The sequence below is a fragment of the Trichosurus vulpecula genome, chromosome 2 (genome assembly GCF_011100635.1).
Source record: "Trichosurus vulpecula isolate mTriVul1 chromosome 2, mTriVul1.pri, whole genome shotgun sequence".
Lineage (NCBI taxonomy): Eukaryota > Metazoa > Chordata > Mammalia > Diprotodontia > Phalangeridae > Trichosurus > Trichosurus vulpecula.
The window spans coordinates 58,044,518-58,188,696 of NC_050574.1; the positions used below are offsets into that span (position 1 = coordinate 58,044,518).

Consider the following 144,179-nt stretch of genomic DNA (forward strand, 5'->3'; position numbering starts at 1 on the left):
GGTCCATGGAGGATGAATCTCAATCCTCCTAGAAATGGGGGGGGGCAGCTGCTAAGGTCATTGGAATGGGAGAGATGGGGCTCAGGGGCTTAGAGGTGGGCTCCATCTTCTTCTCTAAGTACACTTTCTCCTCCAGCTCTTCTCCCCTAAATGGGGTAGAGCTCCCCAAGGGCAGAGGTAATCTTCCTTTTAAGCTCCCTGAAAGTCGGGGCTGTGTCTATCTCCTCGGACTGGAGGTCCATGGGAGGACCTGTCTCCCTCCTTCAGACTGGAGACCTTCCTGAGGGAAAATCTGTCTCCTCCCTCAGACAGATGGCTCCCTGTGGACAAGAGCTTCATCTCTGTCTTCAGAGGGCACCTAAGAAAGGGAGCTCCCTGGGAGGCTCCTTGAACATGGGTGCTGTCTATCTCCTCAGACTGAGGGCTCTCTGGGAGGACCTGTCTCCATCCTTAGACTGAGGGCCCCCTAAAGGCAGGAACTATCTCCCCTTTCTGAAAGGGGATCCCCATATGCAGGGACTGTCTTCCCTCTCAGACTGAAGATCCCAAGAGGGCAAGGACTATGTCCCCCTGTCTCAGACCAAGGGTTCCCCAAAGGTAAGTAGGGAGAGCCTCTGAAGCAGGATGGTCTTCCCTCTCAGGACTGAGATTTCTGGAAGTGTAGGAATTGTATTTCCTTTCTGTGACTGCAGGATCCCTGAGGACAGAAGCTGTGTTTATCCTAATGTAAATGGGGGCTCCTCGAGGGTGAGGGCCATGCTTCCTAGAACTTCTAGTTCTCACAAGGTCACTGGCATGAGGTTCCACCCCAGGCTGTATTCCAGGTTGGGGAATGCGGCAGTGACATCAGAGAGTGAAGAGGGTGCTGGTCACCACACTTTTCTTCAGGGCTCCCATTGTACTGTGAGGTCCAAATCTCTGAAGAGCAAATCAAGCTCTGTAGACTGCCCTAGGCAGCCCCCCTCAGGTTCTGGAGAAGGAACTTCATCCTTGGGACACACTACAGAATCTAGCAGGCCCCAAGCTCCCTCAATCTGCTCCTTGGGCTGAAATAGGAGGGAAGGTGTAGAGGAGGGGAGGGAAAGGGGGTGGTCTTCTACCTGGACAGAGGAAAGCAAAGAGGTTTGGTTGCTTAAGTATCCTGGAGCTATTGACTCCAGTGAACCAGTTGGGTGAACCAGGGGCAGGGCTAGGCTGGGTGGCCGCTCTATCTGGAGTTCTGGGGGCTGATGGAAGAACTCTTTTCCTCTGAAATTCTGGCATTCCTCTGTCTGGGAATTTGGCAACAGGGCTCCAGCTGGGTTCTGCTTGGGCTGAGATTGTCCCATTGTCCCGTTGAAACATCTGAGGTTCACATCCTGCTGCGGGGACATTCTTCCCCCTGAGTCCTCCATGCAGGCTCCATAACTTGGGGGCCATTGATCAGGGAGGGCCTGAGGGGCATAGGATGGGGGCTTTGTCTCAGGAGCCACTTGTGGGGCATAAGAAGGGGGTCCCACCTCTGGGATTGACTGAGGGGCATAGGGTGGTAGGTGAAGAGCTTGATGAGCCAGGAGGACAGGAATGGGTATCTCACTCTGTCCAAGGTAGGTGATCTCAGGCAGGCCAGGGGGCAATGGAGCACCTAGGGTCTCTCTGGCCCCAGGCATCTTCACCTGGGAGTATTGGATTGGGGGAACCAGACCCCCAGAACTGCCAAAATCGATGGCTGGGATCAAGATATGCTCTTGGATGAATCTCAGTGGCTGAAAAGTCAACACTCTCTGGACATCCTGTGGGAAAGCAAGAACATTGGGGCAAGGTTAAGTGGGATGGGTCACTAGTTCCCCAGGGGAATACTATCTAGACTTTGAGTTCTCCAGGGATGCGTGCTCAGATGAAGAACTGGAAGGGATCTGGGAAATCATGGAGCCCAACCCTGCCCCCCCTCCCCATGTTAGAGGGGAGGAACCTGAGAGTCAGAGAAATGAGTGGGAGACCCAGGTCTTCCCCACTCCAAGTCCATTGTTTTAGTCACTTCAGCACACTGACTCTGATCCAGCCCCCCAGGGTTGACCTTCTCTTGGGCTCATCACAGCTCCTGGAGGTGTGCTGGGACAGAGCAAGGGGAGAGGGAGGGGGCTGACCTAAGGTTGGGAGATTTTCAAGACATGTCACAGCTCTTCAGGGTCTCTCTCCCTCCTTTCTCCCTCCCTTCCCCCTCCTCCCCAAGATAATGACAATGATGGGAAGAGTTAACATTCCTCTAGGATTTTAACTCTCACAACTCTCCTTATAAACATGCTTTAATTCAACACTCCTTTGAGCTAGGTTGGAATCACAGAACTTCAGAGCTGGAAGGGGCGGACCTTCACCCACACTGGAACAATGAAATAGCATTTATTAAGCACTTACTATGTTCTAAACACTGCCACTAAGCATTGGGGAAACCAATCAACAAGCAAGACAGTCCCTGCCCTCCAAAAGCTTACATTCTAATAGGATGAGGCAAGAATAACCTTCTCCACCTCACCACTGACAGGGAGCCATGCTGCTTTTGAGACAATGTAGGCAAGGGCTTGTAGACCTCAAAGCTCTATGTGAAGAACAGCTCCTACTTCTCCTCTGCTGCTTAATAATGGTCAGCATCAATTATACTTTTATTTCCATTTCTAGAGGTCAAGAGAAGGGAGATAGTTCTCCAACGGTGATATTCTCTACCCTCTTAGCTTCAGCCCTCATCACCTCTCATCTGCATGACTTCATTAGTCTCCTAATGGGGCTCCCTACCTTTGATGCGCCATCTCGTACAATCTGCCTTGTTGATCCTTCCCAAACTGTCTGAGCATTTCAGGCCCCCTACCCAAAAATCTCCATTGGTTTCTTGTTACATCTAGAGTAAAATACAAACTCTGCAACCTAGGACTTCAGGCCTTACAATCTGGCTCCCCTTTACCTTCCTAATCATTTTATATAAATTTCTTTCCCATATTCTTTATCCAGCTGGTCAAGCTAGCCTGCTAGCTGTCAGTCATAGTAGCTACAATAATAATAACTAGATAGATGGTATTTTTATAGCATTTTAAGGTTTGAGAAGCATGTCACAAGTATTATTTCATTTGATTCTCACAACAATACTGGGAGGTAGAGGCTATTCTTATTCTCATTTTACAGATGAGGAAACTGAGGCTGAGAGAAGTTAAGTGACTTGCCTGGGCTACTCAGCTAGAAAGTGTCCAAAGTGGGATTTGAACTCAGGCCTTGGACTCCAGATCCAACACTGGGCTACCCAATTGCTTGTCTATGCTATTCCATGTTCCACATTCTGAGCTTCATGCATAAACAGTCCCTGATCAATGTAAAGCATGCTTTCTTACTTCCACCTCTTAAGATCCCTAGCTTTGTTCAGGGCTCAGCTCAGGTGCCACCTCGATCCCTTAACTGCTAACTGGGAAAACTGATAACTCCCTTCCCCTCCAAATTCTGGATGTCTTACGTGTGTGCGTATTGTTTCTTCTCACTAGAGTATAACCTTTCACTTTTCTCTTTGTTCTCCAGGGCCTAGGACATAGTAGGCACTTAATAAATGCTTTTTTGATTTATTACTTGCGTATATATTTTATCCTCCCAGTAAAATGCAAGCTTATTGAGAGCAGGGATAGTTTCATTTTTGTTTTTGCGTTTCCAGCATTTAGCAGAGTATCTGGTATACAGCAGAAACCTTAATAAATGTTTATCAAATTGAATTGACACATGGTCAATGAATGGCAAAGCCGGGACCAGGACCCAGGTAGATCATTAGCCTTCAAGCCAAGTGAACTCTTCTACAACACATTGTGTGACATTGTGTGAGAATTGCCTGAAAGGATCAAAGACTGATCAGCTCTGAGCTGCTTCTGTACTCTCCAATCCCCGGATATAATTCTTGACCACCTCACTGACTTCTACACACTATTGAATCCCTGAACCTGCACCTTTTGTGGATTTGAATTCTAGGTTACTTGAGAGGACAAACTGGTCTGTTTTTAAAATTCTGTATTCCAAGCCCAGGGTCCCAGGGAGAGCCTGGGGGTGCCTGGATCCCCCTGCCTCTCTGTAAATTTTAGTCCCTTCTCTTGGAGACACCCACCCCCATTCTCCCACCACATTTCCCAGGGCCACAAGATCTCTCACCAGTGAGTTGGGCTGTTTAGGAGGCTTCTTGACATATCGATAGCTCAGGTAACAAAGCACAGCTACGAGGAAGCCCATGGTGAACAGGCACACTCCTGAGAAGGAATACAACCATGTACGGTCTGGGTGGAGAAAAGAAGACAGATATAGGGAAGAAGGTGAATGGTTGGGTGTAAGGGCCCTTCCCATTTTGGAATTCTAAACACCTGCAACCATCCTTTCTCTCTCTAATCTTTCCTTTCCCCTCCCTTGCCTTCCCTTGCCTTCCCTTGCCTTCCCTTCCCTTGCCTTCCCTTCCCTTGCCTTCCCTTCCCTTCCCTTCCCTTCCCTTCCCTTCCCTTGCCTTCCCTTGCCTTCCCTTGCCTTCCCTTCCCTTCCCTTCCCTTCCCTTCCCTTTCCTTCCCTTCCCTTCCCTTCCCTTCCCTTCCCTTGCCTTCCCTTCCTTTCCCTTCCCTTCCCTTCCCTTGCCTTCCCTTGCCTTCCCTTGCCTTCCCTTCCCTTCCCTTCCCTTTCCTTCCCTTTCCTTCCCTTCCCTTCCCTTTCTTTCCCTTCCCTTCCCTTCTTCTTCCCCTCCTTCCTTTCTTCCTTCCCTCCTTTCCTCTTAGAACATCTTGTGCCTTATAGGCTCTACCCTCAGAGAGACAAGGGTAGAGTGTCTGTGTGGGGGTGTGGAAATGCTTTAGATTCCATGGTTTTAACATTCTAAGAGTCCTTCCAGTTGTGCCATTCTGTGTCCTAATGGACTTTCCACCTTGGATGGTCTATTTTCTAAGGTACTTCCCAGCCCTGACAGTTCACATTGAAAAGACCACCTCTAGCACTGACATTACATATTCTAATGACCCCATCCAGCTCAGATATTCTATATTCTGAGGCTCCTTCCAGCCTTGACATTCTCTGCTTGTGAGTGGAGACAAGGGACAAAAGAGATGCAGAATTTGGGGGCTTGTCAGCCAAGTATATAATCATGATGCCTCCTATCACTGATGTCCTTTTGCCTGAGACTCCTCAGTCTTGGAGAAATGGATAAAATGGGATTTCTCAATCTGTCAGACAGAGGACTAGTTCCTATCCATGGTGATCTCCTCAAAGTGAAGTTTGAAACTGGAGTGAACAAAAGTGAGTCCCCAGTGAAAAGGATTAGTTTGTACTTTGTTCTGCAGCATGGTAGGGTGAGGCTGATTGATGAGTTTATATGTCATATATGTGTTTACATATACACATACACATACACATACACATACCTGCATGCTCATATACATATACAGAGGAACCCAGGGACTCCTCAGCTTTCCCTGGGACCCTGCAGGAAACTGCCAGCACCAACCAGAGCTAGCTAGCATACAATCAGTTAAAATCTTAGGAAGTGTGATAGATCAAGGGTTAGGGGATGTCATAAAGACAAATATAAGCAGGATGACTGATAATCTCTCACTTTGACCTAGTGATCCCACAATTGGATGAGTGCCATAAGACCAATAAGAGAAAGAAAGGTCATGCACAGCATGTACTAATATATTTATAGCAACACTTTTTCATGTGGTATCAAAACACTGGAAACTATGTGACTGCCCATTGATTGTGGAAAGGCTGAAATCCATTGTAGTGCATGACTGTGCCAGAGCGTGATTGCATAAGAAATGATGAATGTGAGGGACTCAGAGAAAGCTGGGAGGAAAGATGAAAGGTGGAGGAAGTAGAGGCATGAGAACAAGGTACACATAGACCTCAATGATGTAAATGAGAATGATGTTGAAAACAGAAATGAGTCTTTTGGGGGGGGTCTGATTAGTATGAGCCAGTTCTGCGCAGAGCCTGAGGGTGAATGAATAAAATGGAGATTCCAAACCTGAGACCTAGACACCAACTTGAATTGGTCAATCCAATCCAATTCAATCCTACATGCACCTTGTAAAGGGACTACTATGTGAAAAACACTGGGGATATAAAAGGTCTGGACCTGTGATTTTGTTACTAATGGACACTTCCAGGTGAGGAAATTCAGCTTCTCTGAAATGTATATAGCCTTAGAGCGCTACCTAGAACATCGAGGGTAAAGAGTCATATTTCTAGTATGTAGATCCAAGTCTTGGTGGTTTCAAGGCCAGCTCTCTATTCATTTCAATTCAGTAAATATTTATTGAGCACCTACTATGTGCCAAGAACTGTGCTAAGTGTTGGGGATACAAAGAACAAAAAGAAAGACAGTCCCTGCCTTCAAGGAGCTTATGATCTGTTGGGGGAAAGACAACACACAAAAGAAAGCTGAAAAGAGGGTAAACTGGGTTACCTGGCTAGTTGAAACCAAGTAGAGAGGCTGATGGAAAACAAAGAGAGGGCTGGAAAGTTCAGAGCCCTCTATAAAGGAAGGCTTTGGGTGGAGTTTATCTCTAACCATTGTGCTATAGCGCCTCTCTTGCTGGGGTGATGGGAGGAGATGGAATGGAGAATACAAAGACAAAACCAAAAATAGCCCCTGCCTTCAAGAAGCTTATATTCTTCTGGGACCATGCAACTTATACCAAGGTATAGTTACCAGCTGGAGTGGCCTCTACCCATTGCTCCTACACAGGTATCAATGGAAATGACATTAAAGAAGAAGTGTTATCATCTGCTTTGCCAATGCACCCTAAGGATCATACACTCATCCCATATAACCTTAAACTGAAACCTCCGACACAGGTTATCTCTCAGTGTTAGAATAATATTTCCTCAATGACAGGGACTCTCTAGCTTATTTGTTCCTATGTCCATTGCTTTGTCTAGTACTTTGGACGTAGTTTATTTTAAAGTTTAACTAATTTTATAGTCAGTTTTATAGACTTGAAAAATGTGGCATAGTGATAAAATCAGCTTTACAGCTAGAAAGGTTTCCATTCAAATTCTACCTTTGGTGTACACTAACTTTGTGACTTAGAGGCAGCTAGATGGTACAGTGGGCCTGGAGTCAGGAAGATCTGAGTTCAAATCTGGCCTTGGACACTTACTAGTTGTGTGACCTCGGGTGAGTCACTTTACCCTATTTGCCTCAGTTTCCTCATCTATAAAATAAGCTGGAGAAGGAAATGACAAACCACTCTAGTATCATGGCCAAGAAAAGCACAAATGGGGTCACAAAGAGTTGGACATGACTGAAGTACTACTATATATTATGTATACATGCTATTATATTACTATATATTATATATACTATTATATATTTGATTGCGTATATATACATGTGAAGATATGTGTGTATATATGTGTGTGTGTGTGGGAAGAGAGAGAGAGAGAGAGAGAGAGAGAGAGAGAGAGAGAGAGAAGGAAAGAGATGAAATTCATCTGGAGAGACATAAGTTCAAGATTCACAAGAGAAATAATTAAAAGTGAGAAGGAAGGTTACATGGGAGCATTAGATCTCAAACTATACAGCAAAGCAGTAATCATCAAAATGATTTGGTCCTACTTAAAAACTAGAGAGCTCACTTAGTAGAACAGATTAGGTACATAATATACAGACACAAAGGAATCTAGTAGCCTACTGTTCAATAAACCCAAAGACCCTAGCTCCTAGGAGAAGAACTGAAGCAGTATGGGTCAGATCAGAGGTATCAATCACATACCAATTGGGAGTGCTGCCTGAACCAGATTGAAATGAAATTGGGAAATATTCAACAAAATAAATAAAAACACAGTGAAACATAGATAATGTTAATTTGTGATTTTCTAAGTCAATATATCGTCCATTTTTCTATACGAGTTTGGCACCATTGGTTTAGACTGACACTTCACACCATACACCAACATAAGCTCCATATGAATACATGACACATACCAAAGGTCGCATCATAAACAAAATTGAGTAAGAAAGAAGAAATGACCTATAAGATCTATGGATAGCAGAAGGGTTCATGACCAAAAAAGGGATAGAGAGGATCATAAAAAATAAAATGTAGAGGGGCAGAGCCAAGATGGTGGAGTAAAAGCAGGGAGATACCTGAGTTCTTTCACAAATTCTTTCATATACCTTTTGAGAAGTGAATCTGAACAGATTTGAGAGAGGTAGAATCCACTAGGAGACAGAGTGTGACAGATTTCCAAGCCGGGAGAGGCCAGAAAGAAAGAACCTTTCACTGCCCCCGACCATTCTGGAGCACCATACAGGTCCACTCTGCTGGCTGTGGTGGATCCCCAGGCTTCTCAGAGAAAGACAAGAGTCTGTCAGAGCTAGGTGAGACAGAAGTGCAGAGCCTGTGACAGCCGCAGCTTGTGGCAGCAGCAGCTACTCCTGAAGCTATCAGCTCACAGTCTAAAGGTTAGAAACTCAACTTGAACTTCCAGGAGCCATGATGACTGAGTAAACTTTAGAACTCTCATCCCTCCCTTGAATAACCCAGAGAATACTGCCCTAGGAGAAACCTTGGAATAGAGGAGTCAGCTTGGGAGGCTAGGAAGACCCCCTCTTGTGGTGGTGGAAGGAGACCAGTGCAGGAAGGGAGGCATCGCAGCAAGCCCCACTTTAGCAGACCAGTGGGAATTCCTGAGCCCCAGAGGGGTGGAGCCAGCAAGTGCCAATACCAGGATGCCAGGCTTGCCTTTGCGCAGCCAGGGGAATTGGCAGACACCAGAACAGACCTATGGCTGGGACCACCCATGCTATATAGCACAGCCCTAGGGGAAGAGGACACTTCCAGCAGTCAGACCACCGCTCCTCCACACCTCATGCTGTGACCCCAGGGGAAACTCAGAAAGATTTCACTGGGCCTCCATCCTTGGCACACACCAGCCAGCTCCAGCTCAGTACCAGGTGAACTGCAGCAGTGTATAACTTCTAACTGAAAAAACCAAAGGTAACAGCACATAAAGCCAGTAACCAGGCCCCCAGCTCCCAACACAAGAAGCTTGGGACAGCGCCCTTGGGCCCCAGAAGCAGAGATCTGCTTAAAAAGCCAAGAAAAAAGGGAACTACCATGAAGAAGCAAGCTAGAAAAGTAAAATTTGATTAAGGGATGAAAAGGGATTGTAATGGGAGAAGAGGTAAGGAGGAGGCAGAAAAGGGTAAATTACATCACATGAAGAGGCACAAAAACATATTATACTAGAGGGAAAGAAGAGAGGGAGAAGAGCAGTGTTTGAGCTTTACTCTCATTGGATTTGGTTCAAGGAGGGAATAACATACTCTGTATGTTATTTGTATAGAAATATTATTTGTATAGAAATCAAACTTGCCCTATAGGCAGTAGGAGCTGAAAGGGGAAAGAAAAGGGAGGGGGTGGTTAGAAGGGAGGGAATAAGTAGTCAGGGAAAAGGATGATGAAAGGGAGGGAATGTGGAGGGAGGCAGTGGTGAAAACTATCAGCATAATTAATCATATTAACAACAAAACTAGCAGAAACCATATGATTATCTCAATAGATGCAGAAAAAGCTTTTGACAAAATACAACACTCATTCCTATTAAAAACACTAGAAAGCATAGGATTAAGTGGAGTCTTCCTTAAAATCATAAGTAGCATTTACCTAAAACCATCAGCAAGCATCATATGTAATGGAGATAAACTAGATGCATTTCCAGTAAGATTGGGGGTGAAACAAGGATGTCCATTATCACTCCTATTATTCAATTTGGTACTAGAAATGTTAGCTTTAGCAATAAGAGAAGAAAAAGAAATTGAAGGAAATAGAATAGACAAAGAAGAAACTAAGTTATGACTCTTTGTAGAACATATGATGATTTACTTAGAGAATGCTAGAGAATCAAGTAAAAAACTACTTGAAATAATAAATAACTTTAGCTAAAGTTGCAGGATATAAAATAAACCCACATAAATCCTCGGCATTCCTATATATTACTAACAAAGCCCAACAGCAAGAGATAAAAGAGAAATTCTATTTAAAGTTACTGTAGACACTCTAAAATATTTGGGAGTCTACCTGCCAAGACAAACCCAGGGGCTATATGAACACAACTACAAAACATTTTTCACATAAATAAAGTAAGATCTAAATAAATGGAAAAACATCAGTTGCTCTTGATTAGGCCAAGCTAATATAATAAAAATGACCATTTTACCTAAATTAATTTACTTATTCAGTGCCATACCAAACAAGCTACCAAAAATTACTTTACAGAGCTGGATAAAATAATAACAAAATTCATCTGGAAGAACAAAAGGTCCAGAATATCAAGGTAATTAATGAAAGGAAATGCTAGGGAAGGTGGCCATACCAGATATTAAACTGTATTATAAAACAGCAGTCATCAAGACTACTTGGTACTGGCTAAGAAACAGAGTGGTGGATCAGTGGAATAGGTTAGGTACACAAGACACAGTAGTCAATGACTATAGCAATCTACTCTTTCATAAACCCTAAGAATCCAGTTTCTGGGTTAAGTATTCACTATTTCACAAAAACCGCTGGGGAAACTGGAAAATAGTATGGCAGAAACTGGGCACAGACCAATATCTTACACCATATACCAAAATAAAGTCAAAATGGGTTCATCATTTAGGTATAAAGGCTGATACTATAAGGAATTTGGGAGAGCAAAGAATATCTTATCTGTAAGATTTATGGAGAAGGGAAGAATTTATGACCAAGCAAGAGATGTAGAGCATTATGAAATGCAAAATGGATAATTCTGATTATGTTAAATTGAAAAGTTTTTGTACAAACAAAGCCAATGCAACAAAGATTAGGAGGGAAGCAGAAAACTGGGAAAGAATTTTTATAAGCAGCATCCTTGATAAAAGCTTCATCTCTAAAATATACAGGAAACTGAGTCAAATTTATAAGAATACAAATCATTCCCCAATTGAGAAATGGTCAAAGGATATGAACAGGTGGTTTTCAGAGGAAGAAATTAAAGATATCTATAGTCATATGAAAAAATGCTCCAAATCACTATTGATTAGAGAAATGCAAATCAAAACAACTCTTAGGTACCACATCTCTCCTGTCAGATTGGCTAACATGACAAAACAGGAAAATAATAAATGCTGGAGAGGATGTGGGAAAATTGGAACACTGTTACATTGTTGGTGGAGTTGTGAACTGATCCAGCCATTCTGGAGAGCAATTTGGAACTTTGCCCAAAGGGCTATAAAAATCTGCATACCCTTTGACCCAGCAATACCAGTTCTAGGGCTGTATCCCAAAGAGATCACACAAGTGGGAAAAGGACCTGTATGTACAAAAATATTTATAGCCGCTCTTTTTGTGGTGGCAAAGAATTGGAAATCAAGGGGACGCCCATCAATTGGGGAATGGCTAAACAAATTGTGGTATATGAATGTAATGGAATACTATTGTGCTATAAGAAAGGAGGAGCAGAGGGCGGAGCCAAGATGGCGGCTGGAAAGCAGGGACTAGCATGAACTCCCCGCCAAGTCCCTCCAAAAACCTATAAAAAAATGGCTCTGAACAAATTCTAGAACTGCAGAATCCACAAAACAGCAGAGGGAAGCAGGGCTCCATCCCAGGACAGCCTGAATGGTCTCTGGGTGAGGTGTATCCTGCACGGAGCTGGGAGCAGAGCAGAGCAGAGTGGAGCAGAGACCAGCATGAGCGGCACAGACCAACCAGACCAGGGGATGGGTGGAGTGTGCCCTAGCGCCCTGAATCAGTGAGCTGCGGCAGTTACCAGCCTTCTCAACCCACAAACACCAAAGACAACAGAGAAGGTTAGTGGGAAAAGCTGCTGGGGACAGGGTGATAGAGTTCGAGGTCCAGCCACCTCCCCGAGGCAGCGGAGGTGGGGCAGCTACAGAAGTACACTGCAGTTGCTTCCAGCCCCAGGCCCACCTGGTGGGAGGAATTGAGTGGCGGATCAGAGCAGGAGTGTACAGCCTGCTGAAGATCTAAGTCCTGTCTGGGTTGGGGGTTCTTGGGGAAGGAGGAGTGCTGGTGTGGCAGAGCTGGCGCATCCCCCAGGCATGGAACACAGTTCTCTAAACTTTACAAGCAGTCATACCCCACTGAAAAACTCAAGGGTCAAGTTAGTTGGCTGGGAATATGGCCAGGCAGCAAAAAGGCACCCAGATTCAGTCTCAGACTTTGGATTCTTTCTTTGGTGACAAAAAAGACCAAAACACACAGACAGAAGAAGTTAACAAAGTCAAACAGCCTACAACAAAAGCCTCCAAGAAAAACATGAACTGGTCCCAGTCCATGGAAGAGCTCAAAAAGGATTTGGCAAAGCAAGTTAGAGAAGTAGAGGAAAAATTGGGAAGAGAAATGAGAAGGATGTGAGAAAACCATGAAAAACAAGTCAATGACTTGCTAAAGGAGACCGCAAAAAAATGCTGAAAAATATACTGAAGAAAACAACACCTTAAAAAATAGACTAACTCAAATGGCAAAAGAGCTCCAAAAAGCCAATGAGGAGAAGAATGCCTTGAAAGGCAGAATTAGCCAAACGGAAAAGGAGCTCCAAAAGACCACTGAAGAAAATACTACCTTAAAAATTAGATTGGAACAAGTGGAAGCTACTAACTTGATGAGAAATCAAGATATTATAAAACAGAACCAAAGGAATGAAAAAATGGAAGACAATGTGAAATATCTCATTGGAAAAACCGCTGACCTAGAAAATAGATCCAGGAGTGATAATTTAAAAATTATTGGACTACCTGAAAGCCATGATCAAAAAAAGAGCCTAGATATCATCTTTCAAGAAATTATCAAGGAGAACTGCCCTGATATTCTAGAGTCACAGGGCAAAATAGAAATTGAAAGAATCCATTGATTGCCTCCTCAAATAGATCCCTAAAAGAAATCTCCTAGGAATATTGTTGCCAAATTCCAGAGCTCCCAGATCAAGGAGAAAGTACTGCAAGCAGCCAGAAAGAAACAATTTGAGTATTGTGGAAATATAATCAGAATAATCCAAGATCTGGCAGCTTCTACATTAAGAGATCGGAGGGCTTGGAATATGATATTCCAGAGGTCAATGGAGCTAGGATTAAAACCAAGAATCACCTACCCAGCAAAACTGAGTATCATGCTTTAAGGTAAAATATGGATTTTCAATAAAATAGAGGACTTTCAAGCTTTCTCAGTGAAAAGACCAGAGCTGAATAGAAAATTTCACTTTCAAGCACAAGAATCAAGAGAAGCATGAAAAGGTAAGCAAGAAACGGAAATTGCAAGGGACTTACTAAAGTTGAACTGTTTTGTTTACATTCCTACATGGAAAGATAACATGTATGATTCATGAGACCTCAGTATTAGGGTAGCTGAAGGGAATATGCATATATATGTATATGTTTATGTATATATATATATATAATATATAAGCGAATGTGTATGTATGTATATATGTATGTGTATATATATATATATATAGAGAGAGAGAGAGAGAGAGAGAGAGTGAGAGAGAGAGAGAGAGCAGACACAGGGTGAGCTGAAGATGAAGGGAAGATATCTAAAAGAAATAAAATCAAATTAAGGGATGAGAGAAGAACATATTGAGAGAGGGAGATAGGGAGAGATAGAATGGGGTGGATTATCTCGCATAAAGGTGGCAAGAGGAAGCAGTTCTGTGGGAGGAGGGGAGAGAGCAAGTGAGGGGGGAATGAGTGAATCTTGCTCTCATCACATCTGGCCTGAGGAGGGAATACCACACATACTCAATTGGGTATCTTTCCCCACAGGAAAGAAGAGGGAAGAAGATATGAAAAAGGGAGGGATGATGGAGGGAAGGGCAGATGGGGGTGGAGGTAATCAAAAACAAACACTTTGGAAAGGGGACAGGGTCAAGGGAGAAAATTCAATAAAGGGGGATGAGTTGGGAAGGAGCAAAACGTAGTTAGTCTTTCACAACATGAGTACTGTGGAAGGGTTATATATAATGATACACATGTGGCCTATGTTGAATTGCTTGACTTCTTAGGGAGGGTGGGTAGGAAGGGAAGAGGGGAGAGAATTTGCAACTCAAAGTTTTAAAAACAGATGTTCAAAAACAAAAAAAAAGTTTTTGCATGCGACTAAAACATAAGATACACAGGCAATGGGGCGTAGAAATTTATCTTGCCCTACAAGAAAGGAAGGGAAAAGGGGATGGGAGTGGAGTGGAGTGACAGAAGGGAGGGCTGACTGGGGAACAGGGCAACCAGAATATACGCTGTCTTGGGGTGGGGGGAGGGTAGAAATGGGGAGAAAATTTGTAATTCAAATTCTTGTGAAAATCAATGCTGAAAACTAAATATGTTAAATAAAAAAAAGAAAGAAATGAGGAGCAGATGGACTTCATAATAACCTAGAAAGACCTACACGATCTTATGCTGAGTAAAGGAAGCAGAACCAGGAGAACATTATACATGATTACAGACACACGGTATCTGTGATGACTAACTTTGATAGACTTGACTTTTCTCAGCAACACAAGGTTCAAAGACAACTTCATAAGACTCAGGATGGAAAAAGCTATCCACATCCAGAGAAAGAATTGTGGAGTCTGAATGCAGATTGAGGCAAACTATTTGCTCTCTCTTTTTTTTTTGTTTCTTTTGGTTTTGTTTCTTCTTTCTCATGATCCATTCCATTGGCTATAATTCTTCTTTACGACTTGACTATTGTGTAAATAAGTTTAATGCGAAGGTATATGTAGAACCTATATCAGATTACATGCCATCTTGGGGGGAGGGGGGAGGAGAGGGAGGAGGAGAAAATTTGGAACTCAAAAACTTGTGGAGCTAAGTGTTGTAAACTAAAAATAAAAAAAATTTAAAAAAAGAAAAGAAAAAAGATACAATGTACAATTTTGACTACATAAAATTTAAAAGGTTTTGCACACACCAAAAATTCAATGTAGCTAAGATTTAAAGAGAAAAAGTGAACTGGGGGAAAAAAATCTGTGTAGCAAGTTTCTCCCATAAGGGTTTTTTCCCAGATATATGAGAAAATGATTTGAATTTATAAGAAGTCACTCTTCAATTGATGAAAGGACAAAGGATATAAACAGGTAGTTCTCAAGGAAAGAATCCAAGCTTGGGAATTTCTTTTGAATAGCCACATGAAAAAATGGTCCAAATCCCTAATAATTAGAAAAATGCAAGTTAAATTACTCTGAGGATTGACCTCACAGCTACCAGATTGGCAAAGCTGACAAAAAAAAAAAAAGAAAAATGACAAATGCTGGTGGGGCTGCAGGAAAACAGACACATTGATACATTGTTGGTGGAGTTGTGAGCTGGTCCAGACATTCTGGAAACCAATTTGGAACTACACCCCCACAGTCATTAAACTGTGCATATTCTTTGCTCCAACTTACCACCAAAGAGATCAAAATGTACATGTACAAAAATATTTATAGCACCTCTTTTTATGGTGGCAAAATCTAGAAACTAAGGCAATGCCTACCAATTGTGATATATTAATATAATGGAATACTATGGTACTCTAAGAAATGATAAAATGGATCATTTCAGAGAAACATGGGTAGATTTGTATGAACTCATGCAAAGTGAAGTGAATAGAACCAAAAGATCAGTTTATACAACAGCATTGTAAAAATGAAGAATTTTGAAAGATTTACAGACTCTTATGGGTACAAAGATTAAGCGTAATTTCAGAGGACTGATGAAGGATGTTGCCCACTTGATGGAGAGGGAATGAATATAAAATGAGTCATCTATCTGTTGGATCCAGTCGATAATGGGAATTTGCTTCTCTTGACTATGCCTCTGTGTTACAAGGGTGTTTTTGTTTCTTCAGTGAAAGTTAGGCATAGGGAGAGGGTGAGAGATAAAAATAAATGTTGTTAATTGAAAAAAAAACTCTTTTTCATTCATTCATTCACCAGACACCACTGTCAAAATATAATAAATGAGGAAATTGCGAAGGAAGTGAATTGTCCAAGGTGACACATCTAAGTGAGAAACCTCTGTCTCTGTTCTACCACTTTGTCCATTAGCCTTAGCTTACAAGAGATCATTCTTAATATTGATAACGCTGTGATGGAAATCACAAGATGATATCACACCATTATTTTGTGCTTGGCTAATAAAACTTTCTAACATTCTGTCCCTTAAGACCAGATACTTATGGGCTATGAAAACAGATAACTGTGGTAGCTGGAAGAAACCTGTGGTTTTTGGGGGCTCCTCTGAGATTCCTGTGTCTCATGTGGAACAGTAGACCTTGGTTCTCTGCCTGACTCCCTTGTTTGACATCCATGCATGGAACCTCTTTGGCCCCCTCCATGTTCTCAGCTTTCTAGACTCTAAGCTCCACAGCCAGTTCCTGGAATCTCCCTTCTTGTGGTATTGGAGGTGGTAGCACCAGTCAGACATAGCTGACTGAGATGCTGCCCCTCCCCATAAAATCCTTGACTTCATCATGGAACCCACCCCATGTGGGAACTGAATGATCTCTGGGTCCCTTCAAGGGTCAACTCAAGTACGACTGACCTGCTCTGGGAGGCCTTTCTTTTAATGCTTTCTCCCTTCTTTAGTCATATCCACTCTGAAATTCTCAGGTAGGAATTTGGAATAGAGCTTATATTTACTTCTGCACACATGTGGCTGCACTGCCCCACCCCCCGAGTTCAAATCTGGCCTCAAACACTTCCTAGCTGTGTGACCCTGGGCAAGTCACGTGACCCTGCTTGCCCTAGTCTCCTCTCATGTGAAATGAGCTGGAGAAGGAAATGGCAAACTACTCCAGTATCTTTGCCAAGAAAACCCTGAATGGGGTCACAAAGAGTCAGAAACAACTGAACACTCAGAATATAAGGGCAGAGGCCTTTCTACTTTTTCTTTATAACCCCAGTACCTACACAGTAGGTGCTTAATAAATATTTGTTGAATGAAATTTAGTTCTACCTCTTGAACTAGGAGTGAGGCAGACAAAGTAGAGGCAATGGATATAACCAGCATGTGCCAAATCCAGAATGTGAGCTCTTACAGCACCATTGCTGGTCCCTGCCTTCCTCCTGCTGTGGTCTAGATGTCATGATACCTGAGGCCCAGGAAGCCACCTCTGGCTACTGAGACTTGGTTATGTCCTGGCCCCTCTTGGGGCTTGGATTTCTACTTTCCACAGGAATGAAGAGGAACAGAGCAGAGAATACTAAATCCAGAAGTCCCCTCTGGGGCTGATAGTTGTGCTTTCCCAAGAGGGTTTCATGCCTGCCAAATGTAAAGCAAGTTTTCCTCCTCTTCCTACATACCATGAGTTTCTGGAGGAGAAAACTCAGACAAATGCTGGAGGGCAGGGAGAAACACAAAGTCTAGGATTACATAACTGCCAGGAATTATCAGCTAATCAGCTCTTGGATAGTGAAGAACTGAGTGTACTAGGAATGTGCTTCCATGTGTCTCTCTCTCAAAAGATTTCAAAATACTAACTTGGCAACTAACTTTGTCAAGTCGTTTCTCTGGGGCCTCAGTTTTCACATCTGTGAAATGAGAGAGCTGGATTAGATGGTCTCTAAATTCCCTCCCGGCACTGATCTGTTTTCTAAACTCCTCCCAGCTCTGACATTCTGTGTTCTAGATGGCTCCCAGCTCTGACATTCTATGTTCTAGGTTCCTCCCAGCTCTGATATTAACACTGACTCTGTAGTTAAGGGACCGGGATTCAAATCTGCCACTTACTGCCTGGGTGACCTTGGGTAAGTCTTTTGAGCTGCCTAGGCCTCGGTTTCCTCATCTGTAAAATGAAAGGGTTGGACTGGATGACCTCTGAGCTCCCTCCCAGCTCTAGCTCTGGGATTCCATTTAGGATCCTCAAGTCTTTTCCTTGACCTATGTAATCATGCCACTTTTTTTGGTCATTTTCCTCTTAGTGCTCACCCTCCAAACCCAGTGAAAGATAGAGAGGGGAGAATGAGACTTTCACCCAATTTCCCTGTTAGAGCACTTGGGAAGTGGGGGCTTAGAATGCACTTTGCCTCAAAAAATCCCTACCTTCCTTAAATGAACAGCTCATGGCATCTCCTAACCAGACCCTTGTTCTGAGTGGCCTCTTTTTAAAATTGCTTTGGTTTTACTCATCTGGACTATCTAATCATTAATTCTTTATATACATCAGGTGCTTAGTAAAGACTTATTAATGGCTGACTTATTAATGACTGACTGGGTAGATGATGGGTATCCCAGCATAATGGAAACTCCTTGCATTTTTCTTTTGAGGTACAGATCTGGGATTTCATTATGACAGAGAATGAAAAGTGGTTCAGCACACATACACTGATTTGGTGTCAGTGGACCTGGATTCGAATTTCAGCTCTGTCACTTACCATCTTTGCGATCTTCAATAGACTATTTCAGCTTCACCAGCCTTGGGTTCAAGATTTGGAAAATGAAAGAGTTGGACCAGCTCATCTCAGAGACCCCTTCCAGCTTGAAGTCACTGATGCTGGGATCCCAATATGGAAACCTCCTATACCAATCTAGATGGGCAACTCTTCAGTGGGCTGCCTGGAGTTACGTGATTTTGCCCATTGTCTTGACTACTATGTGTCAAGGGCAAGACTTGAACCTGGGTCTTCCTGACTCCCAGGTCCAAGGTCACTCTGTGAGGAGGGAGAAGGGACAGACCTTGACTTTGGGGCATCGTTTGCTATTAGACTCACTGACGTCAAAACTTACCTGCCAGTGTCCTCACTCGGCATGTATAGGGGGCACTCTCCTTGAAAGGGTTGGGGACGACAATCATGGTGACCCCCTCGTAGTCTGTGTTTGGAGCCAGGCCAAAGAATTCATATTCTTTTTCCTTCCCTTCAAAGTCCTGCATTACATAAAAAAACCAAGGGGGAGAACTTCACCTTGCTGATACCCATCACTGTTCACCTTCACATGCTTTCCAGGTTACCAAATGTTCTAATACACATGCTCAAAAGACCCCGACTCTGGGAGGTTGTTTGTGTGTTTTGTTTTGTTTCGCTTTGAGATTTTGTGGTGTGTGGGACTCCAAGGGAGGAGACTCTCTCCACCAGGGCAGAAGGTCCTTATCCTACAAAGTATAATGTTAGGAGAGACTTCCCTAGGGTCATGCAGATGGAACGTGTCAGAGGCGAGCAGTAGCAATGATGGCTAGTGTTTCTATAGCACTTTAAGGTTATTTGATCCTCACAACCATCCTGGGAGGTGGGGGCTATTCTCACCCTCATTTTACAGACGAAGAAGCTCGGGCAGACAGAGATTAAGTGACTTGCCCAGGGTGACACAGCTAGGAAGTATCTGAGGCTGGAGCTGAACTCAAGTCTTCCTCCATGGTGCTGTCTCCAGTAGAGTATGATTATCCCCATTTCACAGATAAGGAAATTGAAGCTGAGGGGTGAAGGGCATGCTGAGGATTACACAGCCAGTAGGTGGCAGAGGTAGGTTTCCCTGAAAGGTAGTGTGTATGATGGATAGTGTCGGACCTTTCGTCAGAAAGATGTGAGTTCAAATCCTGCTCGATTTTAGCTGTGTGATTCTGGTCAAATCTCTTAACCTAAATATATCCAGCTCTAAATCTATGATCCTATGACGCTTTCCATTATATCATCCTGCTCTTACACTGGCTATTGTACAGAGCCCAAGATATTTTTATTTTTATTGGTGCCTTTTGTATTTTATATCCTATTCCTTTGTAAACATTTTCTTTCTCACTCCCCTGACTGGTGAGTTTTCCCTAGTAACAAAGACAAAAGAGAGGGACTCTGACCATTCCTGATAGTGTATGTATTATTCCATACCCATAGTCACCCACCTTTTCAAAGAAAGCAGGGAGAATTCTCTCAGCTCTTTTCCAGGGGCAGGCTGAAGCTCTATCTATTTAATCCCACATTCACTTCAAAAGAGGTCTAGGGTCAGTTTTAACTGTCCATTTTCAGGAGGATACAGAGCACAAGTCTCAAAAAGGAAATGCTATATAGCAGAAAGGGCCCTGCCTCTGAGTAGGGGGCGGTGGTTTCAATTTCCATCTCTCCCACTTACTATGTGGGGATTATCAGGAAATCACTTAACCTTGCAGCTAGGTGGCACTGGGTCAGGAGTCAGGAAGAACTGAGTTCAAATCCAGCCACAGGCATTAACTAGCTGTGTGTCCTTGGGCAAGTCGTTTAACCACTGTCTGCCTCAGTTTCACCATCTGTAAAATGAGGATAAGGGGAACATTCCCCTCCCAGGGTTGTTCTAAGATAAATGAGATAATATTTGTAAAGCACTTGGCACAGTGCCTGGCACAAAGTAGGTGCTTAATAAAGGCTTATCTCCCCTCCTCCTCCAGAGATCTCGGTTTCCTCATCTGTAAAATGGTAGGGTTGTATTGGAAGGCTCCTGAGGTTCCCTCTAGCTCTAACAGATGAGGAATGATCCATTTCTATGGATCCATTTCCCAGTGAGCTTGGGCAGAGAAGATTCAATCCAAGAACTACGACAGAAATCCAGATACAGACCCATTTGATTGGTGATTTCTACATTCAGTTATGAACCAAGTTATGCCCAAGTGGAGAAACTGCCTCAGAAGGTAGTGAGCCCCTTGTTTTCTGGATGTCTACAAGCAGAGATCGGGAGATCATTTCTCAGGGGTTCTGGGGAAGGGATTCCTGCTCAGGCTGGGCTCTGGTTCGAGGACCTCTGGAGGCCCTTTCAGCTCCAGGCAGCCACAATTCAAAAGAGCTAACATGTCATCAGACAATTTTCAGGTCAAGTCCTGATGCTATCTTTTCTCTGGGGAACTGGGGAGAGGACTTTTTCCGGGGCAGGGTGGACTTAGGGCTTACCATTTGGTAAGTTTGGTTGATGTGCAGCTGAAGGCGATAGAACAGGTCTGGGAATATCTCTTCCAGAGTTTGCTGGTGGCCATCGCTGGTCCAGAGGGCAGTGGGCGAGGGATGCACAATGAGCTTGACAGACCGTACGCTGGGGACGCAGGTCACCAGCGGTGGCTTAAAGAGCGCTGGTGCAGGGGGTAGAAAGAAAGATGAGAGAGAAAGATGACTGAGCCAGCTCTTCAATGAAATTCTACTGTCATAAGTGCTGACTGGCTTCTGCCTAGATCCATGCTAGGGGATACAGGGAAGGAAAACCTTACAAAAGCTTGTGTGGCTCAATCGTTAGAGTGCTGAGGTTGGCACCATGAGGACTGGAGTTCAAATCTTGCCTATGGTCCTTACTAGCTATGTGACTCCATGCCTCAGTTTCTTTATATTTAAATTGAGAGAGTTGAATTAGTTGATCTTGGAAGTCCCTTCTTGCAGTCTGTGATTCTAGGACGAAACAATTAATTTTACCTTTTCAAACCTCTGTTTCCTCATCTGTAAAGTGTGGAGGTTGAATTAAGTGCATTTCAGTTCTAAATCCATGATCCAGAGTTGGGGAGAGGGAGAGAGGAGTAGAATTTTAAATGTTAAAAACTGCTGCAGGAGGAGTATAGGTTAGATGAAGCAAAGAGTCCCCTTGTCCCCCACTTAGCTCAAAGCCTGACGCTGTCCTGGGTGCTGAACCCTTCTGCCCACCCCAGCCCCTCAGAAAAGGAGCCCTCCTTACTGTCTCGGCAGGCACTGAACCTTGTTGTCTGCCTCCACTCTACGATGCCTCCACGGCCTTGGCTGAAGGCTGTCACCTTGGCAAAGTACTGCTCCTCGGTGTCTCTGGTCTCATAGGTCAGGTTGCACAATGTCTGGGTAATGTTCTGACACTCCTCCTTGGGCTTCCATTTTGAGTCTCCATACCTATAGGGCAGGCCAAGAGGGGAGGAAGAGGGATGCCCTTCAACTTCTGAACTGACTCCATCTCCCTGTGAGGATGATGATGAGGGAGCAAAGAGGGGAGGGAATGACAAAGGTAGCAAATGGACACCTGGAGAGCTGTGGAGAGCAGAGCTATTACCTGATCCCACCCTTGAAAATAAGTACAAGCCCCAGCCAGGTCTGCCCAAACAAGCCAGCCCTGCACTTTCACCATGGAGTCAAATCAAAATCGCAGAATTCAAAGTTGGAAGGGACCTCCACAGGCCATCCTTGGGCTATCATACACCTGATCATATATCTCCAGGTATAAATTGTATTCTTGCTCACTTCCCCCATAGTCTTTATCCCCAGGAAAGAGTTTCAAGAAGGAACCTGAGGTGGGGCTGTCATAAGCAGGAGTCACTCAGTCTGGGTTCCCTATTCTCCCCACTCTTTTCTCCCCACCTTCATCTATGTCCCACATACAGATCCCAGTACTGGGAACAAAGGGGTCACCTAGAAGGAGAAATGGTGGCTTACCTTAGGGAGTTCCTGAGTAGGGGAAGGGGGAAGATGCTCTTAAGGATCCCCTGGTATGAGGGAGGCAGCAGAAAAGTCCTTGTTTTTAGGGAACCCCCAATCTGAGGAGAGGGGCACAATATTTGCTTTCAGGGAGCCCCTAGTCTGAGGAAGGACACAGTCCCTGTCCTCAAAGAGCCTCTTCCCCCCAAGAGGGGCACAGCCCTTGATCTCTAGGAGCCACAGTTTGAGAAGGGAGTCAGTCCCTGACTTTAATGAGCCCCTCTCTGAAGGGGGAGATATAGTTCCTGACCTTGGGAAGACTCCAGGGAGACACAGGCCCTGCCATCAGGGTATATGGCCATACCTTTTATACTGCACACTATAGACTGTATCTGGAGGGCCTCCCTGGACATTCTCCCATTTCAAGATGTTTTCAAAGTTGTTTGAGTGGAACCTCAGGTTCTGAAGAAGCTTGGGATTCTTCTCTGCGACGTATGCTGAAGAGAAGATCAGAAGCCAGTGAACCAGGAGGCTCCCAAATCCTGAATCAGCACCCCATCCCCACCCTGAGAAATCAACATTGCCCATTGCTTACAGGCCACTGGCCACTGCCCTGACATGGCAAAGGGAAGGCATGGCCTTTTGAGCTCGGAAGGTGGAGAGCAAGGACTTGATCAGCTCAATAGCTTGAAGGGATTGAAAAGAAAGGCCTTCCTCTGAATGGGTGGCACACACTAGGAATTAGCAGAAAGAACATGAAACTTGGAATTGGAAGGTGTGAATTTGAGTCCAAGCTCTGGTATAGAGGTGACTTTAAGCTGGTGGGTTCTCCTCTTTTAACGTCTGTTTTCTTATCCATTTTAAAAACAGAGGTGCTCTGGGGGATGTGGCAAGAAGAGAGCAAGAGACTAATAATAGCTCACATTTCAATAGTTTTAAGAATTAAGAAGTTTTCTTCACAACAGTCCTATGAGGTGGGTAGTGCCAAGTCTGATAGAAACATTAGTTTTAGGGCTGGTGGTGTCTGGGAGTGGGGTGGAATTGAACAACCAAGAAACCTGGGTTCAGGGTTTGGTTCTACCACTGTGACCCTGGGCAAATTACCCTACCCTTAAGTTTCCTCCTGCTCTAAAATGAGTGTCCTTTCTAGAGCTCACATTTTTTGTTCTAAGGTCAATCCCTTTTCTTATTCTCCGTTTGTTAGTTCTCTTACCCGACCCCGGCCTGTCCAACTCCCAATCTGTCCCATCCCACCTCAACCCAACCCATCCTATCCCATCCTCTCCTACCCCACCCTATTCCATCCCATCCCATTTCATCACTGGACATATGTTTTCAATAGGATAAGCATAGGTCCAGGTGAGAATACCCTTTATCAAACTAGGTTGGCACCTTTTCTGCAACTTACATTCTTAAGGTGACTAGCACTAGGCGGTTAAGAGACCTGCCCAGGGCCATAAAGTGTAGAAGCAGGGCATAAGGCTGACTCATTTTATTTTGTATGTATCCCTGTATTTACTCATCAGTGAATATGTATCCTCCTAGTGTCCTTGAAGGCAGGGACTATCTCATTTTTATGTCCCTGTGTAGGCAGTTAATCAGGACTTGTTAATGGAATAATCAAGATTCCTCCTAGCTCTGATGTTCTGTGTCCCTGTGATCTTTGTAGGGGGAGAAGAGGATCACCTGGGGGCAAGTGGATGTGTGCCCTGGAGTTCAAAGTGTGTGTGTGTGTGTGTGTGAAATTAAGAGGGAGGCCAGAGGTAAGTGGTAGGGATGCATAGGACTGGCAGTTCTATTTTGTGATCTGGCCTTCTTGGCCAGAGTGAAGGCATAGGTGCTGAATGTGGGTGGAGGAAACTCTTCTCTAATGAAGAAGGTCCTTGGTTCAGTCCCTTTCCTTTATTGCACTACTTGGGATGAGAATGGGGGGAGATTGACTGAGGACAAGAAGGAGGAATAAAACACAAAGGCTACCTGTCCAGGTTCTGGGTATGTGCAGTTCCCCTCCTCCCTTCCCAGAAATGCTTGAGAAAGAACTATATGCTACCGACAGGAAGGGTGAGGGAATGTTGTAGCCTTGATTGGGTTCTGCTAGGCTGAATGGGGCAATGATTGGTGGCTTCTGGGGGAGGTGGAAAACACTTGTTTGCTTGTCCTTCCCTTTCCAAAAGGACCATGACATCAGGAAGGTGATGCCATCATTTGCATGTGAATTGACGGAGGATAATAATTTGATCTAGTAGCCTACTCTGAGTTAGAGCAAAGCTAGTATTAGGCCATCTATTTGTGTGCGGTAACTTCTCGAACCACCACCCCTGAACCCGACATTATTTTAGCCTAGCTGCCAGTAGTGAGTAGGTTTGTTTTGGGGTGGGAGGGGGGATGCTCCCAGCCCAACGACTTTCCTCTTCTGGGATCCCACGGGTCCTAAGTCTAGGTAGGGCTGGCTTCTTCCCTGGAAATTCGTAGAAACACCCAATAAGCATTTACCAAGTGAGAACTCCATAGGAGCATGGAAGCTAGAGCTGGAAGGGACCTCAGAGGTCATTTGGCAGTTGAGGAAACTGGGGCCCAGAGAGGTACTGTGGTTTGCCTAATGCTACTCAGGCATGCAGCAAGCTGGGAGAGTAGACACAGTGTGATGCTTGAAGTTAGGAAGCTCTGAGTTCAAATCTTGCTTCAGGCACTAACTAGTTGTATGACTCTAGGCAAGTTGTTCTCCTAGCCTCTGTTTCCTTATCTATAAATGAGGATAGTCCCTATCGGACCCAGAGCACAAGGCTGTATTTCCTCTTTATTCCCATTTTTATTTCCCCCAGATCTACTGTTAGGTTGAAAGGTTAGGATCCGGACCCCAGCTCCCACAGATCCCAGATGAGAAAACTTCAGACCAGATGGGGGAGGGGAGAGGGAATCCTTTGTCCAAAGTCACAGGTACTAAGGAGTAGAGTTGGACTCTTACTTCTCCAGGCCCCCTGACCCCACCAAAGCCAGGGCTCGTTCTACATGATAGCTGATGTCCGCCTCTGTCTTCGGGTCTCTCAGAGAGAAGCCAATTCCGCCAATTCCCCCCAGGTTGGGGATTCCCAGCCCTCTAGCCTGCTCAGGGGCAGGAGTGGGAGGAGGCATGAAAGCAGTTCCTTTGAAGTGGATGGTCTAGTCCACACTTGTCGGGGTTCTGGGAAACTGTTCTCAGTGCTTCAGCTGAGTTACCTCTTTGCAAACTAGAGTTGCAGGGGATGTCTAGAGTCATTGGGACCATCCCCCTCTCTCGGATCAGGCACATACTCCCCAAACCCTAGAATTCTAACACTCTCTGCGTTTCACTTGAACATCTCCAGGGAGACGGAAGCCTGACCCGGTGCCTCGTGACTCCTTGTGGGGTCAGGGGAGGAGCCCTGGATTGGAGACAGAGGACCTGAGATTCAATCTTAGCTCTATTACTTGAAACTGTGTGACCTTAGGCAAGTCACTTTGTCTCTGAGCCTCAGTTTTCCACATCTGCAAAATGGGGAGCTATGGAACAAAATTATCCCCTAAGATGGCTCCAAATCCTATGATCCTCCTCTCATTAAGTTCTTCCTAATTTCTACATAGAATATCACTACCACCAACACTTTCTTCAAGTTTGTGCTCAGAGCATATATACCCCGTTGTGGCTGAAACCGTTCTTGTTTCCCCTTAGCCTTTTCTTCTCCTGGGAAAGGAGGCCCAGGACAAATGAATGAATAAAACCTTCATTCCCAATAAAACCTCACACACAGAGTGGTTGTGAAGACAGAGCTCTCTGAAACCTTTCAAGGGTATAAATGTGCATGTTATTGTGATTTTTAGTCCCAAGTGAGGACAGGGACAATATAGGGGGTGGGCAGAGTATAGCTATAGCCCTCCTTCCCCTCCCCCCTCCGCTAACATGTGGCCTGGGGATGAGGTGGAGGAGCCCTACTGCCTGGAAGGAGAGAGAGAGAGAGAGAGAGAGAGAGAGAGAGAGAGAGAGAGAGAGAGAGACAGAGACAGAGAGAGAAGGAGAAGGAGGAGGAGGAGTAGAGAAGAGGAGAGGGGAAGGGAGGGACAGAGAGAGATGAGATAACAAGAAAGATTGGGGCTTCACAGAGTGCTTGGTACCTCTGTGCCCAGCTTCCCCCTTGCCAGATGCTTTCATTCAGGGCAGAAGGAGAAAGCCAAGGCTAAAACTACTCTCCCCTTTGCCTTATTTGTCAGTTCATTTCTTTCCTGAGGAGAAATCTCTTTTAGGAGAGATGGAGTCAGGAGTGTGCTGGTAAATGTTTAACAATCAGTTTACATATATATATATTATATATACACAAACACACATATACACACACACATACATATATGCATGTATGTATGTATGTATGTATATGAATATACATGCATACTGATTGTTTATACGTATGTGTATATATGTATATAATTTATACAGTGTCATGCATATACATGCTCAACACACTTAAAATATATATTTATATAAATATATTCATATATTATATATACACATATAAAGTACATCATGCATATATGCTCAACATCCTTTAAAATATATTTATTTTATATTATATATTATAGACATAAATACACATGCATGACAGTTTAAAATATATTTATATAAATGTATTTATATTACATTAATATATTACATATACATATATAAAGTCTGTCATGCGTATATATGAAATACTTTGAAATTTAATCTGTATTAGTAACATTTTCCCCATCAATCAACAAAACGATAAGCAAAACCAATCAAGCCCTGATTTGTAGTATTTGCCAGTTTCCAAGATGCAAATGCTCACACTGAAACTTTCACCATCAGTTCTCCTGTACTGCTTGGAGCTTGTTCCAACACCTCCCTGACAAGGGGCCAAAGACCCTTGGGGCCGTTTTTCCTTATAACCATATTGCTAAGCTCTCTCCCAACTCTGACGTTCAAGGCTTCTGTGCAAAGGTCACTTCACGGCTTTAGTACTGGAAGGGACCTTAGCAATCGTCTAGCCCAATCCTTCCATTTTTTCATTTAAGGAAACTGAAGCCCAGAGAAGCTAAGGGAGGTCACACAGCTGGTGAGGAGGAACACGAAATATTTGAATGCAGGTCCTCTGACTCCAAATCCAGTGCTTTTATCAGAAAAAAAAAACCCAAACCTGAAACCCATAGTAATTCCTTGTTAAAGTTGGAGGAGAGAGAAAAGCTCTCTCTGCCCCCTGTCCCCTGAGGGTTCTTTAAACCCTAGGGAAGGGAAGGAGGGTCTGGCCATGGAGCACTGGGAAAACTCACCATTCAGGATGTTGATGGCTAGGATAGTTAGTAACCACTTCATTGGGTCCCCTGGAAGAGGAGAGTCAGGGAAAGGGTCTCCACTCTTCTTCCTTCACTTCACTTCTCTTCTTTCCTTTCATCAAGTCTCCTCCCCTCTCTTTTCTTCTCTTTTCCACTTTTATCCTCCTCTTCTCTCTTTGCTTCTCTTCCGCTCAACTGTTGGAGTGTGCTGGGGAGGGTGGGGAAACCTTGGCGCCCAGGTAGTCTGTTCCACCCCAGACCTGGGACTGGGGGAGGGAAGTAGGGAAAGGGCAGGGCCAATGGAGGAGGGTGGAGCCATGCCCAGGGAGAAGTAGGTGTCCAAAGGTGCTGGACTGAGCTGTCAGGAATGTAGGTGCCTTGGCTGGCAGCCAAGGGAGGTCCTTGACTGCTGGCACAGAGCAGCCGGTTTTTCTCGACTCTGACTTCATGCTCCATTCATGGTTGGTCAGTTAGTCAGTCAGTCAATAAACATTTATTATTTGCCTGCTATGTGTCAAGCACCATGATAAATGCTGGCACAAAAGGCAAAAGATAGTTTCTGCTCTCAAGGACTTCATGGATGAATAGGTGAGATGACATACAAGTAAGATACAGCTAAAATAAATTGGAGATAATTAACAGAGGGAAGGCACTAGAATGAAGAGAGATCAGAAAGGCTTCTTGTAGAAGGTGGCATTTGAGCTCTGGGCCAAGCCAGGAGGTAGGAATGAGGAGGGAGAGCATTCCAGTCATGGCAGACCACCAGTTGGGAGATGGAATGTTTTATGCAAAGAGTAGCAGGGAAGCCACTGTCACTGGATCCAAGGGTTAGGTTCATGGTGGAGAGCAAAGGATAAGAAGATTAGAATGGTTGAGGGATGAAGATTATGAAGGATTTTGAAAATGAAATAGGATTTTAAAATTTTGATCTTGAAGGTGACAGAGAGCCACTGGAGCATATTGAGTGGGGTGGGGGGTGGGGGGAGTGACACAATCAGAAGATCACTTTGACAGCTGAGTAGAAGATGGGCTGGAGTGGGCCAAGGCTTGAGGCAAAGATAGCAGCCAGCAGGCTATTGCAACAGTCCAGGCATGGGGTGAAGAGGGCATAAACTCGGGTGGTGGCAGCATCAGAAGAGAGAAAGGATCAGACATGAGAGATATTGCAAAGGTAAAACTGACAGGCCTTGGCAAAATACTAAATATGGGAGTGGGATGAGGGAGAATGAACAATCAAGGATAACACCTAGGTTACAAGCCTGGGGGACCAGGGGGATGTTGTTACCCTTGACAGCAATAGGGGAATTAGAAAGAAAGCATATTTTTTGGGGAAAGATAATGAATTTAGTTTTGGGCATATTGAGTTTAAGATGTCTGTTGTTGTGTTGTTGTTCAGCCATTTCAGCCATGTCCAACTTGAATTTAATTCAACAAACATTTATCAAGCACCTACTGTGTGCTAGGCATTGTGGTAGGTGCTGGGGTTACAAAGACTAAAGTAGAATGGCCTCTGCCATCAAACAGCTTATACTCTTGTTGTTCAATTGTTTCTGACTCTTCGTGACCCCATTTTGGCATTTTCTTGGTTTGCCATTTGCTTCTCCAGCTCATTTTACAGATTAGGAAACTGAGGCAAACAGGGTTAAGTGACTTGCTCAGGGTCACACAGCTAGTAAGTGTCTGAGGTCAGATTTGAATTCAGATCTTCTAACTCCAGGCCCAGCACTCTATCCACTACACTACCTAGCTGGTCACTCTTCCCCCTCCCCCCGCCCATATTATATCTTCCTTTTGTTGTTGTCATACCCAACTTTTTTTTACCCTATTTGAGGTTTTCTTGGCAAAGATACTGGAGTGTTTTGCCACTTTGTTCTCTAGCTCATCATCCAGCACAGATGAGGAAACTAAGGCAAAGAAGGTTAAGTGACTTGCCCAAGGTTACACAGCTAGTAAGAGTTTTAGATGAGATTTGACCTCAGGAAAATAAGTTTTCCTGACTCCAGGTCCAGCACTCTATGCACTATGGCACCACCTAGCTGCCCATGAGTCAATTAGGGAGATATGAAAAGATTGCCTTGCTTGCAGTGAGGGCCCTGTTGAGTTGTTGTGTGTGACACAAATTTATAGTGGATCCAATCCGCATGGTTTCATGGTTTTCTCCAGCTTTGTTTGGAAGCCCATGAGTAAGAATGAAGATAGCAAATGATAGTAGTAACCCAGGGCTGAGCCTTGGCAGGGCAAGATCAGTGATAGGATAAGGGGGTGAGGAATTCAAAAGAAGGAGATAGTATAGAGTTCTACTAGGAAGCCACAAAGGGAAAGCAAAAAGAGTGTAGCAGTGTAAGGGTGATTACCTGGTAAAGAACTAAAGGGACTGAAAGTCACAGTAAATACAAAGAATATGGTTAGGGATTACAAGGGAGAAGAAGTGGAATGTCAGCAGATTGTGATCAGATAAAGGAATTTCAGAGCTAATGAATATAGAAATGGAATGCTTGTGGGTGATGACAAGATCAAGGCTATCATCATCTCTGAGTGTATTTGACTAGTGGGTCATGGGAAATGAGCAAGTTGAGGAACCGGGACGTAAGGGTGATTGAGGAAATATCAAAATCTGTGTTGAAGTCTCCTTAGTATGAGGGCAGGAGTTGGCGAGGAGAGAAAGACTGAAACGTGACACAGGAACTCACTGAGGAAAGGAGAATGATCTGGAAGTCCTTAGACAGCACCTACCAGAATTTTAATTAAGTTGTAGATATGGAATGATTGAACCTCAAAGGAGAGATTACTGAGGGATGGTGACAGAAGGTGTTATGCTTGGATGTGGGAACAGGGAGCGAGGAGGATATTCATTCTCTCACTTCAACCAGCAAGTTAGGAGAATGAGTGAAAATATGACCAGTACTAGAAAGGGATGCAATGTGATTAATAGGGGGCCAGGTCTCAATGAGAGCCAGAAGATGAAAGGAGTGGAAAAGAAGTGGAAAGGAGTGGAAGATTTCAAGATGAAGGTGAGTTTGTTGTGGTGGATTGGTGGAATAGATTAGGTATACAGAATCTAGTAGTAAATGACCATAGGAATCGAGTGTTCGAGAACACCAAAGACCCCAGCTTTGGGGATAAGAACTTACTATTTGACAAAAACTGAAAATGGTATGGCAGAAACTAGGTATAGACCAAATGGATCCGTGATTTAGACATAAAGGGTGATACCATAAGCAAATTAGGAGAGCAAGGAATAGTTTATTTGTCAGATCTATGGAGAAGGGAAGAATTCATGACCAAACAAAAGATAGAGAACATTGCAAAATGTAAAATGGATAATTTTGATTATATTAAATTAAAATGTTTTGGACAAACAAAACCAATGCAACCAAGATTAGAAGGAAAGCAGACAAGTGAGAAACAATTTTTATAGCAAGTGTCTCTGATAAAGGCCTCATTTCTTTTTTTATTAGAAATTTTTTATTTTAAATTTAAATGCATACTAAGAAAAGAAACAAACTTAAATACAAAATAAGAAAAGAAAAAATACTGTCATGTGCACAGCAAAACAGGAGAGGATTCAAAATATAAAGCAATACATTCCCATTTCAAGAAAGTCTATATAATAAATACTACACATTGTGTTCCAAGCTGTCTAGTCATTTCTTAAATATATAGAGAACTGGGTCAAATTTATAAGAATATAAGTCATTCCCAAATTGATAAATGATCAAAGGATATGAACAGTCAGTTTGCAGTTGAAAAAAGCAAAGCTCTATATAGACATATAAACAAATGCTCTAAATCACTTTTGATTAGAGAAATGCAAATTAAAACAACTCTGAGGTACCACTTCACATCTATCAGATTGGCTAATATTACAGAAAAGGAAAAATGAAAGATGTGGGAGGGGATGGGGGAAAATTGGCAAGCTAATGCAACATTGGTGGAGTTGTGAACTGATCCAACCATTCTGGAGAGCAATTTGGAACTATGCCCAAAGGGTTATAAAATTGAACATACTCTTTTACCCAGCAATACCACTATTTGATCTATATCCCAAAGAGATCAAACAAGGGAAAAGGATCTATTTGTACAAAAATATTTATAGCAGCTCTTTTTGTGTCATCAAAGAATTGGAAATTGAGGGGATATCTATCAATTGGGGAATGGCTGAACAAGTTGTGGTATATGAATGTAATGAAATACTATTGTGCTATAAGAAATGATGAGCAGGGGGATTTCAGAAAAATCTGGAAAGATTTACAAGAACCTATGCAAAGTCAAGTGGACAGAACCAGGAGAACGTGGTACACAGTAGTAGCAATATTATATGATGCTCAACTGCAAGTGACTTAGCTCTTCTCAGTAAGACAATGATCCAAGACAATTCCACAGGACTCATGATGAAAAATGCTCTCCACTTCTAGAGAAAGAACTGATAGAGTGTGAATGCAGATCGAAGCACACTATCTTTCACTTTCTTTATTTTGTTTATGTTTTTTTCCTTTTGGTCTGTGCCTTCTTTCACAACATGACTAATATGGAAATACCTTTTGCATGATTGCACATGTATAACCTACATAAAATTGCTTACCATCTCAGAGAGGGTTCAGGTGAGGGAAGGAGTGAGAAAATTTGGAACTCAAAATTGAAAAAAATGAATGTTATAAATTGTCTTTATACATAATTAGAGGAAAACATTATTTTCTTAAAAAAGAAAGTGAGCTTATTACCTACAGAGCAAGCATTACAGAGAGCACAGTGGAAGGAGTGGTTAGCTTTAGAGTAAGACATAGTGGGGTGATTTGGTTTGAGGGGGATGGGAATAATGGAGTGGACAGTGGGAGAAGGAGAACAGGGTTTGAATAACCACAGTCTGACATTTAGAATCACTGGGATACAGAAGATGTGACCAGATGGGAGTTTATTAACCATTGAGGAAAGAGTTCAGGTGGGTTATTAACATCACTAGGGGTGTGGCTTCAGGGTATGGTCCTCTCAGTCAGTTAAGTTGCTCAGTTGAGAGGACCAGTGGAGGGAGCTGATGGAAAGGTGTTTCTTTCCCATCCCTATGGTTCATCCAGGCCAGGAGATAGGCAGAGGGAGCAGGAAGAAGTGGCTTCTCTCTGTCCCCTGGAGGCAAGAAGAGTCCCCAGTAAGTGGAAAGAGACCAGTTCAGGAGATGAGCATGAAAGATGGGATGGAGCCTAGCACCATAGGAGACAGATCTAGAGCTGGAGGCAGATCTAAACCTTAGTGGCCATCTAGTCTAGCCCTTTTATTTTAGAGATGAGGAAACTGAGTCCCAGGGAGGTGATAGGACCATAAAACCACAGATTTAGAGCCAGAAGGGAACTTCAAATTCATCTAGTCCAGCTGTCTCATTTTACAGATGAAGAAAATAAGGCCAGAGAAGTCAATGACTTGTCCACTCCTAAGTATCAGAGACAGGATTTGAACTCAAGTCTTCTTGACTCCAAATCGAGCACTCTGTGAATTACATCATGACTGCCCAAGGTCGCACAGGTAGTAAATGGTAGAATTTGAACTCGGGTCCCATGATTCCAACTTTACTAAGCCTTCTACCACCACACAATCCTCATCTCTAGAATATCTGCACTATCATATGGAAGGAGGAAGGGATTCCTGAGAAGGAATGGCAAAATCATTGAAAATGACCTTCAAATGGCATATACAATAGGACCACTTTTCCTTATGTTTCTTCTACTGTTTAGAGAGCCTCTTTCCCTTCTAAGCTTCTTGATCCCGAAGGCAATATTTAATAACAATTCATTTTATGTTATTAACAATTACCTATAAATGCAATCAATGTATTAATAATTAATTATTAATGTATTAATAACAATAGATTTAATCAATTAATCAAGTAAGCATTTATTAAGATCACAGATCTAAGGCTTAGATTTAGGGACCTAAGGTGCCAACTGGTCCAATCTTCTCATTTTACAGGTGAGGAAACTGTGGCTTATATGGGTTCATAGGTCCATAAAATCATAGCCCTAGAGCTCAGAGGGACCTAGATGACATCAAATTTCCTCAAGTTTCTATTTGAGTTTGATGCCATTGTTCTACGATCCTATAAATCAGGATAGGTCACTCAATGCCCCGGGCAATTCTCTAAGCCAGCCAGAGCAGGTATGGATCTGCTCTGGTATTGGTAGAGTGATCTTCCTTGCTGGGCGTTGTTTATACCAAATTGAGAAGGGGCAAGGGAAGAGGGAACATGCATTTATTAAGTTCTACTCTAAGCTAAGTGCTTTACAAATATTATGTCATTTGATCTTCACAACAAATCTGGGAGGCTGGTGCTTTTACTATTTCCACTTTATAGTTGTGGAAACTGAGGCAAACAGGGGTTAAGTGACTTTCTCAGGGTCACATAGATAGTAAGTGTTTGAGGCCACGTTCAAACTCAAGTATTTCTACTCCAGACCCAGTACTCTATCCACTGTGCCACCTAGCTTCTTCAGGTCCGTACTGGGGAGGGAATAGTGGTAGCAAGTAATTATTATTATCATTAATTATAATATTATTATCTCAAGTGACTTTAGGTAATAATAGTATCTTAAACGACTTAACTACACAGCTATTGACCATGGGGCAGGTGGTGTGGAATGGGCTAACTCTTGTGGGTCCCCCATCAATGAAGGTCTTCAAGCAAGGGCTTCCTGCCTATGATATTGCGGAATGATTTTTCAGGGGGGTGGCAGATTGGATTGGATTGTGGGGGGGTTTTTTGTGGGGTGTGTATCAGTAATTGTGGGACTTTTTTTTTTACATTTTTCTCTTTTGGAGCGTTTATTTAATTAAGTCCCCTTGATAAGTCTGGCCTTTGTTTCTTTGATGAAATCAGGAGTTTTCGATGACCTCCTTACCTCAAGGGAAAGCCTAGTTTACATGGGTTTGAGTCACATGTTTGTGATGCCAGAAGCTTTTAGGTCATGTGGATTGGAGTCGCATGTTGTGACACCTTTTGACCCTGAACAGGGTATATAAACTCAGAGGTTGTTGCTTTTCCTTTGGGGTTCCCTCATGGAAGGAGTGTTAAGACTCTGGGCAAGCCATTTTAACTAACCCCCGGGCTTTGCTAACCCAGACCCATTGGTTCTTTGATAACTATGAATTGTGATTTGTCTGTGTTTCTAATTTGTTTGTGTTTGCTCTGAAGTTCAGGGTGCTGGCTTTTTCACCTGTACTAAGTGAATGATATTTGAATGTGTAATTGAAGTTGAGATTGTTAACCCCTTAAAGTTGCTTTCCTTAGTAAAGCAGATCAAAGAACCTGTGCTGGCAGCTCTTGTTGCTGGTCTTGTTGAGTCTTACACCTCTACAGCAGCTGCTAGCCACGTTGTCGTTACGGGGTGGCAGATTAGATTGGAGAGCCAATAAGATCCCTTTGAACTCTGAGATTCTGTGATTCTTGCAGAAGGTCAGATTTTAGTGGGGACTTGAAGGAAGCCAGGGAAGCCAGAAGGTGGGAATGAAGAGGGAAGAGAATTCCAGAAACAGAATTCTAGTCTTATCTCAGTTAAGAGGGCTCAAGCTGAGATCCAACCTCCCCAGCATCCTGACTCTGATGGGATCCCTGACCACTTGAGGGTGGTCTTATGAAGCTCACCCAGTGTTGTTCTCCTTGACATCACTCCCAAGTTGGGAATATCCCTAGATAACTAGAGCTTCCTTAGGAAGCCACGTGAGACTGGTCATGAAGTGTTTTGTCTAAATCTTTCATGAATCTGCTTGTCTGTTTCCTCTTGTGATCCAAAGTTCCAGAAGGTTACTGCTTGTAGGACAGAGAAGGAATTCCTTTAGTTTTGCTTATCTTGGATTTGGGGGCTGAGTCCCTATTTCTCTCCTGATCCTTTAATCATTTATAGACAAGGGGTCTTTCAACCTTTCCAAAGTGAAGAGGCCTTAGAGCTCAGTCAGGACCACAGAAAACACAACTGGGCCCATGGCTTTTGTCCGGAGCCTCTGGGTACATTCTGGTTGATTCCTAAACCATCTCTACTGCTGGTTCCCAAGAGGCCTAGCAGTATTCAGACAGCAGCAATCTCAATTGCTCATGAATGGTCCTAACAATAATAACTCACAATTACCCAACACCTCAGAGCTTGCAGGGTTCTTTCCACACAGCAACCTTGCAAGGTAGCCTTCCTTATTGCCCCCCTGTTTCACATTGGTGACCTGCCCAGGGTCTTATGGCTCAAATGTGTCTCCTGGGACTTGAGCCTAGATATTTTGACTTCCTATATCAGTGTTATTTCTACTATAATTACAAAGACCAGAATGGAAAAGGAATTACAATTACATAAAAGACTTTATGAAACCCAACTTCCTTACTCTGTGTGTGTGTGTGTGTGTGTGTGTGTGTGTGTGTGTGTGTGTATGGGAGAAGCTAGGTGGCACAGTGCACAGAGCACTCATCCTGGAGTCAGGAAGACCTGAGTTCAAATCCAGCCTCAGACACTTACTAGCTTGTGACCCTGAGCAAGTCACTTAATCCTGTTTGCCTCAGTTTCCTCATCTGTAAAATGAGCTGGAGAAGCAAACCACTCTGGTATCTTTATCAAGAAAACCCCAAACGGGGTCATCAAGAATTGAACATAACTGAAATGACTGAAGAGCAACTCTATGTATGTATGCGCGTGCCTCTGTATGTGTATGTGTGTATGTGCGTGTGTGTCTGTGTCCATACTCTACACACAGACTCAAGCTTCACTGAAGGCTATGGAGACTTAGCACTAGGAAGAGGCAAGGAGATAATGAGGGGCTCGCTGAGGGGAACCAAGGCTCAGAAACCTGCCCCTGCTCCAGCACCCCTTCTTTAATCTCTATATTCAATCCTAGCTAGCCAGGAGGTGGGATTGCATTAGGTATCCAACTCTGAAGGCAATCTATTTCCCGGATCGACAAACTGAGGTGCTGACTTGGGATCATCCAGTATAGACCCCAGGGATGAAGGCTGTACAAGGCTTCTGCTGGTCCTGTAGCCACGGACATGATGGTTTGTCCAGCTGTCCTCTCACTGCTCTTTTATGCCCAAGACACACATGCTCAGACCATAGCCTTCCTTGGACCTAGAGACCTGGATCACTGGATTCATTCTGTGATCTCTAAGCTTGGAGGCAAATCTCTGGCATCCTGCCCAGGTTCTCTCCCTTCCCACCTCCCAACCTCCTCCTCCACCCCGGCCCTCCCCACAGGAAACAAGAAGGGAAATTGGCTCCTGCTCCATTCTGACAATTGGGCTGAAGAAGGAGGAAGCCTGTTCCAAATGCTAGAGAGGAGCCAGAGATTTACATTTGAGGAGGCAGTTGCACCTATATTGAAACCCAAATGCTGTTCCCAGGTCAGGGTGAGTCCTGACACTTCCCACTTGTGGATTTTCAAGGCTGGTCCACCACAAGTGGTCTGATTTCCTCCTCCTAATTGTGCCTACCATTTGTCGTTGTTATCACTGTCACCATCATCATCATCCTTTGTACTTGAAGAAGACCAGGATGACATCATAATAGTAAAAGGGGATGGGTGATGTCTTTCGATTTGCACATAAATTGGATTTAAGTGATGCAGAACTGATGATAAAGTCATCAGCCTCACTCTCTCTTCCAGGGTCCTCGAAGTCCAGTGGCAGACAAAGGGCGATGGCCCAGAATGCAGTGGATAATCTTGGCATCTTCTGTATCTGCCTATGTGTTCCACAGCATTGGTTTCCACTGCTTTCGTGGCCATTGGAACAGATTGTTCTCTTCCACCCGTTCCACCAGAAGTCTTCCTGTGCTTGGGGTATACATTGCCCTAACTCACCAAAGAGTTTGAGACCTGTCACTTACCTTCAACCTTATTTGACCCATTAGCTGAGACAGTTTTATGTAGAAAGGAAGCTGATCTAACATATGGAACTTTGGGTACAACCTCCTGCAGCTTGGAGGCAAAGTCCTTTCTTCCTTGATCTTTCCACCCCAAGCTGCTCACATGGTTTGGGGCAGAGGAGGCTCCTCCCGATCTATAGGACCCAGCCCTAGCCCCCTATGTCTCATACAAATGTACATTCAGAGCTACACAGATGCTAGCTACAGATGCCAAATGCACACATGTACAGTCATTTGAAAATACCCGCTCTCCTTGTTACAGGTTGAGAAAATGCATTTTTGTGAGGCATTTGTTGCCTGGAAGTTGGAAGGGAGGAGACATAATTATAAGAATAAAAAGAGGGCCAAGATGGCTGAGTATAGACCCAGACCAAGATGAACTCTCCCAAAATTCCCCTCCAAACAGCTTCAAAGTAATGCCTCACATCAAACTTTGGAGTGACAGAGCCAACAAAAGACCACAGGGAGACATTTTTCCATCCTAAGACAACTTAGGAAATCCATAGGGGAGGTCTATAATACTGGGGTGGGTGCAGGATCTGGGGGCAGCAGGATCACCAGCCCTAGGCTGCCCCGTTGGCAGCAGCTGCAGCTTTGGAGCTGCAGCTCAGCCCAGAGCCAAGGAGGGGGTAAGAAAACTGGTCAGAAAGAGACTACAGGGAATCCTTTGCTGGTCCTGAGGGTAGCTGTGCCAATTGGCAATACTATTGCCCATAAGCAGTTCTGGGTCACAGTTCCAGAGTGGAGTGAAGCACTTGTGATTGGTCCCAAGTAAAGAGGGGCCCTGATCAGAGTTCTAACACCAAGAGGAGCACTAGGGTTTGTGACTATAGGGGAAGAGGGCCCACAATTCCAGGGAGAAGAGGAACACTAGTACTTACAGCTGCAGAGGACCAAGGGAACCTTTCTGGGTGAAGATGAGAGTGTAGACCAGGAGAGCAGTGATCATACCTCTCTTAGAATAAAACCACCTTGAGAGCACTGAGTACTTATAGACTCCCAAAATAACTCTGAAAACAGTAGCACAGAAAAGCCTGAAGCATAAGCAGTGCCTCCTCACTTGAGGTGAGCAGAACTCAACTTTAACATAAAGTTCAAAGTGAAGAAATAGGCTGGGAAAATGGGCAAAAAGCAACAAGAAAATAACTCAACTATAAAAAGCTACTGTGGGAGCAGGGAAGACCAAGACATAAACTTAGAAGACAATAATGTGAAAACAGCTACAAACAAAGTCTCAAAGAAAAATACTAATTGGACCTGAGGCCAGCAAAAATTCCTGAAGAGTTAAAGAGATAAAAATGGTAGATAAAAACTGGGAAAAGAAGTGAGAGTGATACAAGAAAATGATGAAAGGAGAATTAACAGCCTGATAAAAGAGGCACAAAAATACTGAAGAAAATAACACCATAAAAAATAGAATTGGCATAATGGTAAAAGAGGAACAAAAATTTACTGAAGAAAAGAACTCCTTTAAAAGCAGAATAAGCCAAATGGAAAAAGAGGCACAAAAACTCACTAAAGAAAATAATTTTTAAAAAATTAAAATTGGGAATGTGGAAGCTAATGACTCCCTGAGACTTCAAGAAGCAATAAAAACAAAGTCAAAACAACAAAAAAATAGAAGAAAACATGAAATATCTCATTGGAAAAACAACTGACCTGGAAAATAGATCAAGAAAAGATAATTTTAAAATTATTGGACTACCTGAAATCCATATACATGACCAAAAGAAGAGCATAATATTTCAAGAAATCACAAAGGAAAACAATACCAATATCTTAGAAATTGAAAGAATGTACCAATAACCTCCTGAAAGAGATTCTAAAATGAAAATTTCCGGGAATATTATAGCCAAATTCCAGAGCTCCCAAGTCAAGAAAAAAAAATACGGCAAGCAGTCAGAAAGAAACAAGTCAAATATCACAGGGCAGGGGGAAAATGGATATTTAATAAAACAGAGAACTTCTAAGCATTCTTGATGAAAAAACAGAGTGAGTAGAAAATCTGACATTCAGGCAGAAAATTTGAGAGAAGCATAAAAAGGCAAACATGGATGAATAATCATAAGAAATTCAATGGAGTTAAACTCTTTCCGTTCCTGAATGGGATGATGATACATGGAACTCCTAAGAACTTTATCAATATTAGGGCAGTTAGAAGGAGTCTGTATAGACAGAGGGCACAGGTATGAGTTGATTATTTTGGGATGATCTCCAAAAAAATAAAAAGAACATAGGGAAAAGAAAGAAGGATGCACTGGGTGAAAGAGGAAAGAAGTAAAATGGGTCAAATTTTCTCATACAAAGGAGGCACACAAGGAAGAACTTTCATAGTGGAGGGGAAAATGGGGGGGGGGGTGGCCAATGCTCAAATCTCACTCTCATTGGAATTGGTTCAAAGAAGGAAGAATATACATATAAATTCATATACATATACTATATATATATAATATATACATATAATATATATATATACATACATATAATATATATATATACACACACACACTCAGTTGGGTATAGAAATCTATCTTATCCAATAGAGAGACAGGAGGGGAAGGGGATAAAAGATATGGGGGAAGGGTATAAAAAGGGTGGCTTGAGGGAGGCAGTGGTCAGAAGGAAGACAAACTTGTGAGGAGGGACAGGGGAGAGAGAGAGAGAGAGAAAGAGAAAGAAAGAGAGAGAGACAGAGAGGAGAGAAGGAGAGAGAGAGAGAGAGAGAGAGAGAGAGAGAGAGAGAGAGAGAGAGAGAGAGAGAGAGAGAGAGAGAGAGAGAGAGAGAGAGAGAGAGAGAGAGAGAGAGAGAGAGAGAAGTATAAACAGAGGAAAATGGGATGGACAGAGATGTACAATTATTGATCACAACTGTGAATGTGGATGGGATGAGTTAACCCATAGAACAGGAGCAGATAGCAGAATGGATTAGAAATCAGAATACAACAACATGTTGTGTGTAAGAGACCTACATGGGACAGAAAGAGGCACAAAGAGTAGAAATGAAGGGCCAGAGCAGACTCTATTATGCTTCAGCTGAAATGAAGAAGGCAGGGGTACCAATCATGATCTCTGACAAAGCAAAGCTTTAGACCAAATTGAAAGAGATAATCAGGGAAACTACATTATGCTAAAAGGTACCATAGAAAATGAAGCAATATAAAAATTTTTTACAATAAGTTTCTCTGATAAATGCCTCATTTCTCAAATATATAGGGAACTGAGTCAAATTTATAAAAATAAGAGCCATTCCCAATTGATAAATGATCAAAGGATGTGAAAAGGCAATTTTCAGAAGAAATCAAAACTATCTGTAGTTGTATGAAAAATTGCTCTGAATCATGATTGATTAGAAAAAGGCAAATCAAAACAACTCTGAGTTACTACCTTATACCTACCAGAAATGACAAATGGTGGAGGTGATGAGGGAAAAGAGGTACATTAATGAACTATTGGTGGAATAGTGAACTGGTCCAATCATTCTGAGAACAATCTGGAACATTTCCAAAGGGCTATAAAACTGCACACCATTTGATCCAGCAATACCACTACAAGGTCTTCCTTTTTTTTTTTTGGCAATATGGTTAATACAGAAATGTGTTTTGCATGATTTTATGTGGACAATTGAAACATTGTTTGCCTTCTCAGTAGGTGGGGGAGAAGTGGGAGGGAGAGAATCTGAAACTCAAAATTTAAAAAGAAAAGAATGTGAATAATAAATAATAATTATATGTATTTAAAAATAAAAGTTAACAAACAAAAATCCCCCAAGAGCACTAAGAGCTCCTCACATTTCCATAGGGCATTCAAGGTTTACAAAGCATGTTCCTCACTATGTTAATAGTGCAAAAGTCATTCTGATGTGGCCTGTGCTCCAGTGGTAAATGGTCTTCACTGCTGCCATGATCCTTCCTCAGTCTCTTAGAATTCTTAGATTCCTCCAAAGCACAACTCAGGTTCCACCTACCATGAGCATGACCATGCTTGCCATATGTGTTGTATGTATCCCCCATCAGAATAGAAACTTTTTGAGGTATGAAATTTTCCTTTTTGTATCTCTGGTACCTAGCACAGTACTTTGGAACAACAATAAAAAAAGTAAACCCTTGACAATTTGTTGGATTAAATTGAATTCTGCTGATAAGGAAGCTGAGGATCAAAGGGTGATCTGCCTAGGACCTCACACTAGTCAGCTACAAATGCCTGGTGACTGGAACTTTGGTGTTCTGATTCCAAGTCCAGATCTCTTTTCTCTACAACGTGAGGTTTCTGTGACCCTCAGTTTCCTTCTCTGTCAAATGAGAAGACTGGACTAAGTGGTCACAGAAGTTTCCTTTCAACTGTAAATCCTGAGCACCCAGATCATATCATAGCTCTTAGACTTAAAGCTGGAAAGGACCTTAGAGATCATCAAGTCCAACCCCTCTCATTTCACAAATGAGAAAATTGAGGCCTACAGAGGTCTTGCCAAGGACATACAGCCAGTTGGCGGCATTGTTGGGATTTGAACTTAGGTCCATTTGGACGGTTACCTTCCCGCTCAATGCAACTGAAAAATCATTTTTCCAGGGTGGGTTCCAAAAGCAGTCTGGTTATCCCACAAATACTGAAGAGTTCATCTTTGAAGTAACTGGAAGTATTCAGTGGCCCCCTCAGGACTGGTTGAAGCTGAGAGAATCCTGAAGCAGTTAGACTGAGAGAGGTTTTTTGGGAACTAGAGAGAGTGGTGACTGACTCAGTGAAGCCTATAGTGTATGTGCTGGTAATCTGTGACCTTAGGCCTCTTGGAGTACTCACTCCAAAGGCCCTCCACCTCACTGACATTGTCCATTTCCTCCTCCTCCTCTTCCTCTTCTTCTCCTTCCATAAACCAATCCCCTTCTTCCTCAGACCTGTCCATAGTTATTATCAATGTCCTCAGAGAAGCCAGGGGTTCCTCAGGGACGATCAGCCCAGGTGAGGAGGGGTTCAAGGGCACTGGGGAGGCCCTGGAAGACAAATTGTCTTCTGAAGGCTCTTCTACACCTTTTGACTTCTTCAAGAACATGGGTGATGGCAGAGATAGGCCATCCCCACAGATGCCATCCTTGATCAAACAGCTAGTGGTGCCTGATTCTCCCCAGAAAGAGTCAAACACATTTCCACTGTCTAAAGTGTCCATAACTGGGGAGAAACCATACCCCAGTTGACGTATCAGGGACCCTGTAGACTCCAAACTCTGTGAGTTTGTCTCTGCGTCCTCCATTCCAGTCACCAGGCCCTTTAAGGGAGGAATTCCAAGATAAGGTTCAAAGGTTCCACTGTCATCTGTATCCTCATATTCTCTATCTTCACTCTTCTCAGTCTCACAGTCCTCCATTTTTGATGGTTGTGTGATGCCTGGGTTACTGGATTCTGTGTATGCTCTTCTTCCTTGCCTCAAACTAGTCTTAGGAAAGATGTACAAGTCCCTGAAAGACTCTTGCCTGTTCAGTTCCAAAGTTTTCACAGGGCATTTGTATGAAGAAAAGTCCTGATTTGGGATGGAGAGAGGAGAATAGAGCCATTAAGTTTCAGTTTGACCTATGTGGTTTTTCCTAGGTGAAGGGTGTCTGTCTTTTTGCCCCAGTATGTCCACATCTGTCCTGATGTGGGTGGACCAGATCTCCCCTTGATCTAATTCTGCCTTATCTCTGGAGCAGAGGGGATGGGATATCCCTGTCAGCCTTTCAAAAACTCAGTCCCAGGATCCTAGTTAAGTGAATCTGAAAGCAGGTGGTGGTGTTCTAAGTTTCTCTTGCAAAGGGCTGACCTTATGATACTGGTATTTGGTGCCTTCTCACTTCCATTTCCTTCCTCATCCAGGAGGAAGGTCCTTGAGATCCTGCCATGTGAAAATCAGTTGGAGGGTGGGATACTTAACTTAGGGGAGAGAAGACTTAAGTGGGAATATAAAAGTATCTGAAAGGTGACAAAGGGTAGGAGGATATGATTTGTTTTCCTTTGCCCCAGAGGGTAGAATTAGGGCCAGGAGGGGAAGATGCACAAAAGCACATTTAGGCTTGATTGTCAATGTTCCTAATGCTGTATTTTCCCAAGTATATGACGCACCCTTTTTCGAAAAATTTGGGGTCTAAAAACTGGGCGCATCTTATACAGCGGTTGTAGATTTTTTTTTACTTGCATTTCCCACTTTTTCCGCGCTTGTTGTCTTTGAGCTCATTGTTTTGCATTTGTTAACCATTTTGCCAGAAATGGCTCAGAAAGGATTTTTGTACAGTGCTGAATTCAAGTTAAAAGTGATCCAGTTTGCAAAAGTGAATGGAAATCGTGCTGCCAAACGTAAGTTTGGTCCTCCTCCAACCGAGAAAACAATCCAAGACTGGTTATGGGAAGAAGAAACCCTACTGAAAATGCCATGGCAGAAGACGGCCATGAGAGGCAAGTCAGCAAAATAGCCCGATTTAGAGAGGGAATTGAAGATATGGATAAAAGAGCAAAGGGCAATTGGAATCCCTGTGTCCACAAAGATGGTTCAGCATGAGGCAAGAAGAATTGCTGATGAAAAAGAAGTTACTGATTTCAAAGGAGGACACAATTGGTGCTTTCAGGTTCATGAAAGGGAATGGACTAAGCATGCGTACATGCACCAGACTTGCCCAAAAGATCCCTGAAAGCTATGAACAGATGAATAAAACTTGAATTCAATAACTTTATGTAGTACATTTTTTTCAAATTTCGGGCCCCCAAATTAAGGTGTGTCTTATACATGGGGAAATATGGCACTTTTCAAAGTGTCCTGGGAGGTAATGGGCTTCTGTAGCAGCAATTTAGATTTGAAGATCTTTCCCACCCATTAATAGGCCATGTGACCTGCTTATGTCACAGGAAGCCTAAGCCACATGTGGTGGGAGGAGCTTCCTGACAAGAAAAGGAAGTTATGTCATAGGAAGTGGGGGGAGAGGTGGGGGGAGAGAGAGAGAGAAAGAGAGAGAGAGAGAGAGAGAGAGAGAGAGAGAGAGAGAGAGAGAGCAGTTATGGCTAATGACTGCTAATGGCTGCCGTTGTGATTTTTAGAACTAAACAGGCTGACTTAGCTGTACTGTGAGTTTATTTTGGGGGAAGACCCCAGCAGGGGGTCGGAGAGGTTTTGGGATGGTGAGGCTCCATCTTGTGATATGGTGTTTTAAGTTCCTTGCCGTTATGATGAGGTGGGTTAACCGGCTGTGGAAGCTGAACATTTGGTTATGGGATATTGTTCTCTGGCGTCTGAATAAATGGTTTACTTCTGCTACCTTCTTTGTGGAGAGTCTCTCCTACCCTGCAATACAGAACTACATAGGCATATTCATGATTATCATTAATGTTGTGTTTATTGCCCTACTGATACAGCTTCCCATCCCTCAAGCTTCTTAAAGGAAGCCTGAATGACTACTGGTTAAGGGGGTCCTAGAGAAGATTTCTGTCCAGATATGGGCTAGCTGGAAAGGCAGCTCTCAACTCTGAGATTCTTGGATCCTGTGATCTTGGAGACTTCCTTCTTATTGCCTTTCCCTAGCATCTGGCCTTCTAGGTCCTCAAGTACAGCCCTTTGACTGAATCCGAACTTCACAGAACAAATCAGTTTGGATTCTGTCAAAGGGCCACACTTGAGGAACTAGAGGGCCACGTGTGGCCTCAAGGCTACAAGTTCCTCACCCCTGCCCTAGCATCTATCCTGGGCCATACCCCCTTGTTCTGTGCATCTGATAAACTGATTCTTGAAGAGGGGTTAGCTAATCAAAGCTGAAGGTGCTCTTTCTCACTGGGATCTGCATTTTGTTAGAGGATTACGGGTCACATCTGGGAGACATGAGATTTGTATTATAGTCCTGGGCTCTGCATGAAGTCACTAAAGGACTTTGGACAAGTCTCTTTCTTTTCCTGGTCCTCAGTTGCCTTCTTTGCAAAATTAGAGGAATTTGATTAGATGGCCCCTCAGGTCTCATCCAGCTCTGAAAACATTCTAGGTGGGAGGTGCAGCAGATAGAGGGTTGGCCCTGGAGTCAGAGAGACCTGAGTTCAAATCCAGCCTCAGACACTTCTTAACTCTGTGACCCTGGGAAAGTCACTTAACCTCTGCCTGACTCACTTTTCTCATATATAAAATGAAGATAACAATAGCACCTACCTCCCAGGGTTGTTGTGAGGATCAAAGGAAATAGTATTTGTAAAGCACTTAGCCCAGTGCCTGGCACACAGTAGGCATTCATAAGCACAGAGTAGGCACCTAAGTGCATATTCTTCTCTTCCCTTTTGGAGGGCCCTTGTAATACTGATATTCTATGTCTGAAATCCCTACTAATTTTGCTATTCTGTATTCTAAAGCCCTTATGACCTTTGACATTCTGTGTTCTAAGGGCCCTCCCAGCTCTGACATCCTGTGTTCTCAGGCCCCTCCCAGCTCTGACATTCTGTGTTCTAAGGGTCCTCCCAGCTCTGACATTCTGTGTTCTAAGGGCCCTCCCAGCTCTGACGTCCTGTGTTCTCAGGCCCCTCCCAGCTCTGACATCCTGTGTTCTAAAGGCCCTCCCAGCTCTGACATTCTGTGTTCTAAGGGTCCTCCCAGCTCTGACATTTTATGTTCTAAGGGCCCTCCCAGCTCTGACATCCTGTGTTCTAAGGCCCCTTCCAGCTCTGACATTCTGTGTCCTAAGGGCCCTCTGAGCTCTGACATTCTACGTTCCAATGTCTCACCCATCTCTGACATTCTAGGCTATTTGGAAACATAATAGTGATAGTATGGCTTTTAAAATCCTATTAAAATAATGCCTCCAAATAGTAGAATTTCAGACAGCTTGACAAGAGGTGAGTGCTATATTATGGGGCCTTCCTGGTGCTCCTCATTATGACATGGCCAGTCAACCCCTCTCACTGTGTGTGTCTGGCCCTGCCAGTGAGGACCACACCAATGCAGCTTAGAATTCCCTCCTCTCGTCTAACCATCTTTGACTTACCAGGCTCTGAGGCCTCTTTGCCTGCTGGGAATAGATGTTCTTCAGGCAGTACATACAAGACAGAATGATAATAGCTAGGAGAAGCAGCACTGGGGCCAGCATTATCACCTGGGTTCCTGGGGAGAGAAGAAAATGGGAGCCCCCTATCCTTTGGGTATACCAAGAGACTTGTGGGAAAATCTTCCTCTTTTGCCCCTTTGGTCCCACCTGGCCCCATCCCGTAGGGCTCTCCTTTTAGGTCTCACCTGGGGTCCCCAGCAGGAAACAGACTGGTTGAGAGAACTTGCTGTACTTGGGGGTGATTAATAGATAGATAGTCCGTGCACTCAGGCAGTAGCACCCAGTAGAAGCTGGGGAGATAGGGATCTTCACCTCTGTCCCATGGAGTGTGGCCTGCGACCGGGTCTGTCCAGGAGAAAAGAGAATGATTGTAGTGGGACTGACTTCTCTTGACATTTTAGAAGGGCACCTGCTTTGAGTAGAAATACATTCTGTTATGGACAGGTTTAGTCTAAGAGGCCTATGGGGCATCTAGTTTAAAATGTTGAAGGGGCAGCTGGTGATATGGGAACGAAGGCAGGGAGAGAGATAGAGAGACAGGGGCTAGATATTTTGAGTTGGGGGTCATCAGCATAGGAATTATAATTAAATCCATTGGAGCTGATGAAGTCACACAGAGAGCATAGAAAGAGCTGGGAAGAGGGCCCAGGTCAGAACCTTGGCAATCATATACAGTTAAGGGGGCACATAATACAGATGAGGATGATATTGCAAAGGTGGAGGGCTATGGGCCCAGAGTATTGCATACTACTGTTAGACTCAGTTGATGTGTGAGATGGTTTTGCAAAAACTCACTTTTCTCTCTGTATTTTTTTTGTTATTACACAGGATGGCTCTCTTGCCAGGGGAGGGAAGAGGAATGTATTTAAAAATGGAGGTGATGTAAAAAAAACAAAATATATCAGTAATTAAAAAAATAAAGGTATTACCTTTACCACAGACTAAATGAGGCTGAGAATGGTTTGGCAGGGAGCAAGAGGGATGTGGAAGGCCCCAGGGGGTGGGAAGGGTGTGTAGGAGGGAAAGTGCTGGTTGTGGTTGTGTTCTTTACCTTGTTCGGGCTCCCCTCCTTCCAGAATTCCACCTCGTATTTCAGGTTCAGCAAGCCGACACAGTGGGGCAACTCATAGGTGGCATTGATGCTTACAGTCTTCTGGGTCCGTATCCAGGTCAGATTGGGCGGGGCTGGTTCCACTGTCAGGTACAGAACAGGTCAGTAGGTAGGGATAGGGAATAATGGAGGGCTCTTTCAAGGCCTCTAGGTTGAATGGTTCCTTACTTAAGCTAGAAAGATGTGATCTTCTCCCCTCTGCAAGGCTCTGTAGAAGAGCCTATGTCAGGAAGTGTCTATGACTTCTCTTCCTCCTGTTTTAACCCTTAACCTTGGAGGATTTGTTAACATGCCACTGGGAAAAAGCCACTGGATTTGAAGTCAGTGGACCTGGGTTTGATTTTCTGAAGGGAGAGGATGAGGTGGAAGTGGGAGGATGCCAGGTGGAAATCAAGAAAGAAAGGCTTCTTGTAGGAGGTTTCCTCAATGAGGCTTGAAGGGAGCTAGGAATTATGGGAGGCAGGGGTGAAGAAGGAGAACATTTGTAAGAACTTCGATCAAGACAATGGCCGCCCATGATTCCAAAAGATTGTTGATGGAACTACCCCTGGACAGCGGGGTGATAGATTCGGGGTACAGAATGAGAGATAGGTATTACTGTATAAAACCATGGAAAAGAATTTGTTTTGCTGGACCATGTAGTTTAAATCCCACCTTCTGCAGAAAGCCTTTCTGGGTCCTCCCTTCCCACCAGCTGCTAATGCCTCCCCTTTCTGATTACTTTCTATCTTTTCTGCTTATCCTGTTGTCTCTCCAATTAGAAAGTCAGCTCCCTGAAGGAAAACACTGTTATTGCCTTCCTTTGTACCCTCGATCCTTAGCACAGTGCATGGCACATAATAGGTGCTTAGTAGGTGCATAGTAGGTTCACTCATAGACTGATCACACTCAACAAGGCTTGGCAACTGATTTTGTATTGGGGATGAGGAATGAGGAAGAGTTGGAGATGACTTTGAAGTTTTGAATCCCAGGTAACTGGACAGAAATACGGAAATTTGGAAGAGAATCCATCTTGACAATAGGGAAAAAGGAGTAGGATAGGAACTATGGTATAAGAGAGCCATGCAAATGGACATTTGAGGGTCCTGCCACCTCGTGAAGAAATAATCATGGCAACTGAAGACACACTATGCTATTACGGCCATTGAGAGCTGTTAGTGTGGCCAGAGCCTCTGGGACTGCTGGAGTTCAAGATCGCTCTGGTAATAGACTGCAGGCAATCTGTAATCTATCATTTTAGAGTTGCCTGAGGCTGAGACTGAACCATCTCTCCATAGCTCCACAATCAACAGTGGGATTTGAATCCAGGTCATCCTAATTGTCAGCACTGTAGCCATGACCTCATACCACCTCTTACAAATCAATGCTATGCTATAGTATTTATCTATGATTTTTTAATTACGGAGTATTTTTGACAGTAAGGGGCACCACCATTGCCCTCTTTTTTCTTGCTGCCCACCAGAATCCCCATGAAGAGGAAGAGAAACAGAAACTTACCATCAAAGAGATAATCCAGGTAGGTGGGGGATTCTGCCCATAGGGAATAGGTCCCATGGGCCACTGCCCTAACACGCCCCTTATATTTGATGTGTAGACCTTGATTCCTCAGGCAGGTGAGATCACACTCCTGTGAGGCAATCCCCATACAATGTTTGACCTTCCTCCAGCGCTCATTTTCAAAGCTGACAAACAAGCATAGGATATATTGTAGGTTGATAAGTCTAGAGCTGGGAAACCATCTAGTCCAACCCTTTTAGGAGGAAACTGAGGAACAGAGAGGTAAAGTGACTTGCCAGGGTAACACAGACATAAGAGGCAGCTAATGTGGGAGTCTGTGGCTACCTTCTCCACCACCCCCCAACCCCTGGTGTCTATGATGGGTAATTTCCCGGGTCACAACTAGACCTCCCTCCCAATAATCTCTTATAGGCCACCAAGTAACTCCTTTAAGTCTGAACACCTCTCTGAGACTCAGTTTCCACATCGGTATAAGACAATTGATATCCCCACTACCAGCCTTGCCAGATTGCTGTGAGGACGGAGACTCTAGGGGTGTGAGCCTTCAGTATCATTTATGGTCCAGCTGAGTCTCCTTGGGGGACTCCCAGAAGTACAGGAGCTCAGAAGTGGAGAGGATCTCAGAGACCATCCAGCCTAGCCTCTGCTTGGGGGCCTCCATGATGGAGCACTCATTACTTGAACCATTGTGTTGTAATTGATCATGGGCCAGTCCATTCCACTTTCATGACTACATCACAAATCTAGAGCTTGAAGGGACCTCAACAATCATCTATCCCCCTCCCTCATTTTATAGGTTGAAAAGGAGAAGCCGCTTGCCCGTATCATGAAGGGTAGTGAGCATCCAAGACAGGACTTGAGCCCAAGACCTCTGACTCTGGAATCATGTTGCCAATCCTTAGGATAGTCTTCCTTGCACTGAAATCCACCTCTTTATAATTGTCCGTATTGCCCCATTCGCCCCTAGTGTAGCTCTCTGGGACCAAGTAGAACCAAGCTTTTCCATGTGACCACCTCTATATACTTCAAGTCAGCCATCCTGCATCTCTGAGTTGTATCTTCTTTCTCCCAGCATCCCATTTTTTCCAACCAATCCCTGCAGGGCTCACTCTAGCCCTTAGTCTAGTGCCTGGTACATAGTAGGTGCTTAATAAAGGTTTGTTGCTTGACTTGTTGACTGGCCTCCATGCCTTTCACAACCCTAGCTGCCCTCCTCTGTCCGAGGCTGAGTTTATGTAGGCTGCTAGACAGAGTATTAGGTTAGCTGTGCTGGCCCTGGAGGTAAGAAGACCTGAGCTCAAATTCTGCCTTGAGGCACTTCCTAGTTGTGTGGGGAAATCATTCAACCTTCTAACTTTCTAGACTCAGTTTCCTCATATGTAAAATTAGAGGGTTGAACTGAACGGCCTCTACCAATGCGAAACCTATGGCCCTAATTCTGTGAACTTTTTGAGAGCAAGGGTGTATATCCTCCCCCATCTCCCTACCCCCCAAATCACCTAGTAGAGGGCTGGATTTTACTTAATATTTAATATTAGTATTTGTTAATTTGAATTGAATTGAAGCAACTATTCCAGTGAGGCTGTAGGCCTCAGTCAGCCTTGGCCTCCCCCTGCAGTCTTTCCATACCCTTTCCATAACTCCCCCAGCCCCCTTCCCCTCTCCAACCCTCTTCTCCATCTCCCCTCCTTCAAGCCTAAAGCCTCTACCCACCTTTGATACTTTACCACATAAGTCACATTCAGGGGATAGTTGGGTCCTGGACGCCATGTCAGGTATACCCTGAAGTTTTGGGAAAGCATCGTTACGTTCTGTGGCCGGGCCAACTTTGATCTCCCTATGGGATTAGAAAAGGTTGTCTGAGACCCCAATTTTAGGCTTTCCCATCACCACTCACAGACTCTCCCTCTACCAGTAGCATGGTTGTTGTTCGGTTGTGTTTGACTCTTCATGACTCCATTTGGGATTTTCTAGGCAAAGATACTGGGGCAATTTGCCATTTCCTTCTCCAGCTCATTTTACAGATGAGGAAACTGAGGCAAACAGGGTGAATTACCCAGGGTCACACAGCTAGTAAGTGTCTGAGCCTGAATTTTTTCACATTTATTTATTTTTTAAATAAAATAAAAATTTTTTAAATAAAATATTTTAAATAAAATAAATAAAATAAAATAAAATACTAAACATAGTATAATAAAAAAGATAATTGCACATGAAACTGCAAATCTATTATGTACAACTTGCTATTCCTTTTAAATATATAATAAAGTTATCATGTACATTTCTTTTCTTTTTTTTTCTTCCCTCCTTCCAGGTCTTTCTGATTTCAGGCCCAGTGCTCTATTCACCGCACCACCTAGATGACCTCTACCAGTATAATTATGATAATAAAAGCAATAACTAGCACTTATATTGTGCTTTAAGATTTACAAAGAACTTTAAAAATATTATCTTATTGTACCCTCACAACAACTTTAGGAGATGGGTCTCTTATTATCTTTATTTTAGAGATGAGGAAACTGAGGCAGAAAGAAGTGACTTAGCCAGGGTCACAAAGCTTAATATCCATTGCACCACCTAGCTGCCTACCACCATTATGAGGTAACCTTCCCTTGTTGGACCTTCACACTATCCAAACTTATTGCCCATAATCTAATAGTTGTTATCTACTCACACTCAGGGCATTCTCCCTCTTTTCTCAATGAATTTGGTTTCCAGCTCCCAGGCTCCTTCTCCATCCCAACTCTTGCCCTCATGTGTGGGGACTTCAACATACACGTCGATGTTCCCTCGATTACTCTAACCTCCCTTTGCATCAGCTACTTGACTCCAATCTCCAATTACTTCTCTAATCCACTTCAGCTACATACGGGGATGGCCGCAGCCTTGATATTGTCATCACTTCCAAGTGTTCTATTTCCCTTTTCAAATATGCATGAGGGACAGTGTGTTGTAGATCTGGCTCGGACTCCCGGCTCAGATACTTACTCCCTATGTTGGGCATCGTCCTCCTCCCAGTCACTCGGGCTCACAGTCTAAGTGTTATCATCAATGCCTCACTCTCTCTCTCACATTCCATAGCCAATCAGAGGCCAGTTCTGCAGTTTGTCAACTCAACCTTTATTAAGATCTCTTGCAAATGCCTCCTCTCTCCCTACGCTACCGCCATCTTGGTACAGGCCCTTATCACTTCACTCCTGCACTATGGAAATAGCCTGTTGGTGGAGCTCCCCACCTCAAAGCTCTCCTCTATCCAGTCCATCTTCCACTCAGATGCCATAATAAGCTTCCTAAAGTGCAGGTGTGACCGGGTTCTACTTCTAGTGACTACCAAAATGGCAGACAACACCAGTGCTGCAAGAGGAATGAGGAATCCTGGGGGGCCCTGGAGTTAGAGGCCGAGGTGGCTTCCTCCTGCCTCCCCAACCCCCATTCAATAAATTCTAGTGGCTCCTTTCTACCACTAGAATAAAATATAAAATCCTGTTTAGCTTTAAAACTGCTTCAGAATCTGGTCTCTTTTTATCTTTCCAGTCTTATAAAATAGAAGAGTTAGACTCAGTGACTTCTAAAGCCCTTTCTGGTCCTAAACCTATGATCCTTTGAACTCCAAAATTCCTTTATCCAATCATGATCTTTTATCATTTCATCTCTCCCTACATCTTGTGACCCTTATTCTTTGTCCTCATTGTGCTTATGGCTCTCACTGCCTCCCTTCTTTCTCAGGCCATCACTCTGCTTCCCTTCCTAATTTCAATGCCTTGCCCTCTTTTCTTATTAATTGCTCATCGAGTCTTCCCAAAACTCAAACCAGGATTGCTCCCACCAAATTCCTCCTTTGTTCCTGTGCTGTGTACTGCCAAACAGAGTTGGAGGAAGTCCAATTCTATTACTACCTGCCACATCTTCTATATATCCTACATGCTCCCATTCACACATCTCCCACATTTGAATGTAATCTCCTTGAGGGCAGGGACTTTTTTTTGCTCTTTCTTTTAATCCTCAATGTTTAGTATGATGCCTGGCACAAAATTGATACTTAACAAATACTTGTTGATTAAATGTTTTATTGGGCCTCCATTCCCCCATCTGTAAAACAAGGGTGTTGGACCGGGTGGCCTCTGAGGTGTCTTCCAGGTCTAAATCTAGGATCCTGGGACTCCGTGTTAAAATAGAAAGTCAAAGAGTGAGGGAGATCCAGGGTTCAAATTTCAGTTCTGGTCATGTGGAGTTATCCCAGGTGAGTTGTAGTAGATGGCCTTTGGGGTGCCTTTCTGCATAACAGGATCCCACTTTTCTTCCTAACCTCTGACCAATTCAATGATTGATTTCTTTGGTGTCAGGACAGTCTAATCGATGCTTCTGAGAGCTAGGCTGGGGCTCAGTGCACAGTAGTAGTAACAATGGATTACAAATGTCACTTCTGGGAAGTGTGGACACACCTTTCAGCTGTAAGTTCTCAGGGACAATTTCCAGGGCAGGTCATTTAAATGTTTTCTCTTTCTAAAATCATAATAGAAACGCAGCTGAAAGAGATGAGAGGGACCCTTTAGACCGATTTCCAGGAAGGCATTGTGGTATTAAGGAAAAAGCAAGGGATTTGAAGTCAAAGGTCCTGGGTTCAAATCCCAGCTCAGCTACTGAAAAAAGGCCTTAGAATGTGGAATGTTAGAACTGAGAGGGGTCTTACTTCATAGAATGTCAGAGCTGGAAGGGGCCAAAGAGACCTCAAATATCACATAAAACTCATTTGCTTCCAAAAGAAGAACCTGTGACCCAGGGAGGTAGGAAAATGTTTTCAGAACCTTGAAGATCCAGATACAAAATGCCAGGCCAGGCAGTGTTACTGTGGCTGTGTTTGGACTGGAAATGTGATTTCATTGGTAAAAGAGCTCTCGGTGAGGAAATTCTCTCCTTTGAACCTTAAAGGGGCCGCGCGGTGGCACTGAGGCTTTCCCATTAAGTGAGTTTCCTGGGGTCACACAGCTAGTACCCATCACAGCGCCCAGGTCTTACTGGGCCCTTGTCCTCTCCCTTCTCATTATTATTACTGTTCGGTTTCTCCAGCTCACCCGGCAAGAGACGTGGTCTTCTTGGGGCTTGCACCGAGGAGGAGAGAGGGAGAAGAGGGGGAAGGGGATGGAAGAGGGGAGAAGGCAGGGAGAGGGGGCGGATGGAGGAGTGAGGGAGGAAGGGGCACACGGCAATGCTGCTCTGGAAGCGAAAGAAGGCACTGGATTCAACAGTTGCCAGGCTGTCTTCCAGCTCTGACACCGCACGTCTCTAAGGAGACCCTACTCACAGTCCCGGAGAAAGAAAGGAATCCCAAATCTCTCAGAACGTTGGCGGAGCGTCCCCGCAGTCCGCCTTTCCTGCGGCGGGCCAGGGGACCCGGCACAGCCTCCATCCGTCCTCCGCCCCACTGTGACCTAGTCTCCTAGCCTTCTCCCAGCCCGGGCAGACTTTACCTGGTGTTGGCTGCAGGAGGCAGAGGAGCAGCGGGGCCCAGAAACTGCCCTTGACCATTGTCGGGGCCCCCTGGCCCGTCCCGGCCCAGCCCAGCGTGGCTCGGCTCTCAACCGGCTCATCCAGCCCCGGGCCGGCCAGGCTCTCCCCAGCAGGGCCCGGCCTTTCCCCACCTGTCCCCCTTCTTCTCCATTCGGCCGGGGCTTTCCCGAACCTGCTGAGGGAAAATCCGCCACCCAGCTAGGGACGGCTGATCTTTCACCCTGGGTGAAGTTCAAGGGCGTGGAGTGGACTGGGGAGGGAGGAGAATGGGAGGCGCATCTCAGCCCCAGCCCCCTGTCTAGGGCGCCAGTGTGGGGAGGACGGGGTGAGGTGTAAAGCACACAGGAGGCGGAGTTGGTGTGCCTGGCTGGAACACTAAACTCTCTAGCCACTTCTTGGGAGTGTGTGAATACCTTGGGGTGATCCTTGCGGCCCCCAGAACAATTTATCGGGGCCTTCTGCGGGGCTGGGGTTCTTACCTCGGCCCGGGGTTCTGATGGCTTGTGCTGGTCCGTGTCATCTCCCCCCAGGACTCGCGGAAGGCACGCAGGAGAGGCGGGCCCTTGAACTTCCCTCTCAGATGGTGAGGATATGTGTGTGTCTCCTCATCAGACTGGGGGATCGCTGAGGGGGCAGCTCTCTCCCTTAAAGATTCCTTGAAGCTACACCATTTCCCACGTTAGACCTAGGTACAGGAGAAAGTACATGCTCCGTTAGTGTAGGATAGAAAAGGTGAGACAGAAAGATCGGAGATGTCCTCTTCAGAAAGAGGCATGTGACACTCCATTCAGAAGGGGAGCTTCCTGAGGCCATATCATTTATGTGTTTTTTTTTTTTTTTGAGGGCAAGGCAATTGGGGTTAAGTGACTTGACCAAGGTCACACAGGTAGTAAGTGTGTCAAGTGTCTGAGGTCAGATTTGAACTCAGGTCCTCCTGACTCCAGGGCTGGTGCTCTACTCATTGCGCCACCTAGCTGCCCCCATATCATTTATGTTAAACATTTACAAACCTTGAAGCCCATGTAAATGTCGTTATTTTCAGAGAGGACCTAGGTTCAAATCCTGTCTTTGATGTGTACTGAGACTGTGGCCTTGGGCAAGTCACCTAGCCGCCCTGGGACTCAGTAATAGCCTCTGACATGTCTTTTAACTAGATATATGATTCTCTGATGCCAAATCAGGTCAAGGACTTCCCAGGGCAGCAGCTAATCAACAAACATTTATTAAATTTCTACTATGTGTCAAGCACTGTATCTGGGCTGAAACAAATATCAGGTAAGATAGTCCCCGCCCTCAAGGAGCTTATATTCTATTGGGGAGCTTCCTGAGGGCAAGAACTAAAACTCCCCCTAAGATCCCCTGGAAGTTCTTTAAAGGCAAGTCACTATATCCCTCATCAGACCTGGGATTCCTAGAGGTCAGGTGCTATGTCTGTGTCTCTCCCAACAGGTTAAAAAGCACTTTGAAGGCTAGCCAGAGGTCATCAGCAATGTGATCCAGTGGAAAGAACACCGAATTTTCCCATACAATTTAGAATCGTGGATCCTGAATTCAAATTCAGCTCTATCACTTAATTCCTGTGTGACTATGGGTAAATCTCTTAGCCTTTCTGTACCTCAGCCTTCTTCATCTCTAAAATGAGACTACTGGACTAAGGTTTCTTCTAAAGTTTCTAAGGCTTCTTTCAACTCTGGGTTTATGATCCTATGAGCCTATAAGCATAAGGAACACAAGGAAATATGGATAGACCTTTATCAAACAATGCAAAGCAAAAACCAAAACAAACAAACAAATAAAGGAAAACACGAGCCTGAAAGGGACATGCCAACAAGAGCCATAAAAGAAGGAGGAGGAATGGAAAGAGCCAAAGAATTTGAATGAAAATTTAGGGGAAGTACCTGAAAAGTAAGGCTGAAATGAATTCACTTAAATACAAATAGTTGTGAAGCATGCCCAACTGTTGCCCTGGAATTTTAATATCACACACACACACACAGACACACACACTACACACACACACACACACACACACACACACACTACACACACACACACTACACACACTACACACACACACACACACACACACACACACACACACACACACACGCACACATGAAAGGAGTTCACTTGTAATCCCCACAAATCCTCCTCTAGCTGCCAGCTGCTATTCTAATCATTGTGTGATTATTCACTTAGGGAATTCATGAAACCATTAGAACAACTTGACAACAATTTCCAGGTAAGCTTGCTTGCCTCTAGTTTAAGAAAATTCAAATTTCCACAAGCCCATGGAAGTCCTGGGGAAATAAACTGGTGAGAACCCATCTGAAACTGGGAACTCTGAGCCCACTGTCAGCTAGCCCTGGCCTCAGGGGCCTCAGAAGGTAAAAGGGGATATTACACGAAAGAAAACTGGGCAATTTCACTTCTCATTTCTATCTTTGTCTCAGTATCTGTTTTTGTCTGTGTTTGTTTCTTTCTCATGCTCATTGTCTTTTGATCTTGCACCAGTGTCATTCTGACTGTATATTCCTATAATTTCATCCATCCATCCATCCATCCATTCATCCATTCATCTTTTCATTCATTCATCACTTCATTTAGTGCCTGCTGTTAGCAGAGCACATTGTGGTATGTCTTAGGAGAGATAAAAATAACCAAGATGTATGGTCCCTGTCCTCAGGGAGTTCCCAATCCGTTAGGAACCTATTTAGAACTGGAAGGGACAGTGGAGACCACCTCATCTGACTTCCTCATCTTACTGATTAGCAACATTGATGCTCAGGGTGGCTAATACAGGAGAATAAAACACTAGCACATGTGGTGGAGACTACAAAATATCTCCCACTCCCATGGTTGCAAGCCTTGGTATAGCTGTTTGAAGTAGGTGTGGCTGCTTCCATCCCTTTTAGAAATCTTTCAGGAAGTAGCCCCGGAATTACTGGAATAGCCTGAACCCATTGTTCCAGAGGAAGATTGGAGTTGGAAATTGGAGTGAGTTGAGAGCGTGACACTCCTAGACTCAGGGCACGTGTGAGTGGGGGTTTTGTTACTCATGCATCAAGAGACAGGGGAGGTAAGTAGGATTGAGTTCCTGTGGTACAAATGGATAGAACACTTGTCCTGGAATCAGGAAGACCTGAGCACATAATCCAGCCTCAGACACTAATGTGTGACCCTAGGCAAGTCACTTAATCTCTCTTTGCCTCATTTTCCTCATTTATAAAATAAGAATGATAGCATCTACCTTCCAAGGTCATTGTGAGAATCAAATTCATATCTGCAGAACACTTGCAAACCTTAAACCTCCATAAATGCCAGCTATTATTATTATTATTTTATTACCCTAAGCCAAGAAAACAGAGATGGTGTAATTAAATGGAGCAAGAAGAAAGATTTCCTATAGTACCTAAAGAGACTGCAGTCAGTAAACATTTATTAAGCATCTACTATGTGTCAGGCACTGTGCTAAGCACCAGGGATACAAAAAGGGGCAAAAGACAGTCTCTGCCTTCAAGGAAGTCACAATCTAGGGGAGAAGCCAACAAGCAAACAAATATATACAAGCTATATATGGGATAACTAGGGGGAAAATTTAAAGAGGGAAGGTACCAGAATTAAGAGGGATTATAAAAGGCTTCCAGTAGAAGGTGGGATTTTAGTTGAGACTTAAAGGAAGCCAGGGAAACCAGGAGGCAGAGATAAAAAGTAAGAGGATTCCAGGCATAAGGGATGGTTAGAAAAAAATCCTGGAAATGAGAGAATAAAAAGTAAGTTTGGATTTTTTTTTAATGGAGAGTTCAAATTCTGGGACATGGAATAGTAGAATGGATATTCCCTAGCTACTACTGACTCTTAACAAACCCCTAAAACTCCAAAGAGGAATTGTGTACCAGACATAGAGGAATTATAACTGAATCCGCAGGGTGACAAAGAGTTTTCCAATAAGGTAAAAAAAAATGCTGAAAACATTAATCCTTAAAAGACTCACTAATTACCCTTCTTCCACCAGTTTCCACACTCCCTGCAAGGACATACAAACCAATCTGCAAATTTATGCTTAGGGGCCCAAATGGGATCCCCTTCTGCTACAAGAGACTTACTGACACAGTTGTCTTCCTGTCCTGGCAATAAGTGGCAGACTTTGACTCTGCTCACCATGTGAGGAGGAATCGGGGTGGGGGAGCATGCTGTCTTCTGCCTAGGGCAACCCTTAGGTTAGAAATCCCCAAGGCTGCAAAGACTCTTTCCAGAACACTTTCCATACCTTCCTTCCTCCCTTAAAAAAGCAGCAGATGTTGATTTAGCCCAGCAAAAGGAAGGAAAAAAGCCAGGGGAGGATCCAGGGCAAAGAACCCTGAAAGAAAAGGGACTGAAATTCAACCAGGGCCAGTCCTCTCTCCTCAGAGGATACTCAGGGCTTGGACTAAAGCTGCTGGAATCGAAATCCCCTAACATGAGCGGAGGCTGAAGTAGCTTTGCAGTCCAATCCTAGCATGGTACCTATCAGCAAAGGTGGTGGAGTCAGAACATCATGGGAAAATATGAGAGGGAAAAGGCTAACAGCTTGAAGATTTCAAGACAAAGAAAGCTTAATTAAAATTTAGAGTACAGGCAGATAAATCAACAGAGCACATCCTAACACTAGAAGGAAAGAGAGTGCTGAATCACTAAATCCTCAGATATATTACAAAGCCATCTTAAATCACTAGACAAAGGGAGTCCATGCTTGATGAAACACAGGATCCTATAGAATTTCAAGACAGCATTGCAACAGCAATAGGAAATTCCAGAACTGTTAAAAAAATGCACAAGAGAAGAAATTAGGAATGACTATATGTCAGCACTTATAACTCTTAAGGCAGAATTAAAAACTCAGCTAGGAGATCAGAGAAAAATTGAACCCACAGTGGAAAGTTTTTCAAAAGAAGCAAAACAGAAATGAATAAATTTGGAACACAAAAATATAGAAATAGAGGAAAAATTGATAGATTAGAAGCAAAATACTTAATATTGTTACATTAAAAGAATACATGATCTCTAAACAAGCAGTCATTGACCTTGAACACTGTAGGCACAGAGACAATTTGAGAATCAAAAGTCTCTATCTGTGAAAACATTTATAGCAGTTATTTTGGTAGTGGCAAAGAAATGGAAATTGAGAAGGTGCCCATCAATTGGGGAATAGCTGAACAAGCTGTGGTATATGAATGTCATGGAATATTACTGTGGTATAAGAAATGAGGAGCAGGCTGATTTTAGAAAAAACCTGGAAAGACTTATTTTTGAACTGATACAAGTGAATTGAGCAGAACCAGAATGTTGTACACCGTAACAGCAATATTATATGATGATCAGCTGTGAATGATTGAGTTTTTCTCAGCAATAAAATGATCCAAGACAATTCCAAAGGACTCATGATGAAAAATGCTATCCACCTCCAGAGAAGGAATTTATGGAGTCTGAATTCAGATTAAAGTACACTATTTTTCATTTTCTGTATTTTTTCCCATTGGTTCTGTGTCTTTTTTCGCAACATGACTAATACGGAAATAAGTTTTGCATGACTGCACATATATAACCTGTATCAAATTGCATTGCTTACTCTCTCAGGGAGGAGGGAGGTGAGGGAGGAAGAGAGAAACTTAAGAAGTCAAAAATTTTAAAAAATGAATGTTAAAGATTATCTTTATGTGCAATTGGGGAAAAAAGATATTATTTAAAAATGAAAAAATAAACACAGTCAAGCAAAACAAAACAAAAACAAAAGAAACAAGAATCACAGAAGAACATGACAAATACAAAACCTATCACTTTTGGGGAGCAATATTCTAATCCTTGCCTCCATGCAAGTTAGGCTAGAATTTCCTTAAAAATGACTGAAACTAGTTTTGAGAGTTAAATGACTCAGAAGACTAAAGGTTTAGGCTGTTGATGTCACTTCCTTGTCTGAGTACAAAGCAGTCATCAAGTAAGCCAACAGAGCTCTACTATGCATACACGGACTATGATGTACAACTCAACCAGAGGAGTTTAACTTGGCTCAATTAACCTGAGATATCCTCCACTACGTGCTGGTAAATGTTTGACAACTAGTTATCCCAGAAACACCCACGCACATTTTTCAGTTTAATCTATATATTGACATTTCCCCCACTACTTTCTTAAGCTTATACAATCAACAAAACAATAAATCAAGCCCAATTTGTAGTATTTTCTGATTTCTGGAGTTTAAATGACCAAACTGAAAATATGACAGCTGGTTCCAGCACACTGATATCTGATAGATGGCCTCAATGGCTATCCTTGTGGTTTGTTAATCACTGAATAACCTGAATGTTAAATTTTATTCCAATATTAAACATTAATTACCAGGAAATTGGCCTGAGTCATGTCCCACCCAGAACACACCTAAGTCAGGAAATAACATGAGAAAATAGACCATCAATTGAAATAATACATATATCACCATTAAAAAAATAAGCCCTCTGCTTCACATTCCATTACATGTAGAGGGTAAATTTAAAAATTCCGATGACAAGCAACACATTTTGCAAATGGCCAAGAGAGACCTTCAAATATAAAGGAAAAATATTCAAATAATACAGAATTATTCCATACCCACTAGAAATCACAGAATATAGTGGAATAGTATATTGCTTTAGAAATTTATTGATATTTTCTGTTTCTTACATTATCATGGTATTCCATGTACCCCACTCCTTCCTCTCCCAGGGAACCATCCCATATGACAAATTGTATTTTTTTTGAGAGGGGAAAAAAAGTCAGCACAACTGATTAATAAAATGTCTTGATATCTCCCAAAAGAAATCTTAAGTAAGGTTCTTTAGCAACTTTTATTTCTTTATCAATTTTTGAGATAATTTATATAGCATGGGTACTAATTATTCTTCAAAAGTTTGATAGAATTCTACAAATCTATTGAGACTGGGAGGTTTTCCCCCTCCCTTTTGGTAGTTCCTTTACAACTAGTTTTATTTCCTTTTCTGAGACAGAATTATTTAAGATGTTTATTTGTCCTTCTATTAGTTTGTATATGTTATGTTTTTGAAGGTATTCCTCTATTTCTTTGTGCTCTCACTTTTGTTAGCCTACGACTTTTCAAAGTCGGTCCTAATAATTCTACTTCTTAGACTTTCCCTAGTTTCGGAGTTTTTCTTAACCTATTAGCTCTTTTTTCTTCCTTCCTTTTACCTAGTTATTTAATTCTTCCTCTTCTTTTTTCCCACCTCAATTAAGTAGTCAAGTGAAATCCCTTTTTCTCTCCCTGCTTAAACTTATAATTTGCATTTTCTGTACTTTTTTGTACAAAGGATTTTATTCTCTTTTTGTCTATTGCAGACTTTTATTCTTAGATTTATGATCCTCACACTTTTTAATTTAGTTTCTGCATTCTCATGCAATTAAAACTTCTGAGATACCTATTGTAGGTTCCCTCTTCTAAAAGTTTCTATGTTATGGCCTTGCAGATCTTTTCTGTTGTGCCTCATTCTTAGAAATATCGGTGCCTGAATGTGACAGGGATGCTATTGACCCGTTGAAGGAATTTTCCTCTTGCTCTCATTGTGCAGTTCATTATTAACCTTTGCTCTATCCAAAGTCATTTCATTTTCTTTTTCCCATTTGCCAAGCGATCTCCACCCTAGTATTTCAACCATCCAACTAGCAGCTGTTGTAGGGGGTAAAAGACCATCACAAGCCCAGCAACAAGAATGCCACCAGCACGCTGCAAAAGCACAGGTTCTTTTGATCTACTTTAGTAAGGAAAGCAATGTTAAGGGGTTGACAAGCTTACTTTAATTCAGCATACAAATATCATTCACTTAGTTCAGGGGAAAAAACCAGCATCCTGAACTTCAGAATAAAATACAAAGTACAAACATCGACAGACAGACCTCGTCTGATTCAAATCCCAATACATAGTTACCAGAGTTTAACAAAGTCCCAACATTCGGGTTTATGAGCTGGAGGGCTCTTAGCTACAGACGCCTAGAGTCTGCACATCAGCAAGCCTCACCAAGAGTGAGAGCCCTAAACAAATTACAAACATTGACAGACAGACCAAATACAGATTCATAGTTACCAACATCTAGGTTCAGCCCAGGAGCTCATAACGAGGACTGGCCCAGAGTCACTCGCGCCACCACTGTTGTGGGTAAGGGCTCCAAAGAAAAGAAAGCCAACCCCTGGTTTTATATCTTTTTCAGGGTCAGGGGTGAGTCACACGTGCGACTCACCCATGTGACCTAGAATTGTTACAAAGAGGGGATTTAAACACACGTGGTCTAAAAGCCTCTGCTGTCCCGGACATGTCACTCAAACTCATGTGTAAACTGGGCCCTCCCCTAAGGCAAGGAGGCACCAAGGACACCCAAATCTAATCAAGGAAGCAAAGGCCAAACTCTTCAAGGGGACTTGGTTGAACTAAGTGCTAAGAGCCCATTTTGCTTACCAACACACCTAGTTCCATACCTTCTGAGTCTAACCCTTCTGAGTTGCCTCTAGGAACTCTGATTCCCTTTCTCCTGAGGTAAGACGAGTAGTATCTCTAAGTACCAACTCTCTATAGATTAAATCCATTGTAAGGTAACCATCCACCATTATGGAATATCTTTCTTCCTCCATGCGAGCTTTCATCAGTGGTACCCATCCAACAAGTGAAAATAAGGTTTCCCTCTTTCTTTCCATCTGCTTCATTCCCCCCTCTTGCTTCCTTGCCCATTCTTCTGCAGGTTTTCTTCTTCCTGAGAGACTTCAGGAATTATTCCCTTCACTGTTACCTTTGACTTGATTAGAATACATCACATATTCCTCTCTGTCCCTTTCCTTACCCTCCTTTTATGCTCCCTCCTTTTCTGTAGTTCAATCCCACAAGAAACTGATTCACCTTTAGATGGGGTGTTGAATGTTTTGGTCCATGATATTTCAAACTTCACTTCTATTTGCCTTCTACTTTCATTCTTTTCTCTTGTGTACTTTAGGAAAGAAATCTCTTAATGATCTCTCTGTTGTTATTCTGTTTTTGCTGTCTTTGATTGCTGTATTTGTTCACCGTTCTTTTATTCCTATTGTCTGGGGTGTTTGAGAAGCAAATAATTTGTTCAGATCTGAGTATCTTTATAGACATGCAAAAAAACCATTTCTTTTAAAAAATTGAATATTCATCTTTTTTTGATAATGGTTTGCAGCAAATTTGCTGAGCATGATGTCCTGGGCTGTGTCTTGAGGTCCTTTGCACTTTAGAACATATTCCTTCCTGCATTTCCTGGTGGATGCAGAATAGCTTCATGTTATTTGAATTTCCTTTCCTTTCTACTTGAAGGTCTCTTTCCTATTCACTTGTAGCATTGGTTGTTTGTCATTGGAATTATTAAATTTAACCAGTATTCATCTTGGTGTTTGGATTATAAGGTTTTTTCTGGTCATTATCTATGGATTCTTTCCATGGGAACTTTGTTTTCTGTGTTTAGAAGTTCTAGGCAATTTCCTTATATTATGTCCTACATTATGGTGTTTAGGTGTCATGTTATTCTGGGAACTTTATAATCCTTACATTGTCTCTACATAGCCTATCTTCAAAGTCAATATACTTTGTATTGAGATCATGGTTTCTTTGTTTTTTTTAAACATTGTTGTTTTTTGCTTCTCTTCTTCCAGAGTGTCCTTCTTCTGTATACTTGTATTCCAGATCAGTTATTCTTTCTTTTGTTTCTTTGGTGAAATGTGCCTCTGTGGATTCAAATTTGTCTGTTTTGTTAATTATTGTGCAGTCCATAAATTCTGCTTTTATTGTTCTTATTTCTCTTCTAAACCATTCAGGAATATCCTGCTATAAGACCATGCTCTCTTGGGAATCCATAGGTTTCTCTGTTTCATCAAGAATTGATTCATTTTCCTTTGTCTTACAATATTTATTCAAAGATACCCAGAGTCTTTTAACCTATCTGGAGGCATTATTCTCTTCTGGTATTAATATCTTGTCTTTTGGTTTATCTTCTTATGCTCAAGATTTTTAACTGAGTTTTCTTCCTCCTGAGATCTTTTCCCTTCATTTTCTCCTGTTGCTCAGTTTCTGACTCCTCCATTTTTGATGGAAGTTTCCCAGGAGTTTGAGCCTCAGATCTGTTTCAGCCTCCTCCCACCCTGGACATTTTATGTTTTGACATCCCAAGCCTCTGCCTCAAGTGATTTCTGGGGGAAAGAACAGGCTGCAGCTGGATGTTGGGTTCTTTTCCTCAGACTTAGTGGAATGCCACACATAGGTGTTCTGTGCTAGCTCCCTCTATAGTACAGAGCACGGCTGAGCTGCTGTCCCAAACAGGACAAGCTTCTTCTGTCTTTTGGTTTTCCCTGGTATCGGAAGGAGACAGGGAGGTAGACTAGAGTTGTCACAAGCTCCAGAGTCTGTTCGTGCAGGCTTGCCCACATAGTGGGTGGTAGTATCGTGAGTGCTCACTGAGCATGGTAGGGGTTAAGGATTAGCCTCCTCTGCTGCTAATTCATTGGATTTTCATATTTTGGGGTTGTTTTTTTTTAGTGTTCTAGACCAGGGCTGTCCAACTTTAGGTTTTTATTGAAACAATAGATAATATATTTTCATTTGCCGTTTTAGTGAGAGCTCTGCGGGAGCTGGACTTAGTTTACTAAAGCTTTTATGTAAATTTCTATGCTTGTAGGTGGACCACATAAATCGCAATGGGCTGCATGAGGGCTGCATTTTGGACAGTCCTCTTCTAGATGGAGATAGTTGAAATCACTTTTTATTTCTTGTGCACAATTGCTGTTTTAGAATGGTTTGAGAAGTTAGGAGGATCAGAGGAAATGTCTAGTCTTCCATCTTTTTGGTTACATGACCCAGAAAGTGCTTCTCTTTTTCAAATCTCTCTGTAACATACTCTGCATATTTTTGTATTACTCTCTCTCTTCCCTTTTACTCCCCCTGATTTTGTATGTTAGGATCTTCATGTTTTCTCTTAGTACTTCTGTTTCCCTGTGAACAAAATCCACCTGCTCCAAAATGTTTTTCTCCCCTTTGCGTGAAGTTCCTACCGTTATCCTGGCATGGTTTCCAAAAAGGCTTCTCTTTAAAATGACTAATATTTTAAGGTAGTAGGCAATACAATAATTCATTATCATCTGTCTGTATAGACACAAGAATTATATTTAGTAAATTACGTATAAAGGTGAAATAAAAGAATACTTATTTGAGAGCCAGGAAACCCAGGGATTTTTTTTTTGTTTGTTTGTATCCTCCAGGCAATGACTATTAAAAATGTCAACAAAAGATTTTTCTGCAAGGTAATTTTGCATTTCTGGCATAGCCACCTTTTCACACCCCTCCCTACCCTTTCATTCTAAATGTCAGTTTCAGGAGAAATAGTGAGCATTACTTCTAAACCTTGGAGAAGTCCTGACCTCATGCTATATTGTGTGTGAATGTTTTTTTTAGAGGCATTTGAGGTTAAGTGACTTGCTCAGGGTCACACAGCTAGTAAGTGTCTGAGGCTGGATTTGAACTCAGGTTCTCCTGACTCCAGGGCCAGCTCTCTATCCACTGAGCCATCTAGCTGCCCCTTGTCTTTGTTTTTTAAGTTAGTGAGGCAGAGTCACAGTGGTATTATGGATTATAAAATCTATATTGTTATTTTTTTAAAGAGAGAAAAATCTACCTTTTTACTCTGCTATGGTGTTTTTTTATGTGCATTCTATTTAACTAATATGTCAGGGGAAAAATGTATGATCACAATTCATTATGACAACCTACACTTTAAAGAGAGTTACTTCCTTGACTTCCATGTCATCAAACAACTCACCTTCCAAGGAGGAAATAAAATGATGGCCAGAGAATAAAGATGATGGGCAAATTGGAAAAAACTAAGGAAAAAAAAAAAACAGATATAGCTACCGGAAAGTCATTTTGTCTTCATTAGTGGCAGCTTTTGTTGTTGTAGTTCAGTTCTATCTGACTCTTCATGACTCCATTTGGGGTTTTCTTGGCAGGAACCTTCCCAAATGAGAGCAAGCGCTAGCTAGGTTTTGTTTTTGTCTTCAAATAGCGGTCCCCAAAGGAAGATCTCTCCCTAATATACCTTACCCCTCAAAGAATCCAAGTGCTAAATCTAGGCTGAGGATGGGATACTTTGGGAGTGAAAAATGGTCTTGGCACAATGATCATTTGCGATTTATAGGAACTCAATATGTTTCTTGATCAATATCAGTTTCTTCTGGACATGTCTCCTGCTCATCATCATTGTCTATACCAGAACGGTTATTTGACGCATTTGAATCATGAGCATTTTAGTTCCTAATTGCCTGAAAAGGAAACCGATTTGAAATGGGCCCCATGCCACATTATTCTTTACTAGATTTACTATCACAAAAATCCAAGAGCCCCAAGCTTTCTTAGAGCAAAACCTTGACACTGCTTGGGTTTGAATGAATGAGTAGTCCGCAGAAGGACTTTTGGGAGCTTTTAAAAGCATCAAAGACTGATTTGTCCAAGTACAAACGGATACACAAAATGATCTAATTTTTAAAGGCCACACAGTAACCATAGCAATATCTTTGTTATAGAAAGAATAAAGCAGCGCTAGAACATCAAAAATAGAATTGAAACTTCAAAAGTAATTTGAATGAAGAGACACCCTCTAGAAAAACAAGGAAACAAGCATTTATTTATTAAGCATCTTCTATGTGCTGGTCAGGGCCACTAGGTGGTGACATAGTGCATAGAGCACAGTCAGGGAGACATTGAGTTAAAATCTGACCTCAGACACTTACTAGCTGCGTGACCCTGGGCAAGTCACTTCACCCTGTTTGCCTCAGTTTCCTCATCTGTAAAATGAGCCGGAGAAGGAAATAGCAAACTACTTCAGTATTTTTGGCAAGAAAACCCCAAATAGAACTATGTCTAAAGGGCAATCAAACTGTGCATGACCTTTGATCCAGCAATACCACTTGTAGGTCTGTTTCTCAAAAAGGTCATAAAAAAGGGAAAAGGACCTACATGTACAAAAGTATTTATAGCAGCTCTTTTTGTGGTGGCCAAGAATTGGAAATTTAGGGGATGCCCATCCATTGGGGAATGGCTAAACAAGTTGTGGTATATGAATGTAATGGAATACTATTATGCTATAAGAAATAATGAGCAGGTGGACTTCGGGAAAACCTGGAAAGACTTACATGAACTGATGCTGAGTGAAGGGAGCAGAACCAGGAGAACACTGTATACAGTAACAGCACTGTTGCGCGATGATCAGCTATTATTGACTTAGCTCTTCTCAGCAGTGTAATGATCCACAAAAGACTCATGATGGAAAATGCCATCTACATCCAGAGAAAGAACTATGGAGTCTGAATGCAGATCAAAGTATCCTATTTTCACTTTTGTTTTTTTTTTTTTGTTGTTGTTTTGTTTTTGTGGCTTTCCCCTTTTGTTCTTTTTCTTCTTTCACAATATGACTAATGTGGAAATATGTTTACATGATTGCACCTGTATAACCTATATCAGATTGTTTGCCATCTTGGGGAGGGAGAAAAATTTGGAATTCAAAATCTTATAAAAAATGAAATGTTCAAAACTATCCTTAGATTTAATTGGAAAAAAATGTTATTTACCAAAAAAGAAAACCCCAAATGGGGTCACAAAGAGGTGGACACGACTGAACAACAACATGGGCCAATCACTGTGCTAAACGCTTTACAAATATTATGTCATTTGATCCTGATGAAAACCCTGGGAGGTTGGTATTACTATTGCCCCCAATCTACAGTTGAAGAAACTGAGGCCGACAAAGTTTAAGTGACTTGTTCAGGTTCACACAGTAAGTGAGATGGAATTTGAAACGGGTCTTCCTGATGCCAGGTCCAGTGCTCTGTGCAATTTGGTGCCACCTAGTGGCCTAGAGAGAGATCACAGCCTGAGTGTCATCTGACTCACCCATTCCCATTTCCAATCAGATGTCAAGAACCTTCTCTTTTACCTTTATAATACCTCTCATTATAGAACCCCTTCTTTCCTCCAACACTGCCCTGGCGCAAGCCCTCATCACCTCACCCTTGGACTATTAGAATCACCTGCTGATTGGTCTCCTCGTCTCGAGCGTCCTAAATAAAACCCATCCATCTGCATGAAGCCTCTTCATGACACCATTCGAGGTCTTCTTGGTAGAGATACTGGAGTGGTTTGCCATTTTTTTCTCTAGCTCATTTTACAGATGAGGAAACTGAGGCAAACAGGGTCAAGTGACTTGCCCAGGGTCATATAGCTAGTAAGTGTCTGAGGCCAGATTTGAGCTCAGGTCTTCCTGATTCCAGGTCCCATAGCTGCCACTATATTAACATTATCCACATTCTGTTATATTTTTATTTATTTTGTTAAATATTTCCCAATTGCATTTTCATTTGGTTTGAAGCACACTTGGAGGTCACATGCAGCCTTCCAGCCTAGTGTTTGATACTTTGCTCTGAAGTAGCCATGACAAATGCAGAGATTTCTGGGATCGCCCAATGGGTCTACCAACTGGTGGTACTATTGATGGTAATAATAAGTGTATCTGACAGCTTCTTTATTTTGCATCTGTCATACGGGTGAAGTTCCCCACTGTCTTTGGTGGTTCTTGGGCATTGGTGGAGTGCCCAGCATACTCCCAGAGTTCAATGGTATCATCTCCAGCTCACTCCCATAAGACTTCCTCACTAGAAAGTTCTTCCGAGAATCTGGTCAAGTCACAGCCTTTGGAATCCAGGATGACCCGGGCCCTCTTGCTATGGTTGTGCTTCCGGATCTCTTCTAGGGTGTGGTGCTTCCCAGTCATGTCTGCCTGCTCTGCCATCTTGGCCCATGCAGAGGTCCCAGCAGTGCATTATGGGGATAATAGCAGCTCAGGCTTTAAAGCTGAATCTGCTACTAACTTGCTGTATGACTTTGGACAAGTCAGTTTCCCTCTCTGAAATTCCATATTCTCTTTAGGTGATCTGATTTATATTGTAGATTTAGAGCTGCAAGTGACTTAGGAGTCAGTCAATAAGAACTCATTAAGCACCTACTATGTGCCTGCTCGGTGCTAAGGGCTAGGGATACAAAAAGAATCAAAAGATAGTCCCTGCCCTCAAGAGGCTTACAATCTAATAGGTGAGACAATATGCAATCTTTCTAGGATAAATAGGAGATAATTAAGAGAGAAAAAGCATTAGAATTGAGAGGAATTGGGGAAAGCTTCCGAAAGAAGGTGGGACTTAAAGAAGCTGGAGAGGTCAGTAGCAGGAGCACAGGAGGGAGACTGTTCCAGTCATGGGGGATGGCCAGAGAGAAGATCCATCTTAAGGAAAATTGTAACATTTGTATGTCAGCTGTATGTGAGCTATATCTTTTCTTTTTTCTTTTTTAGCAAGGAAATCTATTTATCCAAATCGTAGCAGAATAGAAACCAGAGAAGGCATCCATAGAAGAATATATACCAGACAATACAGAATGAAGGAGCTCTTCCCCTGGGAGGAGAGAGAGAGAGAGAGAGAGAGAGAGAGAGAGAGAGAGAGACAGAGAGAGACAGAGAGAGACAGAGAGAGAGAGAGAGAGAGAGAGAGAGAGAGAGAGAAAGAGAAAGAGAGAGACAGAGAGACAGAGACAGAGAGACAGAGACAGAGAGACAGAGAGACAGAGAGAGACAGAGACAGAGAGTCCTGGATCTCATCCAAGGGGAACCACCAGCACCAGCAGTCTGTATAGCAGCAAGCTGGGAATAGGGACCTGATGGAGACATCTGCTCCTCCCCCAGATTCTTTTCCTTCAGCAGCCTAAAGTGGAATTGGCCTCTTGTGTGTTCTCTCTCAAGGCTGAAAGTCGATATTATACTCAAAGACCTTCCCTTGTAGTGTCCCCAAAGAGAGATTCCAGGTATTTTTTAATCCCTAGCTAAAATCAGCTGCATGTTCTCAGAGTGGACACCAGGGTGCACCAAGAGTCAATGAAAAAAAATAGGAACTTTTCAAGATCTGAAATCATGATGGTCACACACATCGCATATGCACCTCCCAAAAAACACCCCCCGCCACACACACACGGCTCAAAGAAGCAAATACACAAAGAAGAAAATAAAGGAACATAAATTAAACATTAAAAAGATATGAGTGGGGCAGCTAGGTGGCACAGTGGATAGAGTACCAGCCCTGGGCTCAGGAGGACCTGAGTTCAAATAAAGCCTCAGCCACTTGACACTTACTAGCTGTGTGACCTTGGGCAAGTCACTTAACACTGATTGCCTGGTCCAAAAAAAATTTATCTATATATATATGTGTGTGTGTGTGTGTGTGTGTGTAGTTATATATTAAGAAGAGAACAGAAAAGGGAGGCAGTGTTGGAGTAACTATGTTAAATTTAATACCCACTAACATTTCAAAAAATTAATATACTCTTTAAAAACCCAAACTATATGTAATAAAGATTCACATTTTCACATGCAATGCTTATTTTCTGTACTTTTTATATATTAGAATACTCATGCTTGTTAAGTTCATAATAAAAAATGAAAATTTAAAATATAAAAGAGAGTGCAAAAAAGTTAAGAAACTGCTTTTATCTTCCCACACAATTTTAGGAAGTTAGGTTTGGAAGATTCTTGGAATAAAGAATGTTGGTCTATTGAATGTCAGAACCAGAAGAGGCCTTAGAACAGGGAATATCAAAGCTGGAAGAGCCCTTAGAACATAGAATGTCAAAGTGAAAGATGCCTTAAAACACAGGATATCAGAGATAGAAGAGATTTTTCAATATAACCTGTCAGAGCCAGAAGGAGTCTTAAAATAAAGAATATCAGAGTTGTAAGAGACCTCAGACTCTGTGTGTGTGTGTGTGTGTGTATACCACATAGACACACATATCTGCACACACACACATATATACACATACACACACATATATACACATATACATATACACATATACACACATATGCACATACACACACATATATACACATATACATATATACACACATACACACATATACACACATACACACATACACACACATATATATACACATACACGCATACATATACATATACATTTTCAAGATGGAGAAAATGAGGTAGAATGGTGTGGAATAACTTGCTGAAGGGCACACATAGAGTCAGTGTCCAGGCCAGGACTAGAAAGTACACTCCTGCATCCAGCCCAGCGCTATGGCCTCACACTGTCATTTCTCAGGTGTACCAGGGCTGGCCGACAGAGGGCACTATTTGCATGGTCTTTTATCCTAGCATTCGCCTCCCAGGTAACCGGAAGTATCTCTCTCTCCCAAAGGCATTAGTCATGTGGGGTGGAATATAAACTGGTGTACCGGTAAATATTTAATAACCAAAACTGCATGACACACTTTTCAGCTTAATTGGCATTGTTAACTTTTTCTCTATCACTTTCTTAAGTCTAGACGATCAATAAATCAAGTCCTGAATTCGAGTTTTTGCCACTCTCAGAGGTTTAAAAACTCACCCTCATCTCTTGAATAGTCCCCTTTTCCAGGTATAGAAGGAGATGTCTTTGAAAGAAAACTATAGAGAGAAATGTACCCTCAAGAATATCAGCGATGACAGGCCATAGCCAGGTTTTATGCAGTCTAGATTTGGGAAGGAGGGTGGCCAGTGGAGACTCTGGTCCTTGTCCTGACCAGTGCTTGAGGCTTTTCCCCTGCTTTAATAAATGGATATTATCAGCAGGGCCATATTCTTGACCTCAGCAACTTGTAGACAACTCTCATTTATCCACGTGCAGTTTGTTGTTGGGCTTTCTCTTCTTTGTAGCTTATCCACAAGGAAGGCCTAGAGAGCATGTGGAGCGGGGGGAGGAAATGGACCAGAGTCCTTCAGGATTGGGCAGGGAGGGGTGCTTCCTTTCCAGTCTTACCCCTCAACCCTTCCCTCCCCCCACCAGCCACTCTTTGATGCAATGGCACCAGCTTCTTGCTGTTCCTTCAACAAGATCCTCTACCTGCCGACTCTGGGCATTTCCAACGATCTCTTCCATGCCTGAGATGCTTTCCTTCCTTATCTCTCCCTCTGGTGACCCTGATTTCCTTCAGGTCCTAGCTAAAGCCCCCCCTTCTACAACAAATCCTTCCCAATTGTCCTGAATTACAGTGCCTTCTTTCTACAGGTAATTTCCATTTTACCCTGTATGTGTCTTACGGATACATAGCTGTTGGCGTGTTCTCTCCCCCAGCAGGCTGTGAGATCCTTGAAAGCAGGGACTTGCCTTCTGTGTCTTCTCTGCTTAGAATAGTGTCTGGGACATAGAAAGGACTTACAAGCTGATTGTTAGAGGGAACTCCAAAATGGATGAGATCACAGCTCCCCTGGAGGTTTGGAGTGTTTGAGATCAACAAAATAAATTCCTTAAAATAAGTTTTTACTGATACATTTTGTTTTTAAGTTACTTATAACCTCCCCCTCCCCCTTTCCTCCTCTTCTGGGGAGCCATGCCTTACAACAAGAATTATTTTATTTTATTAAGCAGAAGACAAAACATTATATCATAGTAGATTTTAAATTTCAGGCTGCCTTGCCTTCCCGGGTCTTTCATCCTGTGTTCTAAGGACCCTCCCAGTTCTGACATCCTTTGTTCTAAGGACCCTCCCAGCTCTGACATTCAGTGTGCTAAGGCCCCTCCCAGCCCTAATATTCTATGTTCTAAGGATCCTTACAACGTCTGACATTCTGTGTTCTAAGGGCCTCCCAAGTCTGGTATTCTATGTCCTAAGGCCCTTCCCAGGGCTGACATCTTGTGAATCCAGAAATAGAAATGTAAATATGTTGGTCACAAACAACCAAACAACAGTACTTTTGAAATCCAAAGAGAAATGAGTATTAAATTATGCATTGTTTGGCATTATCTCTAAGCTGGCTCTCTTCCATTAGCATGGAAGCCTGATTATCATATCAGCAGCTCTGTTCAGGCTGTTTTCTGGTCTCTTTAGTTGGGAGGCCCAGCACAGGGAACCAAAAGGGGTGGAGAGGTGGGTGGATAGAAACCTCCAGTACTTTCTGGCCTCCAGTGGGAGTCATTCAAACAAACCAGGGTTTAGGTTTTTTTATTTGTTTTTTAGATTTCAGGCTGTTTGTTCACTTGCAATCAGCCTGGATTGGTTTTCCCCAACCCCTGGGCCTTTGTTCCATCCATAGGAGAACAGAGGCTCTATGCTTGAGAGATCTGGGGGTTTAAGTGGACTCCAAACACACTGCGGTCAACAGTACAATATGGCAGCCAGAAAAACTAATGTCATCTCAGGCTGCTTTTAAAGAAGCGGAGATGCAACATGAGGGAGGCTTTAGTGTACCTACATTTCATCCTGGTCAGACCTCATTGTGCTCAATTCTGGGCCACTCCATTTAGAAAGGACATTGATACCCTGGAGAGAATACTGAGGAAGGCAACTGGGATGGTGAAGGGCCTCAGGATGGTGCCATTCAGGGACTGATGGAAAGAACTAGGTATGTTCAATCTGTTGAATGTAGGCTTTCTTCAGAGTTGTCTTCAAGTATTAGAGTGGAGGTGGGATTAGGCTCATTTTCTTTGGCCCTGGAGATCAGAATCAGGAGCCAATGAGGGTGAGGGGGCAGGATGAAGAGAAGCAGATTTAGACTTAATGGGAGGGGAAACGTCCTAAGAATTGGTTATTCCCTACTTTTGTGCTACAAGAAATGATGAGCAGGCAGACTTCGGAAAAACCTAAAAAGACTTATATGAACTGATGCTGAGTGAAGTGAGCAGAACCAGGAGAACACTGTACACAGTTACAGCCACATTGTTAGATGACTGACTTTGATAGACTTGGCTCTTCTCAGCAATGCAAGGATCTAAGACAACTCCAAAAGGCTCATGATGGAAAATGCCATCCACATCCAGAGAAAGAATTAGGGAGTCTGAATGCAGATTGAAACATACGATTTGCTCTCTCTCTGTTTTGTTTTGTTTCTTCTTTCTCATGGTTCATTCCATTGGTTATAATTGTTTGTTAAAACATGACAAATGTGAAAATGTGTTTAATGTGAATGTTTGCAGAGAGCCTATATCAGATTGCATACCATCTTGGGGAGGGGGGAGGGGAAGGAGGTGGAGAAAATTTAAAACTCAAAAGCTTGTGGAACTGAATGTTGTAAACTAAAAAAAAAAAAAAAAAGAATTAGTTACTCCCAAATGGTATAGGGCAGCTAGGTGGCACAGTGGACAGAATGCTGAATGATGGGCTTGGAATCAGGAAGACTTATCTTTGTGAGTTCAAATCCAGCCTCAGACAGTTACCAGCTGTATGATCCTGAGCAGTCAATTAATTTTGTTTGCCTCAGTTTCCTCATCTGTAAAATCAGAAGGATCTCATTTTGTGGCAAACCACTCCAGTGTTTCTGCCAAAAAAACCCCAAATGGGGTCACAAAGAGTCGGAAACGACCGAAGAACAACAACAACCAAATGGTATGAGTTCTCTCAGGAGGTGGTAGGTTCTCCCTCCCTAGAGATCTTAAAGCAAAGGCATGGATGACCCCATGTTGGGAACATTCTAGAGCAGATTCTTACCAGGTAGAGATTCAGCTAGATGGCTTCTGGGGCCCTTTCCAATTCGGACATTGATGCTTCTGTCCCAGGAAACAGGGTTCTCAACAACTCCACCACTGGGCTGGCCAGTTTCCTATAAGGCCCCCATTCCTGTTTCCAGCTATACTTGTGAATAGGTCCAAGCATGTTCTCCTCTATTATCTCTTTTGGCCTTTAAATTCTAGGTGGCTTTCATTGATTTCATTTGTGTTAGAAAGAACCAGAACACATGGGCCATCAGAGTTGGACTGGGGGAGAGAGGGGAACCTTAGAACGCTGAATGTCACAGTTGGGAGGGGCCTTAGAACACAGTGTCAGAAGGGTAAATCCCCTCAAATCCCAGATGGCCCAATTCCTTCATTGTGCAGGGGAGCAGACCTAGAGAGAGGAAGTGAGCTGCCCGAGATAACACAGCAAGTCTGGGAACAGAGTGAGAATGAGAACCCAAGGTTCCTGGCGTTCAGCTCTGGCCTCTTTCTGGTTCTGCCCTTGAGAGTGAGAAGCCCTAAGCCTGAGCCTGACATTGATTGTTTAGCTGCGGGGCTTAGGGGCTGTGAGGGAGTCGGTTAATGTCTTTGAGTTTTCATTTCTTCATCTCTAAAATAGGAATAATAAAGTGTTGATGTGAGTAAAGAGAGAACTTTGGAAACCATAAGGGGTTGTAGAAATGAACTGCAAATTTTAAGGCTTTGCTGTGGCCCACATTGACAGTTTGGGAGTTGAGGGAAGGGGCTGAGTCTTGAATTAAACCCTCTCTATGCTGCATAGATTTTTCCAAGGCACCCCCCACCCCCATCCCATCCCCTTCCATGGAGGTTGTGCAAGAAATGTGCCTGCCCATTCCCTGCCCCACCTCCCCCTCTACCCCTCATCCCTCCATCTGGGAGACAGCAAGCAGGGGGTTAATTCCCAGGCTGCCTGTGGGTGACACATTTCACACCAGCCTCAGGAAGCTGCCCCACCTTTTAAAGGGGCCTGCCCTGAGTCCCTTCCCTCTCTCTCAACCCCAGAGGGCAAAAACCGCGCCCGGTCTCCACTCCCCAGCACCAAAACCCTAAGTGAGAGGGCGTTGGAGCCTAGAGTCGCCTGCCTGTCGCAGCTGAGAGCTTCCTGAATCCTTCCTTCCCCCCACCCCGCACCCTCTTTCTTGCCTCTGTGCCAGCCATGGATCTGAGACTCTGAGAAAGCCTGAGGAGAGTTCAGAGGCTGAGACCCAGAGGAACTGGAGCCACAACGGACCTTAGAGACTATTCTGTCTAACCCACAGGGGAGGGCAGGATCATAGAATGAGAGCTAGGAGGGACCTCTGAGGGAATTCAGTCCAGTTGTCCCCATTTTACAGATGGTAAAACTGAGGTCCATAGAATCATGGGACTAAAGGAGACCCCAAGGATCTTGGCATTAAGTCCAACTCTCTCATTTTACAGATGAGGAAACTGAGGCCCAGAGAAGTGAAGTAATTTGCCCAAAGTCACACAGGTAGTTAGTGATAGAGCCAGGATTCAATACCAGACCCTCTGACTCCCAAACTATCTTTCTATCCACTGTAATACAATGAATGTTAAGAGCAAATGGCTCAAGCTTCCTGGGCCTCTGTTTCCCAGGTAACAATGTTTTGCAGTGGAAAGAACCTTGAATTTGGATGCCATTCAAAGTCCAGTTTGGCTGGAGACTATAGTATGTAAAAGGGAGTCTCTGAGACAAGAACGGAAAATGACGGTGCGGCTGGATTGCCAAGGCCTTGAATGCCAGGCTAAGGAGGTGGGCCTGAGAAGACCTGGGTGTGAACACCAGGTGATCTATCACTTTTTACCTGTGTGACTCTGCATAAGTCACACTCCTTCTCTTCATCCGTACAGTAAGGAGGTTGCATAAGGCGGTCTTTAAAGTTTCTTCTGGTTCTAAATACATGGGGCGCTGAGTGGTGAGAAGGATGGAGCGCTGGGCCTGGAATCAGGAAGACTTGTCTTCCTAAGTTCAAATCTGGCCTTAGACACTCACTAGCTGTGTGACCCTGGGCAAGTCACTTAACCATCATTGCCTCAGTTTCCTCATTTGTAAAATGAGCCAGAGAAGGAAATGGCAAACCACTCCAGTGTCTTTGCCAAGAAAACCCTAAATGGGGTCACCAAAAGTCAGACACAACTGAAAAATGATTGATCAAATCATCCTAACGTGGGGTAGGGGAAAGAGAGGTGGATTCAGGAGAAAACTGGGTTCAAATCCTGGCTTTGACTTGGCTGTGTGGCCATGGGTAAGCCACCCAATGTCTCTCAGCCACAGTCTCCTTTCATCTGAATACATCATACTTGCACTGTTTACCTCACAAGGATGTTGTGGGGAAAGTACTTTGCAAACCACAGAACGCTATGTGAATGTGATTGACTACTCTCCCTTGACTGACCCAGGCAAGAGAGCGAAGACAGAAAGCAGCGCTCGTTAATGGCGGACACCGAGGATACAAATGGTGCAATGCGATACAATATGCTATAATATGATATAACCTAATGTAACACAATACATTGTAACATGATACAATAGAACACAACATGATACATTGTAATATGATACAATATAACACAACATGATACATTGTAATATGATACAATATAACACAACACATTATAATATAATACAATATGCTATAATACTCTATAATATAATACAATACGATGTAATGTAATATAATACAATATAAAATATAATACAACGCAACACGACACAATATGACACAACATGGCACAACACAACACAATATAACATAATATAATATGATATGATATGACATGACATGACATGATATCGCGTAATGTAATGTAATATAATGTAATATAATGTAATGTAATGTAATATAATATAAAATAAAATATAGTGTCATATATACATACATACTTTTGTGTATTTATGTATTAAGTGTGTATATGTGTATGTGTGTGTGTATATAAAGTTCAAGAGAGATGCATGTTAGGGAGCACCAAGAAATCAGTTGGATAAGATGTAGAGGGAAAGGGGGGATCAGTGGAAGGGCTTAGAGGGCAAGGGTGTGAATTTGGATTTCATAGAGAGAACTGAGCCCCCAAAGTTTCACGGCCTAGCCCAGGTCTCCTCCAGTTTGAAAGCCCTGCCGTGCCGGGAACGAGGCAGAAGGCTTCTTTCCTGGCATGGGGAGTGGAGGAACTCAGCCCAGCCTCTAATCCTGCAATGCAGACCTCACCCTTCCCTTCACCCCTGTGTGTGCCCCAAACCTCCCCTTCTGCAGCTCCAGCCTTAACCCCACTCTTTCATTAACCCAGTTCACCTAATCTCCTTGCTTCAGGGGCAAAGATTCTCATGGACTTTAAACTCACTCAGTTTGAATCCTGCTTGATGGAGAGAAATGTACAGAGGGACTAAACTTCACTATATTGTCTTGTTGGCACTGTGCCATGGAATCAGGAGGGGCATTCACGGCTCTTCTCTGCTCCCTACTAGCTGTGGGACCTTGGCTGAGACTCAGTCCCTCTAGAGAACTCTCTCGGCCCTTCCTCTTCTAACTTAAAACTGAAGATATTGGGTCAAGATGATCTGTAAATGGAAGCTCCTGCCCTCCTCAGGATGATAGTCTGAAAATAAATATTTCCATAGACTCTCAGAATAGAATTATCAGGAGAGATCTTGAAATGGAGAACTTCTACACACTTTAGTACTTCTTGACTCTGACATTTTAGGTTTTAAGATTCTCTAATACTGTGTGTTCTAAGATCCCTGCCAGCTCTGGCATCCTGGGTTCTCAGGCCCCTCCCAGCTCTGACATCCTGGGTTCTAAGGCCCCTCCCAGCTCTGACATCCTGTGTTCTAAGGGCCCTCCCAGCTCTGACATTCTGTGTTCTAAGGGCCCTCCCAGCTCTGACATTCTGTGTTCTAAGATCCCTGCCAGCTCTGACATTCTGTGTTCTAAGGACCCTCCCAGCTCTGACATCCTGGGTTCTAAGGGCCCTCCCAGCTCTGACATTCTGTGTTCTAAGGTCCCTCCCAGCTCTGACATCCTGTGTTCTAAAGGCCCTCCCAGCTCTGACATTCTTGTTCTAAGGTCTCTCCCAGCTCTGACATCCCGGGTTCTAAGGGCCCTCCCAGCTCTGACATTCTGTGTTCTAAGATCCCTCCTAGCTCTGACATTTGGGGTTTTAAGGTTTTCTCAACAGTGTGTATTCTAAGGTCCATCCTCGTTCCAACATCTTATGTTCTAAAGTCCCTTCCAGCTTGGGCATGCTCTGTTTTAAGGCTCCTTCCAGCTCTTTCATCTTAGGTGTTAAGTTTCTCTCAACATTGTGTGTTCTATCTAAAGTGCCTCCTAGTCCTAGAATTCTATGTTCCAAGGTTCCTCTCCCCCTTAACATTCTGCCTTCCAAGTCCAATATTCTCTAAGCCTTTTATAAACTGTCCTCTCCAGTAAGTCAGGAACTTCAACTTCAGAAAGTGTCCAATGTCTCCTTGCAATTCAAAGTTGACAATATTTCTGATTAGGGAACCACCATAACAACAAGACTGTGACCTCCTCGAGTCCCTAGCCAACATTCTGAAACAAGGAAGAGGCTGTGCCACCGGAACAGGAGGGCTGAGTCAGGGCTGCTCCTGTGGTGATGGGTGGAGAGACAGGAGTGGCCATGACCTGATGCTGGGTGGTTGACTCTGAGTTTGCAATAGAGTGACTTCTGAAAGGGGTGTGTTATTGCCACACTTTGTCCTCCTCAATGTCAATCCATAGCCTTCCCTGTCCTCCCTGTGATCACCCTTCCCTCCCTCCCCTAACTAGCCATACCCCACTCCTTTACTGAGTCCCTTCAGATACCCAAGGTGTGACTCTAAGGTCAACAGGCTTTTGTTGCTTTTTTTTTTCCTTTAACAAACGGACCTGAGCTTTTCAATCTAAATGAGGCTTGTCCCTTTCAAAATTACTCCCTTGGGAGGCTTACTCATTCTTTGCCAGTGGCCTGGACCTTAGAAGCCACAGAAGGAAATCTGTATTATTCATCTGTCACACTTCAAACCCCAAACTGTATTTAAATTGTATTTACCATCCCTGAGATATTCCTTAAGCTTCTACCCTCATCCTTCTCTCTCTTCCCTCTTCTCTGCTCAAAATCTTTAAGAATTCCCTACCTCTTATGGACTAGGCTCAGACTTGTCTTCTTGCTATTTAATTTTTTCCACAATTTGAAATCAGTTTGATTTTTCCAGCTTTTCCTCATATTACTTTCTCCACAGGCTCACAATGTAGGAGTCATCCTGGATCATCACTATCTGCTCCCCCTGACCCCATCCAATCTGTCACCAAGGTCTGCTGATTTCACCTTTGCAGCCCCTCTCAAATATGTCCCCTTCTCTGCTCTGACACTGCCCCCCATCCTGGTGCGGACCCTCATACCTCATGTCTTGATTACTGCAATGGCCTACTGGTGGGTCTGCCTGCCTCGGTCTCTGAACACTCCAATCCATTCTCCATTCTCCCATTAAAGTGATTTCCTAAAGTGCAAGTCTGAGTATGTTACCAGCACCCACCCACCCAATAAACTCCCATGGTTCCCTATTGCCTTCAGGATCAAATACAAACAGTTCTGTTTGGCATTCAAAGCCCTTCAAAACTTAGCTCCCTTGTACCCCTCCAGTCTTCTTACATCTTACTCCCTACCACACACCTTTTGATGTTTTTGTTTGTCCTTCATTCTCAAAGAGGACCATGACATCAGGGAGGTGATATCATGACATGCAAGACACTGGCCTCCTGACTGTTCCATGACTGGAGCATAAAGGTGACTAAAACACAGCCCTGCCCTCAGGGAGCTCCCATTTAGTAGAATAGATAAGACAATGATACAGAGGATGAGGCAGAATGTCATAAGTAGCATAAGGGAAGCACTGGGGCCTCCCCAAGCTCTGGGAAGATCAGAAGACGGAGAAATGAAATCTTTTCCTCCAGAGATAGGGAATAAGATGCTCCATATCCTGACTCGGGGCATTTTCTCTGGCTGTCCCTTACCCCTGGAGGGTTCTCCCTGTTCATCTCCACCTATTTCCTTCCCTGGCTTTCTTCAAGTCCCAACTAAAATTCCATCTTTTACAGGAAGCCTTTCCCAACCCCTCAGTTCTATTTTAGGGTCTTCTCCCTCTCAGTTATTTTCCTATTTTTCCTGTATGTTACTTACTTGAACATATTTGTTTTCTTCTTGTCTCTATTAGGTTGTGAGCTCCTTGAGGGGAAGGACCAACATTTTTTTTTAACATTCCTAGGGTGTAGCACAATGCCTGGTACCTAGTAGGTGCACAGTGTTTATTGGCTATGTTCTAAACTGGATGATCCCTCTGTGCCTCCCTTACCCCACCCCATATGCTCCCACTTCTCTACCTTTGCTTACAATGGCCCCTATGTCTGGAGTATCCTCCCTTCCCTCTTTCAACTACCGAACGCCAACTGTCCTTCGTGACCCAACTCAAGCATCTCCTCTTCCAGGAGAATATTATTATCAATAATCAATATTATCCATTATTATTAATTATAATATTATATAACCTATTATATTCAATATGTTCATAATATATATTAATATTATTGCTCCAATAATAGCTATTAATAATTTAGTTCTTTAAGCTTCATAGAGGACGCTACATAGATTATCTCATTAGATCCACATCATTAGGTCCTCATCATCTTTTGAAGCAGGTGATCTTATTATCCCCATTTTACAGTGAGGAAACTGAAGCACAGAGAGGTTATAAGTCAATGGCCCAGGGTCACCCAGCTAGTAAGTGTCTAAGGCAGTATTTGAACTCAGGGCTTCCTCCCAAGTTGACTATGGTGTTTAACCATCAAATTCCTCACTATTCATTGAATCCACCTCTATTTTTCTGCTCTTATAACTTTATTCATTCCATCCCTGCTATGTCCCTGGAATATCCTTTGCCCCATATATACCTGTGAAATTCTTCCCACCCTTCAAGGCCCACTCAGGCTGAGTATCACTTCCTCTAAGAAGTCTTCCCTACCCCCTGAAGGAAAGATCTCACTTCTCCCTCCCCTGAACTTCCCAAAGTAAGGGGAGGCATCAACACCTCCCTGATGCCACTTACAACATTCTGCCTCACCCTCCTTATCACGGTCCTATCTGCTCTACCAGAACGGGAGCTCCCTGAGGGCAGGGCTGTGACTCACTCATCTTTGTTTTCAGATAGCACCTGCCTCCCAATCCCGTAGCGCTGATAAATGTTTAGTTATTAGAGAACCAAGGCTGAATGCCACATAATTATAATTACCCAGACTCACAGGCCATCAGGGCTGGAAGGCATGGCCGGATTATACTCTTGAAGTTGAATGAGACCGTTAGGTCATCTAATCCTACCCGTTCCTTTCACAGATGAGGAAACTGAGGCCCAAGAGATGAATTGTCTTGCCCAAGGTCGCCCGGTCAATAAGTGGCAGGGCTGGCACTCATCCCTAGGTCATTGGATCATAGATTTAAAGCTAGAAGGGGCTTAAGGGGTCACTGAGCTCAACCCCCTCATTTCACAGTTTAGGAAACAACAAAAAGTTAAGTGACTTGTGCAGAGTCACATAGCTAACAAGGAATGTCTGATTCGGTAGCTAATCTACGTCTTGCTGACTTCGAGATCAATGCTCCTTCCTCTGTACTGTATTTCCTCCTCTTAAATCTTCCACAGGACTGTCCAAGATGGCTAAATCACCCATGCAGAGGATAGAAACCACCTCTACCATCAGACGTACCTGCCCAGCTATTGCTGGAAGGACCTGCCCCAGTGCTGCTAACAAGCTGCCTCCTAGGCCCCAAGAGAAAAAGCAAGTGCCTGAGCTTTCCAGGGCAGTCTCCTACCCCCCACCTTGGGGAACCAGGAACATGATGTCTGGAGGGGCTGTTAAATTTACTTCCCCCTTCTGTAATGGCATAATAGATGGCAGCTCCCCAAGGACAGCAGAAGGCACAATGTGCCCCTGGCTAATGAGACAGGACCACTTATCTCTCCCTTAGTAGGTCCTGGGCAGTTTCCAGGAAAGGGACATAGGTTAATTACTGACTGAAGAAAAGGTTACTTGCTCCTTCCCCCAGGGTCCAAGAGAGCTACTGACTTAGATCAGAGCTCATAGGAATGCTGGGATTAAGAGCTGGAAGAAACTATGGACATCATCCAGTCTAATGCTCCCATTTTACAGAGAGAAGAATTGAGTCTTAAAGAGCAAAGCCACTTAGGCTAGTAAGGACCAGAGCCAGTTCTGGAGCCCAGGGCTTCTTTTCTTTCCACTCCACTTCAGGACCCCTCATGACTCCGGTGCAAGGTCATCTGGGCTTTTCTCCCCCATGACCCCAGAAGTTTGTCTCTTTCTGCAAAGTGTCCACTACCTGTATGTTAGGGGTTGGGTAATATGCTTTATCACAGGTTCTTTGTTACTGTACTATGTACAGGTTCTGGTTATTGCACTGATCATATCTCTTAAGGGTTTCAGCTTGTTGTCTCTTCATAGTGTTGTTATGTTTGTATAAATTGCTCTCTTGGTTCTGCTCCCTCTCTCTTCATCAGTCCATGCTACCCAGGATGATCTGACAGCATCTTGAATGTCTTCTATTTTATTAAAGATCCCTTTCCCCTCCCCTCCCTATCTCCTCAGCTTTGCATGGTGAATTATTCTCATTTGTAGGTCTATATCCTTTGCCTTTTGGAATATTGCATTCCAAGACCTCTCCTCCTTTGCCATACAAGCTGCCAGGTCTTATGTGATCCTGAGTGTAGTTCCTTGGTTCTTGAACGGCTTCTTTCTGTATATGTCATCTTTTTTCCTTGACATGGAAGCTCTGGATTTTGACTATAACATTCATGGGGCTTTTTCCTTTGGGTGTTTCTTTCAGGGGGAGATGAATTTATTTTTTCTATCTTTTTTTGTCCTCTGGTTCTAACAGATTTGGGAAGTTTTCATTTATGATTTCTTGAAATATGTGTCTCGGCTTTTAAAAAAACTTATGATTTTTCGAGGAGTTCAAAGATTCTTAAATGATCTCTACTTGACTTGCTTTCTAGGTCAGTTAATTTTTAAAATTTCGGATATCTTACACTTTTTTTAAATCTTGATTTTAAAAATATTTCTTGCTACCTCATGGAGTCATTGATTTCTGTTTAGTATATTTTAGTTTTCAGGGAGCAAGTTAATCTTACTTGAGCAAGATTAACCATTTTTGCCTCTGAGCTCTTTTTTTCTCTAGATAATTATTTCTTGCAGAACTTTTATTTTATTTTTGAATGTCTTGCTTCATTTCATCTAGATATTCTTGGAATCTTTATGGAAAATCCATTTTCCCCCTTTGATTCTCTGCTTGAAATTTTTATAGAGGTATTCTCTCCTCTGGGAGAGAACTCTAAATCTCATACACACACACGTGTGTGTGTGTGGGTGTGTGGGTGTGTGTGTGTGTGTGTGTGTGTGTGTGTATTTTGTGGTGAGGGAGGACTTTTTACCAGGACCAGATTCTGCTCCTTTTGGCCTGGGGTAGTTGGCCCTGCCTCCTACCATGGATCTCCTGGGTTCCTCTGTTGATATCCACTTTCCAGGATTAGACTTCCATGGATCTTTGAGGTTCAGAGTACTAGGTCCTCAGGGTTCTCTATGATGTTTCAGGACACAATTCGCAGAATCTCGGATCCCCTGGATCGTTCCTTGGGCTGAGAGTTCTTTGCCTTGTAGAATCTTTCACTTCCTTCAAGAATTCCTTAATTCCTTCCTTAATTCACCACCGCCTTCTACATGAAACCGTTCATGATCCCTCCCCAGCTTCTCCTTGCGTTTATATTTATTTATATATCATTTATAAGTCTGTAGATCTCCATGTGTACAGATTGTCTCCCTTGATTGAATGTAATCTTCTTGAGTAGAGACTGTTTCATTCCTGCTTTTATATCTAGTGCTTTTAAGGTTTACAAAGTATATTACATTTATCCTCTCGGTTGAACCTCACAACAGCCCTCGGTGGTAGCTGTTGTTCAGTCATTTCAGATGTCTTGACCCCATTTGGGGTTTTCTTGGCAAAGTTACTAGAGAGATTTGCTATTTCCTTCTCCAGCTCATTTTGTAGATGAGGAAACTGAGGCAAACAGGGCTGAGTGACTTGTCCAGGGTCACACAGCTAGTACCTGTGTGAGGCTGAATTTGAACTCAGGTCTTCCTGACTCCAGGCACACTGTACCGCCCAGCTGTCCCCACCAACCTGGTGGCCTTTCTACAGATGCTCTCCAGCTTGTCAATGTTCTTTCTAAAATGTGTTGATGTATGCCTATGGTCCCCTCCCAAAGGGGAGGCGAAGGCTGGTGAATCATCACTGCAGCAAGACCAAGCTCCCATACCTATACGGTGAGCTCCAGGGGCGTGGTTATGGGGAGGGGCGGGGACCAGTCCAGGTTGGCAACCAAGCAGGTCAAAGCTTCCATGCCCATCAGCACTGAGGTCTGGTCTTGAGCAATCGCTGCATTTCTAGCGTGGGCCGGATAGGGAGACCCAGGCTTTAAACAAACAAATAAAATAAAAATAAATGAAATGTGAGACCTGAACTGAACATAATCTTCCCCGTGGGGCCTGGTACTACAGAGTACAACAGGTCTGTCACCCCCTTTGCTCTGTACACTATGCAAGCGTTTATAATTATTCCTATTCAATTTCATTTCAGTCCATCTGACCTATTGCTCTAGCCAATTAATATCTTTTTGGATGCTGGGTCTGTCATTCATTGTGCTAGCTTTGTTTATGTTGTTCAGTCATTTTCAGTCATGTCTGACTCTTCATGACCCCATTTGGGGTTTTTGTGGCAAAGATACTGGAGTGGGTTGCCATTTCCTTCTCTGGCTTATTTAACAGATGAGGAAACTGAGGCAAACAGGGTGAAGTGACTTGCCCAGGATCATACAGCTAGGAAGTGTCTGAGGCTAGATTTGAACCCAGGAAGATGAATCTATCCACTTTAACACTTAGCTGCCCCTCCTTGCTTTGTATTGTCTGCCAATTTGATGAGTATAACATTTATACCATCATCGTCATCCTCAACTCACCAGTAATTGAATTCTTCCCCTAGGACCCTGGACTCTGATGGGGGATCCTTTCCTGGAGCATGGTGCATGACATGCTTCTAGGCCATTTGTAAACCAGGGCAGCTTGTATATTTCTTTCCCCCAACACTACATATTGCCTTCCCCTATTAGAATATAAACTCCTTGAGGTCAGGGGAAGTCTGGCTTGCTAGTATTTATACTTCCAGTGCTTGGTACAGTGTCTGGCATATAGTAGGTGCTTGATAAATGTTCTTTCATTCATTCCTTTTATTCATATACCTTTATACAATTCATTTATTAAACAAAAATGGTAAAAAGCACAGATTCTTGGATGCTCCATCAAAGACATCCTTCTAAGGTAACACCACACAATAATGATTGGACCCATTCAACCAGTCTCAAATATACCCAACTCTACCAGTCTAGCTGATATTTCTCCATCTTTTCCACAAAAATACCATGAGGGACTTTGTTAAGATATGGGCCAATCAAATCTATCACCTTCCCTTATACCAGTTTACTAGCTCTGTCTCTCAGTGAAAGGTTAGCCTACCGTGATCTGTTCTGGGTGAAGCCAGGCTGGCTCTTGCCAATCACTATTCACTTGTCATGCCTTTAAAAATCCAATCTAGAATTTCAAAAGAAATAGAAGCAGAGCTGACTGGCTTATAACATGTGGACTTTCTCATCAGTTTGGAAAATCAGAACATTTGCCCTTCCCCAATCCTGTGGTGCCACCCCCCATTCTCCATAGCCTCTCAAAGACCATTGACAAGGTCTCAGCAAAGCCAGCTGCCCACTCTTTCAAAGCCTAATGAAGTAGGTCATCAGGCTCATAAAAGGAAGCTACAGCAGGTGTTCTCCTACTATCTCTGTACATATCTCGGGCATCTGCTCCCTCTTAGCCGTATTTGTTCTGTCCTTTCCACTCCAAAGATCATTTTCGTTGGCAGAGAAAACAGAAGAAACATTAGAATTGGGCAGTTCTGCTTTATTGTTACCATCTGCTATCAACATCTCATCCATTCTGAGTGGTGGTCCCATCACTGCTTTGATCTTTCTTATTTTCCAAATATTGCTTTTAAAAAACCCTACCAATATATAAAACTAAAAACTGCTCCATTTTCCTCATCTTTAGCTTTCCTTGCTAGGTTCAGTTCTTTCTATCATTTGTGCATCTGATACTGTTTTTAAAGGGTCATACTATTCTTTCTCCTTCATCCTTTTTGTTTACCCTTGCTTCCATCTTCTGCATGAGTCTTTTTAAAATCTAAATTGGTTGGTGTGTTTCCTGTGCATCCACATCTATGTCATTATGCAACGTCCCCCTTTTCCTCCTCCTTGGAATCATTTCTCTTTGTATCTTTAGAGTTTGATTTTTGAGAATAAAACTGTGCTGACTTACTGAGAAGAGGCTTAGTCCATAAGATCTTGGTTATCCTTTACTTCAGAATCTCCTCTCCTCAAATTTAGACTGTGTCCATGTCAGACTATACCCAGCTAGTCTCTCACAAACTCCAAAATGGAACAGTCCCTTCCCTCAGGCTAAACTCTTGGCTTAGCTTACTCATTGCAGCTTAGAACTCCTGAGCTCCAGAGAGCCACCAGCCTTAGCCTCCCAGGTAGCTAGGATTACAGGCATGGGCCTCCATTCCAGCACTCCCTGTTCCCTCCAAACTGGCCTCCTCAGCGTTCTCTGTTCCTATTTTCCATTAGTTCTAATTGACCACAAAAATAGCTAATATTCATGTAAGCACTTTGCATGCATTATCTCCTACAGTCTGCACCATAACCCTGGGAGTTAGGTGCTATTACTGTCCCGATTTTACAGATAAGGAAACTGAGGCTGAGAGAGGTTCAAAAGCATCTGACTCCAAACTGAACATTCTATCCACTTCATGACCTGATTGCCTTTGCCAGCCATTGCCTCCTGGAAGGATAGATGGACATCAGAACAGGTGGCTTGGGGAGAATTACTGATCCCTGACCTGGCTGTCTGTAAGAAGGAGCATTCGCTTATTCCAGGTGGTTTGAGGACAGTCTAGTTTTGGAGACGGCAGATGGACCAAATCAATTACTTAAGCATCAGCATGGTCTTGCAAGCCAGAGCAATAAGATGGAAGTCAGGAAACCTGAGTTCAAGGACTTGTTTTTCCTTGTTCTTCAGTTTTGTCCAACTCTTTGCGACTCCACTTGGGGTTTTCTTGGCAAAGATACTGGACTGGTTTGCCATTTCCTTCTCCTGCTCATTTGACAGATGAGGAAACCGAGGAAAACAGGGCGAAGTGACTAGCCCAGGGCCATATAGATAGTAAATGTCTGGGCCCAGATTTGAACTCAGGAAGATGAGTCTTCCTGATTCCAGGCCCAGCGCTATCCACTGCACCATCTAGCTGCCCAAGAACTGGTTTACTCACTAATTGTGTGACCTTGATCTCACATGTTCCTCTCTCTGAGTCTTTGTTTCCTATTCTGTAAAAAGGAGGTGGTTAGACTGAATGGTCTCTAAGGATTATTCTAACTCTGGCAGTCTGTGTTCTAAGGGCCCTCCCAGCTCTGCCATCCTGTGTTCTAAGGCTCCTCCCAGCTTGGATTCTAATGGCCCTCCCGGCTCTAGCAATCTGGTTCTATGACTCCTCAGCCAGGGCTTCCAAGGACTGTACACATCGGCCCTCCCCTCCTCCCATTCTCAGCTCTAGTCTGCCCAGTGTCCTCACTTTCCCCTGAGTACCCCACACCTGCTTCCACCTCTTTACCTCAGTTCATGTCATTCCCCTTGGCCTCCCAGCCCCTCTCCCCAATACTGCTCACCTGTTAGGTCCCACCTGTGGCCCTCACCTCTTCCAGGAAGTGTTTCCTGGTCATCCTCATGCTCCATTTTCTCGGAACCTCGATCTCAACCTTAGTTGGAACCACAGAATCTGGTCCTTCTTTTGGATGGCATTTTGCTCTCAGATGTGCCATCTGTTTAAATTCCAGAAGCATTTATGAAGTGTCTCCTGTATGGCTAGCACTGTACTGGACACTAGGAATTTAATGGAAGAAACCAAAAGAGTCCCTGCCCTCTGGGTGCTTTCATTCTACTGGCTGGAAACAACATATGCATAGAAGGAAATATAAAATCCATATGACTTTTACATAAAATATTTGAAGGGAGGATAAAAAAAACTATAAAGGTGGAGGAGGTGGAGTTTGGACTGAACCTTGAAGGGACCTATGGGTTACAAGAAGGTGGATGTTTAACAACCAGCTCTTTGTAGGACACACTTTTATGTTTAACGAGCATTATAAACATTTTCTCCATCATTTTCTTAAATCCAGACAATCACCAAAACCATAAATCAAAGCCTGATTTGTAGCATTTGATGACTTCTGTGGTGTAAATGCTCATGCCGAAAATTTAACAATCAGCTCTGTAAACCTATTGGAGCTGGCCCCAGCCTACTGTTGGCAGAGGCAAAGACTGTAGACACTGAGCATTCAGGCCTGAGCAGAGACACAAAGGTAGGGTGGTGGATGGTCAGGAACAGAGAACAGCCAAGAGGCCAGCCTGGCTGGAAGGGAGGGAACCTGGAGTGGTGGCCCAGGCCTAACAGCCCAGCCTCCAGGAAGGCTGAGGCTCTTTTGAACTCAGGAGTTCTGAACAACAGTGTGCTGAGCCAGTCAGGCATTTGCGCTAAGTCTGGCACCAATATGCTGAACCCTGCAGGAGGAAGGTGTCCTAAGGACTGCCTAAGAAGAGGTGAACCTGCCCAGGTCAGAGAAGGAGCAGGTCACAGAGCTACCTCCTGTGCTGATCAGAGTGGGACAGACCATAAATGGCTCCTGCACTTTGAGGCTCCATGACATAGGGAGATCCAGCCTTAAAAACAAAACAAAACAAAACAAAAAACAGAATAATTGGGAGGGTCCTTAGAATATAGAATGACTGAGCTCCAAATGCTAGAGCTGAAGAAGACTTTGGGGAATTGATGAATGTATATTCCTCATTTTATAGAGGAGGGAATTAAAGTTTGTAGTTATTGGGGCCATCAAGTCATTTTTGGTTGTTTGCTTTTAGCAGATAGAGTCTAGAACACAGACCTCTTGGCTCCCAGACAAGGGCTCTTTCCTTACCCCCACTATGTCCCAGCCTAACCTGTGCCTCTTCTCTTTAATTCCCCTGTGCAGGGACAGAGCTGGGAACCCATTAGGTGCTCAGTAAATACTGATTGAGTGAGTGGCTACAGAGGCAGGTCTTTTCCCTCCACTGCATTTCCTTGGGCTGGTACCAGCCCCCATAAGGCCCCCTGCTCCCATGTTTACAGAGGGAGCCCTACCAGCCCTCCTACAAAAAGACTCCAGGATGGGAGAGGGGTGGCTGGCCAGGGTAAGACAAACAGGGTGATCAAACCATTTGAAAGTGCTGTGGTGGGAATCTCTAGCTGGCCCCTGCCCCTGCCCCTGGGCACAGCCCCACCTTCACAGCAGGTGGAAGGAGGGCTCCTCATAAAAGGGAGGGTTTTCTCTTTGTGGTTGTGTGTGTGTGTGTGTGTGTGTGTGTGTGTGTGTGTGTGTGTGTGTGTGTCTTGAGGCTTGAGGCAAGGGAGGCCCTTTGGGGATTACAGGGGCTAGTGGGAGCTCTCTGAATGGGGCAGAGGTTGGCTCCCTGCTGGGAGTCAATCACTGTGGCTTTCCCAGCCTCCAATTGCAGCTGTTTCTTGGGGGAAAGCAGCCAGTTGCTTTTAATTCAATTCGGTGCCAGTGATGAGCTGGCAAACGTTTAACAACCAGCTTTCCAGGATATACGCTTGTTATCCAGTTATGTCAGACTCTTTGTGACCTCATGGACCACAGCACACCAGGCCCTTCTATCCCCCACTATCTCTCCAAGTCTGTCCAAGCTCATGTTTGTTATTTCTACGACATTATCCATCCATCCGTCTCATCCTCTGGCAATCCTTTTGCCTTCAATCTTCCATAACATCAGGGTCTTTTCCAATGAGTACCGTCTTCTCATTTTGTAGCCAAAATATTTAAGCTTCAGCTTCAGTATTTGACCTTCTGGCAAACATCCTGAATTAATTTCTTTAGGTACTGACTGATTTGATCTCCTTGCTGTCCAAGGGACTGTCAAAAGTCTTCTCTAGCACAGGGATACCTTAATCTGTTTTGTTACCATTTCCTCCATCCTTTTCTTAAGCCTCAACAATCCACAAAAAACATAAATCAAGCTCTGATTTGTAGCTTTTGATGACTTCTGACTTACACCTTCTTACACTGAAAAATTAACTATCAGCTCTCTACTCACCCCTAGTTCTGTTCCAATTCAATTCACAGGATTTAGAGTTGGAAAGGAGTTTATAGATAGCAAATCCAAACACCTAATTTTACAGATGGGGAAAGTGAGACTTATAAAAGGAGGAAGCGATTTGGTCCTCCTTCCCCCCCAAACCACATACCTAGTAGGTAGGAGATCTGAAGTTTAAACCGTAACTCTGAACCCAGCACTCAACAATTCAAAACATGTTGCAAGATTGGCTTTGAGGTCACATGGTTTGGGTTCAGATTCTGACTATGATACCTACTATCTGTGTCATCTTGGGCAAGTCACCTAATCTCCCTTGCCTCAGTTTCCTCATCTGTAAAAGTAAATTGGTTGAAATCCTCTGAGCTCATAGATGCAGCCTGGAATATGGATACATGGTATGAGAACCAGGCAGCAGATCTAGGGATATCTCCCCATCTGAGTAGAGAATAAAATTCTTTACGGCTGGGAGACATCTCAGAGGACTCCTTGGCTGTCCAGCTGTTGCCAGCCTTCACGTAGCTAGCTTCTAACTCCCATGGTGTGAATTGAAGGTCTTTCTCCTAACTTGCCATTTCAAATCTCTTTGGCCTAGGTTCCCTATTGCCAAGAATTCCATTGTTAGATATTTATTTCTTTGGGTCACAGATTGTCCTCTCTTTGCTCCTCCTCCTTTTTAGAGAGAGAATAGAGGAAAGAGAACAGGAGACCCAGACACAGGTCCTGACTCCACCACTCATCCTGAATTGAATAAGTCACTTACCTAGTCCTGAGATGGTTTTCCCATCTCTGCCCTTCCTTCCTTACAGGGCTTCTGTGAAAATCCAGGATGGAAATGAATGAAAAGCTCTTTGAAACAGGAAGCCAATAGAGGAATTCAATTCAAGTAGTGGAGGATCATTGAAATAGCAGCAGTTTGGGGGTCAGAGGACTTCAGTGGAAAACCCAGCTCTGCTGCTCACTAAACCTGGACGACACACGTAACCTGTCTGGGCCTCAGTTGCTTCATCTGAGAAGAGACAGTTGGACTAGACCTCTCCTAGGATCCCTTCCAGCTGTAGATCTATCTATCATCCTATGAGCCCACAAATATATAATAGGTGTCTACTAAAAATCAGTCAAGTATCTCAGTACCTACTGTGTGTTGGGCACTGTCCCGGGTGCTGGGGATCTAAGTACAATGACGGAAATTATCTTTATTCAAAAGGAGCTTATACCCTAGTGTATGGACAACAATTTCATATAAAAATATATATGGCATATATGTAATGTGAATAAATACAATTCTATACAAGGTAAGTGAATACAAAGTCTTTGGGGGAAGGAGGACATTAATAACTGAGGAATCAGGAAAGATTGCATATAGAAGGTAATTTCTGAGCTTTGCTTTAAAGAAAGAGACTTTATTATGTGAGGTGAGAAAAGGCACATTCTAGGAGGGTGAGACAACCAGACAAAGGCTTGGCATAGTCCTTCAGAGAGCTTACTTTGTAGATCAGGGGGCTACAACATGCTTACAGATGAGTAACCACTACATAATTTGAGAGGTGAGATAGAGCTGGGGAACAACTGCAGGAGATCAGGAAGGGCTTCTTGGAAAAGGTGGCCCCTGAGGTGAGAAGCTGGAAGGAAAAAGGATTTTGGGAGGTGAAGACCAGGAGAGAGAGAAGTCCAAGCATGGCAGACAGTGGCTGAGAATGCCCAGAGGTATGAATACAAAGCACCCAGTGCAGTGCCTGGTACATAGTAGGCACTTTAAAAGTGCTAGTTGATTGACTAGTGCTTATCAGTACTATAACACCGTGCCTTGACTTCAACATAGTGATATCATTTTGGTCTTCTTCCAGAATGAAGGACAATAACCAACCAACCAAAAACCAATGAACCATTAGTACTATTAATAGGAATGAGGATGGTGATGATGATGACAAAGTACAATTCTCCCTGGAATTTGGAATTGATTTCATTCAATCCAATTCAAGAAGCCATTATCAAAAGCCCCTGTGTACCAGGCACTGTGTTAGGCATTGGGGATATGAATAGAGACAAGAATAAAATTGTCCTTGTGATAGCTCGTGCTTCGGCAAAGTCCTAGTGGGATGCTTCCTCAGTGGTGTGGGGGCAACCCTGGCCTCTTGAAGCCTCTGCCTGCAGAGTGTGTGTGAACAATGGGCTCAGTCCAGCCATCTGAATAGGCTAAGAGACAGTGTGGCATAGTGAGCACAGCACTGGACTTGGGGCCAGGAGGAACTGGATTCATAAACCACCTCAGCTCTGACGTTCTGTGTTCTAAGGCTCCCTCCCAGCTCTGACATTCTCTGTTCTAAGGGCCCCCCCCCTCCAGCTCTGACACTCTGTGTTCTAATGGGCCCTCTCAGCTGTGACAGTCCGTGTTCTAAGGTCCCTCCTTGCCTTGATATTTTGTATGCTAAGGCTCCCTCTGCCTCGAATGGTCTGATTCTAGGGTAGCACCAGGACCGGGGTTTTGGAACTGGGGCTGAAGGGCAGTGCAGAATATTGAAACCAAGCCTCCACAGAGCCACAGCTCTAGAGGTGTTCCGCCCCAGGCCAGCCCTGTCCTGCCTCGAGAGACCTGGCTGCCAATTTCCCCAAGAATCAGTGTGGCCGAGGGGAGGCCCTGACTTGGACTTGGACTTCCTTTCAGAAACAGGTCTTATTTCCTTGGCCTTCACAGCAGGCTCTGGCCCCATCTGGGCTCCCTCAGCAAACAGCTCGGGGCTCCTCTTCTGCATTTCAGGAAAGCGTTCCAGTTTGGCAATGCAAATAAAGGAGTTTTCAACCCAGGCAGCCTCCCCGGGAGGGCAAAAGCCACGCCTTTCTACCTGCCTGCCCCCTCCCCTCCTCCCCCAAGGGATTTTCTTTGCCTTGTCTTTACCTTTCAAAACTGGCACAGAGACAAGAATGTGTCATTAAAAAATCTTTGTTCTTTTTGTTTGAAACTTCCCAGAGCATTCATCTCCCACCTTAAACATGAGCTCCCTTTCCCACCTAAATCACAGCCAGAGAATTCTGAATTTATAGAACCATAAAGAACCTTAGAATGTTTGGCTGTGAGGACCCTTAGGATAAGAATTATCAGAGCCAGCAAAGCCCTTGAAACATAAAATGTCGCAGCTGAGAGGGACCCTAGTGCACAGAAAGTCAGAGTTGGGGGGAGTCTTAGAACACAGAACGTCAGAGCTGGGAGGGACCTTAGAATACGGAATGTCAGGGCTGAGAGGGCCCTTAGAACACAAAATGTCAGAGCTGGGAGGGACCTCAACATAGAATGTTTGAGCTGGAAGGGACTCTAGAACATAAAAGCTGGAGCTGGGGGACACTTTGAAACATAGACCTCAAGAAGTGGGACTTTGGATTTTATGATATTAGTACCAGAGGGAACATTGGAATGTAGAATCTTAGAATGTCATATCATTTCAGCTTCTTTGGTTTGCCAGTGTTATTTCATCTGTGCAGAATATATATTCATAGACCCATATATATGTATATGTACATATGTGTACATTTGTGTGTATATATGTATATATGTACATGTGCATGCACCCTCACACGCATTGGTTGAAAGAGTAGGCTGCATGTATACGTGTGTACCTGTGTTGGGAGGCTTGTTATGTGTGGCTCCTAATGAGACAGAGCAGACATCTCTAGCCCCTTCTCTCCCCATTGTTCCAAGGGAGACTTTTATTCCTTCCAGTAGTGCAAGCAGGAAGTTGGGGCTGGAGGCCACCACTCTGCTCTTTTCAGAGAAAGGGGATGCTGGGCTAGAAGTATATCTGATTAATTAAATACAGTTTGCCTACGGTATGCTCCATCTAACTTTTGATTGCTTTGTCATTTTGTCCTTTTGTGGGGCAAGAGGACCCCAAGTTCTTAAATCCAAGGACCCCAAGTTCTTATATCTAAGGACCCCAAGTTCTTATATTTAAGGACCCCAAGTTCTTACATCCAAGGACCCCAAGTTCTTATATTCCTTCCCCACCTAATACCAGTTCCATGATGAACACACATAGCAAGCGACAAAGAGATCCATTTATCCAAATCATTGGCAAAACAGAGATCAGGAAAGGTATGCATGGGAGAACATACACCAGACAATAGAGTGAAGGAGCTCTCCCATTGAATGCAAGTTAACTCCGCTCAACCAAGAGAGAAGGTCCTGGATCTCACCCAAGGGGAAATTCCCCAAAGTGTCTAGAGTAACAAGATGGGAAGAGGGACATGATGAAGACCGCCCACTCTTCTCATGTCTTCCCAGAGTCTTTTCCTTCAGCAACTTGCAGTGAAGTGGCCCTCTTCAAACTTGTCTCTTGAAGTTGGAAGCCAAGGGCATCCAAATGAAGAGCCCCCAAAGTGGGGGGGGGCTGCAGAGAATTGGACCCTTACTGCTGCTAGGCAATCCTACTATACCTCCCTTATCAACTCACTCTCCCATTCTCCGTAGAGCCTCTTCTGAACCTTTTCATTCCTCCTCAAACCTCCTATGGCTCCCCCTTCCACCATTCTCTCAAGCTGAGAACTTTGCCTCATGTTATACAGAAAAATTGAGGCCATTAGCTATAAGCCCCCTGCCCTTCCCATCTCCTATCACTCAGGTGTCTTCTGCTACTCTCCTCCTTCCCCCTGCTTCAGATGATGAAGTGGCCTCACTCCTTACCAAGGCTAACCTAACCCTCTACTTGTTCAATTGATTCCGTTCCATCCCATCTCCTTCAACAGATTACCCTCTCTGTTATCCCCACTCTTTCACTTATTTTCAGTCTCTCCCTCTCTACTGGCACATTACCTACTGCCTAAAAAACATGCCCATGTCTTCTCCATTCTGAAAAAACCTTCACTTGATCCTTCCATCCCCAATAACTATCTTTCTGCATTTCTTCTGCCCTTTGTAGCTAAACTCTTTGGAAAGGCTACCTACAAGAGAAGCCTCCACTTTCTCTCCTCTCACTCTCTTATTAACTCCTTACAATCCAGCTTTTAACCTTATCGTTCCAGTAAAACTGCTCTCTCCAAAGTTACTAATGATTCTTAGTTGCCAAATCCAAAGGACTTTTCTCAGTCTTCATTCTCCTCAGCCTCTCTGTAGTTGTGGACACTGTTGATCACTCTCTCCTCTCTAGTTTTTTGGAACATCACTCTCTCCTGGTTTTCCTCCTACCTCCCTGACTGTTCCTTCTCTGTCTCCTTTGCTAGATTCTCCTCCAAATCACACCTTCTAGCCATAGGTGTCCTTTAGGGCTCTGTCCTGGACCCTCGGCTTTTCTTCTCTCTTTATACTGCTTCACTTGGTGATCTCATCAGCTCCCATGGAATTAATTGCTATCTCTATGCTAATGATTCTCAAATCTACCTATCCTACCCCAACCTCTCTGTTAACCTTCAATCTCACATCTCCAAGTGCCTTTCTGACTGAATGTCCAGTGTAGATACCTTAAACTCAATGTGTCCAAAGCAGAACTCATTCTCTTTCCTCCTAAATCTCCCCCCCCCCCCGCCTTCCCTATTACTGAAGAAGGTACCACCATCCTCTCAGTATTCCAGGCTCCAGGAGTCATTCTGGACCCCTCACTATCTCTCATCCCCATATCCAAGCTATTGCCAAGGTCTGTTGATTTCACCTTTGCAACATCTCTTGAATATGCCCCCTTTTCTCCTTGGACACTGTCACCCCTCCACACACACACACCCACCCCAGTACAGGCCCCCATCACCTCACATCTGGACTATCATAATAGCTGCAGGTGAGTCTGCCTGCCTTGAATCTCTCCCCACTCCAATCCATCCTCCATTTAGCCACTAAAGTGATTTTCCTGAAGCTCAGGTCCAGTTACATTACCCTTCTATTCAATAAACACCAGTATGTCCCTAATGCCTTCAGGATAAAGTACAAAATGCTCTGGTTGGCATTCAAAGCCCTTCCTAACCTAGCCTCCTCCTACCTTTCCAGACTTCTTACACCTTCCTCCCCAGTACATACTCTTCAGTCTGGTGACCTTGGCCATCTGCCTGTTCCTCAAACAAGCTAGTCCATCTCTTGGCTCTGGGCATTTTCTGTGGTTCTTCCCTATGCCTGGAATACTCTTCCTCCTCTTCTCTATCCACTGACCTCCCTAGCTTCCTTTAAATTCTGACTACAATCCCACTTTCTGTTGGAAACTTTCTTCATCCCTTCTTAATTCAGGTGCCTTCCTGCTGTTAATTATTTCCCATTTGTCTTGTATATAGCTTGCCTTGTGTGTGTGTGTATATATACATATACATATACATATGCATATACATATACATATACATATACATATACATATACATATACATATACATATACATATACATATACATATACATATACATATACATATACATGTTATGTTTGCATGTTGTCTCCTCCATTAGACTGTAAGCTCCTTGACAGCATGGACTATCTTTTGCTTCTTTTTATATCCCCACTGCTTAGCACAGTGCCCAACACATAGTAGATACTTAATAAATCTTTTAACAGTATTTTTTCCAATTATATGTAAAAACGATTTTTAACATTCATTTTTAGAAATTTTTGAGTTCCAATTTTTTTCCTCCCCTCCTCTCTTCCTAAAATGATGAGCAATTGGATATCGGTCACACATGTGCAATTATGTAAAACATGTTTCCATATTAATCATGTTGTGAGAGAAGAAACAGACCAAAAGGAAAAAACCATGAAAAAAATAAAAGTAAAAAGAAAATGCCTCAATTTGCATTCAGACTCCATATTTCTTTCTTGGGAAGTGGATGGCATTTTCCATCATGAGACCTTCACAATTGTCTTGGGTCATTGTATTGCTGACAAGAGCTAAGTCTGTCATATATGATCATCATACAAGTTGCTGTTGCTGTGTATAGTGTTCTCGGTTCTGCTCATTTCACTTTGCGTGAATTCACATAAATTTTTCCAGGTTTTTCTGAAATCTGCCTGTTTATCATTTCTTATTGCACTAAGGCATTCCATTACATTCATATACCACATCTTGCTGGATCAAAGGGTATGCACAGTTTGGTTGCCCTTGGGGGGCAAATTTCTTTCCAGAATGGTTAGATTAGTTCACAACTCCAGCAACAATGCATTAGTGTCCCAATTTTCCTACACCCTCTCCAACATTTACCATTTTTCTTTTTTCTCATATTAGCCAATCTGATAGATGTGAGGTAGTATCTCAGAGTCGTTTTAATTTGCATTTATCTAATTAAAAATGATGTAGAACATTTGTCCGTATGATTATAGACAATTTGATTTCTTCCTCTGAAAACTGCCTATTCATATATCCTTTGACCATTTATCCATTGGGGAATGGCTTGTATCCTTACAAATTTGACTCTGTTCTCTATATATTTAAGAATGAGGACTTTATCAGGGACACTTGCTATAAAAAGTTGTTTGCCAGCTTTCTTCTTTCTTTCTAATCTTGGTTACATTGGTTTCGTTTGTGTAAAACCTTTTAAATTTAGTATAATCAAAATTATCCATTTTACATCTTGCAATGTTCTGTATCTCTTGTTTGATCATAATTGCTTCCCTTCTTCATAGCTCTGACAGGTAAACTATTCCTTGCTCTCCTAATTTGCTTATGGCATCACCCTTTATGTCTAAATCATGTACCCATTTTGACCCTATCTTAGTATAAGGTATAAGATGCTGGTCTATACCTAGTTTCTGCCATACTATTTTCCAGTTTTCCCAGCAGTTTTTGTCAAATAGTGAATTCTTATCCCAAAGGCTGTGGTCTTTGGGTTTATCAAACAGTAGGTTACTATGGTCATTGACTACTGCGTCTTGTGTACCTAATCTATTCCACTCATCCACCACTCTATTTCTTACCCAGTACCATATATGCTTAATAAATATTGATTTATTGAGTTATATATCAATCAATTCAATTCAGCAAACATTTGAAGTATCCTGGGGATACAGGAAAACAAAACAAAAGTGTCTGTCTCAGGGAGCTTGTATTCCCCTTAGGATAAAAAACTTGCAGGCAGTTAAGTAAATACAAAGAAATATATAAAATAAAATGCAAAGCCATTTTGGGGAGGAGGGTGGAGCACTAACAGGGAGAATGAGGAAGGGACTTTTACTAGAGGCAGCATTACAATGCAATCTTTAAGAGAACTAGGTATTGCCAGAGGTGGAGATGAGGAAGGGAAGCATTTTAGGTGTGGGTGACTTGTCTTTACAAAGGTCTAGGGGAAGGAGATGAAACACTATGTTCAGGGAACAGTAAGTGGGTCATTTAGGCTAGAATGTAAAATGTCTAAGGGAGAGTACTATGTAACCAAGTTGGAAAGGCAGGCTGGTGCCAGACTGTGAAGGGCTTTCGATGCCAATTGGAGGAGTTTACATCATATCCCAGAGATAGTAGGGAGCTGTTGCCCTTTTCCTGGGCAGGGGAGCAATACGGTTAAACCTGTGCTGGAGGTATAGCAAGATTGACACTGTGGAGGATGGCTTGGAGAGAGGAGAAGCTGGACACAGAGGGATCAATCAGAAGGCTGTTGTGACAGTCCAGGGGGAAAAATGAGAATCTGAAAGAGGCTGGACGGAGAGAAGAGAAGTGTGAGAGATGGAGGCAGAATTGATAAAATTTGGCAAACAGTTGGACATGGGCAAAGGGTGTGAAGGAAGAGATGATGTGAGTTAGTCCAATCATTGTAGAAGTCATTCTGGAATTGTGCCAAGAAAATGACTAAAATGCCCATATGCTGCAACCCAGAGATTATCCTACCAGACTTAGGAAGTCAATGTCAGAGAGAAATATTTGTAGCAACTCTTTTTTTAGGAGCAAAGAACTGGAAATAAGGCAGATGTCCATTGATTGGGGTTAGGAGTGGGGAACCTGCAGCCTCAAGGCCACATGTAGTCCTCTGGGTCCTCAAGTGCAGCTCTTTGATTCCAAACTTCACAGAACAAATCCCTCTAACAAAAGGATTCATTCTGTAAAACTTGGGTCAAAAGGCCATATTTAGGGTTAGGGTTAACACCTTGGGCCTCACCCAAGGACCTAGAAGGCCACATGTGGCCTCAAGGCCACAGGAGTCCTGGATTCAGAGTCCGATTCCCAGATCTGCTAATGACTAAGTGACCTTGGACTATAGGAGCATAGTTTTTGAGCTAGATGGAAATTTAGAGGTCATTTAATCCAACCCCACAATCCAGGTGAGGACCTGGAAGCAAGGCCATAGAGGTAAATTGAGCTGACCAAGGTCACAGGGGTAAAAAATGGGAGAGCTGGTATCCAAGTTTGGTCATCTTTCCATTGTGTCTCATTCTCTCTCCAACCATTTCTAGGTTTGTCTCCCCCAGGTCCCCCATGTGAACAAAATCTCTGTTCTAACCAAGCCAATCTCACTGCACGTCCTTGCCCTACCATGCCTTGCATCTTTGGTTGGAGTCTTCTTCTTCCTGGAATCTCTCTTCCACCTCACTGGTACATCCAATGTTCCTTCTAACTCCTCCCTATCATTCAAACTCTCCTCAAATCCCTCTTCTTCCACAAAGCCCTCCTTGACTTCCTTAGTCAAGAATAGCCAGCATTTACTGCCTCTATCAATCCAGCCATCAATAAACATTCATTATTGCTAGGCACTGTGCTAAGTGCTAAGGATACAAAAAGAAGCAAAAGGCAGTCCCTGCCCTCAAGGATCTCAGAATCTAATGGGGGAGTTTTGTTGTCCAGTCGTTTTATCTGTGTCTGATGCTTTGCAACCCCATTTGGGGTTTTCTTGGCAAAGATACTGCAGGAAGATTCCTGATTCTAAGCTCAGTGCTCTATCCACTGAGCCAGCTAGCTGTCCCATGGGGGAAGACCACATACAAACAAATATATATGAATAAGCTACATACAGGATAAGTAGGAAATAACTAAGAGAGGGAAGGCACTAGAATTAAGAGGGATTGGGACTCCTACAAAATTCTATAAGAATCCAGATTTTGTAAAAGATGGTATTTTATTTAGGACTTAAAGGAAGCCAGAGAAGTCAGTAGGTGGAATTGAAGAGGGAGAGCATTCTAGGCATGGGGACAGTCAGAGAAAATGCCCAGAGCTCCTACAACCAGTGGTCCCAGGATCAAAGATTCAGGAGCAGAAGGGATCTTAGAGGTCATCTAATCCCATGTCCTCACCCTACAAATGAAGAAACTGGGTCCCAGAGGGGTCAAATCATTTGTCCAAGGCCATGCCAACTGCAAATGGCAGAGCCAAAATTTGAAACTAAACCTCATAACCGTATTCTTTCTGATGTGCGATGCTCCTCTTCTGTGTGGCACAGCAGTCTGTGGGCCATTAGCCCCCACTTCTTTCTCTTTCACATTCATTCTATCTCAGAGTCCAGTTGCTGTTTCCTAACCTCAGATTTCCAAGCCTATCCCACAGATGCTAACTTCCTCAGTCAGGGACCACTTTACCACATCGTCAGACTCAGTGGACTATGGTGCTGCTAGGACCCCTGGCCAAAAATCAACCTATCTGCCTCAATCGGCCTTTTGATGCTTGAGATTCAGTCATTAGAGCTTTATGTTTTTGGCTTAAGGCTTTGATCTCTATCAAATGGTAGAACAAAGGGCTCATAGGTTAAACTGTCTTGGTCAATGATAACTAACTTCAGTGAATTTAACATCTTTCCTATAAGTAGGTTTTGATGGGAAGGTAGGGAGGTGGGAAGAAGGGGAAAGGGGGTAGTTAAGGGGGAATATCAAGAAGCACAAGAGAAAATGTCACCTCCTTCACAACTTGGCAAGTAGCAGAGGCCAGCAGAAGGAGAGCTGTCTGGGGAGTCCTCAGCCAAGTTGCCTTTGCCTATCAAAGATTCAGTTTTGTCATCTTTCAAATGTGGAGCAATATTATTTTTTGTTACAAACAAAATATTTAGAACAACTATTGCTTCACAGTCAAACAAAATAGAAAAAAATCTCCAAATAGACTTCTCATATTTTAACTGTTTGTATTATGATTAAAAATAAAAAATGGTGATTTATCATCATCATCATTGTAGCTGAAGCAGCCAGGTACCCTGGGGGAAAGATGATGTCTGACCACCACCACCTTGACTCATCTCCCCCCCAGACCCTGATGGAGGTAGCCCAAGACTCTGAACTCTAAACCTTGGAATATCAGTGCTCCCTAAACCACCAGACTTACTTCTGGCCTCTTTGTGAGCCCTGGTGCCTACTCTCTTCTCCCCATCAATTTCAGCCCTCCCCCTGATGATGTCACATTCCATGTCTGTCTGCCTCTCCCACTGTGCCCTCTGGAATTCCCTTTCTATGAACTTCCCTTCATATTATACCTCTTCTCCTCATGATTCTTCCATCATTTGACTTTTGCTGAGACCTGGATCATGACCCTTCAGATCTATGACCACTCATTTCCAACACTGGGTGTACCTTCTTTCATACCCTCTGACTCACTCATCCCAGAAGGGGAGTTGAAACAATCCATGCTCCTATTGCCACTCCCACGCTTTTCTTCTACCACCTCTAGTTAAAAACCTTTCCTCCTTCAAGGTTGACCTTGTCCAAATTTGTCACTTAATGCGAATCCTGGTGGCTGTTTTCTCTAGACCCCAGGACAGCCTCCCTCCTTTCTTCCTGAGTTCAATGTCCGACTCATTGTCTCTCTTTCCCCTCCAATGTTTTTCCCTAAACCAAGAGTCTTCAATGGACATGTTGATGTTTCCTCAAACACCCTAACCTTCCAACCTATTCAGTTTCCTTGACCAATTCTGGGATAGTCACACCCTTGGTCTGGCCATCATCCACCATATATCTAATCGCTATTGTTATTGTTGTGGTTAGGTCTAGACTCATGACTTCATTTGTATGGGGAAAATATGCATAGGGAACTCTCCACACTGGCCACTTCCATGGTCAAGAACTCTGAAATTCCTTTATCTGATCATAATCTGCTCGGTGGTGCTGGGTCTGGAGTCAGGAAGACTTGAGTTCAAATCTGGTCTCAGACACTTCCTAGCTGTGTGACCCTGGGCAAATCACTTAACCTTGTTTGCCTCAGTTTCCTCACCTGTAAAATGAGCTGGAGAAGGAAATGGCAAACCACTCCAGTATCTCTGCCAAATAAAAACCCAGATGGGATCATGAAGACTTAGAAACAACTACACAACAATTCCAACAACAAATCTCCTATCATTCAATCTGTCCCTGTACTTTCTTCCTCCTAAACCCAGTCTTTGTCCTCAGCCTGACCTCTAACCCCTCCACCTCTTAGACTATCCCAGGCCAGCAGCCCATACTCAGGTGCTACTCTCCTTCTTTCTCCATCTTGATGCCTCAGTGGACCAGTTCGACACCACACTTTCCTCTCCTCTTGAATCTTTTGCTACCTTGTCCTCCTTGGGCTAACACCTAGCCAAAGGCCAAATCTTCCTGTTGATATTTAAAGTTCCTCTAAACTTGCCCCTGTCCTACCTTTCCAGTCTTATTATGTACCACTTCACCCACCATGCTCTGCAGTTCAGGTACACTCACCTAGTTGTCCTACATAATACCTCATCTCGATGCCTTTGCTCTGGCTGTACTCTAGGCTGGAATGTCCTCTCTCCTCACTTCTACCTCTTGGAATCACTAGTTTAAGCATCACTTTGTCTATGAAGCCTTTCCCAATTCCTTCGTGATTAGTGCCACCAACCCCTCCCCTCCAACTACCTTGTTTTCATTTTGTATGTAGTTATCTGTTGTAGAATGGAATCCCCTTGAGGGCAGGGACTCCAATTTTTGTCTTCACATCCTCAGAGATTAATACGGTGCCTGGAACATAATATTGTTGCTCAGTCATCTTTCAGTTGTGTCTGATTTAGTGACTCCATTTGGGTTTTTCTTGGCAAAGATACTGGAGTGGCTTGCCATTTTCTTCTCCAGCTCATTTGACAAATGAGGCAAACATGGTTGAGGGACTTGCCCAGGGTCACACAGCTAGTAATTGCCTCAGGCCAGATTCGAACTCATGAAGATAACTCTTCCTGATCCAAAGCCCAGTGTTTTATCCACTGTGCCACCTAGCTGCCCCTTGGAACATAAGTGGCATTTAATAAGTATTTATTAGGAACATAACTTAATATTTAATAAATACATATTGAGTGATCAATTAATCGATTGATTCCATGTAGTTTGGGGATGTGAGTGATTGGTATGAAAACATTTATTAGAAATATTGCATTTTTATGAGTCATTGTTACGTCCAAGTTATTGGTGTCAACAGTGTTGTATATGATAATGCTGTGGTTCAGATATAGTTAATTTATTGAATTCTTTGGGATTTGGAGGGGTTTGTGTGAATATTTTTCACCACATCTATGAAGGATAGCCAGCCCCTGGTATCTAGCTGGCCACTTGATTGAGTCTTTCCAGGCATTCAGTAGGTGATGAATTTTTGTAACCTGCCATGCTATATTGCACCCTTTCTATGGTTGCCTTGCATAATCTGCATTAATCAATAAGACCAAGTGCCTGGACTTCTCTAATTTCTGGCCACAGTGCACTGGTCATGTATCACTGTCATCAACACCTCCATTTCTGTAAACAAATCCATACAATTCCCCCATTTGTTTAATGCTTCATTTTTGAGTTTTTGTGGATATTGCCCATGGGGGGCCTTTTGGTTCCACACTCAGATTGGGTTCAGAGGAAACAAGTATTGGTTTATGTTTGACTAGTCCAGGGTCTACATGTTCCTATCTAGGGTCAGTCTTTCCTATTGTTTTGGGAAGTGGCATGTGTTTGTTCCACAAGGATCTCTATGTGTTTTTAACCTGCTTACCACGCACACTGTGAATATCAATCAGAATTGTTGTTGTTGTTGGTGTTAGGTCCAGATGTAATCACCTGATGTGGAAATTCCCTGCCCTCAGTTATATGGAGTACTGCAAGGTGAAGCATCTTCCCTGTGGTCACACAGCAATTCTTAATGAAATGAAGAACACAAACATACAGGGAATCTGTTGGGGATAATTCTATTGCCGCAATTCACTCCTCTGTAAGGTACTGGAAGGCAAGCACATTGCTGAAGTAAAGGGAGCTAGGATTTTTATAATCATCCCTAGTCGAAAGTCACCCACCCCTGGCAATCGGGCTTCTTCAAAGCCACAAGTATTAGAAGCAAACAGCCTACAGGGGCGCTTAGCAAGAATTGGCAGCTCTGGCCTGGCGTGGCCAACAAACTTCTGGATTTCCCCTTCTGTCATGGGAGGCTGACTATTTGGTATCTCTCAAGGGGTGGAACCAAAGACATTTCCAGAGGGCTTAACAAGAAAGGCATCCTCTGAGTCCTGTAGAGCCAAGCATTCAATACAAGCAAGGTTCCTGGAAAGAGACCAGTTACACAAAATGTTACCAGCTGATGTTTGGAAGCAAAGAATGTCAGAGCTGGGAGGAGCCTTAGAACACAGTGTGTGTGTGTGTGTGTGTGTGTGTATGTGTGTGTGTGTTGGGGGGTTTAGAACACAGAATGTCAGAGCTGGGAGGAACCTTAGAACACAGGATGTCAGAGCTGGGAGGAACCTTAGAACACAGGATGTCAGAGCTGGGAGGAACCTTAGAACACAGTATGTGTGTGTGTGTGTGTGTGTGTGTGTGTGTGTGTGTGTGTTGGGGGGTTTAGAACACAGAATGTCAGAGCTGGGAGGAACCTTAGAACACAGGATGTCAGAGCTGGGAGGGCCCTTAGAACACAGGATGTCAGAGCTGGGAGGGCCCTTAGAACACAGGATGTCAGAGCTGGGAGGAACCTTAGAACACAGTGTGTGTGTGTGTGTGTGTGTGTGTGTGTGTGTGTGTGTATGTGTGTGTGTGTGTGTGTTGGGGGGTTTAGAACACAGAATGTCAGAGCTGGGAGGAACCTTAGAACACAGGATGTCAGAGCTGGGAGGGACCTTAGAATACAGTGTGTGTGTGTGTGTGTGTGTGTGTATGCGTGTGTGTGTGTGGGGGGGGGCTTAGAACACAGAATGTCAGAGCTGGGAGGGCCCTTAGAACACAGTGGGTGTGTGTGTGTGTGTATGTGCGTGTGTATGTGTGTGTATGCGTGTGTGTGTGTGGGGGGGGCTTAGAACACAGGATGTCAGAGCTGGGAGGGCCCTTAGAACACAGTGTGTGTCTGTGTGTGTGTGTGTCTGTGTGTGTGTGTGTGTGGGGGGGGGGGGTGGGGGGGCTTAGAGCACAGAATGTCAGAGCTGGTCTTTCTGTGGTGGCAAAGATTTGGCAATAGCTTTGATGCCCATCGATTGGGGAATGGCTGACCAGGCTGTGGCATATGAATGTAATGGAATAATATTGTGCTATAAGAAATGGTGAGCAGGCAGACTTCAGAAAAACCTGGAAAGACTTACATGAACTAATGCTGAGTGAAGTGAGCAGAACCAAGAGAACACTGTACACAGTAACAGCAACCTTTTCCAACGACCAGCTTTGATGGACTTAGCTCTTCTCAGCAAAGGAAAGATCTAAGACAATTCCAATGGCAAATGCTGTCCACACCCAGAGAAAGAACTATGCGGTCTGAATCCAGATCAAAGCTCACTATTTTCTCTTTTTCTCTTGTGGTTTTCCCCTCTAGTTCTAATTTTCTTTCACAATATGAATAATATGGAAATATGTTTAATATGACTATACATGTATAGCCTATATCAGCTTGCATGCTGTCTTGGCGAGGGGGGAGGAGAGAGAGGGGGAACATTTAGAACTGAAAATCTTATAAAAGTGAATGTTGAAAACTAAAAACAAATAAATAACTTTTAAAAATTGTTGGGAGAGGCCTTATGTTAGAGCTGGAAGGAACCTGGAATATCAGAGTTAAGAATGACCTTATAACATAGAATATGAGAGTTGGGAGAAGCCTTAGAATACCAAATGTCACAGCTAAAAGAGACCTTAGAACATAAAATGTCAGAGCTTAAGGGACTTTAGAGTCCACCCAGCACAATCTCCCTGATACATAGGGCACACAATAAGCACTTAATAAATGTTTTTTCATTTGTTTACAGCCAATAGGTAACAGAGCTGAGTCTCCAACCTCAGTTTTTTGAAATTTCCAGGCCAGCCTTCCCCTACTCCTCTCTTTTCTTGCTGCAAGCCCAGGCCAGCCTGTTTGTTCAGGAGGGCCCTCCCAGACATCACAATAAGCTACTTAGAGAAAGGACCAGGCTGTTTGGGGGCATCCAAATACAGTGCAGCAGAGACCAGATGGGGGCTGGGAGCCGAGTTAGTCCGAGACTCCCGGGGAGGTATTGGTTGGAAGCCAACTGTGAGTGGAGAGAGGTTCCCTGGGAGACCACCCTGCCCTAGACCTTTCTTTCTTCTCTCTGTGTCACAGATGACAGCTGTTTGACAGTCCCTGTAATTTTTAATGACAGATCTCGAATTTCACCTGGGGGCAAGAGACAACATCACCTGGAAGTTTCTTGGGAAAATAAAGGGAAAGAAAAGGAGAATTGGGTGGGAGGAGGAGGGAGGGAAAGGGCTGTGCTTGCTTGGGGGAAAGAACCCTGGCTGGGGGTTCAAATCCTAACTCTGTTAGTGTGGGCAGCTTTCCTATTCTGAGCCAACAATATCATCATTTGGAAAATATTGGTAACGAAAATACAAAGTTGTGTGAAGAAGTCACTTAAAGCTTCACTAGAGAAATGTGGGTGGTTGTTGTTACTTGAATATAAAGCCGGGAAGCTCGTGTTGGGCTAGGTACCCATAGATGTCTCTGTCCCTGCATAGTTTGCTACCTGGCACCCCAACTTTGACAACATGCCCCAGAGGGGCATGACTGCCAATCTCTGGCGTGTGCTCACTGTGGGTCCATGGGCTAGTCACTTCACCTGCGAGATGAGAATAATCATTTCTGCATAGCCTGTCTCAGAGGGCCGTTGTGTGGAGGGCTTTGGGTGCTGTTAAAGCGGGAGGGTTTGGGGGGGTGATCCCCCCGCCCCGCCTTTTCTCTGGGCAGGTTTCCTGGCTCCAATGTGGTTCTCCACTGTGGCAATCTTTTCAACAGGCTTTAAGAGACCACGCCCTAGAAGGCTGGTCCCCTCCAACGCACTGCCTGACCCAGGCTTGCATAATAGCCCATGGGGAGTAGGAAGAAGTAAGAACTTATCACCTCTGAGTCACATCTTTGAGTTTCGGAAGGATGCGATAGGATAATTTTCCACAATCAACCAGCTCAGGACTGTTCAGCCCTGAGGAAGAGCCAGCCTGGGCTATGGGGCAGTGGAAAGAGCCCTTAACATCAAATCAGAAGACCGGAGTTCAAGGTCTGACTCTCCTATTGACTCCACAGGTAGCTGTGGGCAGGTTCATCGATCTGTTTGGACTTCAGTATCCTCCTTTGTAAAATGACTAGGCAGGGCTTATATTCTCTGTTCTAAGGTCCCTTCCAACTCTGGGGAGGCCATGTGGTGTGATGGGAAGATCCCTGGATTTGAGGTCAAACCTCACCTCTGTCACTCATTACCTTGAGTGGGTACAGCTCTGGAACTCAGTTTCTCCATATGGGAAAATGAGAGTGTTCAATTAAATAGCCTGCAGGTTCCTTCTAGCTTTAAGTCAATGAGCCTATGACCCCTTCCGGCCTTTGGCAGGAAGCATGGTGAAGTGAAATAGGCATTAGATTGGGGTGTTAGAGTATCTGGGTTCCAATCCTGGCTCCCTCCATTATGACAGGTGTAATCTTGGGCAAATCCTTTAGGTCTCTGAGCCTTAGAGGTATCACCTGTAAAAAGAAAGGAAGGCATTAAATGTCTTCTGAGATCCCTCCTAGCTCTAGCTCTATGAACCGATGATAGGACTATTTCCTAAGATCCCTCCCACTTCTACCTGTCTATGGTCTACGGTCCCGGTCAGTGCTAACATTGCCTATAGAAGGCCCGAGTCCCCCATCTCGGTATTTCACCATAATCAATTCATTTGTTGGCACTTCCTTCCCCCCACACCCCACCCCAAATGCCCCACCCACTCAGGGATTGTTATTCTTGTTTTGTGCCTGGGAAGCTGAAGCACAGGGAGAGATTCTTTGACCAGTCCAAAGTCACCCCGCAAATGAATTCTGGGGCAGGATTAGTAGCCCACTTTCACCCCTTCCAGTTTCAGCTAAGGCAGGAGGCAGACTTGCCTCAGATGAGAATAAATAGGGTCTTCACTTGTAAGAAGAATGAAATGGGGTGGGGTGGGGTGGGGGGAGTCTGATGGCTGAGATGCTAGGGGAGGGAGGAAGAAAAGAGGGCAGGGGGACTAAGTCACTACCATTCTTTTATTCACTGTCAAAAATCACTACGGAAACGTTTTGTGTAAGAGCTGGAAGCGACTTCAGAAAATAGAATGATAGAGCTGGGAGAACCTTATCCTATGGAATGTCAGAGCTGGGAGGGCCCTAGAACACAGAATGTCAATCCTGGGAGGGGCCTTAGAACACAAAATATTAGAGCTGGGACGGCCCTTGGAACATAGAATGTCAGAGCTGGGAGAGAACTTAGAACAGGGAATGTTAGAGCTGAAAGGGCCCTTAGAACACATCATGTCAGATCTGGGAGGGCCCTTAGTACACAGACTATCAGAGCAGGGAGAGACCTTAGAACAGAGGTGCTCAGAGCTGAAAGGGACTTCAAGATATAGAATTGTATTGACAAATAAACTATTCTATAGGTGGTGCAGTGGATAGAGTGCCTGACTTGGAGTCAGGAAGCCTCATCTCCCTGAGTTTAAATCCAGCCTCAGACACTAACTGTGTGACCCAACTGGAGAAGGAAATGGCAAACCACTCTAGTATCTTTGCCAAGAAAATCCCAAATGGGGTCATGAAGAGTTGGACACAACTGAACAACGAATAACAATAAAAAATTGATTTAATTTATTCTTATATCACCCTCATTTTCAAATATTATCTCTCTCCCTCCTCCACCCACCAAGCAATCCCTTGTAATAAAAAAGAGAGAGAAAAGCAGTTTAGAAAAACCATCCAACCTAGCATCCGTGTCTATTGCAGTATTCCACTCTGCTGGTCCCCCACTTCTCCAAAGAACAGAAGGAGATACATTCTTTACAACTTGTCAAGGCTCTTAGTCATTATGGTCACAGAGCCAGCAGATAGAAGAGTGTGGAAGCACCTGGGAATGATGAATGCCAGAGCTGGAAGGAACTTTGGAAGTATTAAAAGGTAGACTATTATAGTTAGAAGAGACCTTAGAAACTATCTGGTTTCACCCTTTTATTTTACAGATTAGGAAACTGAGGCCCAGTTGGATGGGAGCTTAGAACAGAGAACATCCAAGAGATGGGAGGAACGAAGAATGTTAAAGTTTGGAGAGACCTTAGAACAGAGAATGCCAGAATTGGAAGAGCACTTGGGATATAGGATATCATAGCTGGGAGGTGCTTGGTGGTATGGCGAATAGAGCCCTCAACCTGGAATCAGGCAGATCTTAGTACACTTACTGTGCTGACCCTGGACAAGTCATGTACCTCCATCTGCCTCAGCATTCTCAACCATAAAATGGGCATAAGAATAACACCTACCTTGCAGAGTTGTTGTAAGGATCAAATAAGAAAATATTTTGTAAAAATAAAAAAATAAGTAAATGCTTAACGCAGAGCTTGATGTATATAAATACTATATATATGTATATATACATGATGTACATAAATACTTATTCCCCTCCCTTCCCCTACCTTAAAACACAGAATGTTAGCTATAGAAAAGACCTTGGAATACAAAATCTCAGAGCTAGAAGGGACTGTAGAACAGAATATCAGGGTTGGAAAGGACCATAGAACACAAACTGGAATGTCAAGAGATGCAAAGGGCCATAAAATGGGTTAATGATGTAAAATCATTTATATCATATTACTTAACTTCTCATGGGCCAGGGGGAGGAAGAGAATCTGGAACTCCAAATTTTTTAAAATGAAGGTTAAAATTTTTTTTACATATAATTGGGAACTATTTAATTAAATATTTTTAATTTTATTAAATAAATATAATAATATAAATAAAATAAATGTATATATTAATAATAAATAAATATAATAAAATAAATTGATACAATAATATAAATAAAATATATTTTATTTTAAAATCTGTATAATCATTTATAGCAGGGGATATGAGGGGAAGGATAGGGCAGACTAGGAAGGGAAACCATGCAAAGTAAACAAAAATGAATCCAATCCAATGATGGCTACACAGGATGGAGTGAGAGCCAAGGGCAGAGAGATGTGAAGACCCTCTTGCCTTTTCAAATGAGGAAACTGAGGTCATGGAAGATGTGACTTACTCAAGGTCCCACAGTAACCTAGAATCCAGCTACAACTTGAGTTTTCTCATCTGTCAAACGGGCTTAATCATCCTCCCAAATGGCCAACCTGGCAGGAGGGCTAAAGAAGAACGGCCTCAATGCTGGAAATAGAGCAAGACCAATTAGCAAGGAGCTGATGTTGCTTCACAAATCTTGAAGTGCTGCAGAAATATGTGAGCTCTTGTAGATATAACCATCATTGCATTATTCCAACAGGAGTGAAACAGTTACAGAGATTTTTTCTTGGTAACTTGTGTGCAAATTAAACCTTAGTAAATCATAGGGCCTGAGATCCAGAGTGAGAAGGGACCTCACAGCCAAGAGTCCAGCCCCTTCATTTTACATATTTACAGAGTGGTGAAGGTACGTACCTAGGCACATTAGGGAAACTCCTTCTTTAAAGGGAAACTCTTTGTATAGTGAAGAGCTCTGTTTGAAGCAAATGATAATCATAACTGATCTTTCCAAAGCACTTTAGGATTTACAGAGTGCTTTACAACCAGTATCTCTTACATTCTTCCTGGTACTCCTTTGAGACTGATGTGGATGCACAGGGAACTCACCAACCAAATTAGGTTTTAAAAATGAAATGTACAGGAGATGGAAAGAATGCAGCCAGGCAACTGAGACTAAACATAAGAGTACGGTTGGGTCTTTCAAAAATTATGTCAGGAATGCTAAGGCTCAGAATAAGACGAGGAAAGTTAAGGACAACAAAAAGTTTTTGTCATGGTTTTTTAAAAGCTGTATTTCCTATAGAGGTGGGCGGGGGGAGGAGGATCAAAGAAGGGAGAGGACCTTTACTTAGGGTGATTGGGATGGTGTTAACTGACAAGAAGGAAGAAGGCAAAGGTGATTCTATTTTCTTTCGACCGGAGAATGATCTCAGGGAACAAGAAAATGACCAACAGGAAGTGGATATCCAAGATAAGTAAGGAGATTAGGAAGACTTCTGCTTAGCTGCCCTTGATGAATTCAAGTCCCCTGGACCAGATGAACTGCATCCTGTGGTAATAAAAGAACTGGGAGATGAGATCATTGAGCCACAGTCAAATGATCTTTGAAAGATCACAGAAAATTCCATTCTATCAGATTCTATCAGATTGAGGTCAGAGTAGGGCAAATGTCCTTCTTTCCAAAAAAAGGGAAGAGATAAGAGTTTACTGACTATAGGTCAGTGAACTTGACTTTTTATCATGGGGAAATTCTAGAATGGGCTATCGAAGAGATGGTCAGTGCACATCTAGATAGGTGACTGCTAAGAGCCATCATGGCTTCTGTAAAGGACAGCCTTGTCACACTAATCTCATTTCTCTTTTTGACAGGAATACTAAAATGGTAGAGGCTATGAGTATAGTTTGCCTAGATTTTAGCAAAGCTTGAGATAAGGTTTCTTGAACTCTCCTTCTAAAGAAGCTTATACCAGATAATCCACCTCCTGTCTCGTTGCCTTGGTACTGGTGGTCCCCCATGCCAGGAATACCTCCATCCTCACTTCCACCTCATAGAATCCTTGTCTTCCTTCAGGATGCAGCTGAAGCACCACTGTCTACATGCAGCCTTTCCTGATCACCCCTACTCCTGACTGTTAGTGTGTGGGAACCTTGCTTACCTTGTAATGAACTACTCTGTGTTCATTTGTATTATTTACTATACGAGCACATATATTACAGGTGTGCATGTTTATGTATGTATGCACATGTACACATATATAGTTATATGTGCTTTTTGTCTGTCCCATTAGACTGGAACTCCCTGAAAGCAGGGATTGTTTCATTCATTGCATCTTGTCCCTTAGTGCCTAGCATGGTGCCTGATTAATAAATACTTGTTGATTGATTGATCAAAATCAGATTGACTCAGAACTGGTTGGATGGCTGGATTGAGAGAGGAGTTAAGGACAGGAGGACAGGAGGTCTCCAGTGGAGTGCCCCAAGGATCAGTCCTTGGTCCTTCCTCTTTTACATCTTTATCATTGCCTTGGATAAAGAAGCAGATGGTATGCTCTTCAAATGTGTATTTAACACAAAGTTCAAAGGACTAGCTAGCACACTAGAAGAAAGAGTTAGGATCTAAAAGGATCTTGTTGGGCTAAAATATTGGGCTGAATCTAAAAAGATGAAATGCAATAAAGACAAATATAATCTTATGCTTGAGTAAAAAAAAAATCCAAATTCACAAATAGATGATTGAGGTATGGTGAGACAGAGGTTGTTCTGAAAAAGATCTGGGGGTCTTGGTGGACCGTAAGATCAACGTGAGTCAGCAGTGAAATGTAGCAGCCAAAGAAGCTAGTGGGATCTTGGGCTACATCAAGAGGGGTAGAACTTCCAAGAATAGGGAGGTGATAGTCCCACTGTCCTCTGCCCTATCTGTAGCATTATGTTCAATCGTAGGCACTGTGGTTTAAGAAGAGTAAACTGAAAAGAATGTAGAGGCCTAGAGGTGGCAAATGGTTATATCAGTCAGCCTCATTCTCCTTGACTTCTCTGTAGTCTGACACTGGACCACTCTTTTCTCCTTGGTACTTCCTTCTCCCTAGGGTTTCAGGACACCACTCTCTCTTGGTTCCCCTCCTGTGTATCTGCCCACTCCTTCTCTGTCTCCTTTGCTGGATCCTCCTCCAGACCATGCCCTCTAACCACAGATGTCCCTCAGGGTTCTATCTCTAGGCCTTCTTCTCTTCTCCCTCTATACTACTCAGGATTCAAAGTCAAGCTCACTGGCCTATTGATGATCTCCTCAGCTCCCATGGATTTAACTATCATCTCTAAGCTAATGATTCTCAACCTCTCTGCTGACCTTCAATCTTCCATTTCCAATTGCCTTTCAGACACTTTGACCTGGATGTTCAGTAGACATCTTAAACTCAACATATCCAAAACCAAATTCATTATCTTTCCCCCTAGACCCTCACCCCCTTTCATATCCCTGTAGAGGGCAACATCATCCTCTGAGTCCCTCAGGCTCACAACCTAAGAGTCATGCTGTACTCCTCACTCTCTCACCCCCAATATCCAAGCTGTCAACAAGTCTGTAGATTTCACCTTGTCAACAATCTCTCCTCTGACACTGACACCACCCCCTGGTACAGGCCCTTATCACCTCACACCTGGAATATTGCAATAACCTGCAGGTGGGTCCACCTATCTCAAGTCTCTCCCCGCTCCGATCCACCTCACAATCAACTGCAGAAGTGATTTTCTTAAAGCTCAGCTCTGATCATGTCATCCCCCCTACTCATTAAAATCTAGTGGCTCCCTATCACCTCCAAGATCAAAATGCTGTGTTTGGCATTTGAAGCCCTTCATAACCTAGCCCTCTCCTACTCTTCTGGTCTTCTTGCTCCTTACTCTCCAACATGTACTCTGACCCAGAGCCTCTTGCCTCTTCTACTAACAAGACGCTCCATCTCTCGGCTCCAGACATTTTCTCTGTCTGTCCCTATGCCTGGAATGCTTTCCTCCTCATCTCCTCCTCATGACTTCTCTGGCTTCCTTCAAGTTCTGACTAAAACCCCATGTTCTCCTGGAAGCCTTTTTCAACCCCTCTTAATTCTAGTGCTTTCCTTCTCAGATGTTTCCTATTTATTCTGTAGATAACTTTTTGTATATATTTGTTTTCTTGCTGTCTCTTCCATTAGTTTGTTAGTTCCTTGGGGACAGGGACTAATTAATAATCAGTCCAAATTTATTAAGTGCCTACTATGTGCCAAGTTCTGGGCTAAGTGCAGGGGATACAGAGAAAGGCAAAGCAGACAAACAAAAACACTTTGTGTTCAGATTGCTTAAAGCACTTGAGCACCTTTAGCCTGGAGAGGAGAAGAATGGGGGAGGGGGTGGGGCTCAACAGCTGTCTTCAAGTATTTGAAGGATTGTCGAGTGGAAGAAGAATTCTACTTTCCTGTTTGGCTCCAGAGGGTAGAATCTGAAGTAATGGGTAGATGGGAGGCACAAAAAGGCCAGTTTAGGTTTGAAGTCAGGAAAACCCCTCCCACCAACTAGAGGGACACAAGAGGTGATAGGTTCCACCTTCTTGGAGGTCTCCGAGCAAAGGCTGGGCAATCACTTATTGGGTATGTTACGATGGGTATCTGCCTTTCATTGGGTTGAAGTAGATGGAAGGAAATAAACATTTATTAAGTGCTTAACATGTGCCAACCCCCATGCTAAATGCTTTATAAATATTATCTCATCTGATCTTCACAATAACTCTGGGAAATGGGTTCTATTACGACCCCCATTATACAGATGGGACGACTGAGGTAGAGAAAGATGAAGGGACTCAAATAGGGTCACATAACTAGTAGTTTTCTGAGGCTGGATTTCAGTTCAGGTCTTCCCAACTCTGGGGCCACTGTTTTATCCACTGGCCACCTAGCTGCTTCTAGGTTTGCTTCCAACTCTCAGATTCCGATTCAGAGGGGTAGGTCTATTATATATTATTATATTATTGCAGAAACTCTGCTATTTAACCACTTGGGCAATCTGAAGCAAGTCACTAACTTCTCAGAACCTCAGTTTCCCCAACATTCATGAAAGCTGGCCTAGATGATTTCTGAGGAGCCTTCCATCTCTGCATCTTCGATTGTCTGATCATCATTTTACCAATGAAACAAATGTAGACCAGAGACTTTGCCCCAAGTCACACCGCTAGTAAGTGACCGAGGGAACGCTTTCTTTTTAAAAAAAAATTGTTATTGTATGTTTTATTGATGCCTTTTGTTTTTATGTTACAGTCATTTCCGGATACATTTCCCTCCTTCCACACCCCATATCTCCTCCCCACCCACCCCACCCATGCCGATTTGAATCCTCCCTTATAACAAAGAAAAATATTTAAGCAAAAACAACTGACATAGTGAACATGCCTACCGATGTGTTCCACACAGCCTGATTATTCCCTTGCCTTTCTGTTGAGATGAGGGATTTTGATTTCATCATCTGTTTTCTAGGACCATTATTGGTTTGTCAGTTCTTTGGTGATCAACTCCTAGTTGTTACTCTTTTCATTTATATTGTCGTCTTCTTTTGTTTCTTTTACCCTACATTAATTCATAGAACCTTTTTTGGGGGGAGGAGGGAAGGCAAGGCAATTGGGGTTAAGCGACTTGCTCAAGGTCACACAGCTAAGTAAGTGTGTCAAGTGTTTCAGGTTGGATTTGAACTCAGGTGCTCCTGACTCCAGGGCCAGTACTCTACTCACTGCGCCACCTAGCTGCCCACCTATATTAATTCAGATGAGGATTCCCCTGCCTCTCTGAATTCCTCAAATAAACTTTATTTATTTATTTTTTTTGCTGCTCAATAGTATTCCATTACATTCGTACACTAGGTTTTTTTTTTTTTTTCGGTCCTTCCCCAAATGACTGGTACGTTGTTTTCAGCTCTTTAAGACCACAGGAGGGACCCATGTGAATCTTTTGTCATACTGTTGGACCTTCCTTTTCTGCCTTGGACCTTTTAGGGTTAGAGTTCCAGCTACAGGACCTCTGGGTTAAAGGGTATGAAGAGTTTAATCACTTCTTGTGTAATTGGTGGAGGCATCAAGGTGGGATGGTAGCTACAGCATTGGGTCTAGAATCAGGAAGATTTGAGTCCAAATCTGCCTCAGACACTTACTAGCTGAGTGACTGTGAGCATGTTACTTAACCTCTGTCTACCTCAGTTTTCTCCTCTAAAGTGGAGGCGATAATAGCACCTGTCTCCCAGGAATGTTAAAAGGATCAAATGAGATAATATTTGTAAAAAGTGTTCTGCACACCCTAGGGTGCTATCTAAATGCTAGTTATTATTTCATTATATTTTATTTTATATTATATATATTTATTTTATATTATATATTTATATAAAGATATATTTAAAATATATATTATATATCATATTGTATTATATTATATATATATATTTATTTTATGTTATATATAAATATATTTTATTATTATTCATTCCAAATTGTTAGAACAGTTGGACCAATTCTCAGCTCCACCAACAATCTATCACTATGTTATTCTTCCCGTGGTCCCTCCAACACTGATCGATCCTGTTTTTTGTTACCTTTCTGGATGTGAGGCAAAAACTACGGCTTGTTTCTATTTGTGTTTCTTCTATTATTAGTGATTTGCAGCATCAAATGTGCTTACTAGGGCAGCAGGCTGCCTCCCTAACTTGGCCAGAGACGACATCCAGGTGTTCATTCTCCTACAAATTTACTTCAAGGGGAGCACACCAGAAACTGATCTGCTAACATCAGTTAAAGAAATAAAAGGAGTCCCTTTTGGGTGGGAGTTTCTGGTGGGATGGGGGGTTGGGGCGGCTTCTTGCTTGGTCTCTTGGGTCCTGCTTTCTTTTTTCTTAATCCCTCCTCTCCTTGGAGGGTTAGAGAGGACTCTCAATGAAATGTGTAAGATGACAGGTGAAATTGACGAGGTGACGTCATGCCCTTCCCTCCAAAGACAAGAAGCCCGGTAACCCAGTAGAAGCGGAGGCAAAGCGGCCGCCAGAACTAGCCAAACAGGAAAGGCAACCAGAAGAGCAAGAGGCCAGAGGGATGGCCTGACGGCCTCCCAAGGGGAGGATAAAGCCGAGACCTAATCCCGCTCTCCCGCCTCCCAGGCCTTGAAAAGCCGTTGAAAGTGTTACAGAATCTATAAAGTACCAATTGTGCTGACAGGGTGTTATGGGGATTTTCTCAGTAGCAGGGTGTTTTAACTGGGGTCACAGGAGAGGGGGCAAAACTGGCACCAGGCCTTGTGTCCTGGGAGTTCAGGGTGCTGGGTCCCCAGGGAAGCTGAGTCTGGGTTACTAGGTTTAGGAGCATGCCTGTCATCTTTTTTTCTGTTTAATGATCAGAGAATGTCAGAGAAAATGGAGGCATTAGAATATAGGTTGTCAGAACTGGAAGAGCCTTTAGAGCATAGAACAAGAGCTGGAATGTGTCTTAGACCACAGGATGTCCAGAAACGGAAGGGACCTTAGAACATAGCACACCAGAGCTGGAATGTACCTCAGAACATAGGATGTCCAGAAATGGAAGGGACCTTAGAACACAGGGCAGCTGGGTGGCCCAGTGGATAGAGTGCTGGACCTGGAGTCAGGAGGACATGAGTTCAAATGTGGCCTCAGACTCTAGCTGTATGACCCTGGGCAAGTCACTTCACCCTGCTTGCCTCGTTTCCTCATCTATAAAATGAGCTGGAGAAGGAAATGGCAAACCACACCAAGATCTTTGCTAAGAAAACCTCAAATGGGGTCACAAAGAGTCAGTCATGATTGAAACTACTCAACAACAACGAATCAGAATGTAGAACATCAGAACTGGAATGTGCCTTAGAACATAGCATGTCCAGAAATGGAAGGGACCTTAGAACACAGGAAGTCAGAGCTCAGAGGGACCTTTAAGGTCATATAACCCACCCCTCTCATTTTACAAAGGCAGAAACTGACACCCCAAAAGATGAAGTGGTTTCTCAAGGTCACATGGATTGTAAATGGACTCACATTCTTTTCAATGTTCTGGATCATGGAGCAAAGGATTTCAAGTTCACATTTAAAACCTAAGTTTTGTTCATGCAAAACATTTAGAGCACATTTCCCTAAGGAATTTAAACACCTTAGACCTACTCTTCTTCGTACTCAGATGGAGGAGAGAAGATGCCCAAATAACTGAAGCATTCATAAAATGATAGAATGTACTGGAAAAGATAGAATTTGAAAGCTGGAAGGGACCTTTCAATATAGAATTTTAGTGCTGGAAGGGTTTTAGAACATGTACCTAATAGATAGGTACCCTGCAACAGAGGCATCTAACACTCAGCTGCCAGCTATGTGTGGCCCACAATACTCCCAAGTCCTGCCCCAACCAGCTTAAAATGTAATTGGAAAATATTTAACAAAATAAACAAAAAATACAATAAAACATACATAATTCATGGCTTTGTAAGTCAATATGCTGTCTATGGGGATCCTTACGTACAGGTTAGTGGCTCACCTTTCTATTTGAGTTGGACACCACTGCCTTGGGCAGCTAGGAGGCACCATGATGCATAGAGTGCCTGGCCTGGAGTCAGGAAGTCTCTTCTTCCTGAGTTCAAATCTCCCCTCAGATATTTACTAGCTGTATGACTCTGGGCAAGTCACTTAACCCTCTTTGCCTCAGTTCCTCATCTGTAAAATAAGCTGAAGAAGGAAATGGCAAACCACTCTAGTGTCTCTGCCAAGAAAACCCCAAATAGAGTCACTAAGAGTTGGACATGACTGAAATAACTTTACAACAACCATACAGAATCTTAGTGCCAGAAGAGGCTATTAAAAAAAAACCAAACCAAAAACATTATATACAGCACAGTACATTAGACCTGAGGCAAGACTTAGAACTCAGAATGTCAGAGCTTAGAGCACAGTGTGTTAGAAATGGAAGAAACTTTAAAATATAGAAGGAACCAAGCAATAGTGAATTTTTAAAACAGAATATGAAGTGATAGAAGGGACCTTTAGGTATCATGTATTCCAATTCTCTCATTTTACAGTTGAGGAAAGTGTGGCGCAGAGAACAGAAGTTACCCAAAAGGCCTCTTGACTCTTTTCCTGAAGTGTGATGCTATCAATCAATATACATTTATTATTCCTTATTATTTATTATTACTATGTGCCAGGAACTGTGCCAAATGATGGAGATACAAAGAAAGCCAAAGTACTACAACAGTAAATGGCCTCCTTCTGTGCCACTGGGACGCCTATATGCCTGAACCAGAGACTAGCTATTTGGTGAAAGGGATGGACCAGCATGAAAGTCAGTGGCATGTCTAACCCCAATAGAACCTGTCTGCTGGCCTCAGTTTAGGCAGCAATCAGCAGCCCAGGGGCCTGAAAGGGTCTTTGTCTCTTCAACTCTTGGTATTTCCCAACTATTATCTCTTTCCTCCTCAATTTCCCCAACCATCTGGGGAGCCGGGGAGGACTCCAGTCCCTCCATAGTTTTAGGATCACATTGTGTCACTAACTCTGTCTGCTCCTAGGGCTGTTCCTAGATACTATATATCTTTGGCATGAGATACAGTTGAAAATTGCAGCAACTGAAACAGTAGAATTCTTACCTCCTGGAGGATGTAAACTGGGTAGCTACATGGTGACATGGGAAAAGCTGGATTTGGAATCAAGAGACTCCTGCATTTTTTTAATTTGGTACTGTGAGATGTAACGATGATGGGTGCCACAAATGTAAAATGTCACTAGTTCAGGGATTTGAATGATTGACGTTTAGCAGACAGAGGAAGATGTATCTAAGAGAAAATGGGAAAAGAGGATTTATAGGTAGAAGGACAGAATGTTTAATGTTGACCTAATATAGTGACAACATGGCTTTACAGGCATTCAAAACATCCCACACTGTAACTATTTTCTGCGATTTCAGAGATAGGTTATGTGACAAAGGTAATGAGACTCTGGCTTTATTTTTTAAAATATAAATCTGACTCTTTGGTGTCTCCCCCCTTCAAAGTAGTTAACATGGAAGGCTATATACCCTTTATTCCAACAATGCTGTCATTGCCCAAAACATTTTTGGAACCCTTTGTTTAGAATTGTCTTTAAAACTTCTTTTCTTTTGAATGTGTTCCCAGTGGTGACAGATCCTAGTCATTTGTTAGATGGATTTGCTTTTTGGAAATAGCCCGAAGTTCAGAATTAAGTATGGTGAATATGGTAGATGATCAAGTAGGATGGTAACTCTCAAACCTAACTCATAGTTAGGTTTAAAAGACAGAGAGAGATTTGACTGTAAATTAATGAAGGTAATTTTCTTGTGTGACTTACAAGTTGGCGTTGAAGGTAATTCCATAAGAGGAGTTCCCCTTGCAATAAATGTAGTTTTCAAAGGAGACTTCTTTGAAGAACATCATTTATATTTTAAAAAAAAGAGAGCTTCTCTTTGTGCAGTCATACCATGTATTAAGCAATAACGTCGTGTCTACAGTTTGGGGATGAAGTTTACAACTTTGTTACCTGAATAAATCATGAAAATTTTAATTTATGCTATGATATCTGCTGAAATTTAAAAAAAATGTGATGAAAACCTTAATGCAAGTGGGCAATATAATTCTGGTACCAAAAATTATAATTTTTCATGTTTACATTACCTACTTAGTATTGAATCCCTCTACCAAATGGATCTTTCTAAGAATAGTGGCATCATATTATCTCCCCTTATTTTCTATAAACCTGTGATATCAGATTTTTAAAGGGCTTTATGTAAACTATGAATTGTAATTTTTCTAAGTATTTAAAAAGGGTAACACAATTATATGTTTATGTACTAATGTTGTTAAAGAAAAAAAAGCCAGAAAATGATGCTGGTATTCATTAGGTTTTAACTGAATGGAACAGTTCCTTGTAATAACATTTGTATAGTAAAGAATTAAACACTAACTTGATATGTATTCATTTGAAATGGTTACGTGTTTTTAAACTTGTTGAGAAAATCAACTTTATATGTTAAAGATTTTTTCCAACAACCTTTCATCTCTAAAATGTTAATGTGGAACTTACCCTAACCAAAAATGAAAGTTGGCAGAAAAAAAAAAACTCTCTAGCACAAACACTTTTTAAAACTGAATAATGTTAGCCTAAAACTTAATATTTTTATAAAATATTGTAATGTTGACTTGTTGACTTGCGGATACATTTAAAAATAAAAGTTCTCCTTGAATGCAAAAAAAAAAAAAGAGAGAGAGACTCTTGCACCACGTGGTCTTGAAGAGTCTTTAACACCACTAGAGACAGTGCCCTTCAATGTTATTATCCCTGGGGATGTATTTGTGACTGTGTGTCCAGGGTGTTCAAACCCAACACGTTAACCTTGAACCTTCTGACCCAGCCTGGTTTCTTTCTTCCTTAGACAGCTGTTTCTCTACAGAGAGGGCCGAGTCTAAGCCTTCCTTGGGTTTTTCTCTGGCTCAGGGTTTACCCTTGACAGATCCTTCTCTTTCTGCTTAAGAGAACACAGAGTTATCTTAATCTAGGTCATGCCCCAATGAATTCAAGTTTTATACAGATACTGGAACCCTTCTCTGATTCAGGCTCCCCCATAAGCCCCCATTCTAATGATCCTATCTCCCTTACCACTAAACCACCTGCCCACCCCTAATTACTCTAAGCAGTTCCTCCCCTGGAAGAATTTGTTTCTAGTTCTTCCATAGGAAGGAAGCCAGGCTAGCTTTGTGATAGGAGTGCCAAGTAGTGGCTGTGGCCAAGAGCCCCGAGGAGGGCACCAACCTGTCTGTGGCACTGAGGCTCCCTCAGGCAGGGACTGAAATCAAAGACAGCCCAGGCCTCTGGGATGGTATTGATGAGGATGGCCTTCTCTGCAGCTGCTGCAGAAGAGTTTGTTAGAGGAATCCAGGGATCTAATGAGCCATGGAGCCCCAGACTATTGCAATAGATTCCAAAGTGGTGTCACTGCCTCCAGCCTCTCTGAAGCATCCTCCACAAAGCTGCCGAACTGATGGCCCTAAAGCACAGGTCTGACCCCGCCAACCTGCTATCCAGGGAGCTTCAGTCATTCCTCATTGTGCTTAGGATGAAATACAGACTTCTAGCCCTCCAGGTTGATTATACATGACTTCCCTCCACACATGCGATTTTCCAGCCTCATACATGAGATTCCATTTCTTACTTCCTTGCCTTTGAAGATTTCTACCTATTGGAACTCCAAGCTCCCTTCAAGGCTCACTGTAAATGACTCCTCCTATAAGAGACTTTCCCAGGTTCTCCTAATTATTTGTGCCCCCTCCCGATTTCTTTCTGTTTATTTTGCATGTCTTTTTCTGACTATAGGTTGTTTCTTTCCCCACCGCCAGGCCCACTCCACCCCCCACTCCCTTGAGGGCAGAGACCATTTTGGTTTTGTGTTTACACAGCATGATCCCTGAAACATAATTAGAGTTAAAGAGGTGTTTATTGAATCTCAAATGAAGGTGAGTGCTCTGGGGAGCCCAGCAGCACAAGTTCTGAGAATCTCTGTCTCCTACTCAGCTTTACCTGCATGTTGGTATGTTTGTCTCCTTCCTTTGTGTTCTCTGTGCTTTCTGAGGAAAGCCCATGTGCTGTAGTCAGCCTGAGGGCCAACAGAACACAGAACACATGGAAGGATTTTGTTGATGACGAGTCTATATCACAACATGACTGTAGGCTCCAACTGAACCCTGCCATTCTCTCTTGGCATGTTTACATCTGAGATCTTCAGGCCCTGGTAGTCTTGAGACTCAGTCAGGGAACTCTAACACTCCATGAGAGGACATAACAAACGTATAAAACCTACCAATTCCACAGCACCCAAAGGAGGTGTCTCCAGGTCTGGATCCGTTCCAGGTGTGTCTTCCAGCTTCTTTCCCATATGGCCAGATCATTCTCACTAAAAGTCTTTCTGTATGACCTTCTCTCCTTCCCCCAAAGTCCTCTGCACCCAGAATGCTCTTTTTTCTGGGCACTCAATCTCTTCCATGTAACCAAGCCAGATATATTTTAGAGCTGGGGTTTGTTCAGGACAAGAAAAGAGGAAAACTCCACAGGCATCTAGAAAATGGTACAGAAATGAAAAAGAGCTTAATAACAATAGCAGACAGCAAAGGCTGGGGTACCCAACCAGGCTCTTCCTTTTCTGGCTGGTGGGACTATAATGGAGAGAGCCCAGGTTGTAGGATCAGCATTTCAACAAATTCAAGAAACACATGTTAGTCAATACTGTGTACCTGGTTCATTGTTAGGCACTAAGGGCACAGAGACAGAGACCCTGCTCTCAGGGAGCTTGCCATCTAATTGCAGGAAGGATTAATGCATGGATAACTATGATGAAAGGAAAGCTGGAGCCAAAGAAGGAGTCCAGGCAAAAATGCATAAGAAATTGGAGGAGGGAGACACAGGCCACTTTCACTAGGGGGGCCAGAGGGAGGATCAAGGAAGGCTTCCTGGAAGAGAAAGCTGTAAAAGGGAAGGGACTGGATGAGGCTTGGCTGGGAAGGAAGCTCATTCCAGATGTGGGGATAGGTGTGAGCAAAGGTATGCAGAAGGAAGAGGGCAGGGGAGGAAGAAAAAAAAAGCAGTATGGAATTGGAAAGTTGTCCCATTTGGCCAGAATATAAAATGGAGTCATTTTGAGATGAGCCTGGGCAAGTAAGGAGGAGTCTGATTGTGAAGGCCCTTGCATGCCAGAGCTTAAGCCAGGCCTCTCACATGTTGGACAAGTCATCTGTAAATGATTTAGGGAAAGGCATGGCTAAAATAGGTAGAACGATGAGAATAAACAGTCATGAGATTATCCAGGCAGCTGGTAGCACAGCAGAGACAAGGAATCAGGAAGACTTGAGTTCAAATGTAGCCTCAGACATTTACAATCTGCAAGTCCCTAAGGAAATCACTTAACTTCTGTCTGCCTCACTGTTTTCATCTGTGAAATGGAGATAATGGTCATACCACCCTCCCAGAGTAAGGATAAAATGATAAGCTTTGCAAACCTCAAAGGGCTGTATAATTGGTAGTTGTTACTACTATGTGGTCATAGGATCAATCGTTGATTTAGAGTGGAAGAAATCTTAGAGTTCATAAGGCCCCATCCATTTTATAGATGAGGAAATTGAGGCTCAGAGAAATTAAATATCCCCCCACCCAAGGTCACACAACTAAAAAGTGCCTGAGGCAGGATTCGCATCCGTATCTTCCCAGACTTGAAGTCCAACACTCGATCTACTAGGTTGTGATATACAACATTGGAGAGGGGGCCAAGCTGTCTGCCAAAGTAATTGCCCCCCAGATATTACACCTCCCCAAAGACAGGCCCCCTACACCCCCCTTAAATATATAAAAAAATTTGGTTCATCTCAGAGCAGCACTCTAGGGAGATGGTTAATCCAGTGAAACGGATCACCAAGTCAATGGTTTCTCTGGGCTGAGCTAGGGGATCGCTTTGCTGGCAGGTTATTCACCCACTGTAGACACAGCCCACAAGCCTAGTGTATGGAATTTGATGACCCAAACTGAAGAGTGGCATCTTCCCACCTCCCAGCACATCCCTACCTAGAGCAGCGCCAGAGGAGAGCAAGGAGGATGACGAAAAGGCTGGAGAACAGGCCACCTGAGGCCTGGTTGAAGATTGTTTAGCTTCTGAGAGAAGAAAAGGCTTAAGGGTGTATGATAGTGGGAAGAGCAGTAGACTTGGAATTAGAGGACCTGGGTTCAAATCCCAGCTCTGCAACTTCTTACCTGTATGACCTTGGGCAAGTCACTAAGCTGCTCCAGACCTTAGTTTTCTCACTTGTAAAATGAGAGAGTTTCATTAGCTGGGCCCTGTCTGGCTCTAGAACTGTGATCCATTGGTCTTCAGTATTTCATAGGCTCCAGATATAAGGTAAGAACAGTTAGCACAGCTGCTTGGAGTCGCAGGTGAGAGTTGAGTAACAGGTGGACAGCAAAGGTAGATGAGCGGTCCTAAAAAGGGCCCTCATACCAGAGGTGCTGGCCCTCCCTTAATACCCCATATACCCGTGAAGGGGCTGAAGCAGGTGCTGTGGAGCGCTTAGGGCTTGGCCAGACATCAAAGACGTCAGGGTCATCCCCTGCCTCCTTGTCCATCGCCAGTCAGCCTGACCTTTGTCCTGCCACTGGATTTTGGTGATTGCCGACGAGAGTGGGAGGCTGACGACTTTTGTGCAGCTCTGCCTCACTGAAATCTAATTCAGACACAAGTCAAGGCATCACCCCGTGAGGTCATTGGTCCTCTTCAATAATGAAGGACAAACAGCAGCAACAAGGGCGTCAGAGTCTGACCCTGATGTGATCTCATTTGAGCCTCACAGTCTGTCAGGTGGGTGCTATTATTATCATCCCCATTTTACAGATGAGACAAGTAAGACCAAGGAGGTAAGTGCCCATTTGGTGTGGGTTAGTTTGAGGCCGATTTCATACTCAAGTATTCCTGACGCTAAGTGCTGCAGTCTATCCTCTGGGGTCACCTAGCTGCCCCTAATGCTGGGAGGGCCCTTAGAGGCAATTTAGTCTAAAATGCTTTTTCATTCATCCATTTAATAAATATTTATGAAGTACCTATTATGTATCAGCCACTGTGCTAAGTGCTGGGGATGCAAGAAAAGGCAAAAGACAGTTCCCCCTCTCACAAAGCTCACGCTCACATACAAACAGGATCTATCTAGGGTCATTTGGAGATAATCAACAGAGAGAAGGCACTGGCATTAGCGGGGATTGAGAAAGGCTTCCTGTAGAAGGTGGGATTTTTAGCTGGGACTTGAAAGAAGCCAGGGAGGCCAGAAGGCAGAGAAGAGAAGATAGAGAATTCCAGATATGGAGGTCATCCAGAGAAAACAACCCAGAATCAGGAGGTGAATGTCTTCAAAGAACAGCAGGGAGGCCAGTGTCTCTGGATTTCTGAGTAACAAGGAGGCGTAAGAAGACTGAAAAGGAAATCTAGCCCTCTTGTTTTACAAATGAGCAAACTGTGGTCGGGAGAAGTTAAATGACTTGGCCAAAGTCATAGAGGTAGGAAGCATCAGAGTTGGGATTAACAGGTGGTTCTGGGAAAAAAGATTAAACATGTTTTGCTTGGCCCCAGAGGAAAGAATTAGTGTGAAAGTGATAGGGAGATAGACTTCCGTTCAATGCAAGGAATAACTTCCTAACATTGGAGTTCTTCATGAGTGGAATAGGCTAGTGGGGAAAAGACACCTTGGATATTATCTAGTTCAAGTCAGGGTGAGATGATCATCTCCAAGGGATGTTGGGAGGGGGGGGCGGTGTTTGCTCATATGTGACTTGGGCTAGAAGCCATCTGAAGTCTCTGCCAACTCTCAGAGTCTAATTCTGTTTTTGGGAAGGGAAGGTGGGGTTTGGGAAAAGAAGACTCCTCCCTTAAAGGGCTCCATTCCAGGCTTCCTGAAGGTGGGAAGGGAAAGAGAGCAGAGCCTGTGAGGCTCTATGGGCCCCCACCCTAGCTTGACACTACCCCAGGTGCTCAACCAATCCTTGGAGGATGGATTGATTGGTTACCTTGGATAGAGGAGAGATAACATACACTCCCCAAGGGAAGCAATCTCTCTTGTGCAACTGTTCTTTGTACCTGAGCAGGGGAAATTCCTTCATGCCCACCACGGGAGTCAGTGGTGGTGCCCTTCAGCCTGAGGCCAAACACCCTCACTGTTCACAGGCCCAAATACAGGGGTGATGAGTTATCAGAAAATTTTCTAGGCTGTTTTCCTTGCCTGTTCTCGTGGGTGTCTCCTCTGTCAACTTAATACATGGGATCTTGATAAATATATCAAAGTATAGACCACAGAATGTTAGGAATGGAAGGGATCAGAAACATAACTTATTTGACCTGGAAGAAAGCTTAGAGCATAGGACAATAGAACACACAGCCTAAGTGTTAGCACTAGAAGAAGGATGTTTTTGATGGGGGGAGGAGTATAAAAGGCTTATGGAAGATCATGGGCCTAACAAAGGACTTGAGACACGTGAACTCATTTTTTGATTCTTTTCTGTCTCAAAAATTGATTCTATTCCAAGTGCATTCATGCTAGAGATTTATAGCAGAGGAGAAAAAATACATTGATATCTGTAGAAGAATAAAAACCTAAATTCACCCAAAAGCCAAAAACAAAGGATTCAAGCCAGGAGTCAAAATAAAACCAATACATAGAAAGTTAGAATATAAAACATCTGAGCTGGAAGGGACATAAAAACACAGAATATTTGTTTTAAGGTCCCTTCTAGCCAAGAATAATAGAGCATAGGGGAAGGAGAAGGAAACAAGCTTTTATATTTGATTCTCACAATAACCCTGGGAGGTAGGTATCCTCATTTTATCCTTGAGGAGCTGAGTCAGACAAAGGTGAAGTGACTTGCCCAGGGTCACATGGCTAGTAAAAGTATCTGAGGCCTGATCTGAATTCAGGTCTTCCTGACTCCAGGCCAAGAACTCTATCCACTGCACCAACTAGCTGCCCCTAATAGAATACCTATGAGACCTAGAAATGAGCTAAAAATAGGCAATATTAGTCTAGAAAGAAACCTTTGAGATCAATTTGCCCATTAGTCTTGCACTCCATCCCATTTTACAGATGAGGAAATTGATGTTCTTTGAAGTGAATTGCCCAGGGCCATATGACCAGGGCCATATAGAGAGTCAGCAGTTAGCTGACTTGGACTGAACCGATGGGAGATACATTGAGTGAAGGATGATTTTTAGCCCCTCGCTGAGATCTCATCGGATTTCCTCGTATTTGACCTGTGGAATCCGAGCTGGCCCAGGACGCAAGAAATGGGAAATCACAGCTCAGGCGCCCTAGTCTCTTCGTCCCTGGTGGGGTCTGGGGGTCTTCTAATCCTGCCTCCACCCCTGGAGAGGTAGAGGGAGCCCCAAAGACCTGGGTTTAAGCACTAACTTGTCACCTGCTAGCTCTGTGGCATGGGCCAGTGACTTTCCCCCTCTGAATCTCCATGTGCTTATCTCTAGAATGGGTGTAATAAATGGCACGCCTTATCTGCTTTACCTGGCCAGGGTGAGGAAAACATATAAAGTGCTTTAGAAATGGGAGCTGTGCTCTGTGTGGTCTGTGCTCTTTCCTGCTTGGGGGCATCTTCTGCCTGGTGTCCTCTCCTTGTCCACCTTCTGCTTGTTGCTGTAACTTTCCAGTATCTATTGATTTCCTAAGGCAAATGCGCCACGCCCCAAATGAGCCACTTGCCAGAATGATATGATACTTGGGGTTTGTCATTGGATTAATATTTATGGAGTCTCTACTGGGTGCACTGCCTGAGTAAAAAAGAATGCTAGAGGGTGGAGGTAGGTACATTCCTTTGTTCATTGAACACTTCTTTTTTCCCCCTAGCTTTGTAGAATTTTATTTTTCCAATGACTCCATCAGTTCTTTCTCAGGAGGTGGATAGCATTTTCCATTGTGAGTCCTTTGGGATTGTCTTAGATCATAGTATTCCTGAGAAGAGCTACAACATTCACAGATGATCATTGGGCAGTATTGCTGTTACTGTGTGCAATGTTCAATGAACATTTCTTAAGCACCTACTGTGTGCATAGTCCAATGCTAGGCTCTGGGGGAAGACATATGTTTAGCTCAGACACATTCCCTGCCCTCACATGGAGCTCACAGTTTAGTAGATAAGGCACAAACAACTAAGATATCTCTACTAGGGGTTCCTGCCCTGGGGTCTGTGAACTTTTTTTTAACATATTTTGATAACTGTATTTCAGTATAATTGGTGTATTTAGTAATCTTACATGTTTTATTTTATGTAGGTAAAAACATTTCTTTTGAAAAGGAGTGCACAGGCTTCATCAGATGGCCAGAGAGGTCCAGGACACAGAGAGGTTAAGATCCCCTGATCTAAACTGGTCTGAGAAGCTGCCTTTCTAATCCTCTCAGAAGCATAATAGGATCATGGGAGAGGAAAGAGATGACTTCTAATCCAACCCTCTAGGTTTACAGATGAGGAAATTGAGGCATGGACAAAAGAAGTGACTTGACCACGGTTATATAAGTTGTGAGTAGTAGAGTCGAACCCAGGTCCAAAGTCCATTTTCTTTCCTCTGCGATGACAATGCTGCTGCTGCTCCTTATTTCCCACGTCCCTGAGAACAAAGTCTTTTAGGAGGTAGAAGGTCTTGCCTGAGTTTGCCCTCCACCAAAAAGATGGAGTGAGGATTCCTAGGGCCGTCCTGCCAGTGGGGCTGAGAAGGAGCCAAGGGCCGGAAGCTGAGTGGGGCTCCTGGCAAAGGAGCGGCAGAGTGAATCACTGAGATGACCTTGGCCCTGCTGGCCTGTCTGTCAGGTCTGCTTCAGGCCAGGGATCCGGTACTGAGCTCCCCAGCTTTGATGGGGCCGCCCTTCCAACAAGAAATAGTTCAGAATTCGGGGGGGATAGGGAGCCACGGGGGAGCTGTGCCTCACCAGGAGTGCTCCACGGAAATGGCACTGGAAAGATCTGTAGAGAGGGTAGCTCTCATATTACTGAGGAGAAAACAGAGCCCCAGGGAGGGGAAGGATGTGTCCAAGGTCACACGGCAGGAATGAGGGGCAGGACCAGGATTCTAGTTCAGGTCTTGGACTCCCAAGTTCATCTTTATTCCATGGCATCGTGGGGCCTCCAAGGGGACTTCATAGGCTGAATTCCTAGAGACTCCCTTTAGGGTCTCACTCCCTGCCTTCTGGGGAGGAAAGGAAATGCTCTCCCTCCCTCTCCTTCTCTCTCCTCTCTCTGTCTCTGTCTCTCTCTGTATCTGTCTCTCTCTGTCTCTGCCTCACTCTGTTTCTGACTCTGTCTCTCTGTCTCTCTCTCCCTCTCTCTCTCTCTCTGTCTCCCTGTGTGTCTCTGTCTCTCTCTGTGTCTCTCTCTCTTTCTCTCTCCAAGTTTAGGGTTGCACTGGTCAAGACTCTTGCCTTATTCCTCTGGGAGCCCAAGCCCTAGGAAGTGGGGGTAGGAGGGATGACCAATGGAAACAGCCAGCCCCAACATGGCATCATCCCCCTCCATGGCCCAGTGACCAGATTCCAGCCCAGTCAATCACCCAGGCCTCCTCAGCCAGGACTTACCAGACCTGGGCCTCTAAATCCACAGGGCTGGAGGCTGATTCATAGCAGTGTCCTGACGTTCTAAACCCTTTCCCTCAGGGACCTCCCTCCCCCCACCCTTTCCCTGACTCTGATGTAGCCATCGGGACCCAGGTCCCACTCCCCAAGGCTTCCTGGATTCCCCTCGGGAGGGAAGGAGGGCCCAGGGCCTGGGGCAGGATCTGGTCCAGGAAGTGGGTCAGAAGCCAAAAAGGGCTTTATCGTCTCACAGCTGTAATGGGCTGAGAGTCTTAATCATCACACTACCTGGTAGGTAGGTTTGCCATGGGAGCCCCACATAGTTCTCTGATAGGATCTACAGGATAGCATCTATTCACCTCCCTTACGGCATCCTTGTAAAAAGAGGGAGGGAGGCTAGGGTTATTGACTGAGGGGGTGTGGGGTGCGTGGTTGGGGGGGACAGGGGAAGCTGATGAACAGAAAGGAAAAAGAACTTTCCCAAAGCTACAGAGAGCTGAAAAAGAAAGTAACCCGCCTCACCCCATTTCCCCAAGCCCTTCAGAGTTTATAAGCTCCTGCCTGCACAGTGAACCCACCAGGCCGGCTCTTTATCCTTTACAGATAAAGAAACCAAGGCTGAGAAAGTTTAACTAACTTAGGACCATAGGTACAGGGCTGAGAGGGACCTCGGGGGCCACCCAATCCTGTCATTTTGGAGTTGAGAAAACCGAGCCTATGTGCTTTCCATTGCAACATGACTAGAGTTGCACTGCCAATAGCTGTCAGAGCTGGGCCTCTTGACCCCAAGGCTCTGGCTCCTCCCCTTCTGCCATCCTGTCTGAAGTTCAGAGAATGGAAGTAGTCCCCTTAAGTCACAGAGCTAGGGAGTACTAGAAACAGGATTGGAACCTGGGGCAACCTGGTTCTGAGTTCAGGGTTCTTCCACATTGTTTCTACAGGGGTCAAAGTAGAGATTACTCAAAACAAACACACAAGTCAGCTGCTTCATTCCCCCCCACTCCCCAAAGTGTATTCCAACATGTCCCTTCCCTGGCCTCCTGGCACCAGAACCGGAGACTGGCAAGCACATTCCTAGGTCTAATGATGGATCCCCACCTCTGGCCCTCTTCCCAACCCTCTAATGCACAAGGTTCCTTAACACAGCCCTACCCAGCTTCCACCCTGACCCCACCCTCTGACCTCAATCAAGAACTCAAAAGGTAGAACTACACAGAGCACTAAATTTGAAATCTAAAAGCCAACTCTATTGCTGTGTGACCCTGGGCAAAACACCAGACTTCTCTGAGACTCAGTTTTTATTATCTGTAAAATGGGGGTGCTAGGTGGTGCCATTGTGGATAGAGCATCAGGGCTAGAGTCAGGAAGATTCATCTTCCTGAGTTTAAATATGGGCTCAGACACTTACTAGCTGGGTGACCCTGGGCAAGTCACTCACCCTGTTTGCCTCAGTTTCCTCATCTATAAAACGAGCTGGAGAAGGAAATGGCAAATCATTCCAGCCTCTTTGCCAAGAAAATCCCAAATAGGGTCACGAAGGGTCAGATACAGCTGAAATTGAGTAACAATGACAAAACGGGGGTGATGGTAATAGCTACCAGCCTACCACAGGGTGGGTATGAAGAATATGCTTTGGGAGGTATTCATATTCATAAATGGAGGATACTGTTAGTGTCTCACAAATTCAAAGACTTGCCCTTCCTTGATGTGTGATCTTGAACAAATAATTTCCCTTCTCTGGATCTTGAGTTCCTTATCTGTAAAATCAATCAGTCAACACTTCTTAAGTACCAGCTAAAATGAGAGGATTGGCCTGGGTGGTCTCACGGATTCCTTCCAGTTCTACCAGCCTTGGAGCTGCTGAATTTATGAGGCTCTGGTCTTCACTGTGCGTGGGCAATCATAATGATGGTGATAAGGATGACGGCAACTTTAAGGTTGGAAAAAGGCTTTGTTTTTGTCATCTCACTCCATCCTCACAACAATCCTGGATGGTATGTGTTATTATTAGCCTTCTTTTACAAATGAGGAAACTGAGGCTGATAGAGGTTAAGTGACTTGTCTAGGACCACGTAGCTGTCTGAGGCAAAGTTTGAACTCAGACCTTCCTGACACCAAATCCAACATTCTATCAACTAGGTCCCCAAGCTGCCTGTATGGGTATGGACCTCTGACAGTCTATCCTTTTAAGGCACATGAAGAAACAGGGCTAGTGTAAACAATCATTATAAACATTTGGAAAGTACCTACTATGTGCAAGAGATCATTCTCAGCTCAGGGAATTCTAAGATGAAAAATAATGCAATGGATGCAGTGGGAAGAAGGTTGGCTTTGGAATCCAAAAGACCTGGATCTGGACCCTTCCACCTGACTTCTGAGTACCACCAGACCATTATCAGCTACCATCTATGTCTTCATCCGAGTCTTTGACAAAAATATCAGTAGCAGAGGGCCAAGGGCAGATCCCTGGAGTCCACCAGTGGAGACCTCCTTCCACATTGACTTCATCCCTTTGGATCTGTTCACTGAGCCAGCTTTAAAACCACTTATCTGGCCTAGCATCTAGCTCGTGTCTCGCCATCTTTTTAAAGCACTTACTATGTGCCAGGCACTTCATTAAGCACTGGGGATACGAAGGCCAAACCACCACTCTAGTAAGCCTTTTACATGTCTGTCAACTGGTCAATAAACATTTATTAAGCACCTACTATGGGCCAGACATTGTGCTAAACTACGTCTGGCATTGTAACAACAATGCTACAAGTAGCTGCTGTGGAGGTGTAAGACCAACAACACCAGCACACAGGAGGGCTGCTAGCACAGGTTCTTTGATCTGCTTTTCTAAGGAAAGCAACTTAAATGAGTTTACAATCTCATTTTAATTAAACATACATATATCATTCACTTATTTCAGGGGGAAAAGTCAGCACCCTGAACTTCAGAGAAAACACAAACAGAAATTACAAGCAGAAATTATATAAACAGAGCAAATAACACAAATCAGCAAACAGGGTTTCTGTCTGTCCATAGCAACACATACATAGTTATCAGAGAGAGAGAGAAGCACCAACATCTGGGTTTTCAAAGCTGGGAAGGTGGGGAGGATCCTTAATGGCTACCCAGAGTCTCGTTTGACGAAATCACAGGAACGCCCTTTCAGTGAGTGAGCCCCCAAAACAAAATGCTAACCTCAGAGTAGATATATACTTCTTCAGGGTCAGCCCACAGAGGGTGTCACAACCATGTGACTCGAACTCATGTGACTTAGGCTTTCTTGTGACTTGAGCAGGTCATCAAAGATTCAAACAAAGGCAAGTCTCAGTCAAAGGCACTTGATTACCTTAGTGTTGAGAAGAACTAGAACTCCAAAAGAAAAAAGAGCAAAACAAAAAGTCCCACTTTACTTGCCATTTCAGACACAGAGTAAGCACTTGACTGCTCAACAAAAAAAAAAAAAGAACTAAAGTTAGTCTAGCAGCTCCTACTCCTGATGAAACCATGTTGGGTTTTTGTGATCACTGCTTTCCTTTATCTTTGTTGGTTTTTTTTAAAGATAGATTTTTACTAATTTGTTCTGTTTTTATATCAGCTTTATTTCCCATTGGATTCCTTTCTCCATCCCTCACAGGGAGGCATCATGGGATCACAGGACTATAGATTTGGAGTGGGAAGAGACCTCAAAGGTGTTCTAGTCCAACTCCTCTCATTTTACAGTTGAGGAAACTGAGGACCAGAGATGTCCCATATTTCCCCACGTATGATGCAACTTAATTTTGGGGCCCGAAATTTGAAAAAAAAAATGTATTACATAAAGTTATTGAACTCAAGTATTATTCATCTGCTCATAGCTTTCAGGGATCTTTTGGGCAAGTCTCATGTGTGTATGCATGCTTAGTTCATTCCGTTTCATGAACCTGAAGCACCAATTGTGTCCTCCTTTGAAATCAGTAACTTCTTTTTCATCAGCTATTCTTCTCGCCTCATGCTGAATCATCTTTGTGGACACAGGAATTCCAATTGCCCTCTGCTCTTCAATCCATATCTTCAGGTCCCTCTGTAAATCAGGCCATTTTGCTGACTTGCCTCTCATGGCCTTCTTCTGCCATGGTGTTTTCAGTAGGATTTCTTCTTCCCGTAGCCAGTCTTGGATTGTTTTCTCAGTGGGAGGAGGACCAAACTTACTTTCAGCAGCACTATTTCCATTCACTTTTGCAAACTGGATCACTTTTAACTTGAATTCAGCACTATACAAAAATCTTTTCTGAGCCATTTCTGGGCAGAACGTGGCAAAACATAACCTAATATACCCATAACAAATGTGAAACAATGAGCACAAAGACAACAAGCACAAAAAAGTGGGAAATGCAAGTAAAAAAAAATCTACAACCAATGCATAAGACACACCCAGTTTTTAGACCCCAAATTTTTTGAAAAAGGGTGCGTCTTATACATGGGGAAATACGGTAAATTGTCCGGTGTCACACAAGTACTGTTGGAGATGCCTTAAAAAAGAAAAAAGTAGAAAAAAAAAGTTTCGAAAAATTAATCAACATATTGAAAAAAAACCCAGACATTAAATATAATATTCCACACCTATGGAACATTTTGGAATTCCATCTATACAGATATGGATTGGGCTTTGTTAGATTAAATCAGATATTTCATACATTTTGTAGTTATTTTGAATGGAACTTTCCTTTCTACTAATGCCTTCTGGAATTTGCTACCACTACGTAAAACTACTGTTGGTCTTTGTAGGTTTATTCTGTAGCCTGCAATTTTGTGGTTTTCACAAGGCTTCACAAAGCATCGCCTTGATAAATTATTCCAGAATTTTGCCAGGGATAAATGCCAAGCTTATTCATCAATAGCTGACAGACTCCCCCCTTCTTCTCTTTTTGGAAAATTGGGTTATTTGCCGTTCTCTCGTCTTCCATTCCCTTTTCCTCTCTGAGTGAGGCCCTTTCAAAGGTCTTCTCTTTGAGTATTCTAAGATGCCATTTGTCTGGGCCTGATGATTTGAACTTATTGAGAGTAGCTAAATACTAGTTTACCATCTGCTACCTTGTCCTGGTTTCTATTCCCTGTTCTAGCATTTTCAGGCCAAGGCCTTTTTCTTAGAAGGGAAAACAAAAACGCAAACAGAGTTGAGTGATTCAATTTTCATACCATCATCCATTATCATCGGAATCTCTACCCTGTTATATAGGCCAGTTCTGATTCAAGCTGGTCCAGAGGTTCAGGTTCAGAATTAGAATGAAATGATTCATACCTAGACCATCTAACAGTTCACAAAAGAAAGTTAGTCATAGCATAATAAAACACATTCAATAAAGATACAGCATTGGTTTAGTTGGGTTCAGCTGCCCTGCCTCGGAGATGGCCATGATGGTGTACTGGCCAGATGCACATGTCAAGCCTGAGAGAGGAGCTAATGACTTCACTTGTGCTGACTTTAGTGCTTAGGTCATCAGGAAGCTCCATCAATGGCCAGAGACTTATTCCCCTGAGTCTATTAATCTTTAAAGCAGTTTCATTACCTTTTTATGGAAGAAAATAGCCTAGAACCTATTATGACAGGATCTTACAATATGTTACTCCTACACCACACACCATAAACAGTAATTCTAGCCTTTCTTTGTGTTTTATATTGCTCCCAATGTAGTTTTTTTAAAAAGTCCATATTACCCTTAGCATTCATATACACCATACCCCCCAGGCCTCCCTTCCCTGCCCCACTCAGCATCTGTTCATTCTGGCCTTTATCCCGCTTATAACACCATACTAATTTTTTTTTTTGCTTTTGCCCTCAGTTACTTGATTTAGATTTGACATTTTACACATGTCTTTAGAAAAGCCAGGTTTGTCACTAATTTCTTTATGTAGCCACATGAATCTCTTTAGGGAGCACCACCCCCCTTTTCCTCTTTGTCAGAATAATTTCTGCTTATATCTTTAAAATTGAACTCTTGAGACCTCCCCATCTTTCTAGAACCAACTTTGTTTACAAAATATTAGGCCTGTGGATCCTACTGACCTTTTCTCTGAATCCTTTGAAATTGGCTCTCCTAAAATCTAGAATGCACTTCAGACCTCATCCAGTTTTTGTCTCTTTTTCCATCATGAATTCTCTGAAGTAGTAACTCGCCTCTGAGGCTCCTGTCATCCCTACTTCTCTCTCCACTCTTGGCTTACTCTCCAGCTCGCTTCACCACAGTCACACTGTGGAGACCTGGCTCCCTAGGGCTGAGTCCATCCTAAAGCCAACTCAGAGAGTGGCACATCCCTGCCTGGAGCCACTAGGTCATGAGAAGGCCCAGTGGTGCTGTCCATTAGGGACCTCTGGCTCACCCTCTGCTCTATTTTTCCTCCACATTGGCTGCTTGCCCCATGGACATAGTATTCTTCCCTCTTCCTACTTCCCTTTGCAAATGTCCTTTTTGTTGGGGGTTTTCCCTACTAGAATGTGCGTTCCTTGAGAATAGGAACTGTCTTGTTTTCTTGGTTTTTATATGCCCAGTGCTTAGCACAATGCCTGGCATACAGTAAGGACTTAAAAATGCTCTCTCTCTCTCTCTCTCAACATTTTCTATCTGTCTCTTTCTATGTATCCATTTCTTTTTTTCTTTCATCCTTCCTTCCTTTCTTTCCTTTTCTTTCTCTCTCTCTCTCTTTCTCTTTCTTTCTTTCTTTCTATCTATCTATCTATCTATCTACCCAGGGCCTAGCACATACCAATTAATTAATAAATAGTTGTTAAATTGAATCGAATGAGTCTAGAAAAGTAGGCTGGAGTCAGATTGTGATGGTTGGTCTTTGAAGGCCAAGCCAGGCTTTAACTGGCCTCTGCTGACTTGGACAGAGAGCCCCAAGCCAATAGCCTCCCTCATTCTGGGTGTTAAGCCTCTCTTAATACATCCTGCAGGTCATAGGATCCGAGCCCCAGAGCTGGAAGGACCCAGAGGTCCTTGAGTCTGAGCTTCTCTTTTTACATAAGGGGAAGCTGAGGCCAAGACAGGTGATATGTCCTGCCCAGAGTCACAAAGCTAGCCAGTGGCAGTGGCAGGATTTGAATCCATCTCTTCTCCAATTCCAGAGCAACAACCAAACCACAGCCTTACTTTTTTCAGTAATTTGTCCTATCCTGTACAGAGGTTGTAAGTTGCCCAGATCTGGGAACTGGCCCCCATCCAGTCTGACTCTGGAGTCAGGGTTCTTTCCTCTGCCTATGCTGAGTGAGGCTGCATTCACTTTTCTGGCTTTTTTTGTGTGCTTTTGGCAGCTCTATCATGTGACTGCCAGGGGTGGGTGGAGTTGTTGGGGCAAATGGCAGTTGGCCTGGGGGATTAGGAGCTGCTTCTGACGGGCTCTGGCTGCCCACCAAGGTCCAGTAAGTTCCCTCTTTACACAGGTAAGTTGGTGCCTCCCACCTCTTGGGTCCCAAAGCAGGTCTCCCCTTCCTGGCAGGCCCAGGCCCACAGTGGGGCCTTGTTTACACACAAAGCTCCTTTTGTACAGAGACAGATAGAACAACTCCATGGTGGCCAAGTTACTCACGAAAGGATAATCATCGTCATAATAACCAGGGGAAATTGCCCTAGCGGAGCCAGGGAGGTAACTGCTGCCTAGGCGGGCAGGCTCAGCCTGAATCAGGTGAATCAGGTGCTCCCAGGGCCGTTACCCTGAGCGGGGCAGCAGCACCTGGCAGGTAGAAGAGCCCAGCCCAGGGCCAGGGCAGCGCTGGAAGTCAGGAACGGAGTCCCAGATTAGCCATATCCAATCACGTCCTTCTCCCTAACCCTTCTTCCTCTCTGCTCTCACTGCTACCACCCTATTCCAGGCTCTCGTGTTAACCAGCTGGGATACATGCCAGAGCTTCTCCACGGGTCCCCCCATCAACAGATTTTTCCCTGCTGTAGTCTACCGCTCACATGGCTACCTTATGTAGGTCGCTCCTCTGCTCGAAAGTCTTGCCTGCCTAAAACTCCTTTGCCTGGCACTCAAGGCCCCCCACAGCCTGGTATCCTCCCTTACCAGGCTGATCTAAGTTTTCAAGATCAAGGGTTCGTAGATCTAGAGCTGGAAAAGACCCTGGTGACTAACTCGTCCAACCTCTCGTTTTCTTGTTCATCCTTTGTTCTCCAAGAAAACCAATGACATCAGGAGGGTGATGTCTTGACTTGCAAGTGAATTGGATTTAAGTGAGGCAGAATTGTACAAAGTTGTCAGCCTCACTTTGTCTTCCAGAGTCATCAAAATCCAGAAACTGAAGCTCAAGGTTAAGTGACTTATCCAAGATCACACAGTGTCAGAGGTAGGATTTGAACCCAGGTCCTTTGTCTCCAGACCCAGTTCTCTTTCTATATCATGTTCTATTATCTATCATCATAGATTCTCTATGTTCCCAACAAATTAGATGAGTCTCTTCCCCCTTGAATAGACCATGCAATTTCCTGTCCTTCCCCTTTGTTCGTACTGTTCCCACTCTTCCATAAAGCCTTCCCTCATGTTCACCTTTAGACAACAGCATTCTCCCCACTGTGATGCACTTTGTGTATGTGTGTGTAGGAATATGTTATTAATGTTCCTCTTTTTTAAGAGAAAGAAAGAGAGGAGAGAGAGAGAAAGAGAAGAGAGAGAGAGAGAGAGAGAGAGAGAGAGAGAGAGAGAGAGAGAGAGAGAATGGATAGAGAACCAACCTCAGAGGGAAGAAGCAATGGGTTCAATTCCAGCCTTTGATACATACTAGTGGGTAAAGCCAAGATGGTAGAGAAAAGGCAAGGACTCATCTCAGCCCTCCCAAACCTTTTCAAATACCTTTAAATAATGCCTCAAAACAAATTCTAGAGCAGCAGAACCCACAAAAGGAAGAAGTGAAATAATTTTTCAGCCCAAGACAACTTAGAAGTTCAGCAGGAAAAGTCTGTTGCAGGAGGCCACAGAGTCCAGCACAGGCTGCACCAACAAAAACCAGGCCCCAGCAAACCAGGAGCAGGCCTGGAGGATGACTGAATCAGTGGCAGCAGTGGCAGTTTCTGGACCTCTCAACCCACAGACAATAAGGGGGTTGGACAACTGTTTAGAAGGATTTTACAGGAATCCCCTTGTTGGCACCAGGGGCAGGACTCTGTTGCATTGCCCATACTTGGATCTGGGTCACAGTTCTGGGTCTCAGTCCCAGGGCAAGGTAGAGTACTAGCTCACCAGAGCTTGAGGCTGCAGGGGAGTGGGGGCTCTAATCACAGTTCCACTATATTTGTGGTTGCTCACAGATCAGAGCACAGAAAAGAGTAGTAAACACACCTCTCCCTAGATCATTCCACCTTGGAAGAACTGAAAACTTACAGGTCCCTAGGTCCTCTGAAAAAAGCTGCACAAAAAACCTGATGCTGGAGATGGTGCCCTCTCCATTCTGCAAGCAGAGCCAAACTTTAGCATAGGATTGAAAGTCAAGAAATAGTCTGGGATATGAGCAAACAGCAGAAAAAGCTCTTGACTATAGAAGGTTGCTATGGTAATAAGGAAGATCAAAATAAACTCAGAAGACAACAAAGTCAAAACTCCTACATCCAAAGCCTCAAAGAAAAATATGAATTGGTCTTAGGTCATGGAAGAGCTCGAAAAGGGGTTTTTTTTATTTATTTAATATATTTAGTTTTCAGCATTGATTTTCACAAGAGTTTGAATTACAAATTTTCTCCCCATTTCTACCCTCCCACCCACTCCAAGATGGCGTATATTCTGGTTGTGCCATTTCCCAGTCAGCCCTCCCATCTGTCACCCCACTCCCCTCCCATCCCCCTTTCCCTTCTTCTCTTGTAGGGCAAGATAAATTTCTATGCCCCATTTCCTGTGTATCTTATTTCCTAGTTGCATGCAAAAAACTTTTTTCTTTGTAGTTGTTTTTGAATGTCTGTTTTTAAAACTTTAAGTTCCAAATTCTCTCCCTTCTTCCCTCCCCACTCACCCTCCCTAAGACGGCAAGCAATTCAACATAGGCCACATGCATATCATTATGTAAAACCCTTCCACTATACTCATGTTGTGAAAGATTAACTATGTTTTGCTCCTTCCTAACCTATCCCCCTTTATTGAATTTTCTCCCTTGACCCTGTCCCTTTTTGAGAGTGTTTGTTTTTGATTGCCTCCTCCCCCCATCTGCCTTCTCTTCCATTGTCCCCCCTTTTTTATCTTCTTCCTCCTTCTTTCCTGTGGGTTAAGATACCCAATTGAGTGTGTATGGTATTCGCTCCTCAGGTCAAATCCGATGAGAGCAAGATTTACTCATTCCTTCTCACCTGCCCCCTCTTCCCTTCCTAAAGAACCGCTTTTTCTTGCCACTTTTATGCAAGATAGTTTACCCCATTCTATCTCTCCCTTTCTCCCTCTCTCAATATATTCCTCTCTTATTCCTTAATTTGATTTTATTTTTTTAGATATCATCCGAGAAGGGTTTTTAAAATCAAGTAAGAGAGGTAGAGGAAATATTGAGAAGAGAAACGAGAGAATTGCAAGAAAATCTTGAAAAAAGAGTCAACAGCTTGGTAAAGGAGACACAAAAAATACAGAAGAAAATACAAAAGAAGAAAACAACACCTTAAAAAATAGAGTAGGTCAAATGGTAAATGAGGCACAAAAATCCAATGAAGAGAAGAATGCCTTGAAAAGCAGAATTGGCCAAATGGGAAAAGATATATAAAAATTCACTGAAGAGAAAAACTCCTTAAAAAGCAGAATTGGCCAAATGGAAAAAAAGGAAGTACAAAAGCTCACTTAAGAAAGTAATTCCTTAAAAGTTAAAATTGGAGCATGTGGAAGTTAATGACTTTATGAGACATCAAGAAACAATAAAACAAAATCAAAAAGAATGAAAAAATAGAAAAAAATGCGAAATATCTCATTGGAAAAATGGCTGATCTCGAAAATAGATCCAAGAGAGATAATTCAAGAATTATTAGACTACCTGATAGCCATGATTCAAAAAAAGAGCCTCAACATCATCTTTCAAGAAATTGAATATTCTAGAACAAGAAGGTAAAATAGAAATTGAAAGAATCTATCAATCACCTCCTGAAAGACATCCCCAAATGAAAACTCCCAGGAACATCATAGCCAAATTCCAGAGTTCCCAGGTCAAGGAGAAAATATTACAAACAGCCAAAAAGAAACAATTAAAATATTATGAAACCACAGTCAGGATAACATAAGATTTAACAGTTTCTATATTAAAGATTGGAGGGTTTGGAATATGATATTCTGGAGAGCAGAGAACCTAGGATTACAATCAAGAATCACCTACCAGCAAAACTGAGTATAATCCTTCAGAGGGAAAAATGGGTATTCAATGAAATAGAGAATTTTCAAGCATTCCTGATGAAAAGACTGGAGCTGAATAAAAAACCTCACTTTCAAATAAAGGACTCAAAAGAAGCATAAAAAGGTAGACAGGAAAGAGAAATCAGCAAGGTTAAACTTACATTCCTACATGGGAAAATGATGCTTAAAACTCCTAAAAACTTTCTCATTATACATAGACAGAAAGTAAAGGTGTGAGTTGAATATGATGGGATGGTTATCTAAAAAAATAAAATTAAGGGATGAGAAAAAATGTACTGGAAGAAGGGAAAAGAGAGAGATAGAATGGGATAAATTATCTGACAGAAAAGTGGCCAGAAATATTTTTTACAGTGAAGGGGAAGATAGAGGAAGTGTAAGGGGAGCATGTGAACCTCGCTCTCATTGCAATCAGCTTGAAGAGGGAATAACATACACATTCAGTTGGGTATAGAAATCTATCTTACCATACTGGAAAGTAGGCATGGAAGGGGATAAGACCTGAATTCAAATCTGGCCTCAGACACTTACTAGCTCCAGTATCTTTGCCAAGAAAACCCCAATGGAGTAAAGAGTCAGATGTGACTGAAACGACTGAACAATGTAAAATCCAAAGGGGAATGTTGTTATTACCAACCCAAATGTGGGTCAGAAACAACTGAACTTCCTTCAGCTTATCCTTCTATGACATGAACACAAGGGCCTTCACTTCCTGGGTTGGTCTCCTCTAGATACCTTCCAGTTTATTGAAGTCTTTCCTCAAGATTGAGGTCCTTCCTCAAATGTGTTGTCTGGAACTAAATGCAATTACTTCAGATGTGAATTGATTAGACATTATTCCTACCCTCATGGAACTTAAGACATGATAACAGTGAATTGCCATATGGTGCAATGCATATTGGGTAGGTGGGTGGTATAGTGAATGTAATGCTGGGCCCAGAGTCAAGAAGACCTGAGTTCAAATTTGCTCTCAGACATTTACTAGCTGTGTGACCCTGGGCAAGTCACTAAACCCTGTTTGCCTCAGTTTCCTGTGGGAGAAGGAAATGGCAAACAGCTTCAGTATCTCTGCCAAGAAAACCTCAAATGGAGTCATGAAGAGTCAAGTGTGACTGAAACTACTGAATAATACAAAGTCCAAGGGGGAATGTTGTTGTAATTACCAGCAAGGAATCACAGACTTCCTGAAGGAGGTGGTATTTGAGTTGGGGTTTAAAGCATGGCTTAGAATGAATGAAAAGGGGCTGGGATCTTAGTTC

The 144,179-nt window shown here is 43.4% G+C and overlaps 2 protein-coding genes and 1 pseudogene across 2 annotated transcripts; all 3 read right to left on the reverse strand.

Annotated features, from left to right (window-relative positions):
- Nucleotides 1-884: 884 nt before the first annotated feature.
- IL22RA1 (interleukin 22 receptor subunit alpha 1) lies at nucleotides 885-27,658 on the reverse strand. The gene is made up of 7 exons (XM_036742669.1): nucleotides 27,616-27,658; nucleotides 22,682-22,814; nucleotides 21,614-21,798; nucleotides 20,848-21,023; nucleotides 18,728-18,866; nucleotides 4,153-4,274; nucleotides 885-1,772 (listed from the first exon to the last, which is right to left on the reverse strand). The coding sequence occupies exons 1-7, from the start codon at nucleotides 27,656-27,658 to the stop codon at nucleotides 885-887; spliced, it is 1,686 nt and encodes a 561-aa protein (XP_036598564.1).
- A 13,550-nt stretch (nucleotides 27,659-41,208) lies between these two features.
- On the reverse strand, nucleotides 41,209-54,867 carry IFNLR1 (interferon lambda receptor 1). The gene is made up of 7 exons (XM_036747632.1): nucleotides 54,632-54,867; nucleotides 50,877-51,000; nucleotides 49,143-49,327; nucleotides 47,586-47,728; nucleotides 46,720-46,879; nucleotides 46,475-46,590; nucleotides 41,209-43,011 (listed from the first exon to the last, which is right to left on the reverse strand). The coding sequence occupies exons 1-7, from the start codon at nucleotides 54,687-54,689 to the stop codon at nucleotides 42,235-42,237; spliced, it is 1,563 nt and encodes a 520-aa protein (XP_036603527.1). The 5' UTR covers nucleotides 54,690-54,867; the 3' UTR covers nucleotides 41,209-42,234.
- Nucleotides 54,868-60,252: 5,385 nt separating this feature from the next.
- LOC118835962 lies at nucleotides 60,253-69,529 on the reverse strand (annotated as a pseudogene).
- Nucleotides 69,530-144,179: the final 74,650 nt, after the last annotated feature.

What these genes read in the sequence shown, in the direction of transcription:
- IL22RA1 (XM_036742669.1), bottom strand. Translation starts at nt 27,658, where the DNA reads ATGAAGTGGTTACTAACTATCCTAGCCATCAACATCCTGAATG. An exon ending in AGCCATCAACATCCTGAATG is followed by an intron (nt 22,815 to 27,615) that starts GTGAGTTTTCCC and finishes TCTTCTCTTCAG; the next exon opens with CATACGTCGCAGAGAAGAAT. An exon ending in CTAAACAGCCCAACTCACTG is followed by an intron (nt 1,773 to 4,152) that starts GTGAGAGATCTT and finishes GCTTTCCCACAG; the next exon opens with GATGTCCAGAGAGTGTTGAC.
- IFNLR1 (XM_036747632.1), bottom strand. Translation starts at nt 54,689, where the DNA reads ATGGTCAAGGGCAGTTTCTGGGCCCCGCTGCTCCTCTGCCTCCTGCAG. An exon ending in CCTGGATTATCTCTTTGATG is followed by an intron (nt 47,729 to 49,142) that starts GTAAGTTTCTGT and finishes TGTACCTGACAG; the next exon opens with TGGAACCAGCCCCGCCCAAT. An exon ending in CAAAGAGGCCTCAGAGCCTG is followed by an intron (nt 43,012 to 46,474) that starts GTAAGTCAAAGA and finishes ATCCCAAATCAG; the next exon opens with GACTTTTCTTCATACAAATG.